Source organism: Scyliorhinus torazame, chromosome 21 (genome assembly GCF_047496885.1).
Source record: "Scyliorhinus torazame isolate Kashiwa2021f chromosome 21, sScyTor2.1, whole genome shotgun sequence".
NCBI lineage: Eukaryota > Metazoa > Chordata > Chondrichthyes > Carcharhiniformes > Scyliorhinidae > Scyliorhinus > Scyliorhinus torazame.
In genome coordinates, this window is record NC_092727.1 from 131,190,968 (window position 1) to 131,304,605 (window position 113,638).

Genomic DNA, 113,638 nt, shown 5'->3' on the forward strand with positions numbered 1-113,638 from the left:
GTCAGGAAGTATTAGCAAGGAACTGTACCACCAGCGTGAAGTGGATACCTGCCATTGTCTAGGCAGAGACAGGACTGATCTCCAACATCATTCAATCTTGGGGCAGTGTAATGTGGACACACTGACCAATCCTGGGGCAGTGTAATGTGGACACACTGACCAATCTTGGGGCAGTGTAATGTGGAGGAGACACACTGACCAATCCTGGGGCAGTGTAACGTGGACACACTGACCAATCCTGGGGCAGTGTAATGTGGACACACTGACCAATCTTGGGGCAGTGTAATGTGGAGGAGACACACTGACCAATCCTGGGGCAGTGTAATGTGGACACACTGACCAATCCTGGGGCAGTGTAATGTGGAGGAGACACACTGACCAATCTTGGGGCAGTGTAACGTGGAGGAGACACACTGACCAATCTTGGGGCAGTGTAATGTGGAGGAGACACACTGACCAATCCTGGGGCAGTGTAATGTGGACACACTGACCAATCCTGGGGCAGTGTAATGTGGAGGAGACACACTGACCAATCTTGGGGCAGTGTAATGTGGAGGAGACACACTGACCAATCTTGGGGCAGTGTAATGTGGACACACTGACCAATCTTGGGGCAGTGTAATGTGGAGGAGACACACTGACCAATCTTGGGGCAGTGTAATGTGGACACACTGACCAATCTTGGGGCAGTATAATGTGGAGGAGACACACTGACCAATCTTGGGGCAGTGTAATGTGGAGGAGACACACTGACCAATCTTGGGGCAGTGTAATGTGGACACACTGACCAATCTTGGGGCAGTGTAATGTGGAGGAGACACACTGACCAATCTTGGGGCAGTGTAATGTGGACACACTGACCAATCTTGGGGCAGTGTAATGTGGAGGAGACACACTGACCAATCTTGGGGCAGTGTAATGTGGAGGAGACACACTGACCAATCCTGGGGCAGTGTAATATGGACACACTGGCCAATCTGGGGCAGTGTAATGTGGACACACTGACCAATCTTGGGGCAGTGTAATGTGGAGGAGACACACTGACCAATCTTGGGGCAGTGTAATGTGGAGGAGACACACTGACCAATCTTGGGGCAGTGTAATGTGGAGGAGACACACTGACCAATCCTGGGGCAGTGTCATGTGGAGGAGACACACTGACCAATCTTGGGGCAGTGTAATGTGGAGGAGACACACTGACCAATCTTGGGGCAGTGTAATGTGGACACACTGACCAATCTTGGGGCAGTGTAATGTGGAGGAGACACACTGACCAATCTTGGGGCAGTGTAATGTGGACACACTGACCAATCTTGGGGCAGTGTAATGTGGACACACTGACCAATCCTGGGGCAGTGTAATGTGGAGGAGACACACTGACCAATTTTGGGGCAGTGTAACGTGGACACACTGACCAATCTTGGGGCAGTGTAATGTGGACACACTGACCAATCTTGGGGCAGTGTAATGTGGAGGAGACACACTGACCAATCTTGGGGCAGTGTAATGTGGAGGAGACACACTGACCAATCCTGGGGCAGTGTAATGTGGACACACTGACCAATCTTAGGGCAGTGTAATGTGGACACACTGACCAATCTTGGGGCAGTGTAACGTGGAGGAGACACACTGACCAATCTTGGGGCAGTGTAATGTGGAGGAGACACACTGACCAATCTTGGGGCAGTGTAATGTGGACACACTGACCAATCTTGGGGCAGTGTAATGTGGACACACTGACCAATCTTGGGGCAGTGTAATGTGGACACACTGACCAATCCTGGGGCAGTGTAATGTGGAGGAGACACACTGACCAATCTTGGGGCAGTGTAATGTGGAGGAGACACACTGACCAATCTTGGGGCAGTGTAATGTGGACACACTGACCAATCCTGGGGCAGTGTAATGTGGAGGAGACACACTGACCAATCCTGGGGCAGTGTAATGTGGACACACTGACCAATCTTGGGGCAGTGTAACGTGGAGGAGACACACTGGCCAATCTTGGGGCAGTGTAATGTGGACACACTGACCAATCTTGGGGCAGTGTAATGTGGACACACTGACCAATCTTGGGGCAGTGTAACGTGGAGGAGACACACTGACCAATCTTGGGGCAGTGTAACGTGGAGGAGACACGCTGACCAATCTTGGGGCAGTGTAATTACTGACCAATCCTGGGGCTGTGTAATGTGGACACACTGACCAATCTTGGGGCAGTGTAACGTGGAGGAGACACACTGACCAATCTGGGCAGTGTAATGTGGAGGAGACACACTGACCAATCTTGGGGCACTGTCATGTGGAGGAGACACACTGACCAATCTTGGGGCAGTGTAACGTGGAGGAGACACACTGACCAATCTTGGGGCAGTGTAATGTGGAGGAGACACACTGACCAATCCTGGGGCAGTGTAATGTGGACACACTGACCAATCTTGGGGCAGTGTAATGTGGAGGAGACACACTGACCAATCTTGGGGCAGTGTAATGTGGACACACTGACCAATCTTGGGGCAGTGTAATGTGGAGGAGACACACTGACCAATCTTGGGGCAGTGTAATGTGGAGGAGACACACTGACCAATCCTGGGGCAGTGTAATATGGACACACTGGCCAATCTGGGGCAGTGTAATGTGGACACACTGACCAATCTTGGGGCAGTGTAATGTGGAGGAGACACACTGACCAATCTTGGGGCAGTGTAATGTGGAGGAGACACACTGACCAATCTTGGGGCAGTGTAATGTGGAGGAGACACACTGACCAATCTTGGGGCAGTGTAATGTGGAGGAGACACACTGACCAATCCTGGGGCAGTGTCATGTGGAGGAGACACACTGACCAATCTTGGGGCAGTGTAATGTGGAGGAGACACACTGACCAATCTTGGGGCAGTGTAATGTGGACACACTGACCAATCTTGGGGCAGTGTAATGTGGAGGAGACACACTGACCAATCTTGGGGCAGTGTAATGTGGACACACTGACCAATCTTGGGGCAGTGTAATGTGGACACACTGACCAATCCTGGGGCAGTGTAATGTGGAGGAGACACACTGACCAATTTTGGGGCAGTGTAACGTGGACACACTGACCAATCTTGGGGCAGTGTAATGTGGACACACTGACCAATCTTGGGGCAGTGTAATGTGGAGGAGACACACTGACCAATCTTGGGGCAGTGTAATGTGGAGGAGACACACTGACCAATCCTGGGGCAGTGTAATGTGGACACACTGACCAATCTTAGGGCAGTGTAATGTGGACACACTGACCAATCTTGGGGCAGTGTAACGTGGAGGAGACACACTGACCAATCTTGGGGCAGTGTAATGTGGAGGAGACACACTGACCAATCTTGGGGCAGTGTAATGTGGACACACTGACCAATCTTGGGGCAGTGTAATGTGGACACACTGACCAATCTTGGGGCAGTGTAATGTGGACACACTGACCAATCCTGGGGCAGTGTAATGTGGAGGAGACACACTGACCAATCTTGGGGCAGTGTAATGTGGAGGAGACACACTGACCAATCTTGGGGCAGTGTAATGTGGACACACTGACCAATCCTGGGGCAGTGTAATGTGGAGGAGACACACTGACCAATCCTGGGGCAGTGTAATGTGGACACACTGACCAATCTTGGGGCAGTGTAACGTGGAGGAGACACACTGGCCAATCTTGGGGCAGTGTAATGTGGACACACTGACCAATCTTGGGGCAGTGTAATGTGGACACACTGACCAATCTTGGGGCAGTGTAACGTGGAGGAGACACACTGACCAATCTTGGGGCAGTGTAACGTGGAGGAGACACGCTGACCAATCTTGGGGCAGTGTAATTACTGACCAATCCTGGGGCTGTGTAATGTGGACACACTGACCAATCTTGGGGCAGTGTAACGTGGAGGAGACACACTGACCAATCTGGGCAGTGTAATGTGGAGGAGACACACTGACCAATCTTGGGGCACTGTCATGTGGAGGAGACACACTGACCAATCTTGGGGCAGTGTAATGTGGAGGAGACACACTGACCAATCTTGGGGCAGTGTAACGTGGAGGAGACACACTGACCAATCTTGGGGCAGTGTAATGTGGACACACTGACCAATCTTGGGGCAGTGTAATGTGGACACACTGACCAATCTTGGGGCAGTGTAACGTGGAGGAGACACACTGACCAATCTTGGGGCAGTGTAATGTGGACACACTGACCAATCTTGGGGCAGTGTAATGTGGAGGAGACACACTGACCAATCTTGGGGCAGTGTAATGTGGAGGAGACACACTGACCAATCTTGGGGCAGTGTAACGTGGAGGAGACACACTGACCAATCTTGGGGCAGTGTAATGTGGAGGAGACACACTGACCAATCCTGGGGCAGTGTAATGTGGAGGAGACACACTGACCAATCTTGGGGCAGTGTAATGTGGTGGAGACACACTGACCAATCTTGGGGCAGTGTAACGTGGACACACTGACCAATCTTGGGGCAGTGTAATGTGGACACACTGACCAATCTTGGGGCAGTGTAACGTGGAGGAGACACACTGACCAATCTTGGGGCAGTGTAATGTGGACACACTGACCAATCTTGGGGCAGTGTAATGTGGACACACTGACCAATCTTGGGGCAGTGTAACGAGGACACACTGACCAATCCTGGGGCAGTGTAATGTGGACACACTGACCAATCTTGGGGCAGTGTAATGTGGAGGAGACACACTGACCAATCTTGGGGCAGTGTAACGTGGAGGAGACACACTGACCAATCTTGGGGCAGTGTAATGTGGACACACTGACCAATCTTGGGGCAGTGTAATGTGGAGGAGACACACTGACCAATCTTGGGGCAGTGTAATGTGGACACACTGACCAATCTTGGGGCAGTATAATGTGGAGGAGACACACTGACCAATCTTGGGGCAGTGTAATGTGGAGGAGACACACTGACCAATCTTGGGGCAGTGTAATGTGGACACACTGACCAATCTTGGGGCAGTGTAATGTGGAGGAGACACACTGACCAATCTTGGGGCAGTGTAATGTGGACACACTGACCAATCTTGGGGCAGTGTAATGTGGAGGAGACACACTGACCAATCTTGGGGCAGTGTAATGTGGAGGAGACACACTGACCAATCCTGGGGCAGTGTAATATGGACACACTGGCCAATCTGGGGCAGTGTAATGTGGACACACTGACCAATCTTGGGGCAGTGTAATGTGGAGGAGACACACTGACCAATCTTGGGGCAGTGTAATGTGGAGGAGACACACTGACCAATCTTGGGGCAGTGTAATGTGGAGGAGACACACTGACCAATCTTGGGGCAGTGTAATGTGGAGGAGACACACTGACCAATCCTGGGGCAGTGTCATGTGGAGGAGACACACTGACCAATCTTGGGGCAGTGTAATGTGGAGGAGACACACTGACCAATCTTGGGGCAGTGTAATGTGGACACACTGACCAATCTTGGGGCAGTGTAATGTGGAGGAGACACACTGACCAATCTTGGGGCAGTGTAATGTGGACACACTGACCAATCTTGGGGCAGTGTAATGTGGACACACTGACCAATCCTGGGGCAGTGTAATGTGGAGGAGACACACTGACCAATTTTGGGGCAGTGTAACGTGGACACACTGACCAATCTTGGGGCAGTGTAATGTGGACACACTGACCAATCTTGGGGCAGTGTAATGTGGAGGAGACACACTGACCAATCTTGGGGCAGTGTAATGTGGAGGAGACACACTGACCAATCCTGGGGCAGTGTAATGTGGACACACTGACCAATCTTAGGGCAGTGTAATGTGGACACACTGACCAATCTTGGGGCAGTGTAACGTGGAGGAGACACACTGACCAATCTTGGGGCAGTGTAATGTGGAGGAGACACACTGACCAATCTTGGGGCAGTGTAATGTGGACACACTGACCAATCTTGGGGCAGTGTAATGTGGACACACTGACCAATCTTGGGGCAGTGTAATGTGGACACACTGACCAATCCTGGGGCAGTGTAATGTGGAGGAGACACACTGACCAATCTTGGGGCAGTGTAATGTGGAGGAGACACACTGACCAATCTTGGGGCAGTGTAATGTGGACACACTGACCAATCCTGGGGCAGTGTAATGTGGAGGAGACACACTGACCAATCCTGGGGCAGTGTAATGTGGACACACTGACCAATCTTGGGGCAGTGTAACGTGGAGGAGACACACTGACCAATCTTGGGGCAGTGTAATGTGGACACACTGACCAATCTTGGGGCAGTGTAATGTGGACACACTGACCAATCTTGGGGCAGTGTAACGTGGAGGAGACACACTGACCAATCTTGGGGCAGTGTAATGTGGAGGAGACACACTGACCAATCTTGGGGCAGTGTAACGTGGAGGAGACACACTGACCAATCTTGGGGCAGTGTAATGTGGAGGAGACACACTGACCAATCCTGGGGCAGTGTAATGTGGAGGAGACACACTGACCAATCTTGGGGCAGTGTAATGTGGTGGAGACACACTGACCAATCTTGGGGCAGTGTAACGTGGACACACTGACCAATCTTGGGGCAGTGTAATGTGGACACACTGACCAATCTTGGGGCAGTGTAACGTGGAGGAGACACACTGACCAATCTTGGGGCAGTGTAATGTGGACACACTGACCAATCTTGGGGCAGTGTAATGTGGACACACTGACCAATCTTGGGGCAGTGTAACGTGGAGGAGACACACTGACCAATCTTGGGGCAGTGTAATGTGGACACACTGACCAATCTTGGGGCAGTGTAACGAGGACACACTGACCAATCCTGGGGCAGTGTAATGTGGACACACTGACCAATCTTGGGGCAGTGTAATGTGGAGGAGACACACTGACCAATCTTGGGGCCGTGTAACGTGGAGGAGACACACTGACCAATCTTGGGGCAGTGTAATGTGGACACACTGACCAATCTTGGGGCAGTGTAATGTGGACACACTGACCAATCTTGGGGCAGTGTAATGTGGAGGAGACACACTGACCAATCTTGGGGCAGTGTAATGTGGACACACTGACCAATCTTGGGGCAGTGTAATGTGGAGGAGACACACTGACCAACCTTTCCCAACTGGAACTAGTTTGCCAGAGACAGAGTCAACCGAGAGTTCACAATAAATGTGCCCAGTGATGTCGTAGACATTCCGGACACTACCTTAAACAATTGTGGAAGACAGTACCCCATGAGTCAACCTCGAAACACGACACCGACTCCAATTCAGACAACTACGAACGAAGCTCAAAATGAACCGCCAGTCTACATTAGCAGCCTGTGTGACAACACCTTCCCAATAAAGGTCTTGTTTTTTTATACTTTTGTAGTCTGCAAGCGTCTCTTCTTAAAATACCACGCCAGTCTGCGGGCAATGTGTGTGCTCCTTTCCTCTCTCTCCTGCTTCCTTCCCTGTCTATTATTGGACATTTTCTCTCTCTCTTTGTACTGAATTTCTAGTTTTTTTCAAAATATATTCCTCTGGTGTTTCTGCAGATCCCTGAATGTAAGAAGAGATCTGAGTAACTCTCTGTGTTGTAGAATGTTAAGGTGTATTCTCATGAGAGTCTTTCATCAATTCTGAGCCACTCCTGGTTGCAAAATTGAATTGCCGCAGAGTCTTGTGTCACTGAGCAATAAAATCCATCACAACACATTCCTGAGATAACCCAGGATTGTCTGGAATGTGAATGATGTGTTCCTGTGAACCTGGGTGTGGATTAATTTCAGGATGTGTCCTGCTGCTTGGGAACCACAGCTGTTGCCCAAGCAGTCTCAATCCATTGTACATGTCTGTGAAAATCCAGGGGCTGGTTTAGCACACTGGGCTAAATAGCTGGCTTTTAAAGCAGACCAAGGCAGGTCAGCAGCACGGTTCAATTCCCGTACAAGCCTCCCCGAACAGGCGCCGGAATGTGGCGACTAGGGGCTTTTCACAGTAACTTCATTTGAAGCCTACTTGTGACAAAAAGCGATTTTCATTTCAAATCCTCAAACAAAAACTAGTGGAAGTGCGAACATCGCATTCACAAAAACACAAGAAAGAGGAGGGGAGGGGGAGATCACATGGTCTGTCGATCCCGCTCCGTCATTCAATACAATCCTGGCTCACCTTGGGTTTCAACTCCATCCCCCCTCCCCGCCTTCACTTTACACTCTCCAATATAATCGCACACTCCCTCAGATAAAATCATTCTGATCTGCAGCTCTTGCTGCCACTCAGGAAGGAGGCCATTTGGCACATCAGGTCAATGCTAGCTTTCTGTAGAGCACCAAGCCAATCGCACTCCCTCATTCTATCCCTATAACTGATAGACATCAATTCAGACGAGAACCTGAGAAGCAGTGAACCGATGCTAATAGAACAGTAGAACAATAGTGAACATATATACAACAGCCTTACATAGCCATACGTGGCTCACCACATTAACCCCCCGTTAAAAAAAAGAGTCCGGCGGGGATGAAAGGGACTCACAAGTTCAGTCTCACCGGAGGATGAATTGTTCGCTGCGAAAGCCTCAGCTCCGGCTGCGGCGGGGACACTGGCGTCGAGACCTTCGGCTCCGGGGGCACATCGTCCACACAACAGGGTCCCGGATAGGGTGACGACGCAGAGGCAGGGCTAAAGGACCCTGTGGGAGATGTTGGTGAAGGTGTAGGTGGGGAAGTGGCTGGGGAGGTGGCTGGGAGGGGCGCGGTGATAATGGGTGCGGGGGTACTCACGGGAGCCAGGTCCCGGAGGGAGACTGTGCCCTGCCATCCATCGCAGTGTGCCACATACGCGTACTGAGGGTTCGTGTGGAGAAGCTGAACCCGCTCGACCAGGGGATGAGCCTTATGGCTCCTTGCGTGTTTCCGTTGGAGGACCGGCCCAGGTTTCGTTAACCAGGCCGGGAGCGAGACCCCGGAGATCGACGTCCTGGGAAAGACAAATAGACGGTTGTGAGGGGTCTCGTTTGTGGCAGTGCACAGAAGCGACTGGATGGAGCGGAGCGCATCAGGGAGAACCTCCTGCCAGTGGAGACTGGGAGACGTCTAGACCGTAGGGCCAGAAGGACGGCCTTCCAGACCGTAGCATTCTCCCTCTCCACCTGCCCGTTCCCCCGGGGGTTGTAGCTTCTGCGCGAGGCGACGCTCTTACTGAGCAGGTACTGACGCTGCTCCTCACTCATAAAAGAGGAGCCCTGATTGCTATGTATATAGGCGGGGAAACCAAACAGGGATAAAATGCTGCACAGGACCTGGATGACAGTGGCAGAGGACATATCAGGACAAGGGATTGCAAATGGGAAGCGGAAGTACTCATCAACAACGTTGAGAAAGTACACATTACGGTCAGTGGAGGGGAGTGGCCCTTTGAAGTCCATGCTGAGGCGTTCAAAAGGGTGAGAGGCCTTCACCAGGTGAGCCTTGTCCGGCCGATAGAAGTGCGGCTTGCACTCTGCACAGATTTGGCAATCCCTGGTCACAGCCCTGACATCGTCAGTGGAGTAGGGCAGGTTGCGGGCCTGAACAAAGTGAAGAAGTTGGGTGACCCCCGGGTGACAGAGGTCGTTGTGGATGGCCCGTAAACAGTCTGTTTGCGCGCTGGTGCATATACCACGGGACAGGGCATCTGGGGGCTCGTTGAGCTTCCCAGGGCGATACAAGATGTCGTAGTTATAGGTGGAGAGTCCGATTCTCCATCACAAAAGCTTGTCGTTCTTAATCTTGCCCCGCTGCGTGTTATTAAACATGAAGGCAACTGACCGTTGGTCTGTGAGGAGAATGAATCTCCTGCCGGCCAGGTAATGCCTCCAGTGTCGCACAGCTTCCACAATGGCTTGTGTTTCCTTCTCGACGGAGGCATGGAGGGTACGGGAAAAAAGGCAACAGGCCTTCCTGCCTGGTTGAGGGTAGCGGCCACGGGAAAGCCAGACGCATCGCTCTCCACCTGGAACGGAAGGGATTCATCCACAGCGTGCATCGTGGCCTTGGCAATGTCGGCTCTGATGCGGTTGAAAGCCAAGCGGCCCTCAGCCGCCAAGGGAAAAATAGTGGACTGAATGAGTGGGCGGGCCTTGTCCGCGTAGTTGGGGACCCATTGGGCATAATACGAGAAAAACCCCCAGGCATCGTTTCAGGGCCTTGGGGCAGTGGGGAAGGGGGAGCTGGAGAAGGGGGCGCATGCGGCTGGGGTCGAGCCCTCGGACACCGTTTTCCATGACATAGCCGAGGATGGCCAGCCGGGTTGTGGGGTAAACACATTTCTCCTTATTGTAGGTTAAATTAAGGAATCGGGCGGTGCGGAGGAATTTGTCTAGGTTCGCGTCATGGTCCTGCAGGTCATGGCCGCAGATGGTGACATTATCCAAGTACGGGAACATGGCGCGCAGCCCGTTCTGGTCCACCATTCGGTCCATTGTTCGTTGGAAGACCGAAACCCCGTTGGTGACGCCGAAGGGGACCCTGAGGAAATGGAAGAGGCGGCCACCTGCCTCGAAGGCAGTGTACTGGCGGTCTTCCGGTCGGAGAGGCAGCTGGTGGTACACGGACTTCATGTCTACCATAGAGAAGACTCGATACTGCGCAATTTGATTGACCATATAAGATATGCGTGGGAGGGGGTACGCATCGAGCTGCGTGTACCGGTTGATCGTCTGACTGTAGTTGACTACCATCCGGTTCTTTTCCCCGGTCCGGATGACCACCACTTGTGCTCTCCAGGGGCTGTTGCTGGACTCGATGACCCCTTCCTCCAGGAGCAGCTGAACCTCTGACCTGATGAAGGCCCTGTCCTGAGCACTGTACCGTCTGCTCCGGGTGGCGACGGGCTTACAGTCTGGGGTGAGGTTCGCGAAGAGCGAGGGAGGGGCGTCCTTCAGGTTCACGAGGCTGCAGATCGTGAGAGGGGGCAGGGGTTCCCGAATTTTAGTGTTAGGCTTCTGAGGTTGCACTGGAAATCTAACCCGAGCAGGAGGGGAGCGCAGAGATGAGGGAGGACGTAGAGCTTAAAGTTAGTGTACTCTGCGCCTTGTATTGACAGGTTTGCGACGCATACCCCCGGATCTGTATGGAGTGCGAACTGGAGGCGAGGGATATAGTCTGCGAGACGGGGAGGACCTGGAGGGCGCAGTACCTTACCATATCCGGGTGAACAAAACTATCTGTGCTCCCGGAGTCGAAGAGGCAGGACGCCTCCTGCCCGTTATGTTTGACGGCCATCATCGAATTTCGCAGATGGTAAGGCCGGGAATGGTCGAGCTGGACCGAGCTGAGGTAATGCGAAGGACTGTCTGTGTCAGCAGCGTGATCACAAAATGGCGGCATCGCGATGTCGGCCAAGATGGCGGCGCTCACAGGTCGCACGTGGCGGGCCGCGTTGGCGACGACAACCAAGATGGCGTCCTCCACGGGTCGCATGCGGTGGATGACGGGTCAGAAGGGGGCGGTCCCGGCAGGCACGATGCCACATTGTGGGGTCTGTGAGCCTCAGGCCGACAGGCTTTTGATTTTGGGGCTTTAGAGCGGCTCAGACATACCTCCAGAAAATGACTCATTACACACAGCGCTGCGAGCTGGGCAGCGCTGCCGGGGATGCTGGCCCTGCCCGCAGAGATAACAGCAAGGTCCCCCGGAGCTGGGCAGCGCTGCCGGGGATGCTGGTCCTGCCCGCAGAGATAACAGCAAGGTCCCCCGGAGCTGGGCAGCACTGCCGGGGATGCAGGCCCTGCCCGCAGAGATAACAGCAAGGTCCCCCGGAGCTGGCCGGCAGCCGCGCGGCGCAGGAGTGAGGTACGCCTGGGTCGGGTGATGGCTTCGCCTCTGACGTCCCCGAGGATGCCGCGTGGTCGGATGGGAAGGCCTCGAGGCTCTGGAAAGCCACTTCTAATGAGGTAGCCAGCTTCACTGTCGCCTCGAGGTTGAGCGCCCCTTTCTCGAGGAGGCGCTGCCGGAGATAGCTGGACCAGACTCCAGCCACATACGTGTCCCGAATCATTAGCTCCGAATGCTCCGATGCAGAGACCGCCCGGCAGTTACAACTGCGAGTACCCTCAACTCACGAAGAAATTCCGCGGGCGACTCACCCTGACGCTGAGGCCGCGTGGTCAGGTGTCAGGCGAGGACCTCATTGACCGGCCTCACAAACTGTCCCTTCAGTACGTCTACAGCCTCCGTATACGAGCCCGCATCTCGGATTAACTGGAAGATCCGGTGGCTCACCCGGGTGTTGAGGAGAGTTGCCTGAGTGCCGGGGAAACCGCAGCAGTCGAGGATTCGGGGTAGGCCTCGAAGCAGCTGAGCCAATGCTCAAAGATAGCCGGCGTTTCAGCGACCTGCGGGTCCAGTTCGAGACGTTCAGGATCGAGGGCAGCATCCATTATCAAAATTTTAGTTTATTAAATTGATAGACATCAATTCAGACGAGATGCTGAGAAGCATTGAACCGATGCTAATAGAACAGTAGAACAATAGTGAACATATATACAACAGCCGTACATAGCCATACGTGGCTCACCACAATACGTTTTTGTCGCTCAAATCACCATCCAATTTCCTTTTGAAATAATTTGTTGTCTCTGCTTCCAGTGCCTGCTGCAATTTCAGTTGAATGCTCCGGTCTTCCCATTGTGTCTCCATGGTGACCAATTCCTTTATTTTGTTCCCGACATTACTGTAACGATTGGGATGGCTCCATTGTGTTGGCCTTCGATGTTTTCAGAGGGGGCATTCTACTCCTCCAGTTTCAAAGCTCATATCAAACCATTCATAGGTTAAGTTCGAAAGGAATTCTGAGCAACTCCACCAGCCACTTGACTTTTCAGACAGATTGAAATCCAGGGATTAAATTTGTGGAAAGGTTAAAGGGTTTGGCTTCTCTTGATGTAGTCCTAGTTTTGAGGAACAACAGGATATTTGCACAATAATAATAATAATCGTTACTGGCACAAGTAGGCTTACATTAACACTGCGATGAAGTTACTGTGAAAAACCCCTAGTCGCCACATTCCGGCGCCTGTTCGGGTACACAGAGGGAGAATTCAAAATGTCCAATTCACCTAACAGCACGTCTTTCGGGGCTTGTGGGAGAAAACCGGAGCACCCGGAGGAAACCCACGCAGTCACGGGGAGATTGATCCAGGTAAGTTGTCCAGTTCAGACGAGCTATTTAGGAGCAAAACCAATAACAAGGAGAACTTACAGCAAGAGTGACTGTGTGATGCACTGAATGGTATGGAACGTACATTGGAGCTGTGAGTGACAGAGTCTAGACGTGGGGAGAGGAGGGAGTGAGGGATATGGAGTGGTGGGTAGATGGGGTTGAGAAAGAGGACACTTGGACTGGGTTTTTCTGAGTGCTCGGGTTTTGTGCAATTGCTCAGCTGAGGGAGTTTTTACAATTACACATGAAGCTTGTACAGGGAGCCAGGCAGACTGCAGCCTCTGCTCACACACCCTCCACCCACAGGAGGGTGCAGCTTCCATCTCGTCATCAATCTGTTGATCAGGATTCTCAGATCGCAGAGTTTGCAGGTAGACCCCATGGAGACTCTATTTAGTCATTCCAGAAAGGGGCTCGGTCGTTAAAATGCTGGACACAAATTTCCATGGGCTATTTGTGACAGTGAGGAAACTGGAACTCCTGTGTATTGAATGTAATTAACAGTGAATCTTTGGTATGTGATGTGATCTAATCATGATAACCAGGCCATTGAGGTTCGGATCAGCTGAGCATGGAGGTTGTGGTGTAGTTTCCAGGAATTACTCGCTTTGTTCACGTATCACATGGACCCCGTTTCCTGTTCTGAAAGTGCAGATCGTTTCCACATACACGGGGTCACATTCTTTGTGCATTATTCTGGACAGGGGCTATTTGGCCAGGGAAATCCTCACAGTTGAAGCAGAAGTTTCCAATCCGTTGTCATTGGGCGGAGCATACTTTCCAGGAACCCGGAATCCCGGTCAGTGACAGGTTGGTCTTCCCTCTGACTGACTTTGATGGCAGGGTCCTCAGCAATGTACAGATCAAGAAGCTAAACTTTGAAACTTCCTAATTTATGCCACTAAGTATCACGGGCAGGATTCTCACAAAATGGGACTATGGTTTTGAGTCCGCCCATGAGCATGGCGGCGCCCTTCAGTGGCCGTGCCCAGCGTCATGGCAGACTTGGATCGCGGAGGCAGCTGCAAAATGTAGGCCCCCCCGATCGGCCGCGCGCCCGAAGATCCGACCCCCCCCATCTGGTGGAGGGCAGCACGGTAGCATTGTGGATAGCACAATTGCTTCTCAGCTCCAGGGTCCCAGGTTCGATTCCGGCTTGGGTCACTGTCTGTGCGGAGTCTGCACATCCTCCCCGTGTGTGCGTGGGTTTCCTCCGGGTGCTCCGGTTTCCTCCCACAGTCCAAAGATGTGCAGGTTAGGTGGATTGGCCATGCTAAATTGCCCTTAGTGTCCAAAATTGCCCTTAGTGTTGGGTGGGGTTACTGGGTTATGGGGACAGGGTGAAGGTGTGGACCTTGGGTAGGGTGCTCTTTCCAAGAGCCGGTGCAGACTCGATGGGCCGAATGGCCTCCTTCTGCACTGTAAATTCTATGATAATCTGGCCTCCGGCCGCCCATAAGGCCCCCCCCCCCCGCCCCCGTGTCCGATCCCCCCGCCCCCCACCAGGACGGCCATGGATTGAGTCCATAGCCACCACCCGAGCTTCCCGGACAGCGATAGGTGTTTAGAACCACGGTGCCGGGAACTCGGCCGGACGGGAGCGGAGGATCGCTGGCCGAGCCTCTGGCAATGGGCCCCCCAGCCGCGCGGAGTACTCCGCCAACACGCCGATTCATGGGTCCCGGAGCGATTTCGGCGCGAGGCGACGGAGAATCCAGCCCCACCTCTATCAGCAGATACCCACCAAACGGATTCAGCATTTTTGACGTGGCAGCGAAAATAATTTAATTGATAAAAACAAGGTGGCTATTATTGAGCATGAAAGGCCATGGGCTAAAAGATAGACAATGAATGAACTTGTGTTTCTGTAGCATCTTTCACACTTCAGGATCTCCCAGAGTGCTTTACAACCAATTAGATACTTATTAAAGTTCAGACGCCGTTACAACGTTGGAAAGGTGCAGTGAATTTGTGCACAGCAAGATCCCATAAGCAGCAATGTAATAATGACCAGATAATCTGTTGTAATGAAGATGATTGGTGGCTAAATATTGGCCTTAAAATCAGGGAGAACTCTCCTGGTCTTCCTCACACCTTCAATTTGACAAACGTGCTTGCGTTTTTTGTTGAGGTGACTGAGAATGGGGTTGGGGGTCACATGGGTGATATTAGAAATGTGAATTTTCAAAATATGTTTGATAAGATTCCACAAAACAGGCTTGTTAACAACATTAAGCAAATTTGAAGCCCACAGGCGGGATTCTGTTTCTGAGACTAAGGGGGGGATTCTCTGATTGCGTTCAGCGATCGGCCGGAGAATCCATTTTGACGCCGGAGTCGGGAGCGGCGCTGTGTTCCTGATGCTCCGCCCCCCTCACAAACGGCGTCGGGATGACCTCAGGACGTCACCTGAGGCCCTCCCCCGATGCTGCACCCCCTGATGGGCCGAGTCCCCGAGGGCGTGGGGCGCGTGTTCTCTCACTTTTCGGGGACAGTCCAGCGCCGCCACAGTCAGGGGGGGTGGGCGTTCCGCTGGCAGGGGGGGTTTCGGCGGGGGCTGGGGGGACTGGTGGGGGTGACGAATGGGGGGCAGTTTTTGGCAGGCTGGGTCTGCCGAGTGTTTTTCAGCCGAGTTCCTTGGGGCTCAGTACTGAAGACATTGCTGTTTCTGAGTAATATTAATGCCTTGGACATGGAGGGCCAACGCACAACTTTGACATCTGTAGATGACACATGAAGAGAATGAAGAGTAGGGAGGAGGACAGCATGGTGGCACAGTGGTTAGCACTGCTGCTCCATGTCGCCGAGGTCCCAGGTTCGATCCCGGCCGCGGGTCACTGTCCGTGTGGAGTTTGCACATTCTCCCCGTGTTTGCGTGGGTTTCGCCCCAACACAAATATGTGCAGGCGAGGTGGATTGGCCACGCTAAATTGCCCCTTAATTGGAGAAAAATAATTGGACACTCTAAATTTATTGAAAAAAGAGTAGTGAGGATAGTGCGAAATACCAGGGGGCCAGACACACAGGGGTGCGATGGGTGGACCTGGTGTGGATGACAATGCAGAAAGGTGTGAGTTGGTAAAATTCGATAGGAACGTGATAAATACGTGGTGTCGGAGAGAGAGCATGCGTGAGGCGACAGGGGGGATGCCGTTTGCAGAAAAATGGCAGGACATGGTTAGAGACAGAGAGAAGACAAGCCCAGGAGGATTTGCTAAACTCTCCTGAAGCAGCATTCAGCCCTGGAATGTGTTCAAGTCTGGCTCTCAGGCGTTTGCAAAGGTGTAAGTGCCCTAGCGAGTGTGGCCAGAGGGGTTTATTAGAAGAGTATCAGGCATTTAGGACTTGAGTGAATGTGGAGAGTCTGGGATTGTTCTCCCTCGAGCAGAGAAGGTTAAGAGGAGATTTATTGGCAGAGTCCAACACCATGAAGAGTTTGATAAAGAAGTAACTCTGCTGTGAGAGGAGGGTGGGGACCCAGACAATTCCGAGTTGAAGGAATTGGCAAAGGGCCATGGGCGACATGACATTTTTACAGTTGGAGTGATTAGGATTTGAAATGTGCAAGCTGATAGGACGGTGCAAAAAATATAAACTCATTCAATAGAGATTTAGATAAATATTTAATTGAGAAAATATTGCAGGAAATGAGGAAAAAGTGGGACTAACAGAAAATAACAGTTTTAATGAGCTAAACATCCGCCTGCTTTGCTGGAGAACTCCATGTGTATTCAGGTGGGCTTTGTTCCCTTCATAGAGAGACCAGAACACCCAGAACAAAACACAGCACCCTGAATGGGATCTAACCCGAGAGCTGCCGAACATAACCACTTGCCCTTTGTAATCCAGTCCCTTCAGGCTCAATTTAATAACTCAACCAAAGGAAACATCTCTGACAGTGCGGCACTCCCTCAGTACTGACCCTCTGACAGTGCGGCACTCCCTCAGTACTGACCCTCTGACAGTGCAGCACTCCCTCAGTGCTGACCCTCTGACAATGCAGCACTCCATCAGTACTGACCCTCTGACAGTGCGGCACTCCCTCAGTATTGACCCTCTGACAGTGCGGCACTCCCTCAGTACTGACCCACTGACAGTGCGGCACTCCCTCAGTACTGACCCTCTGACAGTACAGCACTCCCTCAGTACTGACCCTCTGACAGTGCGGCGCTCCCTCAGTACTGACCCTCTGACAGTGCGGCACTCCCTCAGTACTGACCCTCTGACAGTGCGGCTCTCCCTCAGTACTGACCCTCTGCCAGTGCGGCACTCCCTCAGTACTGACCCTCTGACAGTGCGGCACTCCCTCAGTACTGACCCTCTGACAGTGCGGCACTCCCTCAGTACTGACCCTCTGACAGTGCAGCACTCCCTCAGTACTGACCCTCTGACAGTGCGGCGCTCCCTCAGTACTGACCCTCTGACAGTGCAGCACTCCCTCAGTACTGACCCTCTGACAGTGCGGCACTCCCTCAGTACTGACCCTCTGATAGTGCAGCACTCCCTCAGGACTGACCCTTTGATAGTGTGGCACTCCCTCAGTACTGACCATCTGACAGTGCAGCACTCCCTCAGTACTGATCCTCTGACAATGCAGCACTCCCTCAGTACTGACCCTCTGATAGTGCAGCACGCCCTCAGTACTGACCCTCTGACAGTGCGGCACTCCCTCAGTACTGACACTCTGACAGCACAGCACTCCCTCAGTCCTGACCCTCTGACAGTGTGGCACTCCCTCAGTACTGACCCTCTGACAGTGAGGCACTCCCTCAGTACTGACCCTCTGACAGTGTGGCACTCCCTCAGTACTGACCCTCTGACAGTGTGGCACTCCCTCAGTACTGACCCTCTGACAGTGCAGTGCTCCCTCAGTACTGACCCTCTGACAGTGCGGCACTCCCTCAGTACTGACCCTCTGACAGTGCGGCACTCCCTCAGTACTGACCCTCTGATAGTGCAGCACTACCTCAGTACTGACCCTCTGACAGTGCGGCACTCCCTCAGTACTGACCCTCTGACAGTGTGGCACTCCCTCAGTACTGACCCTCTGACAGTGCGGCACTCCCTCAGTACTGACCCTCTGACAGTGCAGTGCTCCCTCAGTACTGACCCTCTGACAGTGCGGCACTCCCTCAGTACTGACCCTCTGACAGTGCGGCACTCCCTCAGTACTGACCCTCTGACAGTGCGGCACCTCCTCAGTACTGACCCTCTGACAGTGCGGCACTCCCTCAGTACTGACCCTCTGACAGTGTGGCACTCCCTCAGTACTGACCCTCTGACAGTGTGGCACTCCCTCAGTACTGACCCTCTGACAGTGCGGCACTCCCTCAGTACTGACCCTCTGACAGTGTGGCACTCCCTCAGTACTGACCCTCTGACAGTGTGGCACTCCCTCAGTACTGACCCTCTGACAGTGCGGCACTCCCTCAGTACTGACCCTCTGACAGTGCGGCACTCCCTCAGTACTGACCCTCTGACAGTGCAGTGCTCCCTCAGTACTGACCCTCTGACAGTGCGGCACTCCCTCAGTACTGACCCTCTGACAGTGCGGCACTCCCTCAGTACTGACCCTCTGACAGTGCGGCACTCCCTCAGTACTGACCCTCTGACAGTGCGGCACTCCCTCAGTACTGACCCTCTGACACTGCGGCACTCCCTCAGTACTGACACTCTGACAGCACAGCACTCCCTCAGTCCTGACCCTCTGACAGTGTGGCACTCCCTCAGTACTGACCCTCTGACAGTGAGGCACTCCCTCAGTACTGACCCTCTGACAGTGTGGCACTCCCTCAGTACTGACCCTCTGACAGTGCGGCACTCCCTCAGTACTGACCCTCTGACAGTGCAGTGCTCCCTCAGTACTGACCCTCTGACAGTGCGGCACTCCCTCAGTACTGACCCTCTGACAGTGCGGCACTCCCTCAGTACTGACCCTCTGATAGTGCAGCACTACCTCAGTACTGACCCTCTGACAGTGCGGCACTCCCTCAGTACTGACCCTCTGACAGTGTGGCACTCCCTCAGTACTGACCCTCTGACAGTGCGGCACTCCCTCAGTACTGACCCTCTGACAGTGCAGTGCTCCCTCAGTACTGACCCTCTGACAGTGCAGCACTCCCTCAGTACTGACCCTCTGACAGTGCGGCACACCCTCAGTACTGACCCTCTGACAGTGCGGCACTCCCTCAGTCCTGCACTGCAAGGTTCAGCCTGGTATAAGCGCTCACGTATTCCGTTTGAAACTTTAACTTTCTGATGAGGGTCAGATTGTTACTCACTGAGCCAGATTGTCACCCAAATAGTCAGTGTCTAATCCCCTGCGAGTTTAACTAATGCGTTCCTCAGTTCCACATGATTCAGAGCCGGCCACATGTTCGAACCTGAGGACACCTTCAGTCACAGGGTGTCAACTTGTGAGATTCATCTCTCATGCAGGATAGTTACTGCTCACCTGGCAAACAGGAATATGTGCGCGGACTGTTATCACCATGATTCAGCAGCAACCTCTGTCCCTGACTATTACAACCCTCAATACTTCCACTCATCAGTGCAGCCTTCAATCCTTAAACTCCACGATGACTAAACACATCAGACGATGCAGAGTCGACAAACAGATTGGAGAAAAGGTCTGTGACAGAGAATTTACTGCTGGGCCTGTGAGTGGGTAAAGATGCTGCTGTCGGGCTGGGGGGATAGTGAAGGGGACGGAAAAATACACTTTCTTCCCCTCACTCCCAGAGAAATTATTATGGACCAAAGTCTGGTTGGTTCCTACAAGGTGTTCAATCCAACATGACACTGGTACCTGGATACAATGAAAGAGGGAGAAATGTGAAAAGTGTTTGCACTGTCAGCCTCACTTTCTAAACCTCACCAGTGACATAATCACGACCGTCTCAGGGCGGCCTTCGTAAGCAAGCAACATTGTGCCCCTGGCACCCCCCCCATCCCACCCTCCCGTAACCCTACTGGATCGAACCTGGGACCTCGGCGCCATGAGGCCGCAGTGCCAACCACTGCGCCACCGTGCTGCCCCCGGTATCTGTTGTTCTATAAAAACCACCCCGAACCCCTCGATTAGATTCCAGTCTGTAACTCACTCCCGGGTATCTGTTATTCTGTATATAAACCACCCCGAACCCCTCGATTAGACTCCAGTCTGTAACTCACTCCCGGGTATCTGTTGTTCTATAAAAACCACCCCGAACCCCTCGATTAGATTCCAGTCTGTAACTCACTCCCGGGTATCTGTTATTCTATATATAAACCACCCCGAACCCCTCGATTAGATTCCAGTCTGTAACTCACTCCCGGGTATCTGTTATTCTGTATATAAACCACCCCGAACCCCTCGATTAGATTCCAGTCTGTAATTCACTCCCGGGTACCTGTTATTCTATATATAAACCACCCCAAACCCCTCGATTAGATTCCAGTCTGTAACTCACTCCTGGGTATCTGTTATTCTATATATAAACCACCCCAGACCCCTCGATTAGATTCCAGTCTGTAACTCACTCCTGGGTATCTGTTATTCTATATATAAACCACCCCGAACCCCTCGATTAGATTCCAGTCTGTAATTCACTCCCGGGTACCTGTTATTCTATATATAAACCACCCCAAACCCCTCGATTAGATTCCAGTCTGTAACTCACTCCTGGGTATCTGTTATTGTATACATAAACCACCCTGTACCCCTCGATTAGATTCCAGTCTGTAACTCACTCCCGGGTATCTGTTATTCTATACATAAACCACCCCGTACCCCTCGATTAGATTCCAGTCTGTAACTCACTCCCGGGTATCTGTTATTCTATATATAAACCACCCCGAACCCCTCGATTAGATTCCAGTCTGTAATTCACTCCCGGGTACCTGTTATTCTATATATAAACCACCCCAAACCCCTCGATTAGATTCCAGTCTGTAACTCACTCCTGGGTATCTGTTATTGTATACATAAACCACCCTGTACCCCTCGATTAGATTCCAGTCTGTAACTCACTCCCGGGTATCTGTTATTCTATACATAAACCACCCCGTACCCCTCGATTAGATTCCAGTCTGTAACTCACTCCCGGGTATCTGTTATTCTATATATAAGCCACCTCAAACCCCTCGATTAGATTCCAGTCTGTAACTCACCTCCGGGAATCTGTTATTCTATATATAAACCAGCCTGAACCCCTCGATTAGATTCCAATCTGTAACTCACTCCCGGGTATCTGTTATTCTATATATAAACCACCCTGAACCCCTCGATTAGATTCCAGTCTGTAACTCACTCCCGGGTATCTGTTATTCTATATATAAACCAGCCTGAACCCCTCGATTAGATTCCAATCTGTAACTCACTCCCGGGTGTCTGTTATTCTATATATAAACCAACCCAAACCCCTCGATTAGATTCCAGTCTGTAACTCACTCCCGGGTATCTGTTATTCTATATATAAACCACCCTGAACCCCTCGATTAGATTCCAATCTGTAACTCACTCCCGGGTATCTGTTATTCTATTTATAAACCACCCTGAAATCCTCAATTAGGTTCCAGTCTGTAACTCACACCCAGGTATCTGTTATTCTATCTATATGTCATTAGGGACATTTTAGTGACTCTTGGACAGGTGAGGTTGATCCAATGGATGTGGTATATCTGGATTTCCAGAAAGCTTTTGACAAGGTGCCACACAAAAGGTTGCTGCATAAACTAAAGATGCATGGCATTGAGGGTAAAGTGGTAGCATGGGTAGAGGATTGGTTAACTAACAGAAAGCAGAGAGTGGGGATAAATGGGTGTTTCTCTGGTTGGCAACCTGTAACCAGTGGGGTCCTCAAGGATCAGTGTTGGGCCCGCAGTTGTTCACAATTTACATTGACGATTTGGAGTTGGGGACCAAGTGCAATGTGTCAAGGTTTGCAGACGACACTAAGATGAGTGGTAAAGCAAAAAGTGCAGAGGATACCGGAAGTCTGCAGAAGGATTTGGATAGGTTAGGTGAATGGGCTAGGGTCTGGCAGATGGAATTCAATGTTGCCAAGTGTGAGGCTATCCATTTTTGGAGGAATAACAGCAGAATGGATTATTATTTAAACGGTAAGATGTTAAAACATGCTGCTGTGCAGAGGGACCTGGGTGTGCTGGTGCACGAGTCGCAAAAAGTTGGTGTGCAGGTGCAACAGGTGATTAAGAAGGCTAATCGAGTTTTGTCTTTCGTTGCTAGAGGGATGGAGTTCAAGACTAGGGAGGTTATGCTGCAATTGTATAGGGTGTTGGTGAGGCCGCATCTGGAGTATTGTGTTCAGTTTTGGTCTCCTTACCTGAGGAAGGACATATTGGCACTGGAGGGTGTGCAGAGGAGATTCACTAGGTTGATCCCAGAGTTGAGGGAATTAGATTATGACGAGAGGTTGAGTAGACTGGGACTGTACTCATTGGAGTTTAGAAGGATGCAGGGGGATCTCATTGAAACATATAAAATTATGAAGGGAATAGATAGGATAGATGCGGGCAGGTTGTTTCCACTGGCGGGTGAAAGCAGAACTAGGGGGCATAGCCTCAAAATGAGGGGAAGTAGATTTAGGACGGAGTGTAGGAGGAACTTCTTCACCCAAAGGGTTGTGAATCTCTGGAATTCCTTGCCCAGTGAAGCAGTTGAGGCTCCTTCTTTAAACGTTTTTAAGAAAAAGATAGATACCTTTCTAAAGAATAAAGGGATTCGGGGATATGGTGTACGAGCCGGAGAGTGGAGCTGAGTCCACAAAGATCAGCCATGATCTCATTAAATGGCGGAGCAGGCTCGAGGGGCCAGATGGCCGACTCCTGTTCCTAGTTCTTATGTTCTTAGATTAGAGTAAATGGGCGGCACAATATTGTGGGCCGAAGGGCCTGCACTGTGCTGTAGTGTTCTATGTTCTATGTTCTTAAGCCACCCCGAACCCCTTGATTAGATTCAATAGATATATATAAACTCCTGAACCTCTCATGGGAACATAGGAGTCTGGAACTGGCTTTGGCCTTTCTGCCGTTTGAGTAGCTCTGTCATTGATTACCCCATGGCTGTTCCGGTGAGGTCTTAACTCTGCCTTCCTGTCTTTCCCACATGTCCCGGAGCCCCTGTCAGTCAGAGTGTGTAACTCACCCTGCTGTCTCGGTAAGGGAATTCCACAGACTTTCTGGAGCCCTCTGAGAGAACAACATTTTTCTCATCTCTGTCTTAAAAGGGAGACCTGTTACTCACAAACTGACTCACTCACTCCCAGATGTTTGGCATATTTTGTGCTCAGGGTTTGAAATATTTAATTAGCCTCTGATTGTTGTGAAGATGATGTCACTGTGCCACAGACCAATCAACAGCCTCTGTCTCGGGGAGATTCTCCGCTGATAGCCTGAGTCAGGTTGCACTGAAATCAAATCATCATTATTCCTGGAGTGTCAAACTGCTCAATCACAACTCCAGGAGACAGGAAGCCTGCATCACAATCTGGCCAAATTAATATCGCTTAAAATTATGCATTGGTCAGAATTACAATGTTTGAAAGGGTTGATGAGGCACAGATATTCTGCACTGTTCACCAGTTATCCCAACTCTGTTCATCCAGATCTTACACCAAGTCCCATTCGCTCATCGCCCACTGTGTCCCCTCTCCGGTTTTCAGGCTCTGTCCGGAGGATTCGTGGTGTTTTAGGTCAAGTTGATCCTGTGACCGGTGAGGGGCGAGCAGAGGCGCCACATAAAACGCCCGACCTCCAAGAAATAAACGGCCAGTGAGTAGCCGGGTCTGCGGCCGGGCGTGCGCACAGCAACGCCTTGCAGCGGCTGCACCGCACGGCCGTGCGTGGACCCGTCCTGCCAGATGGTGCCCCACTGGGCAACCCCTGGCCACGGTCGCTCGCCACCCCCCCCCCCCACCAGTCTACCCAACCCTCACCGGAGCCCCTCCCCCCCAGCCAGCAGCACGACTCATGCCCGACTATGGCGGTGCTGGGCACAGTCCAGGTTCCTGACCCCTGAGACCGAGAGACGACCGCGCTGTCGGGAACTCGACACATCGGGGGCAGAACATCGGGAGAGAGCCTGAGGGTGCCCCAACGGCACGCGGCGGGCTCCCCGACGAGGCTGTTGTGCAGGGGGTGGAGCATCCGAAAACAGGCTCCGCCCCCGATTCCATCGGGAAAAGGGATTCTCCATCCGATCGCCAATGACAAAATCGGCGTTGGGGGAACAAAGAATCGCACCCCTCATCTTTCCATCATCGCCCACTTTGCTGTGCAGCGCAGCCATTCAATCACGTCCAACATCTAAACAATCACAGTAAAGGGGGGCAGGCTTTTCCACATGGTTGGGCATCACACAGCCGCCCTTCATCAACACCTACACAGACACTGCTTTATAGCACGGGATGTGTGCTGGCTCTCTGTTGTTGTTGTTCAACGCTGACCAGCTAACTCAGCCTTGGATCTTCATAGTCGAGATGGCTCTGTGCCGTGAAGGTGAGTGAAGTATTGGGGTGTGTTTGACGAGGAAATTAATCAGGGGAGGTGAGAGGGAGCGGGTCTTTCCATCCACAAGGAGCGACCGAATTCTCTAGCCTCTCCCTGTGATCACTTCACAGACAACAGAAGCAAGCTTCGATAATTTCTCAATTAGTACACAAATTATACACCAGGGCTGCCTGTGAGAGAGGCAATTTTCAATTTGCTTCCCAATCGCATTCTCACAAACAATTTCAAATAATTGGTGTCTTTAGTGTAGTTGCCCATTGTAAAGTAGATTGGAATAACGCTCCTAATGGAATAACGCTCCTAATGGAATAATGCTCCGAATGGAATAACGCTCCTAATGGAATAACGCACCTAATAGAATAACGCTCCTAATGGAATAACACTCCTAATGGAATAACACTCCTAATGGAATAACGCTCCAAGTGGAATAACACACCAAATGGAATAACGCACCTAATAGAATAACGCTCCTAATGGAATAACACTCCGAATGGAATAACGCTCCTAATAGAATAACGCTCCTAATGGAATAACACTCCAAATGGAATAATGCTCCGAATGGAATAACGCTCCTAATGGAATAACGCTCCTAATGGAATAACGCTCCAAGTGGAATAACACACCGAATGGAATAACGCACCTAATAGAATAACGCTCCTAATGGAATAACACTCCAAATGGAATAATGCTCCTAATGGAATAACGCTCCTAATGGAATAACACTCCTAATGGAATAATGCTCCTAATAGAATAACACTCCAAATGGAATAACGCTCCGAACAGAATAATGCTCCAAATTTAATAATGCTCCTGATGGAATAACACTACAAATGGAATAACACTCCAAATGGAATAATGCTCCGAATGGAATAACACTCCTAATGGAATAACGCTCCTAATGGAATGACACTCGTAATAGAATAACGCTCCAATTGGAATAACACTCCGAATGGAATAACGCTCCTAATGGAATAACACTCTGAATGGAATAACGCTCCTAATGGAATAACACTCCAACTGGAATAACGCCCCTAATCGAATAACACTCCAAATGGAATAACGTTCCCTATGGAATAACACTCCGAATGGAATAACGCTCCAAATGGAATAACGCTCCAAATGGAATAACGCTCCGCATGGAATAACGCTCCGCATGGAATAACGCTCCAAAAGGAATAACACTCCAAATGGAATAACACTCCTCATGGAATAACGCTCCGAATAGAATAACACTCCTCATAGAATAACGCTCCAAAAGGAATAACACTCCTAATGGAATAACGCTCCAAATGGAATAACGCTCCAAATGGAATAACGCTCCTAATGCAATAACGTTCCTAATGGAATAACGCTCCAAATGGAATAACACTCCTAATAGAATAACACTCCTAATGGAATAACGCTTCTAATGGAATAACGCTCGTAATGTAATAACACTCCTGATGGAATAACACTACAAATGGAATAACACTCCGAATGGAATAACGCTCCTAATGGAATAACACTCGTAATAGAATAACGCTCCAATTGGAATAACACTCCGAATGGAATAACTCTCCTAATGGAATAACGCTCTGAATGGAATAACGCTCCTAATGGAATAACACTCCAACTGGAATAACGCTCCTAATCGAATAACGCTCCAAATGGAATAACGTTCCTAATGGAATAACACTCCGAATGAAATAACGCTCCAAATGGAATAACGCTCCTAATGGAATAACACTCCAAATGGAATAACGCTCCGCATGGAATAACACTCCTCATGGAATAACACTCCAAATGGAATAACACTACAAATGGAATAACACTCCAAAAGGAATAACACTCCTAATAGAATAACACTCCTCATAGAATAACGCTCCGAATAGAATAACACTCCTCATAGAATAACGCTCCAAAAGGAATAACACTCCTAATGGAATAACGCTCCAAATGGAATAACGCTCCTAATGCAATAAGGCTCCTAATGGAATAACGCTCCAAATGGAATAACACTCCTAATAGAATAACACTCCTAATGGAATAACGCTTCTAATGGAATAACGCTCGTAATGGAATAACACTCCTAATGGAATAACGCTCCAAATGGAATAACGCTCCTAATGCAATAACGTTCCTAATGGAATAACGCTCCAAATGGAATAACACTCCTAATAGAATAACACTCCTAATGGAATAACGCTTCGAATGGAATAACGCTCGTAATGTAATAACACTCCTGATGGAATAACACTACAAATGGAATAACACTCCAAATGGAATAACGCTCCGAATGGAATAACGCTCCTAATGGAATAACACTCGTAATAGAATAACGCTCCAATTGGAATAACACTCCGAATGGAATAACGCTCCTAATGGAATAACGCTCTGAATGGAATAATGCTCCTAATGGAATAACACTCCAACTGGGATAACGCTCCTAATCGAATAACACTCCAAATGGAATAACGTTCCTAATGGAATAACACTCCGAATGAAATAACGCTCCAAATGGAATAACGCTCCTAATGGAATAACACTCCAAATGGAATAACGCTCCGCATGGAATAACACTCCTCATGGAATAACACTCCAAATGGAATAACACTCCTCATGGAATAACACTCCAAATGGAATAACACTCCAAAAGGAATAACACTCCTAATAGAATAACACTCCTCATAGAATAACGCTCCGAATAGAATAACACTCCTCATAGAATAACACTCCTCATAGAATAACGCTCCAAAAGGAATAACACTCCTAATGGAATAACGCTCCAAATGGAATAACGCTCCTAATGCAATAAGGCTCCTAATGGAATAACGCTCCAAATGGAATAACACTCCTAATAGAATAACACTCCTAATGGAATAACGCTTCTAATGGAATAACGCTCGTAATGGAATAACACTCCTGATGGAATAACGCTCCAAATGGAATAACGCTCCAAATGGAATAACGGTCCTCACAGAATAACGCTCCTAATGGAATAACACTCCTAATAGAATAACGCTCCTAATGCAATAACGCTCCAAATGGAATAATGCTCCAAATAGAATAACGCTCCTCACAGAATAACGCTCCTGATGCAATAACGCTCCTAATGGAATAATGCTCCTAATGAAATAATGCTCCTAATAGAATAACACTCCAAATGGAATAGAACTCCTAATGGAATAACGCTCCTCATGGAATAACACTTCAAATGGAATAAAACTCCTAATGGAATAACGTTTCAAATGGAATAAAACTCCTAATGGAATAACGCTCCAAATGGAATAAAACTCCTAATGGAATAAAACTCCTAATGGAATAACGTTCCTAATGGAATAAGACTCCGAATGGAATAACGCTCCTAATGGAATAACGCTCCTTATGGAATAAAGCTCCTAATGGAATAACACTGCAAATGGTATAACGCTCCTAATGGAATAATACTCCTAATGGAATAACGCTGCAAATGGAATAACGCTCCTAATGGAATAACGCTCCTAATGGAATAACAGTCCTAATGTGGAATAACGTTCCTAATGGAATAACACTCCGAATGGAATAACGTTCCTAATGGAATAACGCTCCTAATAGAATAACGCTCCTAATGGAATAACGCTCCGAATGGAATAACGCAGCAAATGGAATAACACTCCTAATGGAATAACACTCCCAATGGACTAAAGTTCCTAATAGAATAACACTCCCAATGGAATAACGCTCCTAACGGAATAACGCTCCTAACACTCCTACTGGAATAACGCTCCTAATAGAATAACGCTCCAAATGGAATAACGCTCCGCATGGAATAACGCTCCGCATGGAATAACACTCCTCATGGAATAACGCTCCAAAAGGAATAACACTCCAAATGGAATAACACTCCTCATGGAATAACGCTCCGAATAGAATAACACTCCTCATAGAATAACGCTCCAAAAGGAATAACACTCCTAATGGAATAACGCTCCAAATGGAATAACGCTCCAAATGGAGTAACGCTCCTAATGCAATAACGTTCCTAATGGAATAACGCTCCAAATGGAATAACACTCCTAATAGAATAACACTCCTAATGGAATAACGCTTCTAATGGAATAACGCTCGTAATGTAATAACACTCCTGATGGAATAACACTACAAATGGAATAACACTCCGAATGGATTAACGCTCCTAATGGAATAACACTCGTAATAGAATAACGCTCCAATTGGAATAACACTCCGAATGGAATAACGCTCCTAATGGAATAACGCTCTGAATGGAATAACGCTCCTAATGGAATAACACTCCAACTGGAATAACGCTCCTAATCGAATAACGCTCCAAATGGAATAACGTTCCTAATGGAATAACACTCCGAATGAATTAACGCTCCAAATGGAATAACGCTCCTAATGGAATAACACTCCAAATGGAATAACGCTCCGCATGGAATAACACTCCTCATGGAATAAAACTCCAAATGGAATAACACTCCAAATGGAATAACACTCCTAATAGAATAACACTCCTCATAGAATAACGCTCCGAATAGAATAACACTCCTAATAGAATAACGCTCCAAAAGGAATAACACTCCTAATGGAATAACGCTCCAAATGGAATAACGCTCCTAATGCAATAAGGCTCCTAATGGAATAACGCTCCAAATGGAATAACACTCCTAATAGAATAACACTCCTAATGGAATAACGCTTCTAATGGAATAACGCTCGTAATGGAATAACACTCCTAATGGAATAACGCTCCAAATGGAATAACGCTCCTAATGCAATAACGTTCCTAATGGAATAACGCTCCAAATGGAATAACACTCCTAATAGAATATCACTCCTAATGGAATAACGCTTCGAATGGAATAACGCTCGTAATGTAATAACACTCCTGATGGAATAACACTACAAATGGAATAACACTCCAAATGGAATAACGCTCCGAATGGAATAACGCTCCTAATGGAATAACACTCGTAATACAATAACGCTCCAATTGGAATAACACTCCGAATGGAATAACGCTCCTAATGGAATAACGCTCTGAATGGAATAACGCTCCTAATGGAATAACACTCCAACTGGGATAACGCTCCTAATCGAATAACACTCCAAATGGAATAACGTTCCTAATGGAATAACACTCCGAATGAAATAACGCTCCAAATGGAATAACGCTCCTAATGAAATAACACTCCAAATGGAATAACGCTCCGCATGGAATAACACTCCTCATGGAATAACACTCCAAATGGAATAACACTCCTCATGGAATAACACTCCAAATGGAATAACACTCCAAAAGGAATAACACTCCTAATAGAATAACACTCCTCATAGAATAACGCTCCGAATAGAATAACACTCCTCAGAGAATAACACTCCTCATAGAATAACGCTCCAAAAGGAATAACACTCCTAATGGAATAACGCTCCAAATGGAATAACGCTCCTAATGCAATAAGGCTCCTAATGGAATAACGCTCCAAATGGAATAACACTCCTAATAGAATAACACTCCTAATGGAATAACGCTTCTAATGGAATAACGCTCGTAATGGAATAACACTCCTGATGGAATAACGCTCCAAATGGAATAACGGTCCTCACAGAATAACGCTCCTAATGGAATAACACTCCTAATAGAATAACGCTCCTAATGCAATAACGCTCCAAATGGAATAATGCTCCAAATAGAATAACGCTCCTCACAGAATAACGCTCCTGATGCAATAACGCTCCTAATGGAATAATGCTCCTAATGAAATAATGCTCCTAATAGAATAACACTCCAAATGGAATAGAACTCCTAATGGAATAACGCTCCTCATGGAATAACACTTCAAATGGAATAAAACTCCTAATGGAATAACGTTTCAAATGGAATAAAACTCCTAATGGAATAACGCTCCAAATGGAATAAAACTCCTAATGGAATAAAACTCCTAATGGAATAACGTTCCTAATGGAATAAGACTCCGAATGGAATAATGCTCCTAATGGAATAACGCTCCTTATGGAATAACGCTCCTAATGGAATAACACTGCAAATGGTATAACGCTCCTAATGGAATAACGCTCCTAATGGAATAACGCTCCTAATGGAATAACAGTCCTAATGTGGAATAACGTTCCTAATGGAATAACACTCCGAATGGAATAACGTTCCTAATGGAATAACGCTCCTAATAGAATAACGCTCCTAATGGAATAACGCTCCGAATGGAATAACGCAGCAAATGGAATAACACTCCTAATGGAATAACACTCCCAATGGACTAAAGTTCCTAATAGAATAACACTCCCAATGGAATAACGCTCCTAACGGAATAACGCTCCTAACACTCCTACTGGAATAACGCTCCTAATAGAATAACGCTCCTAATGGAATAACGCTACGAATGGAATAACGCAGCAAATGGAATAACACTCCTAATGGAATAACACTCCCAATGGACTAAAGTTCCTAATGGAATAACACTCCTAACGGAATAACGCTCCTAACACTCCTACTGAAATAACGTTCCTAATGGAATAACACTCCAAATGGAATAACGCTCGTAATGGAATAACGCTCCTAATGGAATAACGCTCCTAATAGAATAACACTCCTAATGGAATAACGTTCATAATGGAATAATGCTCCTAATAGAATAACACTCCTAATAGAACAACGCTCCTAATGGAATAACGCTCCTAATGGAATAAAACTCCTTATGGAATAACGCTCCTAATGGAATAACACTGCAAATGGTATAACGCTCCTAATGGAATAACACTCCTAATGGAATAACGCTGCAAATGGAATAACGCACCTAATGGAATAACGCTGCTAATGGAATAACACTCCTACTGGAATAACACTCCAAATGGAATAACGCTCGTAATGGAATAACGCTCCTAATGGAATAACGCTCCTAATAGAATAACACTCCTAATGGAATAACGTTTATAATGGAATAATGCTCCTAATAGAATAACACTCCTAATAGAACAACGCTCCTAATGGAATAACGCTCCTAATGGAATAAAACTCCTTATGGAATAACGCTCCTAATGGAATAACACTGCAAATGGTATAACGCTCCTAATGGAATAACACTCCTAATGGAATAACGCTGCAAATGGAATAACGCACCTAATGGAATAACGCTGCTAATGGAATAACACTCCTAATGGAATAACGCTGCAAATGGAATAACGCTCCTAATGGAATAACACTCCTAATGGAATAACAGTCCTAAGGTGGAATAACGTTCCTAATGGAATAACACTCCTAATGGAATAACGTTCCTAATGGAATAACACTCCTAATGGAATAACGCTCGTAATGGAATAACGCAGCAAATGGAATAACGCACCTAATGGAATAACGCTGCTAATGGAATAACACTCCAAATGGAATAACGCTGCAAATGGAATAACGCTCCTAATGGAATAACACTCCTAATGGAATAACACTCCTAATGGAATAACGTTCCTAATGGAATAACGTTCCTCATGGAGTAACGCTCCTAATAGAATAACGCTCCTAATGGAATAATGCAGCAAATGGAATAACACTCCTAATGGAAAAACACTCCTAATGGAATAATGCAGCAAATGGTATAACGCTCCTAATGGAATAACACTCCTAATGGAATAACGCTGCAAATGGAATAACGCACCTAATGGAATAACGCTGCTAATGGAATAACTCTCCTAATGGAATAACGCTGCAAATGGAATAACGCTCCTAATGGAATAACACTCCTAATGGAATAACAGTCCTAAGGTGGAATAACGTTCCTAATGGAATAACACTCCTAATGGAATAACGTTCCTAATGGAGTAACGCTCCTAATAGAATAACGCTCCTAATAGAATAACGCTCCTAATGGAATAATGCAGCAAATGGAATAACACTCCTAATGGAATAACACTCCGAATGGAATAACGTTCCTAATGGAATAACACACCGAATGGAATAACGTTCCTAATGGAATAACGCTCCTAATAGAATAATGCTCCTAATGGAATAACGCTCCGAATGGAATAACGCAGCAAATGGAATAACACTCCTAATGGAATAACACTCCCAATGGACTAAAGTTCCTAATAGAATAACACTCCCAATGGAATAACGTTCCTAACGGAATAACGCTCCTAACACTCCTACTGGAATAACGCTCCTAATAGAATAACGCTCCTAATGGAATAACGCTACGAATGGAATAACGCAGCAAATGGAATAACACTCCTAATGGAATAACACTCCCAATGGACTAAAGTTCCTAATGGAATAACACTCCTAACGGAATAACGCTCCTAACACTCCTACTGAAATAACGTTCCTAATGGAATAACACTCCAAATGGAATAACTCACATAATGGAATAACGCTCCTACTGGAATAACACTCCAAATGGATTAACGCTCGTAATGGAATAACGCTCCTAATGGAATAACGCTCCTAATAGAATAACACTCCTAATGGAATAACGTTCATAATGGAATAACACTCCTAATAGAATAACACTCGTAATGGAATAACGCTCCTAATGGAATAACGCTCCTACTGGAATAACGCTCCTAATGGAATAACACTCCTAATGGAATAACGCTGCAAATGGAATAACGCTCCTAATAGAATAACACTCCTAATAGAATAACACTCCTAATGGAATAATGCTCCTACTGGAATAACGCTTCTAATGGAATAACGCTCCTAATGGAATAACACTCCTAATGGAATAACGCTGCAAATGGAATAACGCTCCTAATAGAATAACACTGCAAATGGAATAACACTCCAAATGGAATAATGCTCCAAATGAAATAAAACTCCTAATGGAATAAAACTCCTAATAGGATAACACTCCAAATGGAATAATGCTCCTACTGGAATAACACTCCTAACAGAATAACGCTCCTAATGGAATAACGCTCCTAACACTCCTACTGGAATAACGCTCCTAATGGAATAACGCAGCAAATGGAATAACACTCCAAATGGAATGACTCACCTAATGGAATAATGCTCCTACTGGAATAACACTCCTAACAGAATAACGCTCGTAATGGAATAACGCTCCTAATGGAATAATGCTCCTAATGGAATAACGCTCCTCACAGAATAACGCTCCTAATGGAATAACACTCCGAATGGAATAACGCTCCTAATAGAATAACGCTCCTAATGGAATAACGCTCCTAATAGAATAACGCTCCTAATGGAATAACGCTCCAAATGGAATAAAACTCCTAATGGAATAATGCTCCAAATGGAATAACGCTCGTAATGGAATAACACTCCTAATAGAATAATGCTCCTAATGGAATAACACTCCTAATAGAATAACGCTCCTAATGGAATAACGCTCCAAATGGAATAACACTCCTAATGGAATAAATCTCCTAATGGAATAACGCTCCTAATAGAATAACGCTCCTAATGGAATAACGCTCCTAATAGAATAACGCTCCTCACAGAATAACGCTCTGAATGGAATAGCGCTCCGAATGGAATAACGCCCCGAATGGAATAACAATCCTAATGGAATAACACTCCTATTGAAATAACACTCCTAATGGAATAATGCTCCTAATGGAATAACGTTACTCACAGAATAACGCTCCGAATTGAATAACGCTCCTAATGGAATAACGCTGCTTATGGAATAACGGTCCGAATGGAATAACGCTCCGAATGGAATAACGCTCCGAATGGAATAACGCTCCGAAGTTAGGAAGTGCCATTTACAAATGTTAGAGGCTGTAATTCCACTTTTGGACTGGAACAGAAAGTAGGTCAAACAGCGAACGGAAATTCCCCAACTAATGGTAAATAGTTAAAAGAAATGGATTTCTAGAATTCTGTTGTTTCAATGTTTATTCCAAATCTGAGTTGTTTCCACTTGGATCAGGTACAGCATGGAGTAAGATACAGAGTAAAGCACCCTCAACACTGTCCGCATCAAACACTCCCAGAACAGGTACAGCACGGGGTTAGATACAGAGTAAAGCTCCCTCTACAATGTCCCCATCAAACACTCCAGGACAGGGACAGTACGGGGTTAGATATAGAGTAAAGCTCCCTCTACAATGTCCCCATCAAAAACTCCCAGGACAGGTACAGCACGGGGTTAGATACAGAGTAAAGCTCCCTCTACAATGTCCCCATCAAGTACACCCAACAGGTACAGCATGGGGTTAGATACAGAGTAAAGCTCCCTCTACATTGTCCCCATCAAACACTCCCAGGACAGGAACAACACGGGGTTAGATACAGAGTAAAGCTCCCCCTACACTGTCCCCATCACACTCCCAGGACAGGTACAGCACGGGGTTAGACACAGAGGAAAGCTCCCTCTACACTGTCCCCATCAAATACTCCCAGGACAGGTACTGCACAGGATTAGATACAGAGTAAAGCTCCCCCTACACTGTCCACATCAAACACTCCCAAGAAAGGTGCAGCACAGGGTTAGACACAGAGGAAAGCTTCCTCTACACTGTCCCCATCAAGTACTCCCAGGACTGGTACAGCACGGGGTTAGATCCAGAGTAAAACTCCCTCTACACTGTCCCCAACAAACACTCCCAGGACAGGTGCAGCATGGGGCTAGATACAGAGTAAAGCTCCCTCTACACTGTCCCCATCAAATACTCCCAGGACAGGTACAGCACGGGGTTAGATACAGAGAAAGCTCCCTCTACACTGTCTCCATAAAACAATCCCAGGACAGGTACAGCATGGGGTTAGATACAGAGTAAAGCTCCCTCTACACTGTCCCCATCAAATACTCCCAGGACAGGTAATGCACAGGATTAGATACAGAGTAAAGCTCCCTCTACTCTTTCAACATCAAACGCTCCCAGGACAGGTACAGCACGGGATTAGATACAGAGTAAAACTCCCTCTCCACTGCTCCCATCAAACACTCCCAGAAAAGGTACAGCATGGGGTTAGATACAGAGTAAAGCTCCCTCTACACTGTCTCCATCAAATACTCCCAGGACAGGTACAGCACGGGGATCGATACAGAGTAAAGCTCCCTCTACACTGTCCCATCAAACACTCCCAGGACAGGTACAGCACGGGGTTAGATACAGAGTAAAGCTCCCTCTACACTGTCCCCATCAAACACTCCCAGGACAGGTACAGCACGGGGTTAGATACACAGTAAAGCTCCCTCTACACTGTCCCCATCAAACACTCCCAGGACAGGTACAGCACGGAGTTAGATACACAGTAAAGCTCCCTCTACACTGTCCCATCAAACACTCCCAGGACAGGTACAGCACGGGGTTAGATACAGAGTAAAGCTCCCTCTACACTGTCCCCATCAAACACTCCCAGGACAGGTACAGCACGGGTTTAGATACAGAGTAAAGCTCCCTCTACACTGTCCCCATCAAACACTCCCAGGACAGGTACAGCATAGGGCTAGATACAGAGTAAAGCTCCCTCTACACTGACCCCATCAAACACTCCCAGGACAGGTGCAGCATGGGGCTAGATACAGAGTAAAGGTCCCTCTACACTGTCCCCATCAAACACTCCCAGGACAGGTACAGCACGGGGTTAGATACAGAGTAAAGCTCACTCTACACTGTCCCCATAAAACACTCCCAGGACAGGTACTGCACAGGATTAGATACAGAGTAAAGCTCCCTCTACATTGTCCCCATCAAACACTCCCAGGACAGGAACAACACGGGGTTAGATACAGAGTAAAGCTCCCCCTACACTGTCCCCATCACACTCCCAGGACAGGTACAGCACGGGGTTAGACACAGAGGAAAGCTCCCTCTACACTGTCCCCATCAAATACTCCCAGGACAGGTACTGCACAGGATTAGATACAGAGTAAAGCTCCCCCTACACTGTCCACATCAAACACTCCCAAGAAAGGTGCAGCACAGGGTTAGACACAGAGGAAAGCTCCCTCTACACTGTCCCCATCAAGTACTCCCAGGACAGGTACAGCACGGGGTTAGATCCAGAGTAAAACTCCCTCTACACTGTCCCCAACAAACACTCCCAGGACAGGTGCAGCATGGGGCTAGATACAGAGTAAAGCTCCCTCTACACTGTCCCCATCAAATACTCCCAGGACAGGTACAGCACGGGGTTAGATACAGAGAAAGCTCCCTCTACACTGTCCCCATAAAACAATCCCAGGACAGGTACAGCATGGGGTTAGATACAGAGTAAAGCTCCCTCTACACTGTCCCCATCAAATACTCCCAGGACAGGTAATGCACAGGATTAGATACAGAGTAAAGCTCCCTCTACTCTTTCAACATCAAACGCTCCCAGGACAGGTACAGCACGGGGATAGATACAGAGTAAAGCTCCCTCTACACTGTCCCATCAAACACTCCCAGGACAGGTACAGCACGGGGTTAGATACAGAGTAAAGCTCCCTCTACACTGTCCCCATCAAACACTCCCAGGACAGGTACAGCATAGGGCTAGATACAGAGTAAAGCTCCCTCTACACTGACCCCATCAAACACTCCCAGGACAGGTGCAGCATGGGGCTAGATACAGAGTAAAGGTCCCTCTACACTGTCCCCATCAAATACTCCCAGGACAGGTACAGCACGGGGTTAGATACAGAGTAAAGCTCACTCTACACTGTCCCCATAAAACAATCCCAGGACAGGTACAGCATGGGGTTAGATACAGAGTAAAGCTCCCTCTACACTGTCCCCATCAAACACTCCCAGGACAGGTACTGCACAGGATTAGATACAGAGTAAAGCTCCCTCTACTCTGTCAACATCAAACGCTCCCAGGACAGGTACAGCACAGGGTTAGATACAGAGTAAAGCTCCCTCTACACTGTCCCCATCAAACACTCCCAGGACAGGTACAGCACGGGGTTAGATACACAGTAAAGCTCCCTCTACACTGTCCCCATCAAACACTCCCAGGACAGGTACAGCACGGAGTTAGATACACAGTAAAGCTCCCTCTACACTGTCCCATCAAACACTCCCAGGACAGGTACAGCACGGGGTTAGATACAGAGTAAAGCTCCCTCTACACTGTCCCGAACAAACACTCCCAGGACAGGTACAGCACGGGGTTAGATACAGAGTAAAGCTCCCTCTACACTGTCCCCATCAAACACTCCCAGGACAGGTACAGCACGGGGTTAGATACAGAGTAAAGCTCCCTCTACACTGTCCCCATCAAACACTACCAGGACAGGTACAGCACGGGGTTAGATACAGAGTAAAGCTCCCTCTACACTGTCCCCATCAAACACTCCCAGGACAGGTACAGCACGGGGTTAGATACACAGTAAAGCTCCCTCTACACTGTCCCCATCAAACACTCCCAGGACAGGTACAGCACGGAGTTAGATACACAGTAAAGCTCCCTCTACACTGTCCCATCAAACACTCCCAGGACAGGTACAGCACGGGGTTAGATACAGAGTAAAGCTCCCTCTACACTGTCCCCATCAAACACTCCCAGGACAGGTACAGCACGGGATTAGATACAGAGTAAAGCTCCCTCTACACTGTCCTCATCAAACACTCCCAGGACAGGTACCGCACGGGGTTAGATACAGAGTAAAGCTCCCTCTACACTGTCCCCATCAAACACTCCCAGGACAGGTACAGCATAGGGCTAGATACAGAGTAAAGCTCCCTCTACACTGACCCCATCAAACACTCCCAGGACAGGTACAGTAATCCCCTCAAAGACAATTCTCCTCTTGTTAATAATTCATCAAAAATCATTGAAATTTCAAATCACGTGAATTGATTTTGAAAGGGGTAGTTGCTGTGGTAAGGTGCTGGCTGGGAGATGGTGGTTATATTGCAGACGGACAGGGAGTCTGTGTTGCAATGTGTACATGTCGTCTGCACTGTAAATCGCTGAGGGAGTGGTTGCCTCGCTGATCTCAGCTCTCCAAATTGGAGTGTTGTAGTTTCAAACTGCCCCACCCTCCCACAGCAACAAGTTAATTCCTGTGGGAGGCACAAAGCTTTAAAAGATCTGCAGGGGCACAAGGAATGTAAAATCCAACTGGACCGTACTGAAACACAGCAGCAACTAACTCTCATTAGAGCAAGAAAGGAGTTTAGCAGACAGCTTCAAAGGTGAGTGTCAGCAGATTTGTTTGTTTATGGATAAGATGAGGAAGTATTAAAATGATTCCAAACTTTAGAAAAGGAAATTCAGTAAGTAGCCCGCGAGTGAATCTGAAATGGATGTTAAATATCTACCTGGCCATCTGGAGGGTGTTTAGTTTGTTAATTGAACAGGTTGTGAGTTTAGGAGTATTCCTGATTCCTGCTGATGAGATTGGTCAATGGTTACTGTGAAATGTGTTTGGAAGCTGAATTTCAGTGATTCTGAGGTTAGGAAGTTGGCTGGTGTTACAATGTTCATGCCATGTCCTAGGGAGGCGGGAGAGGTAATAATAACAGTGATCTTTATTAGTGTCACAAGTGGGCTTACTTCAACACTGGTGGTTTGCAGGAATAGGATCAATAAGTCAAATCGGAAGAGGAGAAAAGGACACACAGCAAAGGTGAGAGGTCCGCAAGTTTCCTGCGTGCTGGAGCTGGTGAAATACTTTCACAGAACATGGACACACATCAAAACTCACGGATGATAATCAGATATCGATTTTTAATGATTGCACCAGGTTAATCTAAAGCAGGAATTTAGTTTTCTTTTACTCATCTTATAGCTCACACTGTGGAGAAAATGTCCCACAGGCAAAGCTGGGGGTTTACTAATCAGAGAGTACAGACCATTGTCGAAAAGAGCATTTTACACCCAGTGAGTTGTGATCTGGAACTCGCCGCGGTGGCAGCACATTGAACGGGAACTTTCCGAAGGGAATTGGATCAACAGGAAAACGGGAAGGTTTTGCAGAGCTATGAAGCATGAATGTAGGGTGTGGGGGAAACTGGATGATTCTTCCAAAGAGCCAACATAAACCAGATGGGATTAATGGCATTTTCTGGATTTTTGTCATTGTGCGACTCAGGTGAGGAAGGTGGGGTACAGGTCACTGGCTGTACAGGTGCGGAAGGTGGGGTACAGCTCGCTGGCTGTACAGGTGCGGAAGGTGGGGTACAGGTCACTGGCTGTCCAGGTGAGGAAGGTGGGGTACAGGTCACTGGCTGTCCAAGTGAGGAAGGTGGGGTACAGATCACTGGCTGCACAGGTGAGGAAGGTGGGTACAGCTCGCTGGCTGTACAGGTGAGGAAGGTGGGGTACAGGTCACTGGCTGTCCAAGTGAGGAAGGTGGGGTACAGATCACTGGCTGCACAGGTGAGGAAGGTGAGTATAGCTCGCTGGCTGTACAGGTGAGGAAGGTGGGGTACAGGTCACTGGCTGTCCAGGTGAGGAAGGTGGGGTACAGCTCGCTGGCTGCACAGGTGAGGAAGGTGGGGTACAGGTCACTGGCTGTCCAGGTGAGGAAGGTGGGGTACAGCTCGCTGGCTGCACAGGTGAGGAAGGTGGGGTACAGATCACTGGCTGCACAGGTGAGGAAGGTGGGGTACAGCTCGCTGGCTGCACAGGTGAGGAAGGTGGGGTACAGATCACTGGCTGCACAGGTGAGGAAGGTGGGGTACAGGTCACTGGTTGCACAGGTGAGGAAGGTGGGTACAGCTCGCTGGCTGTACAGGTGAGGAAGGTGGGTGCAGCTCGCTGGCTGTACAGGTGAGGAAGGTGGGTACAGCTCGCTGGCTGCACAGGTGGCTTATCTCACCATTTTTTCCAACATTTAAAAAAACAATTGTTGGAGGTGGAGCCTTGGGGAAACCCTCCTCCCTCCATGGAGCTCCCCAGAGGACGCCCGCTCCAGCATTGTCACTGGCAAATTCCCTTGGCACTGCCCCAGCATATCCCCCAGCACTACCCCCTGGCACTTTCCCCTGACACTGCCCCCAGCATATCCCCCTTACACTGCCCTTGACAATTCTCCCTGGCACTGCTCCCTGGCACTGTCCCTTGGCAGTGAGGGGCAGTGTCACTGCCAAGATATTGCCCGGGCATGTACGTCTCCCCTCCTGGGGACTGTAATTACCTGTGCCCCCCCCCGGTGTGGACTCCGAGTTTGGCTAACGTTGTTCCGGACCTGTTGTAACCCTCGCCCACGTGATGTCACAACGGCGAGGGGGGAATTCCAACGTGGGGGGCCGATACTGCGAGAAACCCGCTGGTGAGATTCAAATTTATTGCAATGAGTTTCCTGACCTTCTTGTACAGGAACCTCATTACATCAATGGTGGGGGAATGGGGACAATCATGTGGCGAGATCTCACCAGAGAGATTCTCGATTTTGGCCTCTTGCAGGATTTTTGCGTGAAAATCGCAGCCTGCACCTCCTAAATTCTAACTTTTAAAATTCACAGTGTTGTCCTCTTTAAATCTTTGCACATGATGAAACTCTGCTCCAAGTTATTTCTCAAATCTACTTGCAAACGGATAAATTGCTGTCTTTTATCCAGATGTGTGGGTGTGGACTGCAGAGTCTAATAGAATCCAGGGAGCTGGTACATTCACACAGTGTCCACAGCTGATACAAAGTATTTACAGCTTTTACTGCCAGCAGGAGGTTTGAGAAACTGGAGCAGATTCTCACTCCAGTGTCAGATTGACACACTGAAAGCTGCTGAACATTTTGTGATTGTATCCACTTCCTCTACATCTACTGCTTTTTGGTATCTGTGCAATCATTTCAAACTGATTGAGCCAAAGGATGAAAGAAAATGTGATTTGAAATGTGGCAGACATGCCTATAAAACGCACCTTTCACTTTGCAAGTTCCAGGTGAGATAGTCAGGGGTTTGTGTCTCGAGAATCTTTCCTTCTGATCTGTGTCCACCTGGACAGTGGGGAGGTGAGAGAATCTGTTCCATCAGATAAGGACCCGAACAAACAATATTAAAATGAAACGGGTGAAGATAATTTAGTCAAATGTCAAGCACGTGGAAACATTTCAAATCCATAATTTCAGACAGTCAGTATCTGTACAGAGTGGAGGTTCCCTCTGTTTCCAAAGCAGCTTTTATAACAGTGGGAGACTCGTGGTGTAAGACAGGACTGAGTGTCAAGAAGTATTCATTAGCCTTTGTCATCTGTGAGTTCTGTGGAAACACTACAAAGTTGAAATAGTTCTGGTTCGAGAATCTGAAATGGTTATTACAACGTAAGCAACAGTACCGAGCTGTGAAGTAAAGGTCATTGGGTTCAAATTAATACATTTTCACAGAGGCTGCAGATTACGAATGACATTATGATACACAGAACCATTAAATACATCGGTCTCCTAGCAACAGCAGCTGATGTTATCTGAGAACTGCTCATGGAGCTGGATTGGTTAAAGCAGTCCCCAATGCACAGGGTAAAATATATCTGCTCAGGGCTGGGAGCTCTGATGGTGTGAGGTTTCCCTCACGCTTCATTTCCCAGGATTAGAGGTCGCTCTATATGCACAGCAGGATCCCAGTGAGATTTGAGCTTTGATGGGTTGCGAGTAAATATAAATACCAGGGGCTGGTTTAGCACACTGGGCTAAATCGCTGGCTTTTAAAGCAGACCAAGGCAGGCCAGCAGCACGGTTCGATTCCCGTACCAGCCTCCCTGAACAGGTGCTGGAATATGGTGACTAGGGGCTTTTCACAGTAACTTCATTTGAAGCCTACTTGTGACAATAAGCGATTTTCATTTCACAAACCCAGGAAGGACGCAGTCTCAATGACAGCATGGGAATGTTGTGCTCCCGGCCTCCCCCAGCGGGTTCTGAGATGTGGGTGGGGAGAAGCATGGACAGGATTCCCTTGGGGATCCCGCGTGCCACAACCCAGATGTGATTTTACAGTGAGGGGGACAGGGTGTCCATGCCCCAATTAAGGCCCTAAATGACCAATTGGCCCTTTTCCCGCCCGGCTCAATGTACAGGCGGGTGGGTGTCCAACGACTGCGGGTGGGAAATAGAAACAGTTCTCACCTTCAATCTAGAGCGGGGAGGGAGGTGCCTCCATCAGAAGGCCCCTTCAGATTGGGGAGCAGTCCCCTTACACACCAGAAACCTCCAGATGGACAACAGTTTCATGGTCATAATTAGACTTTTAATTCCAGATTTTTATTGAATTTAGGTTTCACCATCTACAGTGGTGGGATTGGAACCGGGTCCCCAGAATATTACTCTGGGTCTCTGGTTCACTAGTCCAGTGACAGTACCGTTACGTCACCGCCTCCTCAGGTACTTCCCAGCAGTGCGGCTGTCTCAGCACGGTCCTGCAGTACCGCTTCTGGACAGTTCTTTGAGGAGGTAACAACGAAGTTCGACAAAGGAGAACCAGTGGACGTGGTTTATTTAGATTTCCAGAAGGTCTTTGACAAGGTGCCACATAGGAGACTGTTAAATAAGTTAAGAGCCAATGCTGTTAAGGGTAAGATGCTGGCATTGATTGAGGATTGGCTGACTGGCAGAAGGCAGAGAGTGGGGATAAAGGGGTCTTTTTCAGGATGGCAGCTGCTGACTAGTGGTGTGCCTCAGGGCTCTGTGCTGGGACCACAACTTTTCACAATATACATTAATGATCTGGAAGAAGGAACTGAAGGCACTGTTGCCAAGTTTGCAGATGATACAAAGATCTGTAGAGGGACAGGTAGTATTGAGGAAGCAAGGGGGGCTGCAGAAGGACTTGGACAGGCTAGGGGAGTGGGCAAAGAAGTGGCAGACGGAATACAATGTGGAAAAGTGTTAGGTTATGCACTTTGGAAGGAGGAATTTCGGCATTTTCTAAATGGGAAGATGCTTAGGAAATCAGAAGCACAAAGGGACTTGGGAGTCCTTGTTCACGATTCTCTTAAGGTTAACGTGCAGGTTCAGTCGGCAGTTAGGAAGGCAAATGCAATGTTAACATTCATGTCGAGAGGGCTAGAATACAAGACCAGGGATGTACTTCTGAGGCTGTATAAGGCTCTGGTCAGACCCCATTTGGAGTATTGTGAGCAGTTTTGGGTCCTGTCTCTAAGGAAGGATGTGCTGGGGCCTTGGAAAGGGTCCTGAGGAGGTTCACAAGAATGATCCCTGGAATGAAGAGCTTGTCATATGAGGAACGGTTGAAGACTCTGGGTCTGTACTCGTTGGGGTTTAGAAGGATGAGTGGGGATCTTATTGAAACTTACAGGATACTGCGAGGCCTGGATAGAGTGGGCGTGGAGAGGATGTTTCCACTTGTAGGAAAAACTAGAAGCAGAGGACACAATCTCAGACTAAAGGGTCGATCCTTTAAAACTGAGACGAGGGGGGATTTCTTCAGCCAGAGGGTGGTGAATCTGTGGAACTCTTTGCCGCAGAAGGCTGTGGAGGCCAAATCACTGAGTGTCTTTAAGACAGAGATAGATAGGTTCTTAATTAATAAGGGGGTCAAAGGTTATGGAGAGAAGGCAGGAGAATGGGGACAAGAAAAATATCAGCCATGATTGAATGGCGGAGCAGACTCGATGGGCCGAGTGGACTAATTCTGCTCCTGTGTCTTATGGTCTTATTGACACTGGAGCGCTGTGCTTAAATGGGCTGGACAGCAGTTGGCCAATTTGATTGGCTGACAGCTCTCCAAGGCGGGATTTATTTCCAAGTGTTGACGGAGGTGCCACTCGCTGCCAATCAATGCTCATTCCAGCGTGAAGTGGCAGCGTGGAAGTGCTGCCCACTGAATCTCATAAAGACGGGTGCCTAGCACCCACCGTCCTGAGAATTCAGGCCCAGGAGAAACAATGAACCTGAACGAGGGCAGAAGCACCTTGAAGGATCTAACGGTGACCATGCAGCTTTTACTCAGCACTTACAGCCACAGTTTTCTTTCCTCTTTTTACCTGTTGTACCTGGTGACTGGAAGTGCCCTGATCTCTGGAAATCCAAGCTTGCCAGATTGTCTGGGCCATCCTGTCAGTGTGACGGTGTGAGACTCATCTCCAGCAGTGTTTGGACAATATAGCGGGGAAAGCCAGCAGTGCCGCTGGTAAGGATCAGAGCACAATTCTCAACAACTCCAGCACAATGAGGAAAATTCCACCTTGTATCTAACCCCGTGCTGTACCTGTCCTGGGAGTGTTTGATGGGGACAGTGTAGAGGGAGCTTTACTCTGTATCTAACCCCGTGCTGTACCTGTCCTGGGAGTGTTTGATGGGGACAGTGTAGAGGGAGCTTTACTCTGTATCTAACCCCGTGCTGTACCTGTCCTGGGAGTGTTTGATGGGGACAGTGTAGAGGGAGCTTTACTCTGTATCTAGCCCTGTGCTGTACCTGTCCTGGGAGTGTTTGATGGGGACAGTGAAGAGGGAGCTTTACTCTGTATCTAACCCTGTGCTGTACCTGTCCTGGGAGTGTTTGATGGGGACAGTGTAGAGGGAGCTTTACTCTGTATCTAGCCCTGTGCTGTACCTGTCCTGGGAGTGTTTGATGGGGAGAGTGTAGAGGGAGCTTTACTCTGTATCTAACCCCGTGCTGTACCTGTCCTGGGAGTGTTTGATGGGGACAGTGTAGAGGGAGCTTTACTCTGTATCTAACCCCGTGCTGTACCTGTCCTGGGAGTGTTTGATGGGGACAGTGCAGAGGGAGCTTTACTCTGTATCTAACCCCGTGCTGTACCTGTCCTGGGAGTGTTTGATGGGGACAGTGCAGAGGGAGCTTTACTCTGTATCTAACCCCGTGCTGTACCTGTCCTGGGAGTGTTTGATGGGGACAGTGTAGAGGGAGCTTTACTCTGTATCTAACCCCGTGCTGTACCTGTCCTGGGAGTGTTTGATGAGGACAGTGTAGAGGGAGCTTTACTCTGTATCTAACCCCGTGCTGTACCTGTCCTGGGAGTGTTTGATGGGACCGTGTTGGGTGAGCTTTACTCTGTATCTAACCCCGTGCTGTACCTGTCCTGGGAGTGTTTGATGGGAACAATGTAGAGGGAGCTTTACTCTGTATCTAACCCCGTGCTGTACCTGTCCTGGGAGTGTTTGATGGGGACAGTGTAGAGGGAGCTTTACTCTGTATCTAACCCCGTGCTGTACCTGTCCTGGGAGTGTTTGATGGGAACAATGTAGAGGGAGCTTTACTCTGTATCTAACCCCGTGCTGTACCTGTCCTGGGAGTGTTTGATGGGGACAGTGTAGAGGGAGCTTTACTCTGTATCTAACCCCGTGCTGTACCTGTCCTGGGAGTGTTTGATGGGGACAGTGTAGAGGGAGCTTTACTCTGTATCTAACCCCGTGCTGTACCTGTCCTGGGAGTGTTTGATGGGACCGTGTTGGGTGAGCTTTACTCTGTATCTAACCCCGTGCTGTACCTGTCCTGGGAGTGTTTGATGGGAACAATGTAGAGGGAGCTTTACTCTGTATCTAACCCCGTGCTGTACCTGTCCTGGGAGTGTTTGATGGGACCGTGTTGGGTGAGCTTTACTCTGTATCTAACCCCGTGCTGTACCTGTCCTGGGAGTGTTTGATGGGAACAATGTAGAGGGAGCTTTACTCTGTATCTAACCCCGTGCTGTACCTGTCCTGGGAGTGTTTGATGGGGACAGTGTAGAGGGAGCTTTACTCTGTATCTAACCCCGTGCTGTACCTGTCCTGGGAGTGTTTGATGGGGACAGTGTAGAGAGAGCTTTACTCTGTATCTAACCCCGTGCTGTACCTGTCCTGGGAGTGTTTGATGGGGACAGTGTAGAGGGAGCTTTACTCTGTATCTAACCCCGTGCTGTACCTGTCCTGGGAGTGTTTGATGGGGACAGTGTAGAGGGAGCTTTACTCTGTATCTAACCCCGTGCTGCACCTGTCCTGGGAGTGTTTGATGGGGACAGTGCCGAGGGGGCTTTACTTGGTGTATTTGATGATATAACCCTCTTAGTTAATTTTGATGAGCATGGAGCACAGGAAAGTTGTGAAGTTGAATAAAATGATCAGGGTGCTGTGACTCTGTGGGATGTTGTGTTGCATTTTGAAATGATCAGTTTTGCGGAAGCCAATGTTGGATTTCTCCCTGTTATTTTGCGCAGGTGCTATTAGCCGACTATTGCAAACAATGTGCTTGTCCTGAGATGGAATGAGTCAGTGATGAGAAGCTGTGTGTCCAGGCAGTCAGATTAAGATTATGGGCAGGATATCAATAACCTCGGTCCACACCCAGCTGAGAAAATATTATCACCGCCTCGTTCTCAGGAGAAATGAATCATTGTTTCTATAGAAACAAACAGGAAGGTCAACCGAAAAGGGAAAGAGCGTTTAGATCCTGCCCAGGAGGCAGCTGCAAAATGAAGAGAATTGAGCGAGTGAGTCCAGCAATGATTGAGTTTAGAAAAATCAACAGTCGAGCAGAAACATTGGGCGGGATTCTCTCAGCCCACGCAGGTCCGGCGATTCTCTGGTGAGCGGAGAATCGGCGCCATTGGCATCGGCGCGGTCGGTGCGGCGCCGGTCAGGGGGTGCTCCACGCCGCCGCCCCGGCCATTCTCCGCCTGGGATGGGCCGAGCGGGCACAAAAAAAGTCCGGGTTCCACCAGCGCGGTCCATGTGTGGTCTTACCCAGCGGGACCTCGCCGTGCATCTTTTCAGGGACGGCCTGGTGGGGGGGGGAGGGTGGGTCCGACCCCGGGGAGGGGGGGGGCTCCGCTGTGGCCTGGCCCGCGATCGGGGCCTACCGATCGGCGGGCCGGCCTCTCGGGCTGGGGGCCTCCTTTGCTCCGCGCCGGCCCCTGTAGCCCTGCGGCCATGTTGCGTCGCGGCCGGCGCGGAGAAGGGAGCCACTGCGCATGCAGACAATCTGGCTGGTCGCAGCACGCATGCGCGGACCCCGCGGAGCCCATTTGAGGCCGGTATCGCCAGCTGGAGCAGCGTGGGTCACTCCAGTGCCGTGCTGGCCACCTGTGGGGGTCAGAATCGCTACTCCTGGGGGCTTGTTGATGCCATCGTAAAATGCAACGCCGTTACGACGGCGTCGACACTTAGCCTCAGGATCAGAGAATCCCACCCATGAAGTCTGAGCGAGGAGCTGGATGAGGAATATTTCAGGAGTGAGCTCAGCAGCAGAGGAAAAGCTGCTTGTCTGTGGACGAAGGGCGATTTAGTAAAAACACGGGAAGCCCACACTGAGTAAAAATGAGAACAAAGTTTTCTTTACAAACACTTCCCGGTAAACCCCGACCAGGGTCCTTAATTCGGTGCATTACTGAACGACCTTCCATACACCAGAAATTCAGTACCCCCCTCATAGCGTGAGAACCCGTGCTCCCCAAGGAGCACAGGGAAGGCAGGCTTTCCCAGCCCAAAGGTCTGGTGCAGAATAATTCAGGGGACACAGCTGGGACTGAGGGCTCTGAACACCACACCCCCAATATGTGCCCATTCTGGGTGCTGGGTGTGTCACTCTGGGTGCCGGATGTGTCACTGTGGGCGATTATGTATCTCTGTGGGTGCTGAGTATGTTTCTGTGGGTGCTGGGTGTGTCTCTGTGGGTGCTGAGTTTATATCTGTGGGTGCTAGGTGTGTCTATGTGGGTGCTGAGTATGTCTCTGTGGGTGTTTGGTTTGTCTCTGTGGGTGCTGGGTGTGTCTCTGTGGGTGCTGGGTGTCTCTGTGGGTGCTGGGTGTCTATCTGTGGGTGTATTTCTCTGTGGGTGCTGAGTATTTCTCTGTGGGTGCTGGGTGAGCCTCTGTGGGCGCTGGGTGTGTCTCTGTGGGTGCCGGGTGTGTCTCTGTGGGTGCTGGGTGTGTCTCTGTGGGTGCTGGGTGTGTCTCTGTGAGTGCTGCGTTTGTCTCTGTGAGTCTAGGTGTGTCTCTGTGGGTGCTGGGTGTGTCACTGTGGGTGCTGGGTGTGTCTCTGAGGGTGCTGAATTTGTCTCTGTGGGTGCTACGTGTGTCTCTGTGGGTGCTGCGTGTGTCTCTGTGGGTGCTGGGTGTGTCTCTGTGGGTGCTGGGTGTGTCTCTGTGGGTGCTGGGTGTGTCTCTGTGGGTGCTGGGCGTGTCTCTGTGGGTTGTGTGTCTGTGGGTGCTGGGTGAGTCTCTGTGGGTGCCGGGTGTGTCTCTGTGGGTGCTTGGTGTGTCTCTGTGGGTGCCGTGCATGTCTCTGTGGGTGCCGGGTGTGTCTCTGTGGGTGCTGGGTGTGTCTCTGTGGGTGCTGGGTGTGTCTCTGTGGGTGCTGGGTGTGTCTCTGTGGGTGCTGGGTGTGTCTCTGTGGGTGCCGAGTATGTCTCTGTGGGTGCCAGGTGTGTCTGTGGGTGCTGGGTGTGTCTCTGTGGGTGCTAGGTGTGTCTCTGTGAGTGCCGAGTATGTCTCTGTGGGCGCCGGGTGCGTCTGTGGGTGCTGGGTGTGTCTGTGGGTGCTGGATGTGTCTCTGAGGGGGCTGAATATGTCTCTGTGGGTTCTAGGTGTGTCTCTGTGGGTGCTGGGTGTGTCTCTGTGGGTGCTGGGTGTGTCTCTGTGGGTGCTGTGTGTGTCTCTGTGGGTGCTGGGTGTGTCTCTGTGGGTGCCGAGTATGTCTCTGTGGGCGCCGGGTGCGTCTGTGGGTGCTGGGTGTGTCTCTGTGGGTGCTTGGTGTGTCTCTGTGGGTGCTGAGTATGTCTCTGTGAGTGCCGGGTGTGTCTCTGAGGGTGCTGGTTGTGTCTCTGTGGGTGCTGGGTGTGTCTCTGTGGGTGCTGGGTGTGTCTCTGTGGGTGCTGGGTGTGTCTCTGTGGGTGCTGGGTGTGTCTCTGTGGGTGCCGAGTATGTCTCTGTGGGTCCCGGGTGTGTCTCTGTGGGTGCTAGGTGTGTCTCTGTGGGTGCTGGGTGTGTCTCTGTGGGTGCTGGGTGTGTCTCTGTGGGTGCTGGGTGTGTCTCTGTGGGTGCTGGGTGTGTCACTGTGGGTGCTGGGTGTGTCTCTGTGGGTGCTGGGTGTGTCTCTGTGGGTGCCGAGTATGTCTCTGTGGGTGCCGGGTGTGTCTGTGGGTGCTGGGTGTGTCTCTGTGGGTGCTTGGTGTGTCTCTGTGGGTGCCGAGTATGTCTCTGTGGGTGCTGGGTGTGTCTCTGTGGGTGCTGGGTGTGTCTCTGTGGGTGCTGCGTGTGTCTCTGTGGGTGCTGGGTGTGTCTCTGTGGGTGCCGAGTATGTCTCTGTGCGTGTCGGGTGTGTCTCTGTGGGTGCCGGGTGTGTCTCTGTGGGTGCCGGGTGTGTGTCTGTGGGTGCTGGGTGTGTCTCTGTGGGTGCTGGGTGTGTCTCTGTGGGTGCCGAGTGTGTCTCTGTGGGTGCCGGATGTGTCTCTGTGGGTGCTGGGTGTGTCTCTGTGGGTGTTTGGTGTGTTGCTGTGGGTGGGTGTCTCTGTGGGTGCTGGGTGTGTCTCTGTGAGTGCTGGGTTTGTCTCTGTGGGTGCTGGGTGTGTCTCGGTCGGAGCTGGCAGTCCCTCAGGTGGTTGCTAATGTCACAGTGTTTCTGTGTAAATCGCAGATATCATCAAGCTGTTTGACTGTGGGGGTCATCACAGCTCTAACCTCTCCTCATCCATGGGTTGGTAAATGTCTTACTGGCAGAGGATGAAGGCCATGGACCCGAGCAGTGGGGCAGTCAGCCCAATAATTACCGTTTAACTGGAATCATTCCATTCACTGGAGACCAGGTCATGACTTTAAAAATAGAAGATTGAGGTGTGATGTATTTGAAACGTTTAAGATAATTAACGGATTGATGGGCTTGGTCAAAACTATTTTCCTGCAATTGGGGGCGTCCAGAACAAGGGGGCAGAATCTTAAAATTTGAGTCAGGGTTCAGTGTTGGGGCCACAGCTGTTCTCTTTATATGTTAACGATCTAGATGACGGGACTGGGGGCATTCTGGCTAAGTTTGCCGATGATACGAAGATAGGTGGAGGGGCAGGTAGTACGGAGGAGGTGGGGAGGCTTCAGAAAGATTTAGACAGTTTAGGAGAGTGGTCCAAGAAATGGCTGATGAAATTCAACGTGGGCAAGTGCGAGGTCTTGCACTTTGGAAAAAAGAATAGAGGCGTGGACTATTTTCTAAACGGTGACAAAATTCATAATGCTGAAGTGCAAAGGGACTTGGGAGTCCTAGTCCAGGATTCTCTAAAGGTAAACTTGCAGGTTGAGTCCGTAATTAAGAAAGCAAATGCAATGTTGTCATTCATCTCAAGAGGCTTGGAATATAAAAGCAGGGGTGTACTTCTGAAGCTTTATAAAGCATTAGTTAGGCCCCATTTAGAATACTGTGAGCAATTTTGGGCCCCACACCTCAGGAAGGACATACTGGCACTGGAGCGGGTCCAGCGGAGATTCACACGGATGATCCCAGGAATGGTAGGCCTAACATACGATGAGCGTCTGAGGATCCTGGGATTATATTCATTGGAGTTTAGGAGGTTGAGGGGAGATCTAATAGAAACTTACAAGATAATGAATGGCTTAGATAGGGTGGACATAGGGAAGTTGTTTCCATTAGCAGGGGAGACTAGGACCCGGGGACACAGCCTTAGAATAAAAGGGAGTCACTTTAGAACAGAGATGAGGAGAAATTTCTTCAGCCAGAGAGTGGTGGGTCTGTGGAATTCATTGCCACAGAGGGCGGTGGAGGCCGGGACGTTGAGTGTCTTTAAGACAGAAGTTGATAAATTCTTGATTTCTCGGGGAATTAAGGGCTATGGAGAGAGAGCGGGTAAATGGAGTTGAAATCAGCCATGATTGAATGGCGGAGTGGACGCGATGGGCCGAATGGCCTTACTTCCACTCCTATGTCTTATGGTCTTATGGAGTCAGTTCACTGGGGTGATGCCATGGCAAGGGAGCGGGAATCTGGGTGACACCCCCCTCCCGCCCCGTCCCCCTGATCCTTTGCCGACTGAGATTGTTGGATTTTTGTTGGTTACGAGTTCACAAACAGACTAAAGAGATCGAATGACCTACTTTGGTTCCTATGTTCCGAACACCAGGCTTTGGTTTCACACCAAACCACAGGGTCAGAAGAAATCGGTGCAGAAATAGGCCATTCAGCCCATCGAGTTTTCCCTGCTAGTCACTAATATTGCGGCCCCCAACCCCATTGCCTTGCCTTTCCCCTAAACCGTGACTCTCTACATCAAAAATCTCTCTACCTCAGCCTTGAATATATTCAGTGACGCAGCCGTCACCATTCACTCGCACAGAGAATTCCAAAGATTAATGACTCTCCGAGATAGGAAATTCCTTCTCGTCTGCATCGTAAGTGGGAGACCCCTTATTCTGAAGCTGTGCCCCCTGGTCCTAGGCTCCCCACGAGGTAACATCCTCTCAGTAGCTGCCCTGTCAAACCCTCGCACAGTCCTATTTCTTTCAATAAAATCACCTCTCACTCTCCCAATGAGTAAAGGCCCGACCGACTTAACCTTTCCTCGGGAGGTCACAAGGTTCATTTACCCAGGGAGTTTATAAAATCTATTTGAGGAACTGAGTAACTGGGTCAGGTTTTATCAACAAGACCATTCTGATTCTCAGACTCCCTTCAATAGCTCAGTCATTCCAAACTACTGTTAACACCACAAAGCCAGTCCCGACAGCTCCTAGCTCTCAGCACAGTGAGTGCTTCAGCAATGATCCCATTCCCCCATGGTACCCTGCCCAATCTCAGACCCACCATTCCTGCCTGTGTGTAGGTAAAGGTAAAACCGCCACAGTCCCAGATGACCACAGGCTGCTTTGAGGGGGGGAGCTGACTGGTGGTGATTTAACCTGAGGATCACCACACCTCAGGCGAGGGGCAAGGTTGAGAAGGCGGGGCCTTCAGGAATAACCTCAGTCGGTACGGGGGATTGAACCCAGGCTGCTGGCCTCGCTCAGCATCACCAACCAGCTGTCTAGCCAAGTGGACTAAACCAGCCTCGGCACGTTGTGGAGTACAGAAAGAGAGAGAGGGTTAACGGATGAATTGTCCACTGCCGTATGTCACTGCTGTGAACAATCTGTTTAAGGTTTCATTCATGGTTAACATCATTTCCCGAGTCAGTGACTTCACCGCATGGCTGGAGATCTTGTTATCTTTAGAAACATCGGAAATGGCAGCAGGAGGAGGCCATTCGGTCCTTCAAGCCCTTCACTCCGCCATTCATTATGGCTGATCATCCAACTCAATAGCCTAATCCTGCTTTCCCCCCATATCCTTTGATCCCCTTTTCCCTAAGTGCTGTATCTAACTGCTTCTTGAAAACAGACAATGTTTTGGTCTTAACTACTTCCTGTGGTAACAAATCCCACAGGCCGACCACTCTCTGGGTGAAGAAATTTCTCCTCATCTCTGTTCTAAATGGTCTACCCCGTATCCTCAGACTGTGACCCCTGGTTCTGAACACACCCACCATCGGGAACACCCTTCCGGCATCTACCCTGTCCAGTCCTGTTAGAATTTTGTAGGTTTCTAGGAGACCCCCTCATTCTTCTGAACTCCAGCGACTGCAATCCTCACCGATTCAATCTCTCCTGATATGTTAGCTCCCAGTCCCAGGATTCAGTCTGATAAACCGCCGCTGCACTCAGATAATAATCTGCTTTCCTATTTTTGCTACCGAAGTGGATAACCTCACATTTATCCACATTATCCTGCATCTACCGTGCATGTACCCACTCACTCAGCCTGTCCAAATCACACCGAATCATCTCTGTATCGTCCTCACAGCTCACCCTCCCACCCAACTTTGTATCATCTGCAAGTTTGGCGATATTACATTTTGTTCCCTCATCTAAATCATTGATATATATTGTGAATAGCTGGGGTCCGAGCACCAATTCCTGCGGTACCCCACTAGTCACTGCCTGCCAATTTGACAAACCCCGTTAATTCCTACTCTTTGTTTCCTGTCTGCCAACCAGTTTCCCATCCAGCCAATACACTGCCCCTAATCCCAACACGCTTTAATTTTAAACGCTAATCTCTTATGCGGGACTTTGTCAAAAGCCTTCTGAAAGCCCAAATATACCACATCCACTGGCTCCCCCTCGTCATCGCTCCCAGTTACATCCTCGAAGAATTCCAATAGATTTGTCAAGCATGATTTTCCTTTCTGTTTTCATTGTACCTTCCTTCCACACCTATTACCTGAATGTAGCCTGCAGCCAATCTGCACACTGACATCTCACAGAACACGACCTGGGCATTTATCAGCTGATTCAGACTGCACCGTTCCACCTGAGCATTCAGAATAGCTCAGAGTGTTTTAGTAATGAGAGGACATCGGACATAAGAAAAGGCATTGAGCCCATTCCTTATTCTGTTACTGAATTCCACATGCAGAGGTTTGACTGGGTGTTTGACTGGGATCGCCGGGTCCAGGTTTTGTGCTGACTGTCTGAACAATTTCAACACGATGCTGATTGTGTCTCAGTTGTGGCTCAATTGTAGCTTTTGTCCCCGAACCAGAAGGTTGTGCGTTCAAGTCCCACTCAAGGAACTTTGTTACGACCCCCACAGGGTCAAAGCTTGTATAGCATTCGCTTCCCCTCCCACAAATATTTTAATTTTATTGACAACTCAAGAATACAAAAGAATCAGCAACATGATGAAAACAGTCAAGGAAATCGGTAATATGCTGAAAACATTTACAGGACACCAAGAAAACCCCACCAGCTCTCGAGCCAGCCCTCCCCCTCCACCCCCCCCCCCCACCCCGCCCACCACCCCCAGCCCCACATCAGCGGAAAGGCGCCCAAACGAGCAGGACCGGCTACTGGAAAAGGACACACCGGTCAGCACAGTGTGTGAGAGAGAGAGAGAGAAAACACACCCTCCGCTCCCAAGAGGGGGTACAGTTGAATCCAAAACAGTTCCTTTAAACAAACCACCAGCTGCAAATCCAGCAGACAGTCACCTCCCCCCCTCCCCTCCCCAACGGTGGCCTCACATCGATGAAAACGTGCCCAACCGAGCAGTGCAGACCAGCGGAAAAGGACACACTGAAACGGGGCTTGGCGGGAGAGAGGAAGAGAGAGAGAACACCCTTTGCAAAAAACAAGACAGAATACCGCAACCACAAGAAACCCAACAAAGAATTAAGTATAAGGCAAAGCCGTGAGTACTCAGGCCAGCGCACACTACCTTCCCCCACCCTCCCCGGCTCCAGCAACAGCCCCAAGTCGGTGAAGAGGTGCCTGCAAGCAGCACAGTCCACTGGAAAAGGAGAGAGAGAGAGAACACTCCTCCCCCTCACTGGCACCAGAACGGACCCCTTAACACCCAGTGCACAGAAGCAGGAGAGCCGCAACCGGCGAGCACCCAGCCGCTAGGCCCACAATAACAATACACGACAAAAATACAATGATAACCAGACAAACGCCCAACAATGAAACAAAATCAACATCAGTACAGATAGTACACATAGTCATCTGGGCCACCGTCCTACTGCTCGCACAGTCCCGGCATCCCATCTCCAGACATCACCCAGTCCAAAACTGCAAAACTGAGTCCGTTCTCCTCCACTTTCAGCCCAACAGCAGGCCAAACAAAACCCGCCCCTTGCTTCACTCCCAGCCGGTAAGCAGAAAGACAGCCAGTAACAAATACAAGTCCCAGACGTGGCAGCTGCAGGCAGGCAAGCTCTCTCCTCTCTCTCCCCTGCAAGCAACTGGCAGCAGCAACAGGCTCCTCTTTCCCTCCATCCAACCAGTCATAGCACCGCTCTCCCTTGCCGTAGTCTAGGCTTCAATGTCCGGAAAAGGCAGCCAGCATACAGAATAACACACCAGGTCCAGAAGCAGCATTAGCCCACAGAAACCCAGCCTGCACCTGCCGCAGAGTGTGAGCTACTCAGGTGACTAGGGGGCGGAGCTTCCTCCCAATTGGACGAGCTCCCCATAGTCTATGAACTCTGACCTGGAAGCAGTTTGGGGAAGGAGAGGAGAGGCGTGACGTGGCGTGGTGTGGCATGATGTGGCATGGCATGGTGTGGCATGACGTGGTGTGGCGTGGCATGGCATGATGTGGCGTGGCATGGCATGATGTGGCATGGTGTGGCGTGGCATGGCATGGCATGGCATGATGTGATGTGGCGTGGTGTGGCTCCTCCTTGATTTCTCTTGAACTGAATGGCTTCCTGGGCCACATTGTGAATCAGATTGCTGTGGGGCTGGAGTCACATGCAGGCTGTGGTGGGCTTCGAACCTGGGTCCCCACACCATTACCCTGGGTCTCTGCATTACTAATCCAGTGCCAATACTGTCACTGAAGTGCTGTCAGGGGCTGGTTTAGCACAGGGCTAAATCGCTGGCATTTAAAGCAGACCAATACAGGCCAGCAGCACAGTTCAATTCCCGTACCAGCCTCCCCGAACAGGCGCCGGAATGTGGCAACTAGGGGCTTTTTACAGTAACTTAATTTGAAGCCTACTTGTGACAATAAGCAATTTTCATTTTCATTTCATTTTTTCACACCACTGACCCCGTCTCCCGATAATGTACTAAAGCTCCTTCAACAGCTTGTGTTGAGCTTGTGTAGAATGGTTATATTTAACATTGATTGCAAGTCATTAAAGATGTTCTCTGATTTTCCAGGTTTGTGGACACACCTAATTGGTCAACACTTCCCAAAGTCCAAGAGGAACTTGCAATCAGAGTTTGTGAGGACACCTTCGTTCTGAGTCACTGATGAAGGACGGGAGTTTCCTCTCTGACATCATGTCGAATCACACCATTCACGTGGACAGAAGCCAGAATCGGTGTGTCTCCCCTCGGATAGAGACTGTCATCCTGAATGGTGCCTCTGCCCATCGTAGCCAATTGAGAGCGGCCTGTCCAGGGGCAGGCTCTGTATCTGGGTCAGAATCCTACAGCCACTGTCCAGCCGAGCGGTGGGTCTGCCGGGAGGTCACGATGTCACCCCCATATCCCAGCTGCCAATCACAGAGCAGCTCTCAGCCGGAACTGGGCAGAACCCCAACCTTCTCGGTGAAGTCGGTCAACAGTCAGAAGCCTCCGATCCATGATGGAGTGCGGCGGTCCTCTGCTGTTCAGGTAAAACCGCACCACGGTTCCCACCAGGTCACCAAAACCTCGGAGCAATACTGGAGGAAGATGGAAACCTCGCAACCAAACTGTGCTGGAAACGACCCCCTATCTCCAAGCTTAGACGCAACAATTGAAAACCTCAACAACCTAATTTTAGAGCTGGATCCCACCTTTCAACCTATCAGTACCTGTGGGAAGAAAAGTTACCTGTCGAGCAGCAACAACACCTTCCTGGACAGGAACAGTGAGGAGCCCCCATTGGATGGACACAACCCAGGTAAAGAATCTAACATTGCAAAGCTCTGTGAGCTGTACTGGGCGGTGGAACACATCTGCTGCTGAGATATCTACTGAACGCATTGCTGAGCGATGAGGCCCCAAAACACTTGCTCCTGATGCTTTGGGCATCCTCTGTGAAACGGACTGATTTTTAAAATAATTAATTTGCGGGATGCGGGCGTCGCTGGTTAGGCCAGCATTTATTGCCCATCCCTAGTTGCCCTTCAGAAGGTGGTGGTGAGCTGCCTTCTTGATCCACTGCAATCCTTGAGGTGTAGGTACACCCACAGTGCTGTTAGGGAGGCCAAGCCTAGGAGACCTGGCCAGGGCACCGTTTAGTACTGCTCCACACAAACGTGGAGCAGGAGTAACACAACTTGGGGAGAGACCGGGGGGGGGGTCTCCCAGGCCATTAGAGACCTCTGGGTGGTTGGGGACAGGACAGGGTGGCACCCTGGCACTCCTGGCACCCAGGCACCTTGGCAATGCCAATCTGGCACCCTAGCCATGTTTTACTTCTATTTCAGATTTGCTGTGCCAGTCACACAGAGTTTGAAAGTCTGAAATTCACTCTTGTTCTGTACAATAAGGTGATCTCATTAACTGGGTCCGTTTTTGGAGGCAATGGAAAGTTAAATTCCAGTATGGGGCAGGAATAAACAGGCAGAGATCAGGGCATTGCTCGCTGTTCGGTCTCCTAACAATCCGTGAATGTGCGTCAATGGGAAAGTGCAGGCGTTTTCTTGGCTGTGATAATCTCCGAGGTGGCACACTCTTAACTCTGCTACCTACACCGAGACTCAAAGGGGAGAGAGACGCCTGTACAGACAGCACGTGTGTGAGAGCAGGGTGGAGAGACTGGAAGAGATTCAGTTCACAAAATCTGGGTATTTGCAAGTGTTAGCGTGTTCATTTTAAGCATGTTTGGACCCGAGTCACTCCGTTGCCACTGTAAAGATTATTTTGTTTTCTAATATTTCCTGTCCCTCCCTATGGAAGGTCAATATTGTCAGAGGGCGCAGTGCTTACACTGACAATCTGGACTCCGATTATCATCATTTAATACCAGCTAATAAATATACACCAACTCCGAGTGTACACAGTGTGATAAATTCACCAACTCCGAGTGTACACAGTGTAATAAATACACCAACTCCGAGTGTACACAGTGTAATAAATACACCAACTCCGAGTGTACACAGTGTGATAAATACACCAACTCCGAGTGTACACAGTGTAATAAATACAACCAACTCCGAGCGTACACAGTGTAATAAATACACACCAACTCCGAGTGTACACAGTGTAAGAAATACGACCAACTCCGAGCGTACACAGTGTAATAAATACACACCAACTCCGAGTGTACACAGTGTAAGAAATACACACCAACTCCGAGTGTACACAGTGTAATAAATGCACACCAACTCCGAGTGTACACAGTGTGATAAATACGCACCAACTCCGAGTGTACACAGTGTAAGAAATACACACCAACTCCGAGTGTACACAGTGTAATAAATACGCACCAACTCCGAGTGTACACAGTGTAATAAATACACAATAACTCCGAGTGTACACAGTGTAATAAATACACAACAACTCCGAGTGTACACAGTGTAAGAAATACACACCAACTCCGAGTGTACACAGTGTAATAAATACACACCAACTCTGAGTGTACACAGTGTGATAAATACACACCAACTCCGAGTGTACACAGTGTAATAAATACACACCAACTCCGAGTGTACACAGTGTAATAAATACACACCAACTCCGAGTGTACACAGTGTAATAAATACACAACAACTCCGAGTGTACACAGTGTAAGAATTACACACCAACTCCGAGTGTACACAGTGTAATAAATACACACCAACTCCGAATGTACACAGTGTAATAAATACACAATAACTCCGAGTGTACACAGTGTGATAAATACACACCAACTCCGAGTGTACACAGTGTAATAAATACTCACCAACTCCGAGTGTACACAGTGTGATAAATACACACCAACCCCGAGTGTACACAGTGTGATAAATACACACCAACTCCGAGTGTACACAGTGTAATAAATACACACCAACTCCGAGTGTACACAGTGTAATAAATACACAACAACTCCGAGTGTACACAGTGTAAGAAATACACACCAACTCCGAGTGTACACAGTGTAATAAATACACACCAACTCCGAGTGTACACAGTGTAATAAATACACAATAACTCCGAGTGTACACAGTGTGATAAATACACACCAACTCCGAGTGTACACAGTGTAAGAAATACACACCAAATCCGAGTGTACACAGTGTAAGAAATACACACCAACTCCGAGTGTACACAGTGTGATAAATACACAATAACTCCGAGTGTACACAGTGTAATAAATACACACCAACTCCGAGTGTACACAGTGTGATAAATACACACCAACTCCGACTGTACACAGTGTAATAAATACACACCAACTCCGAGCGTACACAGTGTGATAAATACACAATAACTCCGAGTGTACACAGTGTGATAAATACACACCAACTCCGAGTGTACACAGTGTAATAAATACACACCAACTCCGAGTGTACACAGTGTAATAAATACACACCAACTCCGAGTGTACACAGTGTGATAAATACACACCAACTCCGAGTGTACACAGTGTAATAAATACACACCAACTCCGAGTGTACACAGTGTAATAAATACACAACAACTCCGAGTGTACACAGTGCGATAAATACACACCAACTCCGAGTGTACACAGTGTAATAAATACACCAACTCCGAGTGTACACAGTGCGATAAATACACACCAACTCCGAGTGTACACAGTGTAATAAATACACAACAACTCCGAGTGTACACAGTGTAATAAATACACACCAACTCCGAGTGTACATAGTGTAATAAATACACACCAACTCCGAGTGTACACAGTGTGATAAATACACACCAACTCCGAGTGTACACAGTGTAATAAATACACACCAACTCCGAGTGTACACAGTGTAATAAATACACACCAACTCCGAGTGTACACAGTGCGATAAATACACACCAACTCCAAATGTACACAGTGTGATAAATACACCAACTCCGAGCGTACACAGTTTGATAAGTAAACACCAGCTCAGACTGTGTACACAGTGTGATAAATACACCAACTCCGAGTGTACACAGTGTGATAAGTAAACACCAGCTCAGACTGTGTACAGCACCACTCGTATTCTGTAGAAATGCGGGGTTACTAACAAGAATGATGTTCACTGTGTCAGATTCTGCTTTATAAAGCCACTCTGCCTCATTTTATTAAATGGGCTGTGTTGGAGAAATACAAGTTGCTGTGAGTTTGAATATTGTTCGACACTTTACTCGATTGGACTGCACTTCAGAACCTGGTTCACCCAAATCAAAAACATCAGGCAATTCTCACCCCCAAACCCAATTCAAATTCATATCCCAATTCCAATCCCATACCAATACCAATCCTGATCCCAGTCCAAGTGCAGGAGGTGAGTTACTCATCGTGGTATTCCGAGCCTTTGATCTGCCCTGGTAGCCACAGTATTAATGTGGCTAGTCCAGTTCTGTTTCTGATCAATGGAAACCCCCAGGATGTTGATTGCGAGGGATTCAGCAATGGTAATGCCATTGAGTGTCAAGGCAGCACGGTAGCACAGTGGTTAGCACAGTTGCTTCACAGCTCCAAGGTCCCAGTTTCAATTCCCGTCTTGAGTCACTGTCTGTGCGGAGTCTGCACATTCTCCCCGTGACTGCGTGGGTTTCCTCCGGGTGCTCCGGTTTCCTCCCACAAGTCCTGAAAGACGTGCTGTTAGGTGAATTGGACATTCTGAATTCTCCCTCGGTGTACCCGAACAGGTGCCGGAATGTGGCAACTAGGGGATTTTCACAGTAACTTCATTGCAGTGTTAATGTAAATCTACTTGTGGCAATAATAAAGATTATTATTAAAACCCAAATTGAACATCCGTGAGCAGGTTATTGCTGAGTAAGTGCCGCTTGATAGCACTGATAATGACTCCTTCCATCACTTTGCTGATGATGGAGAGTAGACTGATGGGGCGGTAATTGGCTGGGTTGGATTTGTCCTGTTTCTTGTGTACAGGTCACACCTGGGCAATTTTCCACATTGCCGGGTAGATGCCAGTGTTGTAGCTGCACTGGAACAGCTTGGCTAGGGGTGCAGCAAGTTCTGGAGCACAAGTCTTCAGTACTATTGCCGGGATATTGTCAGGGCCCACAGCCTTTGCAGTGTCCAGTACCTTCAGCTGTTTCTTGATATCCCGTGGAGTGAATCGTATTGGCTGGAGACTGACATCTGTGATGCTGGGACCCCCGGAGGAGACCGAGATGGATCATCCACTCGGCACTTCTGGCTGAAGATTGTTGCGAATGCCTCAGCCTTGTCTTTTGCACAGATGTGCTGGGCTCCCCCATCATTGAGGATGGGGATATTTGTGGAGCCTCCTCCTCCAGTGAGTTGTTTAATTGTCCACCACCATTCACAGCTGGATGTGGCAGGACTACAGTTCCAAGTAGCAGTGTCAAAGGGAAGTTCTAAGCCCCCCCCCCCCGCCCCCAACTACACCCAACCCCCCGGGAACTCTTCTCACCTGGGCACCTCTGGTGGATGCTTCTCACCAGGTGCATGTCATGGGGGTCCTGCCGTGATTTACGGTGACGTGAGAATGGAGAATTTAACTGTCCTTGCTCCAGTCCCATCTCAAGATCTTTTCCTGACCCTGTGACCCCACCCCCCACAGCCTGTCTCTGTTCTGCTGGGTTCCATTGGGTGATAGAATTTGACTTTTCTGTATCCTTGCTCCAGGAATTCTGATTTATGACGAATGGGATTCGAGAAGAGTGGGAAGCAGCCAGCACAATGACAGTACGCCAACCAATGAAGAACTCCAGCCAGACCTGCCAGCACTGTCCATCCAAACCACTGACCTCGCACACTGCAGTGCAACTCACAGAATGGTGAGTAAACACGGAAATACACTGCCTGTTCATCCAGAGGCACAGGGTGATCTTTCCTGCCAAATCGCATTATTGACGGACATTTACTCACAGATTTTCCTCTTGCAAACAAATCTCTTTTAGTCCTAAGAGTTAAAGAAATTATTTTGAAAAAGACTCCCAGTTCTCGAGCACCTTTCATGTCAGCACAATCCTAAAGTGCTTTACAACCTTCCTTTTGCAAAAATATACTTTATACTGAAATGGTCAAAATGGTGTGTGGTCTGCATCGATCAAGATTCAATCTGAGGTCCTTCAATACAATTATGAGACTGGAATGTCCTCTGTGTACATTCAGTGTGAGTCAGTTAGCCTGAGGGGGTTCTATGTAACGCCGCCCCCCCACCCCCCCACCCACCATCACCACCCCACACACACCCCCACCCCCCCACACACCCCGCATTTGGTTCACTCTGGCTGAAAGGTCTTAGGCGGTGATCTTCCCCCCCATTGAGCCTCTGCAGCTGCCCCAAGTTTTAGTGCCTCCCTCAGCACCTAGCCCTGGACAAAGTGCTTTACAATCACTGAGGTGTATCTGGAGAGTAGTCACTGTGAGAATGTTGCAAAAACAGCAACCAATTTGCACTCACCAAATCCCCCAAATGTCACGGTGATCCTGACCAGACTGTCTGTTTCACTGGTTGAGGGCTAAACATTGGGCCAGGACACTGAGGGGGAGTTAACTGCCCCTCCCACCCCTCAAATACCACTGGGTCATCTTTTCCGCACTCCCCCTCAGCAAACTTCACTTTGAACAGCACGGTAGCACAGTGATTAGCACTGTTGCTTCACAGTTCCAGGGTCCCAGGTTCGATTCCCGGCTTGGGTCACTGTCTGTGCGGAGTCTGCACATCCTCCCCGTGTCTGCGTGGGTTTCCTCCGGGTGCTCCGGTTTCCTCCCACAGTCCAAAGATGTGCAGGTTAGGTGGATTGGCCATGCTAAATTGCCCTTAGTATCCAAAAAAGGGTAAGTGGGGGTTACTGGGTTACGGGGATAGGGTAGATATGTGGGCTGGAGTAGGGTGCTCTTTGTAAGGGCCGGTGCAGACTCGATGGGCCGAATAGCCTCCTTCTGCACTGTAAATTCTGTGAAATCTATGAAAAATCTTGAAAGATGAAAACATTCTCTATTTCCTCCTGACCTCCTCGCTTCCCAATGAGGAAAGTTTCGCAGGTGGAGGGCAAATCGATAATGCTTGGAGCCAGCCAATAGGAGATACTCTGGGGATGCCCTGGTGTTCCTGGGCTCCACTCAATGTGCCAGGACTCAGTGTGTGAAGCTTTCTGGACACCACAGGATAGCTCAGTCTGATCAGCATGGCTCTGAATGCAAACTCGAGAGATTTCACTGCATGATGATGTTCTCCTCTTCAAACACACACAGTCCCAACTATTCGAATAATTACTTGTATCTAATGTGTTCTCCTTGCAGTTCAATAATCCCAGATGCAACATACTTGATGCTGGACAGACACACTCAGTGCGCAGCTTCCCACCTCGATCCCCAGCATTATCCACTTCCTCCAATTCACAATTCTGTGCCATGTCTCCGGGTAAGTAATGAGAACATGTCGATTTGATACATTCGGTCAATGTTTCCCAACAAGATCCTTTCAACAACATTCAACCGGAGTTTATGCTGGTTAATGCTGGAGGGCATTAACCAAAATCTCAGTGTTAGATTATTGTTCAAGAGGCACTCCCTCAGTACTGACCCTCTGACAGTGCGGCACTCCCTCAGTACTGACCCTCTGACAGTGCAGCGCTCCCTCAGTACTGACCCTCTGACAGTGCGGCACTCCCTCAGTACTGACCCTCTGACAGTGCGGCACTCCCTCAGTACTGACCCTCTGACAGTGCGGCACTCCCTCAGTACTGACCCTCTGACAGTGCGGCACTCCCTCAGTACTGACCCTCTGACAGTGCGGCACTCCCTCAGTACTGACCCTCTGACAGTGCGGCACTCCCTCAGTACTGACCGTCTGACAGTGCGTCACTCCCTCAGTACTGACCCTCTGACAGTGCAGCACTCCCTCAGTACTGACCCTCTGACAGTGCAGCACTCCCTCAGTACTGACCCTCTGACAGTGCGGCACTCCCTCAGTACTGACCCTATGACAGTGCGGCACTCCCTCAGCACTGACCCTCTGACAGTGCAGCACTCACTCAGCACTGACCCTCTGACAGTGCGGTACTCCCTCAGTACTGATCCTCTGACAGTGCAGCACTCCCTCAGTACTGACCCTCTGACAGTGCGGCACTCCCTCAGTACTGACCCTCTGACAGTGCGTCACTCCCTCAGTACTGACCCTCTGACAGTGCAGCACTCCCTCAGTACTGACCGTCTGACAATGCGTCAGTCCCTCAGTACTGACCCTCTGACAGTGCAGCACTCCCTCAGTACTGACCCTCTGACAGTGCAGCACTCCCTCAGTACTGACCCTCTGACAGTGCGGCACTCCCTCAGTACTGAACCTCTGACAGTGCGGCGCTCCCTCAGTACTGACCCTCTGACAGTGCAGCACTCCCTCAGTACTGACTCTCTGACAGTGCAGCACTCCCTCAGTACTAACCCTCTGACAGTGCAGCACTCCCTCAGTACTGACCCTCTGACAGTGCAGCACTCCCTCAGTACTGACTCTCTGACAGTGCAGCACTCCCTCAGTACTGACCCCCTGACAGTGCGGCACTCCCTCAGTACTGACCCTCCGACAGTGCAGCACTCCCTCAGTACTGACCCTCTGACAGTGCAGCACTCCCTCAGTACTGACCCTCTGACAGTGCAGCACTCCCTCAGTACTGACCCTCTGACAGTGCAGCTCTCCCTCAGTACTGACTCTCTGACAGTGCAGCACTCCCACAGTACTGACCCTCTGACAGTGCGGCACTCCCTCAGTACTGACCCTCTGACAGTGCGGCACTCCCTCAATACTGACCCTCTGACAGTGCGGCACTCCCTCAGTACTGACCCTCTGACAGTGCTGCACTCCCTCAGTACTGACCCTCTGACAGTGCTGCACTCCCTCAGTACTGACCCTCTGACAGTGCTGCACTCCCTCAGTACTGACCCTCTGACAGTGCTGCACTCCCTCAGTACTGACCCTCTGACAGTGCTGCACTCCCTCAGTACTGACCCTCTGACAGTGCTGCACTCCCTCAGTCCTGAAAATAGCAGCAAAACACATTCAGAAATGAATTATTAACTGACTTGCGATAAATACAAAATGTTTGGACCTTGTTAAATATTCGTTAAGAATATCTGAGAATGGACAATCACCCTGCTGGTTACCTCAAGAAGTAATTTGCAAACAGTGCTACTTCTAATCAGACTTGACTTTTGTCTCAAACTCCCTTTGTTGAAATGGTGATATCTCCATGTGTTCAGTGAGCTTAATAGACTGAACTCATTGTCCCAACTCTGCCTCTGTCCCAGCAGGTTTTAGCAGGTTGGTGTCTGTTCACCTGCTCCCCGCGCAGGTAGAAATGTACCTGAGAGTGAATCAGGAGGGTGTGGTCCTGTCCAGGTGTTGTTAACCGTGTCAGCTCCTGTTCAACGCACTGTGCCCCATATTCTCAGCAATGCCAAATCGGATGTGCCCCAGCAACTAAACAGATAACAAACCTGGGGGGGTCAACAAATCCAACACCACTATTATTAATCTCACTTATGTTGCCATAACAACTGACAAAGACGCTTGTTAATAAAGGCAGGCCTGTGTGTTTGAACAGCTTTAAATCTGCCTCACCCATTTGCATGATGAATCTCATTCCAGACATTCCCTTATTCTGGAAAGCTGTGGGTTTCTGCCTGGAGAGTGGTGTGGTTGTAGGGTCAGGGGGCAGCAAGGACCCCCCCTACCTTTAGGTTAGGACGGTTGCTGCTGTTTAGCACTGGGCTAAATCGCTGGCTTTGACAGCAGACCAAGGCAGGCCAGCAGCACGGTTCGATTCCCGTACCAGCCTCCCCGAACAGGCGCCGGAATGTGGCGACTAGGGGCTTTTCACAGTAACTTCATTTGAAGCCGACTTGTGACAATAAGCGATTTTCATTTCATTTCAAAATGAAGCAGCTGTCTGAGTGAACAGGAAAGGGAACTTTGAAGCAGAATCAAGCTGCAGTCCCTCAATCTTCCTGCGGAAATTCCATCCAAATTCTGCAGAAAGGATGGGAAGGACCGGGAGGGATTTGTTCCTGGAGATGTTCAGTGAACAGCATTAATGTGGCAAACATGAGCTGGATTTGAGCGCTGAGGGGTGGGGATTCCTTCAGTTATTATGTGATATCTTCACAGATATGAGCGGGAAAAGAGTTCCCCGCCACCACACCTAATATTAATACCAGAGAGTTCTGCCCTTAGCAACTCAACCGCCTCCAATAGGAGGAATTGGAGGAATATCGGGAAAGTAGGACAAATCTCAAACGTGCAATAAAGAGGGCTAAAAGGGGTCATGAAATATCTTTGGCTAACAGGGTTAAGGAAAATCCCAAAGCCTTTTATTCATAGAAAGGAGCAAGAGGGTAACTAGAGAAAGGATTGGCCCACTCAAAGACAAAAAGGGAATTTATGCGTGGAGTCAGAGGAAATGGGTGAGATTCTTAATGAGTACTTTGCATTGGTATTCACCAAGGAGAGGGACATGACGGATGTTGAGGCTAGGGATGGATATTTAAATACTCTAGGTCAAGTCGGCAAAAGGAAGAGGGAAGTTTTGGGTATTCTTAAAGGCATTAAGGTGGACAAGTCCCCAGGTCCGGATGGGATCTATCCCAGGTTACTGAGGGAAGCGAGGGACAAAATAGCTGGGGCCTTAACAGATATCTTTGCAGCATCCTTGAGCACGGGTGAGGTCCCGGAGGACTGGAGAATTGCTAATGTTGTCCCTTTGTTTAAGAAGGGTAGCAGGAATAATCCAGGGAATTATAGACCTGTGAGCTTGACGTCAGTGGTAGGCAAACTGTTGGAGAAGATACTGAGGGATAGGATCTATTCACATTTGGAAGAAAATAGACTTATCAGTGATAGACAGCATGGTTTTGTGCAGGGAAGGTCATGTCTTACAAACCTAATAGAATTCTTTGAGGAAGTGACAACGTTAATTGATGATGGAAGGGCTGTAGATGTCATATACATGGACTTCAGTAAGGCATTTGATAAAGTTCCCCATGGCAGGTTGATGGAAAAAGTGAAGTCGTATGGGGTTCAGGGTGTACTAGCTAGATGGATAAAGAACTGGCTGGGCAACAGGAGACAGAGAGTAGTGGTGGAAGGGAGTGTCTCAAAATGGAGAAAGGTGACTAGTGGTGTTCCACAGAGATCCGTGCTCGGACCACTGTTGTTTGTGATATACATAAATGATCTGGACGAAGGTATAGGTGGTCTTATTAGCAAGTTTGCAGATGATACTAAGATTGGTGGAGTTGCAGATAGCGAGGAGGACTGTCAGAGAATACTGCAAAATATAGATAGATTGGAGAGTTGGGCAGAGAAGTGGCAGATGGAGTTCAATCCAGGCAAATGCGAGGCGATGCATTTTGGAAGATCTAATTCAAGAGCGGACTATACAGTCAATGGAAGAGTCCTGGGGAAAATTGGTGTACAGAGAGATCTGGGAGTTCAGGTCCATTGTACCCTGAAGGTGGCAACGCAGGTCGATAGAGTGGTCAAGAAGGCATACAGCATGCTTGCCTTCATCGGACGGGGTATTGAGTACAAGAGTTGGCAGGTCATGTTACAGTTGTATAGGACTTTGGTTAGGCCACATTTGGAATACTGCGTGCAGTTCTGGTCGCCACATTACCAGAAGGATGTGGATGCTTTAGAGAGGGTGCAGAGGAGGTTCACCAGGATGTTGCCTGGCAAGGAGGGTGCTAGCTATGAAGAAAGGTTGAGTAGATTAGGATTGTTTTCGTTGGAAAGACGGAGGTTGAGGGGGGACCTGATTGAGGTCTACAAAATTATGAGAGGTATGGACAGGGTGGATAGCAACAGGCTTTTTCCAAGAGTGGGGGTGTCAATTACAAGGGGTCACGATTTCAAGGTGAGAGGGGGAAAGTTTAAGGGAGATGTGCGTGGAAAGTTTTTTACGCAGAGGGTGGTGGGTGCCTGGAACGCTTTGCCAGCGGAGGTGGTAGAGGCGGGCACGATAGCATCATTTAAGATGCATGTAGACAGATATATGAACGGGCGGGGAACAGAGGGAAGTAGATCCTTGGAAAATAGGCGACAGGTTTAGATAAAGGATCTGGATTGGCGCAGGCTGGGAGGGCCGAAGGGCCTGTTCCTGTGCTGTAATTTTCTTTGTTCTTTTCTTTGTTAATAATAACTGGTCCTGATTTACACACAGTCACCCAAGATCAGAAAGTTATTCAACAGAAGGTCCAGGTGAAATGATTCTTTGTAATGGCTGTTCAAGATGAATTTCTACCTGATGCAGAACTGTTCCCCAAAACCTTCTGATCCTAAATCCTCCCTTGTACACATAGAATCCCTACAGAGCAGAAGGAGGCCATTCAGCCCATCGAGTCAGCACCGGCCCTCCAAAGAGCATCCTACCTAACCCCTGCAACCCCACCTCCCCGTAACCCCATATAACGTTTTGGACATTAAGGGTAATTTATCATGGCCAATCCACCTAACCCACACACCTTTGGACTGTGGGAGGAAACCGGAGCACCCGGAGGAAACCCACGCAGACATGGGGAGGATGTGCAGACTCCGCACAGACAGTGACCCAAGCTCGGAATTGAACCTGGGACCCTGGAGCTGTGAGGCAGCAGTGCTAACCACTGTGCCACCTCAACTCCCCATTGGGAGTTTGATTGCACAGTCACTGGGCTATTTTAAATGTGGTTGTGTAAAACACTGCTCCATCATACACAGCATGCCAATTATCGGACCATTAAGACCAGGGAATTTATGTGTTTAGTAAATGTGTCGGGCAGGTGTCCCCTCAGAGTGTTTTTGTTTCCATTCCTGGCAGAATCAACACGCGTCTCTCTGGATATCAGTAAGATTGGGAGCAGGGGGATTGATTGGGCTGCTATGCCGAGATGTGACCCGATTCACAGCTTCAGTGATTGCATTTTTCTGATGCTAAAATTATTTTACTCTTTGGCGATAATATTAACAGACTCTGAACAGTGAAGAAGCAAAATGAAATTGTATTAAAAATCTTCACTTCTTTTTCACTCAGGTTCCCGAGGTATAAACATGTGGATCGGTCAACCCACTGACTCTTCACCAGGACCTGCAATGAATTTGTCCCAACCTCAGGGAGACTTGCCCTGTGTTCCAGTCTCCAGCACCCACCAGCATAGCTCCCAACCTATACCAGTTCCAGCATTGAACAACTACAGTGCCTCCAATACCAACTCTCTGCCAGCTGTACCTGCCCAATTCGGCACCTCACCCAGACACACAAGCACCCAGAGAGAAACAGCCACTCCCTACCTGTCCACATCTGCAGGCTCTGATAAGCTGCTCAAGATGGGTAGTGCCAGTCACACTGACAGCGCCATCTCCTTGTTATCCACCTCACCTGGCTGGGACACATTGGGCAGGTAGACTTCTTTGTGCTTCTTTTTGACCAAAGTAATTCCTAAGGGTGTAAAACTTGAATTGAAGTTGGAACAACTATCGACTAAATGAAATTTAATGGACTTTATATTCTCTTTATCAGCTCTTATCATTGTTATGTGTTCGTTGTGTTTCAACACGAAACTCTCTCACTCGTCTTCCATCGCTTGTGGGTTCAAATTTCATCCCAGAGGCTGGGGACATAGTCCACGCTGACACTCTCAATATTGCACTGAGGGAGTGCGACTAAGGTGGCAAAGTGCCAGGTTCTGACTGAAAACCGATGTATTTCACTACAGAAACACTGCCAGGATTTCTGACCCCACCACGGAAGTATCGGGGGACACTCACCCCCCCACCCCACATGTTCATTGACGCACACCTCTCTCCTCCCCCCTCCACGTGTCACCAGCCGCATCCCTCTCACCCCCCCCATGTGTTCGTTGATGCACACCCACCCCCTCCTTCCCACCACATATAAGAGGAGGCCTACCTCCCTCAATTAGCCCTTTAGCTGTGCCCACTGGCAATGCCCTTAGGGAGCAATGTCCAGCCTTGGCCTTCAAACCTGGGGCCTCAAGGCACCTTCACCCCAACGTGGTTATCACGACTGGTTTTTGGTTTTGCCACCGTGACTTCACGTTGCCTGGCGGGGTGGGGTGGGGGGGGGGGGGGGGGCATTCCACAGGACCGGACGCCTTGGTGTACAGCCGTTTAATTATATGTTAATGTATGTTAATTTATAGAAATCAGGCTCACATCTTTTCTGCCCATGATCACCTCACCAACGGGGGGGGGGGCGCGGAGAAGATTTCAAAGTGAGATCTCGCCGGCACACATCCCGTTCCGCTGCCAGAATGGGATTTGCTCCCACGACTGATTGATCTGAAAAATCGTGCCTGTCAGTTTTTGGATGAGATCTGAAGCTTGGTAAAGATCCCGTGACAATAATTTGAAGTTAAACAGTAAAGTTCTCCCTTGTATCCTGGACAACTTTTCGCTGTCAACCAACTCTTAAAGAATCCATCCCCCCGCACCCCCCCCCCCCAGATTAACTGCCCGTTACACAGAATGTCTGGTGTGTTCCTACTTTGCAACAGTGACTATTTAACTATTGAGCGTAAAGCAGTTTGGGAGGTCCTGAAACTGTAAGTGCTGTATTAACGTGAATTCTCTCCTTTCCTTAGTTCTCACTCATTGCTGAGCGATGACGGAGATGGAGGAATGATTTATAGATCAGCCGGCAGCACGTATGGATCATCGGGATCGTTTGTGAACCTACAGAGCCCTTACTTTGCCTCTCCCAGCTCGTACAAGAGCTCATTCAGTGACCAACACCTTCATCAGGTTTCTGGGCATCCTGAAGATTACCAGTCTGTACCATACTCTCAAAGGGCAGCCCCTGGCAGCACCAGAGCCAGGCCATCAGTGCCCCATGGTCAAACAACATACAAGATTAAAAAACATTCCATCAGCTGCCCACCATCTGCTGCCAGTTCCTTTTCTGATATCCCAGTCCTCTTGGTGAATGGAAGCACTCAATACTTGGACCAAGACTCACACAAATTGAAGAATCAAAGACTTCAGTCGAGTTCTTCGAGTATGGTCAGCCTTCCCCTCAATACCTTTTCCAGTGTTGGATTCTCAAAGGCTTCAAGCACCACCTCCCTCGAAGGTAAGCCAATCAAAGTCCAACTCGTTTATTGTGTCTTGTTAACCTCTACTAGCCAATCATCCTTTGTTTAAGAATCTGAATTTCCTCCTGCCCGGTAACCCAGTCTGAACATCGGTTCTCCAGTTTCTGGGCAATGGGTAACTCCTTCCCAATCTTCACCTTCCTCTCTCCTTAACTTCAAACATCTCTTCAAAACCAATTTTTAGACCATCCCTATTCTCAGCCCCCTCAGTTTCCCCCTTGTGAAGACATTGGGTGCGATCTACCCGATTGGGAACAGAGCCTCGTATCGCGATTAGCCGGGAGTTTCCTGGCGCTCGCAGTGCCCAGAAGCACCCCGCTATCGAACGGCCATTCGGGTAGATCGCCAGTCTCAGCAGGAAGTGTGTGGCCAAGGCTGCAGTAAGTCCCATACTCCACTCGCCAGAACTACTCAGTGCAGGCAGAGATCGGGATGCTATTTTTAAGTCCCAACTCATCAATAAAGGGGTCCTCAAACCCCCCGCACCAACACAGGGCACCCTTGGGCCTGATCTGCAGCGTGGGTAAATGCCAGCCTGGCACCCTGGCAATGCCCCTTGCAGCTGGCAGTGGAACCATGGCAGTGCCAGGGTGCCAAAGTCATGGTGCTAGGCTGGCAGTGCCAAGGTGTCTGGTTGCCAGGGGGAGTGCTAGGGTGCCACCCTGCCCTGTCCACAACCACCCGCAAGTCTTCAGTGCCCTGGGAGACCCCGTCCAGCTGATATTTTGCATGGTCCACCGTTACAAAATGGCATCTGGCGCAATCTCTTAGGCGCGGCCGTTTAGTCCCAGGTGCCGGGTGAACCTGGTGTCTGGGTATCGGATCATTAAAAGATTCAGATCTCGCAGCGAGGGTGAAATCCAGGCGGCGCAGAGGGGGGCAGCTAGTCGGGCCACTCACGATCAACCCAGTGTCCAGTGCGGAGCCTGATTTGGGGCCTGGGTATTATTTACCCGTTGCACCCGGAACTACACCGGACCCAACAGGGTCGCTGGATCGCGCCTGCTGTGCCTGGTATTAAAGTTGTTTCTGATGTTGATTACGCGTATAGTTTCCCCATTTTGCTATGAACCTGTTTCTCTCTAACGCCCTGTTTTTACAGAGCTCCCATGTGACGCACAACCTACGGTTAAATTTGTACAAGACACGTCCAAACATTGGTACAAACCAAATCTCAACAGAGATCAAGGTAAGGTTAACACTTGCTGCAATTCTTGTGACAATCTATCCAGAATCTATCTGCAACACATTAGAAACAACTAGTCAAATTCTCCAAGCAGATAAACTTAATTCAGGCTGCACTATTCGGTCTGAGTAATTCTGTGTTCATTATTGAGACTGCCAACTCCTTCAGTGTAACTGTCACTGAGTTAATGCCAGCACCATACGCACCTCCTCAGATACTGTAACAGCTCATATCCAAATGTAACAAGACCTGGACAACATCCAGGTTTGGGCTTATAGTTGCACCACGTGCCAGACAATGACCATCTCCAACAAGAGAGAATCCAATCATCTCTACTTGGCATTCACTGGCATTACCATCACTGGAGTTGCCACTCTCAATATCCTGGGGGTTACCATTGATCAGAAACTGAACTGGACTAGCCTTATAAATACTGTGGCTACTAGGGTAGGTCAGAGGTTGGAAATTCTGCAGAGAGTAACTCACCTCCTGACTCCGCGGTGTGTCCACCATTCACAAGGCACAAGTCAGGAGTGTGATGGAATACTCCCCACTTGCCTGGATGAGTGCAGCTCCAACAACACTCAAGAAGCTCAACACCATCCCGAACAAATTAGCTCCACTTGACTGGCACTGCATTCACCACTTTCAACATTCACTCCCTCCACCACCATCGCACAGTGGCAGCCGTGTGTACCATCTACAAGATGCACTGCAGCAACTCACCAAGTCTCCTTAGGCAACACCTTCCAAACCTGTGACATCATCCACCTAGATGGACAAGGGCAGCAGACGCATGGGGAACCCCACCACCTGGAGGTTCCCCTTCAAGTCACTCACCACCCTGACTTGGAAATATATCCGTTCCTTCACCGTCGCTGGGTCAAAATCCTGGAATTCCCTCCCTAACAGCACAGTGGGTGTACCTACACCACATGGACTGCAGCGGTTCAAGAAGGCGGCTGACCACTTTCTGGAGGGTAGTTAGGGACGGACAATAAATGCTGTTCTAACCAGTGCCACCTGAAATAAACCCACCCTGGCATCATTCGGGCCAGCTTCCGGTTTCATTGTCTGTGCTTCGTTCATTGAATTCAGTTTCAATAGCAGGAAGGCTATAGTTGTTAGCGAGTTCCTTTTCTTAATCTCTTTCCAGCGCCTCTTGCTGGAAAATGCAGGTGCCCAGGGTGATGTCACACATATTTGGATTGCCTTCCAATAACTATTCGACCAGTGCCCCTGGTATCAACTCAAGCGGGAGAATAAAGAACATCAAGGTTGGAATGTAATAAATCTCTGCATTGCAACAGTGACTACATTTCACTGACACACTTGGGGGTGACCTAAGGTTGTGAAAGGTGCTATATAAATGCAAGACTTTGTTTGTTTATTGTATAGAACTAAGTTGAGCTTCAATCTGTTGCAGCTATCAGGATGTTGAAAGATAAAAAGCCTGGTTCATTCGTTGTACGAGAAAGCTCCACATATATTGGCTCATTTGGATTGGCTATGAAAATACCTCCATCAAGCCTCAGAAATCCAGACGAAGTCCCAGGTCTGTGCAATAAATCAGAATGGTGCAAATCTACATTTCATATTGTAACAGAGAAACTACACATTATACATTAGAATGGAGCCTATGTATATTATATATTATATAATGTGCATTGTGTATTATCATTATACCGATGTGTTATATATTGCAATATACCTGATTTATGTGTCATATTACGATGGGACACCTAAGTTATGTTGGTTTATATTGTTACAACCAGTCCCTGGGCGAGGTCCTCTAACTTGTTAACTTGTCGAACGGGACCCAAATTCTTCCCTGGGTGAGGATGAGAGAACTGGCTCCCCTTCTTTATTCATCCCAGCCCCCTTCGGTTGGTCGCAACAGGGTTAATTTGAAAAGGAATTCCATGCCTTGTAGATTCCCTTTCCCAGTCCAAATGTGTTTACTTTTTAAAAGGAGCCAATTTAACCAGACTTTCCGGAGTCAAATAAAGAGTAAGTTCATTAGTTACAAAAAAAGTGAGAACATTCTTTTTTTAAAAGCAACACATGCATTCACACATTGATCAGTTCAGATGCTAAAAGTCCGGATAAAAGTTCTTTAAAAATGTGAATCAGTCTTTGGTTTGTCCATGAGCGTAGATGCTGGTACGTTGCGGTCGTCAAGTTGGGTGATTCCCGTGGAGCTGGCTCTGGTAGGTTAGCAGTCCGAACAATAGAATCCCTACAGTGCAGAAGGCGACCATTTGGCCCATTGAGTCCGCACCGACCCTCTGAAAGAGCCCCCCATCTAGGCCCACTCTGCCCTATCCCTGTTAAAACCCCTCACCTTTTGGATGCTAAGGGGCAATTTAGCACGGCCAATCCACCTAACCTGGACATCTTTGGACTGTGGGAGGAAACCGGAGCACACACGGGGAGAACGTGCAGACTCAACACAGACAGTGACCCAAGCCGGAATCGAACCCAGGTCGCTGGCGCTATGAGCACAGGAGACAGGATTTGGGTGTCTTCTGAGTTGTGGAATATCTCTCCTTCTTGGGTGGTTCTTGTTTGCCTTCATCACGGACGGTGACCTTGTATTTTAAAGCTGTTTGGTCTGTCTCATTTCAAACTCCAGAATTTCAGTTAAAGATTTTGAAAAATAATTAAAATGAAATGAAAATTGCTTATTGTCACAAGTAGGCTTCAAATGAAGTTACTGTGAAAAGCCCCTAGTCGCCACATTCCGGCGCCTGTTCGGGGAGGCTGGTACGGGAATTGAACCGTGCTGCTGGCCTGCCTTGGTCTGCTTTTAAAGCCAGCGATTTAGCCCTGTGCTAAACCAGCCCCTAAAAATAAAGAGCTGTAACATTACAACAATATTGTAAAATCATTGATGAATTTCAGTGCAGCTGTTGTCCACTGGAGTTGTTGTCAGTAGCTCTAATGAACATTTATTTCAAACAAAGCCATTGTTTAAACTTTATCTGCCTTGAAAAGAGAGCTTGTGAAATGACAGAGCAAGCTGGGCATGAGGATAACTCACAGAGACAGATACGTGCCTGGCTATCTCAGTGGTTAGTGTCATCGTTACCTGAAATATAAATAGATGCAGCAGTTCCTGCCTGTTCAGTCCCAACAAGGGGTCTGATTCATGGGAGCAGGTAATAGGTAAATCTGAATATACAAATCCAAATGAAATGAATGGATGGAAAAAGTGCGTGTTAAACACTCCAGTTTCTGATCCATAAGGTAAGATTGTCTTTGGAACCTGAAAAAGTCCCCCTCGGTGGTACGGGTATTAAAGTTGGGGTCAGCGGTGTAATAGAGCTTCGCACTGACCTGTTGATTTTCTTGATGAAGTTTACTGTGCTTTGGGCTCCAGCTAATACAGTGTTGAGATTGCTACTCTCACCAGAGGCTCAGTTTACTGGCCTCTGAAATGATGTTAACTATGTTTTTAAAAAATAAATTTAGAGTACCCAATTCATTTTTTCCAATTAAGGGGCAATTTAGCGAGGCCAATCCACCTACCCTGCACATCTTTGTGTTGTGGGGGCGAAACCCACACAGACACGGGGGAGAATGTGCAAACTCCACACAGACAGTGACCCAGAGCCGGGATCAAACCTGGGACCTCAGCCCCGTGGGTTAGCAGCACTAACCACTGCGCCACCGTGCTGCCCTATGTTACCTATAGTTAACCGTGCGAGGGGCAACTGTGCTAACAGTGGTTAGCACAGTTGCTTCACAGCTCCAGGGTCCCAGGTTCAATTCCCGGCTTGGGTCACTGTCTGTGCGGAGTCTGTATGTTCTCCCCGTGTCTGCGTGGGTTTCCTCCGGGTGCTCCGGTTTCCTCCCACAGTCCAAAGATGTGCAGGTTAGGTGGATTGGCCATGATAAATTGCCCTTAGTGTCCAAAGGGTGGTTGCTGGGTTATCGGGATTGGGTGGAGGTATGGGCTTAGGTAGGGTGCTCTTTCCAAGGGCCGGTGCAGACTCAATGGGCCAAATGGCCTCCTTCTGCACTGTAAATTCTACGATTCCATGATTCTATGATTCTAAGATTTAAGATCAACAAACGGCTGGGCTAAGGAAAAGTTATTCTCATCCATCCCAATACTGGGATAATATGAAGAGGAGGATGGGCCGAGTTGCCTAATTCTGCTCCTATGTCTTGTGGTCTTAGGATTGAGACATAGACAGAGAGATGGATAGAGAAATGGCCAGAAAGACAGATAGAGACACACGTACACAGGGCCGCACGGTGGCGCAGTGGTTAGCACTGCTGCCTCATGGCGCCGAGGTCCCAGGTTCGATCCCGGCCCTGGGTCACTGTCCGTGTGGAGTTTGCACATTCTCCCCATGTCTGCCCGGGTCTCACCCCCACAACCCAAAGATGTGCAGGGTAGGTGGATTGGCCACGCTAAATTGCCGCTGGATACACTAAATTTTAAAAAGAGAGACAGACTTCTATAGATAGACAGGTACGACAAGGAGCTGCATAATTAATTATTTAGATAAATATATGATAGAAACAGAATAAAAAGACAGTTGACCTCTCTATTTCTAATCCTCTTATTCCCTTCATAAACAGAATTTTCTACTGATTTGATCCGACATTTCCTGATTGAATTCTCCCGGAAAGGGGTATGTTTGAAAGGATCTCCCCAGGAGCCCTATTTCGGTAAGGAATGTTACACAGGCTCCCGTTACTGTCACTGCTCACCCTGTCAACCTGGAATCACAGTCTGTATCCTCACGCCCTCTAACTATCCCCCACACTGGACTGAGTGTCACTCTGAACAAATACACTGAGAATTTGCTGTGGAATGCCAGCTGGTGCTAACTGTGTTCTTTGTTCTGTTTGTCGAACAGGGAGTCTGTCAGCGCTTGTGTACCAGCATTGTATCTCTGCCATGAGCTTACCCTGCAAACTAAACTTACCCAAGGAAGGTGAGAACCAAATTCAGCAAATCTCTCACAACGCAATCACCAGGCCAGAGGTCAGGATGAGGAAAGGTCAAGGTTAACGGCTATGATGGGGCCAAGGCTGGGGGCAGGATCAGAGCTGGGTTGGAGTATTGGCGAGGATCAGGGTGGGGTCAGGGGTAGGGCCAAGGTCAGATCAGGGGTCAAGTTGGGATGGGGTTAGGGCTGGCAATAGGGTAAGGCCAGGGGTCAAGTTGGGATGGGGGTCAAGGATGGTGATGGGGTAAGGCCAGGGGTCAAGTCGGGATGGGGTGAGGCGAGGGGTGCGGTTGGGATGGGGTCAGGGCCCAGTTGCTAAGAGCTGCTTCATAACACTGAAAATTCCACATGTGCCTGGTCAGTTCACAGCCTTTTCCATCACTGAACCGCCTGGACACTACTTAAACTGGACTGTCCACCTGTGCCTCACTGGCAGTATGATAGCTGCTTACCCTGGGCTCCGAGAGGCAGAATTCAGGCCCCAGGTCACGAGATTCTGTGCACATTTACTGAGCTGTGTGATCTCAGCGCTCAGATGTGTCCTTGAATAGAGGAAGAGAAAACAAAAGGCCCAATCCCCGTGAGGACCGTGGTCGCGGTGTTGCTGCATCAGTAACCCTGACCCTACCCTGACCCGCACTGCAAGGAGCCATCATCCTTGTGCATGCGTTTGGGGGGGGGGGGGCTACAAGGCGGAGGGAGAATGGGACAGTGAGTCAAAACTTACATAATCAGTGAACAGGCTAGAACCTTTCAGACAGCGAAATATCTCTCCACTCCTTCCTTAACACAAGCGTTTGTTCATTTTCCAGGATGTTTAATTGATAAGGGTGAAGAAAGTAGTCCTGACTCGGCAGACAGCCCATCACCTCTGACAAAGCAGCGTGCAGGTCAGTGCCAGAGGATGTGGGGTTTGGGTTAATGCCCTCACCATCTCTGTCAGCATCAATCAGTAAAAGCAATAATGGAGTGAGGGACTGTGTTGGGAATAAACAGGAGGCATTTTAAATGAGCATTTGACAGACAATACAGAGTCAGCCCCTTGTCAGATTTGATAGAAATTAAAATGGAAAGAGAAGAACCTGCCTGTAATAGCTGTTTGATCTGATATCACACCTTAATTTACTGTCTAAACTCAAGATATTGCTGTTTGTCTATTCCCAAGATCCAGGCCTTCTCAAACTTTGTTCAAAGCTGTGTGCAGGATTTGTCGCTGGGATTGTACAGAGTTAGGGCAAGTGTTGAGGCCTTTCCTCAGATGGCCCTCAATTTAATGAAGATGAATGAATTTTCTTTAAGATGTTGCAGTGCTACAGAGTTGCTGACACATCGACTGAGATCCCCCATTTCCATCATCACCATGGAAACAGCCGGGACTGTTTCCTGGTGATTACAGAGCCCCCATTCTCTGTGTAAAGACAATCAGGTTTTCACAAGGCCAGCGATTACGGAGCTCCCTGGATAACTAACCCCTCCCCTAAACCGTTCCTTCACATCTTTCAGGGGAGACATCAAACTGCGACCCCAGCTGCCCTCCCACTGACTCACTAAAACACAAGCCCATGATTCCGAGGAAGGACAGGAGGGTTTTCCTGTTGTCCTAATGGGAATATTTAGGGCACAGTTCAGCCAACACCCGGCGCGGAGCCGGATGCAACAAGATCCTCACTGGGCGTTGGGCCAATCGCGACTCACTCTGGGGGATTCTCAGGCCATTAGAGGCCCCCGGCTAGTCAGGAACAGGGCAGGGTAGCACCCTGATAATCCCCTGGCATCTGGGCACTTTGGCACTGCCAGCCTGCCATCACCAGGGTGCCCATCCGGACAGTGCCAAAGTGTCCAGGTGCCAGGTTGGCACTGACAGGGGTCAGACCCAGTGAAGGGGGTAGGGGGGCGGAACTTTCCCATTAGAGTGGGGGGTGACAGGGGGTTCCAGGGGTCACGAGAAGGCTTGGGTGGGGGGGTGTTAAATGGAGAATCCAGAAAGTGGAGAGGGGGTACCTGAAAGGGGGGGGGCATGCAGAGATTGGGGTTCCCGTTCAAATGTCACTTGGATCTGCGAGGCGCCATACCTAATACCTGCCAAACGCGCCCGAAACCGGACATAGTTTCAAAACCGCTGAATCGTGCCCATAGCCTTCAACCAGAATCATTAACCCAGATTAGCCTTTACCACATTGCTGTGTGTGGGATCTTGCTCTGTATAAATTGGCTCCTGTGGGGCGGGATTCTCCGCTCCCGCGCCGAAGTGCCCATGCTGTCGTGAACGCCGTCGAGGTTCACAACGGCGCGAAACGGCCCCTATCCCGACCGATTCAGGGCCCGATAAGCGGCGCCGCGTCATTTACACGCGCCAGGCCTTGGAGCCGCGTCAAGGCGGCGCCGCATAACTGGCGTCACCCGCGCATGCGTGGTTGCTGTCCTCTCCGAGTCCGCCCCGCAAGAAGATGGCGGACGGATCTTGCGGGGCTGCGGAAGGAAGGAGGTCCTCCTTCAGAGAGGCCGGCCCGACGATCGGTGGGCACCGATCGCGGGCCAGACCCCATTTGAGGCCCCCCCCCCCCAGTGCAGGATCCCCCCCCCCCCCCCCCCGCAGGCTGCCCCCCCCCCCCCCCCCCCAGCGTTCCCGCCGGCAGCGACCAGGTGTGGACGGCGCCAGGGGGAACCCGCCGTTTTGGGCTGGCCGTTCGGCCCATCCGGGCCTGAGAATAGCGGGGGTGCCGGAGAATCGCCATTTTGGATGTCTCGGGCGATTCTCAGGCTTGCGGCCCACGGAACCCGACGGGGTCGTTCCCGCCGCTTGAGAGAATAACGGGAGGGCGTCAGACCGGCGTCGTGGGAAATTTTGGCGGCCCAGGCGATTCTCCCAACCGGCACGGGAGCGGAGAATCCCGCCCGTGGTTAGACCATAAGACCATAAGACATAGGAGCGGAAGTAAGGCCATTCGGCCCATCGAGTCCACTCCACCATTCAATCATGGCTGATTTCAACTCCATTTACCCGCTCTCTCTCCATAGCCCTTAATTCCTCGAGAAATCAAGGATTTATCAACTTCTGTCTTAAGGACACTCAACGTCCCGGCCTCCACCGCCCTCTGCGGCAATTAATTCCACAGACCCACCACTCTCTGGCTGAAGAAATTTCTCCTCATCTCTGTTCTAAAGTGACTCCCTTTTATTCTAAGGCAGTGCCCCCGGGCCCTAGTCTCCCCTGCTAATGGAAACAACTTCCCTACGTCCACCCTATCTAAGCCATTCATTATCTTGTAAGTTTCTATTAGATCTCCCCCCAACCTCCTAAACTCCAATGAATATAATCCCAGAATCCTCAGACGTTCATCGTATGTTAGGCCTACCATTCCTGGGATCATCCGTGTGAATCTCCGCTGTACCCGCTCCAGTGCCAGTATGTCCTTCCTGAGGTGTGGGGCCCAAAATTGCTCACAGTATTCTAAATGGGGCCTAACTAATGCTTTATAAAGCTTCAGAAGTACATCCCTGTTCCTACATTACAACTTTGATGACAGAAAAGATACTTTCCATTTGTTGTGATGTTCTTTGGGATATCCTGCAGGTGTGAAAGGTGCGATAGAAATGCGTTTTGTTTAATTTTGAGGTGTTAATGAGGCGTTTCCTCTTTCCGCAGTGTGTTCTGTTCTGTATTTGAGCTCGGTGACCATGGAGTCTCTGACTGGACCACAAGCTGTTCTGAAAGCAGCTTCTCTCACTCTGGAAAAGGAGCGACTGCCTCAAGCCACCATCGTCCAGTTCAAAGTGTCAGAACAAGGGATCACCCTGACAGACTGCAAGAGAAAGTGAGGGTCTCTGGGTACATTGTCGAGTGCGATAAAGACCACCCTGTTTTGGGGATTGCTGTCTCCTTCTCGCAAAGTTTACCCGGCAATTATAACTCGGGGGTAACCTGTGTGTCGGTGGGTGTTGAAAGGAGTAAGGTCAGACGGGCGCAAAGTGAAATCTGGTCACCCTTAAACCCCCATGCCTCAGTTTCTCAAATCAGAATCCCAACTGAAGGTGATGAATAATGGGATTAGGATATCGATCCCAGTGGGAACCCATGGAAACAGCCCCAGCACAGGAGGCGCCGAGGGAGGGGCTCTCTCAGACAATTTTGGATACAGGAAGGGGAGGTCCGAGGGTCCCTTGTGGGCCCTCTGCACTCTCACACAAGTGGACCCTCAGAAGCAGCATTAACCTGGCCCTCTTCTTGACCCAGAATGCAGTTTGCATCAGATTTTCCAGCGCAACCGCCGTCAATGGCTGAAGAATCCTCCAGTTCTTGCCAAACAATTTGACACATCTCCCGAAACTAAGGAATAAATGTCGTAGCCAATGAGAAGGTGGTTTGGGTGTGAAAATAAAGAACCTGCCACCAACTTAAACCCGCTCCCATCCCCCCAAAATCCCATTATCCCCCATCCATCCGTCCCACCCTCCCATCCTCCCTCCATACCTCCCTCCCATCCTCCCTCCATCCCTCTCTCCCATCCTCCCTCCATCCCCCCTCCCATCCCCCCAAAATCCCATTATCCCCCATCCATCCGTCCCACCCTCCCATCCTCCCTCCATACCTCCCTCCCATCCCCTCCCATCCCCCCAAAATCCCATTATCCCCCATCCATCCATCCCACCCTCCCATCCCCCCTCCCATCCCTCCTCCCATCCCCCCAAAATCCCATTATCCCCCATCCATCCGTCCCTCCCTCCCATCCTCCCTCCATCCCCCCTCCCATCCCCCCAAAATCCCATTGTCTCCCATCCATCCCTCCATCCATCCCCCCTCCCATCCCCCCAAAACCCCATTCTCACCCAGGTGAAGGGGCTTAAAGTTGGGACTTTGATCTTCATTGAGCCCAGGAAACTGAATCACAGAAACGTTACAGCGCAAGTGGTCATTCGGCCCATCGAGTCTGTGCCGGCTCACTGAAAGTGCCCAACCCCACTCGCCTGCCATATCCCATGACCTTGTATAATAAAGATTTGGACGAGGGAACTAAATGTAGCATTTCCAAATTTGCCGATGCTACAAAGTGGGTGGGAGGGTGAGCTGTGAGGAGGATACAGAGATGCTTCAGCGGGGCTTGGACAGGCTGAGTGAGTGGGACATGCACGGCAGATGCTGTATAATGTGGATAAATGTGAGGTTATCCGGTTTGGTAGCAAAAACAAGAAAGCAGATTATTATGTGAATGGGTGTAAATTGGGAGAGGCGGATACTCAGCGAGACCTTGGTGTCCTCGTGCCTCAGTTGCTGAAAGTAAGCGCGCAGGTACAGCAGGCGGTAAAGAAGGCCAATGGTATGTTGGCCTTCATAGCGAGAGGATTGGCGTCTAGGAATAGAGATGTTTTACTGCAATTGTATAGGGCATTGGTGAGGCCGAACCTGGAGTATTGTGGGCAGTTTTGGTGTCCTTACCTGAGGAAGGATGTTCTTGCTGTGGAGGAAGTGCAGCGAAGATTTAACAGGCTGATTCCTGGGATGGCGGGACTGTCATATGTGGAGAGACTAAGTCGGTTAGGATTATATTCATTGGGGTTTAGACGAGTGAGAGAGGATCTCATAGAAACGTATAAAATTCTAACAGGATTAGACAGGGTAGATCCAGAAAGGATGGTGGGGAGTCCAGAACTAGGGGTCATAGTTTGAGGATAAGGGATTTTTAGGACTTTTAGGACTGAGGTGAGGAGAAATTTCTTCACCCAGAGAGCGGTGAATCTGTGGAATTTGCTCCCACAGAAAAGAGTTGAGGCCAAAACATTGTGCGGGATTCTCTGATCCTGAGGCTAAGTGTTGACGCCGTCGGAAACAGCCTCAGGATCAGCCCCCTACAGGGGGCCAGCACGGCACGGGAGCGGCCCACGCCGCTCCGGCTGCTGATCCCGGCATCAACTGGGCGCCGCGGGGTCTGCGCGTGTGCAGTCCCTCCCTTCTCCGCGCCGGCCCCGACGCAACATGGCGCAGGGCTCCAGGGGCCGGCGTGGAAGAATGGAAGCCCCCAGCCTGAGAGGCCGGCCCGCCAATCAGTGGGCCCCGATCGCGGACCAGGCCACAATAGAGGCCCCCCTCCCCGGGGTCGATCACCCCCTCCCCCTCCCCGCCGCCCCCGGATCCTTCCACGACAAGGTCCCGCTGGCTGAGAGGTTAGAACGGCGCTGGCAGGACTCGGGTTTTTTGCTGCGGCCATCGCGGGCCGAGAATCAGCGGGGGGGGGCTGTGTAGAACGGCCCCCGACCAGCGCCGACCATGCGCTCTGCGGAGAATCGCGTCCCGGCGTCGGGGCGGTCGCGGGGTTTCTCCGGCCCCGGGCTGAGAGAATCCCACCCGTTGTGTAATTTCAAGAAGGAATCAGATATAGCTCTTCAGACCAAAGGGATCAAGGGATAGGGGCGAAAGGCCATGATCATAATGAATGGTGGAGCAGGCTCGAAGGGCCGAATGGCCTCCTCCTGCTCCTATTTTCTATGTGTCTGTGGACAAGGAAAATTGGATTTTGTTTAAATGTATTCAAGAATCTTCAGGTGGTGACGCATCAGAGCTGGCTGGCCAATGGGAGCCGAGTGTTTCTGAGACAGGGTCAACTGGCTGGCCAATGGGAGCCGAGTGTTTCTGAGACAGGGTCAACTGGCTGGCCAATGGGAGCCGAGTGTTTCTGAGACAGGGTCAACTGGCTGGCCAATGGGAGCCGAGTGTTTCTGAGACAGGGTCAACAACATCGGGGTCCTGAGGTCAAATAATACCAGGGCAAGTTGTGAAATTAAATCAAATAAATGTGGTTTTCGAGGGTGCAAATTGTTATAAAACCCAATGTCCTCTGAGAAGAGACCCTGCCTTCCTACACTGTCCTCATCGCTCCAAAACTACCCGGGTCACTCAGCCAGGGTGAGACTCACAGCCCAGGAATAAAGAACGATTCTCGGTCTGGGCCCAGTTAGTTAATCACCAGAAAGACATTTGGAGCCTGGAACTAGACTCAATGCCGTGGGAGAATTGGACTGAAACGTGGCAAGTAATATTCGTGCCACACAAGTGCCAGGCAACGACCAACAAGAGAGTAACTATCTCCTCTTGATGTTCAATCGCCTCCCCCACTATCAACACGGGCAATTAGGGCAGCACGGTAGCATAGTGGATAGCACGATTGCTTCACCGCTCCAGGGTCCCAGGTTCGATTCCGGCTTGGGTCACTGTCTGTGCGGAGTCTGCACGTCCTCCCCGTGTCTGCGTGGGTTTCCTCCGGGTGCTCCGGTTTCCTCCCACAGTCCAAAGATGTGCAGGTTAGGTGGATTGGCCATGCTAAATTGCCCTTAGTGTCCAAAAGTGCCCTTAGTGTTGGGTGGGGTTACTGGGTGATGGGGATAGGGTGGAGGTGTGGGCCTCGGTAGGGTGCTCTTTCCAAGAGCCGGTGCAGACTCGATGGGCCGAATGGCCTCCTTCTGCACTGTAAATTCTATGAAACATCCTGGCGGTTACCATTGACCAGAAAGTAAACTTGACTAGCCATAGAAATACTGTGGCTACAATAGCACGTCAGACACTCCTACGGCGAGTAACTCACCTCTTGACCCCCCAAAGCCTGCCCACCGTCTACAAGGCACAAGTCAGGAGTGTGATGGAATACTCTCCACTTGCCTGGACAGGTGCAACTCCAACAACACTCAATGAGTTCGACACTATCAGGGTAAAGCAGCCCTGCTTGATTAACACACCATCCACAAACATTCAAACCCTCCACCCCCAGTAGCAGCCGTGTGTACCATCTATAAGATGCACTGCAGGAACTCACCAAGACTCCTGAGACAGCACCTTCCAAACCCACAACCACTACCATCTAGAAGGACAAGAGCAGCAGATACCTGGGAACCCCACCACCTGGAGGTTCACCTCCAACTCACTCACCACCCTGACTTGGAAATATATCGCCGTTCCTTCACTGTCGCTGGGGCAACACCCTGGAACTCCCTCCTTAACTGTGGATGTACTTACACCCCACAGACTGCAGCGGTTCAAGATGGCAGCTCATCACCACCTTCTCAAGGGGCAATTAGGGATGGGCAACAAATGTTGACCAAACCAGTGACACCCACATCCTGTGAAATAATATTTTTAAAAATTAACCATGCTCTCTGACCCCAGCAGTGAGCTCTGAAAGATAGCACGTGTGGACACTGGTTGCACAGGTTAGGGTCGTGTTCCATGTTTGGGGTCACATGTGAGATTGACCTCTCGAGCTGCACCCCAGGCAGGAGGGAGGTCAATAGTTCCAATTGAAGTCCCCCTGGGGACAGTTCCTGCTGCCACTAGTGACCCACATACACATGGCTCATTACCCTGGCAGTGTGTTTAGATTTTAACCTCTTGACTCAGAGATTAGGGAGATCGATAGCTAAGAAATACTGGCATTGACCAGGAAGGAATTAATAAAGCCAGAATTTGGTGGAACTGGTGTTTTGGGTTTAAGGTAAGAGTTCGGAGGTGAAGTGGTTTTTGGTGTCAGACAGAGAAAGGAAACCAGGACGCGATATGAAACCGGCAGCTAATTAACGCCATGTCCTTCCTGGGAACCTGAGAGTAATGGGAGGTGATCAGCAGCTGGAATGAGTTGCCACAGGAGCGGGTGAAGCAGGGAGACTGGCAACAAGAGGAGAGGCTGGGAGGGTGAGTCTCAATGGGCCGAAGGCCCTGCTTCATCCAAACCCTGCCGTTTGATCTTCAATCTCGTTCCAGAGCGGAGATTTTTCCAATTGCGTCCTCAAGGGGTTAATTGAGGGAGAACTGGTTAGTTTGACGTAGAGAGTCAATGGTAATAGACTTTTCACCTTTAGCAGTTGATCTGATTGGTTTGCGTTCAAAGTGAAATGGAGCTGTATTAATTGCTGCTGCTTTTTCTTCGAAGGCTGTTCTTCAGGCGACACTATCCTGCCACTTCCGTCAATCACTGCGGCCTGGATCCTCTGCAGAGGAGGTAAATGGATAATCGGCATGTTTATGTGGGCGTGGCTTGCAACACAGCTACAGAGTGAGTGTTAGGACTTGGACCACAGCCCACTGCAAACTAATGCTAAACACCTCCGGGAATGAGCTGGGATTGGTCCAAAGCGCCAGTCACTCACACGAATAGGGTGGAAGACGCATATTTGGGCAGAGGAAACTGTGGGTTGACGCGTGAAGATAGTTAAAGTGTTACTAAACCAGGTGAGGCGAGTTTGGACACAAAACTGAGATCATTGCAACGAGCTCCACCCTGGCTTAATGGCTGCACCTCGGCTGAGGCCGAGACATCTGCCAAACACATTAACAATAGTCCAAGTAAAAAGCTGTCACTGCAGACAAAATGATTCATTCATTTTGGAAGCAGATTTCTATAGAAGGTAAACAGCTGCCTTGCGCTGCTCAGGGGGACACGAATAGTGATGAATCAGTGATTGGTGATCCTTGTTACACCATTGACACAACAACCAATCCTGGTGGAAGGAGCATATCTTTCATTAGTGAATTAACGACTTGTATTTATATAGCACCTTTCCCAACTTCAGGAAGCCTCAAAACACTTGACCAAGTTCTGTTTGAAATGTTGAAACGGCAGACTTACATACAGTAAGATCCCACAAACAACAATCTGATATGGTCCAGATAATCTGTTCTGGGTGTGCGCTGGGGGATAGATATTGGTCCCAGGAGAACTGGGGAGAAGTCCCTGCTCTTCAAATTCACAGAGGAGCCTCAGTTAATGTCCCAGCTGAAAGGTGTTCCTCTGACAGTCCTGCAGAGCGAGTGCCTTCAAACATACCGACACAAGCTGCTGCTTGTCGCCAATCTCCCAAAGGTTGGCAGCTTTACCAGAATTGATTTAAAATACTTGGGATGGGATTCTCCGTTAGCCGATGCTGAAATCGGGACAGGCGATACGGCGGAGAATCGGTTCCGACGCCGGAATCACGGCAGGCGCCGATTTGACGCAAAATTGCAATGCTCCAGTACCTCGACAGCGGCGTCAGTGAATTCCGGAACGCACGCACAGTAGACACTATGTACATGTCATTATCGGGCCCGACCCGGAATGCTCCGCGATGCTCCGCCTCCGCTGGGCCGAGTTCCCGGGGGGACGGTTCACTTGTGCTTTTAAAAATCATGAAACCGGCGCGGTGGCGGCTGAGGGAGAGAGAAGGGGTTCGGAAAGTGTCCAACATCGCCACAGTCTGCTGACAATAATGCCGCTGGCCGGGGGGGGGGTTCTGCCAGGGCCGGAGGGAGTAGCGGGGTGGGTGGGGGCAGGGGCCAGGAGGTGGGTTGTGGGGTCGGGGTGGACAGACACGGAACGCCATTGCCTCAGCTGGAAAGGCAGCCATGCACACACCACTAACAGCCCACTGGGGACTTAGGGCCACGGGTCGTATAGGTCCCCCCCCCCCCCCCCCCCCCCCCCCGCCCCAGGGCACCCAAGTGTGTGCCCTCTGGCCCCAGACAATCCCCCAGCTGTATGGGTGCGCTCCAGCACAGCCAGTGCCATCTTGTTGGCTGGGATGAGTGTGTGTGGGGAGTGTAATGTGTGTGTGCGGCTGGGATGAGTGTGTGTGGGGAGTGTAATGTGTGTGTGCGGCTGGGATGAGTGTGTGTGGGGAGTGTAATGTGTGTGTGCGGCTGGGATGAGTGTGTGTGGGGAGTGTAATGTGTGTGTGCGGCTGGGATGAGTGTGTGTGGGGAGTGTAATGTGTGTGTGCGGCTGGGATGAGTGTGTGTGGGGAGTGTAATGTGTGTGTGCGGCTGGGATGAGTGTGTGTGGGGAGTGTAATGTGTGTGTGCGGCTGGGATGAGTGTGTGTGGGGAGTGTAATGTGTGTGTGCGGCTGGGATGAGTGTGTGTGGGGAGTGTAATGTGTGTGTGCGGCTGGGATGAGTGTGTGTGGGGAGTGTAATGTGTGTGTGCGGCTGGGATGAGTGTGTGTGGGGGAGTGTAATGTGTGTGTGCGGCTGGCATGAGTGTGTGTGGGGAGTGTAATGTGTGTGTGCGGCTGGGATGAGCGTGTGTGGGGAGTGTAATGTGTGTGCGCGGCTGGGGTGAGTGTGTGTGGGGAGTGTAATATGTGTGCGCGGCTGGGATGAGTGTGTGGGGAGTGTAATGTGTGTGTGCGGCTGGGATGAGTGTGTGTGGGGAGTGTAATGTGTGTGTGTGGCTGGGATGAGTGTGTGCGGGGAGTGCAGTGTGTGGGGAGTGTAATGTGTACCTGCGGCTGGGATGAGTGTGTGTGGGGAGTGTAATGTGTGTGTGCGGCTGGGATGAGTGTGTGTGGGGAGTGTAATGTGTGTGTGCGGCTGGGATGAGTGTGTGTGGGGAGTGTAATGTGTGTGTGCGGCTGGGATGAGTGTGTGTGGGGAGTGTAATGTGTGTGTGCGGCTGGGATGAGTGTGTGGGGAGTGTAATGTGTGTGTGCGGCTGGGATGAGTGTGTGTGGGGAGTGTAATGTGTGTGTGCGGCTGGGATGAGTGTGTGTGGGGAGTGTAATGTGTGTGTGCGGCTGGGATGAGTGTGTGTGGGGAGTGTAATGTGTGTGTGCGGCTGGCATGAGTGTGTGTGGGGAGTGTAATGTGTGTGTGCGGCTGGGATGAGCGTGTGTGGGGAGTGTAATGTGTGTGCGCGGCTGGGGTGAGTGTGTGTGGGGAGTGTAATATGTGTGCGCGGCTGGGATGAGTGTGTGGGGAGTGTAATGTGTGTGTGCGGCTGGGATGAGTGTGTGTGGGGAGTGTAATGTGTGTGTGTGGCTGGGATGAGTGTGTGTGGGGAGTGTAATGTGTGTGTGCGGCTGGGATGAGTGTGTGGGGAGTGTAATGTGTGTGTGCGGCTGGGATGAGTGTGTGTGGGGAGTGTAATGTGTGTGTGCGGCTGGGATGAGTGTGTGTGGGGAGTGTAATGTGTGTGTGTGGCTGGGATGAGTGTGTGTAGGGAGTGTAATGTGTGTGTGCGGCTGGGATGAGTGTGTGTGGGGAGTGTAACGTGTGTGTGCGGCTGGGATGAGTGTGTGGGGAGTGTAATGTGTGTGTGCGGCTGGGATGAGTGTGTGTGGGGAGTGTAATGTGTGTGTGCGGCTGGGATGAGTGTGTGTGGGGAGTGTAACGTGTGTGTGCGGCTGGGATGAGTGTGTGTGGGGAGTGTAATGTGTGTGTGTGGCTGGGATGAGTGTGTGTGGGGAGTGTAATGTGTGTGTGTGGCTGGGATGAGTGTGTGTGGGGAGTGTAATGTGTGTGTGTGGCTGGGATGAGTGTGTGGGGAGTGTAATGTGTGTGTGCGGCTGGGATGAGTGTGTGTGGGGAGTGTAATGTGTGTGTGCGGCTGGGATGAGTGTGTGTGGGGAGTGTAATGTGTGTGTGCGGCTGGGATGAGTGTGTGTGGGGAGTGTAATGTGTGTGTGTGGCTGGGATGAGTGTGTGTGGGGAGTGTAATGCGTGTGTGCGGCTGGGATGAGTGTGTGTGGGGAGTGTAACGTGTGTGTGCGGCTGGGATGAGTGTGTGTGGGGAGTGTAACGTGTGTGTGGGGCTGGGATGAGTGTGTGTGGGGAGTGTAACGTGTGTGTGCGGCTGGGATGAGTGTGTGTGGGGAGTGTAACGTGTGTGTGTGGCTGGGATGAGTGTGTGTGGGGAGTGTAATGTGTGTGTGTGGCTGGGATGAGTGTGTGTGGGGAGTTTAATGTGTGTGTGTGGCTGGGATGAGTGTGTGTGGGGAGTGTAATGTGTGTGTGTGGCTGGGATGAGTGTGTGTGGGGAGTGCAGTGTGTGTGTGCGGCTGGGATGAGTGTGTGGGGTGTGTAATGTGTGTGTGTGGCTGGGATGAGTGTGTGTGGGGAGTGTAATGTGTGTGTGTGGCTGGGATGAGTGTGTGTGGGGAGTGCAGTGTGTGTGTGCGGCTGGGATGAGTGTGTGGGGTGTGTAATGTGTGTGTGTGGCTGGGATGAGTGTGTGTGGGGAGTGTAATGTGTGTGTGTGGCTGGGATGAGTGTGTGTGGGGAGTGCAGTGTGTGTGTGCGGCTGGGATGAGTGTGTGGGGTGTGTAATGTGTGTGTGTGGCTGGGATGAGTGTGTGGGGAGTGTAATGTGTGTGTGCGGCTGGGATGAGTGTGTGTGGGGAGTGTAATGTGTGTGTGTGGCTGGGATGAGTGTGTGTGGGGAGTGTAATGTGTGTGTGCGGCTGGGATGAGTGTGTGTGGGGAATGTAATGTGTGTGTGTGGCTGGGATGAGTGTGTGTGGGGAGTGCAGTGTGTGTGTGCGGCTGGGATGAGTGTGTGGGGTGTGTAATGTGTGTGTGCGGCTGGGATGAGTGTGTGTGGGGAGTGTAATGTGTGTGTGTGGCTGGGATGAGTGTGTGTGGGGAGTGTAATGTGTGTGTGTGGCTGGGATGAGCGTGTGTGGGGAGTGTAATGTGTGTGTGCAGCTGGGATGAGTGTGTGTGGGGAGTGTAATGTGTGTGTGTGGCTGGGATGAGTGTGTGTGGGGAGTGCAGTGTGTGTGTGCGGCTGGGATGAGTGTGTGTGGGGTGTGTAATGTGTGTGTGTGGCTGGGATGAGTGTGTGTGGGGAGTGTAAAGTGTGTGTGCGGCTGGGATGAGTGTGTGTGGGGAGTGTAATGTGTGTGCGCGGCTGGGATGAGTGTGCGTGGGGAGTGTAATGTATGTGTGCGGCTGGGATGAGTGTGTGTGGGGGAGTGTAAAGTGTGTGTGCGGCTGGGATGAGTGTGTGTGGGGAGTGTAATGTGTGTGTGCGGCTGGGATGAGTGTGCGTGGGGAGTGTAATGTGTGTGTGCGGCTGGGATGAGCGTGTGTGGGGAGTGTAAAGTGTGTGTGCGGCTGGGATGAGTGTGTGTGGGGAGTGTAATGTGTGTGTGCGGCTGGGATGAGTGTGTGTGGGGAGTGTAATGTGTGTGTGCTGCTGGGATGAGTGTGTGTGAGGAGTGTAATGTGTGTGTGTGGCTGGGATGAGTGTGCGTGGGGAGTGTAATGTGTGTGTGAGGCTGGGATGAGTGTGCGTGGGGAGTGTAATGTGTGTGTGCGGATGGGATGAGTGTGTGTGAGGAGTGTAATGTGTGTGTGTGGCTGGGATGAGTGTGTGTGGGGAGTGTAATGTGTGTGTGTGGCTGGGATGAGTGTGTGTGGGGAGTGTAGTGTGTGTGTGCGGCTGGGATGAGTGTGTGTGGGGAGTATAATGTGTGTGTGTGGCTGGGATGAGTGTGTGTGGGGAGTGTAATGTGTGTGTGGGGCTGGGATGAGTGTGTGTGGGGAGTGTAATGTGTGTGTGGGGAGTATAATGTGTGTGTGCGGCTGGGATGAGTGTGTGTGGGGAGTGCAGTGTGTGTGTGCGGCTGGGATGAGTGTGTGGGGTGTGTAATGTGTGTGTGTGGCTGGGATGAGTGTGTGTGGGGAGTGTAAAGTGTGTGTGCGGCTGGGATGAGTGTGTGTGGGGAGTGTAATGTGTGTGCGCGGCTGGGATGAGTGTGCGTGGGGAGTGTAATGTGTGTGTGAGGCTGGGATGAGTGTGCGTGGGGAGTGTAATGTGTGTGTGTGGCTGGGATGAGTGTGTGTGGGGAGTGTAATGTGTGTGTGCGGCTGGGATGAGTGTGTGTGGGGAGTGTAATGTGTGTGTGAGGCTGGGATGAGTGTGCGTGGGGAGTGTAATGTGTGTGTGCGGCTGGGATGAGTGTGTGGGGGGAGTGTAATGTGAATGTGCAGCTGCAGCTTGTCAGCCTCCCGAGTGTCAATCCCGGACCCGGCCAATCCTGCACCGTTTCACATGGGAATCACGGTGCTAGCTCCTCAATGGTAGCGGAATTGGACCAGGTGCGGAGCCGGTATTTCAGTTGTAAAAGTCCACGGATTCTGCGCCAGCATCAATATGTCCCAGAAACGGAGAATCCTGCCCTTTGTTTCTGCTCTTTTCCAGCAGGTGGTCTTTGTGATTAACAATCCATTGGAACACGGACATTTTTAGATTTAAAAAGAGCAAGGTCCATTTAATTAGCAGTCACATGATCCAGTGATAATCGAGTTATTGACCAATCACTGTGATGAATCTCTATCAATGATTTGACAACAGGCCTGGTTATGATGTGAGGAAAACCCTAGTGAAGGAAACCAGAGGTGCCCGTTCATCCTGAGCACAATCCCCTCACCACACAACATATCCCAAACTATTCATATCCGACATCCTAAATGTTCACCTCTGAAAGAATTCTGCAATGGAGTGAATCAGTTCATCGCCACCACTGGTCACCCATTCACTGAGAGAGATCAGTTTTAATGTTTGTTGCGGAGTTGTGTCTAAGTTGCCACAGCGTTCCGTCACTTTGTCTCTGGAAACACTCGGACTGCAGCCTCGCAGTGAGTTCAATGCCCATCCCAGAAGCTGAGGCTGGTGGGTCTGGGTGACTTCAGCAACCAACCCAACCTCAGGCCAGACCTGGAAACGACATCAACTCATCTCAGTCAATGTAACCTAGAAATTCTCAATAATCCAGGGAAAGTCAGCTTTTTCAACATTCTTGGAGTCAAGGTGTTAACATGTTAACTTCCTTTGTCCCAGTGTGGGAGAGAGGGATGTGGAGTGAAAACTCGATCGTCACTAACATTGTCAATGACAGCTTCCGCATCAATATTCCTCAAACAATTGAATGAAATGTAGATTCACTGAACATTCTGAGCGTTGCTCTTTGTGCGATCTCGTCATGCTACACCCGTCTCCGCAGCAACAGTCAAAGTAATTCACTGCATGCAGGTGAATCTGTTAAAACTGCAGCAGGATCAATGTTAATGTGTTTAACAATGTCAACAGAGTTTCCCAGAGATATTCTCATCTTTCTCTTTTGTATTTTCCAGATGGCGGAAGGATAATGAACCATCGAGGTGAGATTCTGCTAAAACGCAGCACAGGTTACTGTACACATCAGTGTGAGAACCCTTTCATTCCCCAGTCTAAAGCCAGCCTCGCCACTGAAAGCTTGGCCAGGGGTTTGGGCCCATTTAGCATCTTGTCCAGGTTTACACTGATTTGACTTTGCAGGACCAGAGAGAGGGTTAAATCCAACCTGCACCCCATCCTCACCCCAACATCCCTACTCATTGAATGGCCCATCAAGCCACTCGTTCAAAGGCAACTGGGGAGAGGTAACAAGGGATTGATATTTCCATTGGTAAACATAAGTTTGGATCTAAGTTAATGTTTCAGTGCCTGGAAGGACATGTATTCATGCTGGACAAAGGTGTTTGCATGTGTGGGGGAAGTTCAAACTGTTTCTATTGTGCTTGGAGATTGCTGTGGCATGAAAAATAAAAGATAAGCATGTGGGTGTTGCTTAGCAACAGGGACCTTGTACGGTAAGTTTTAGTTTGGCTAATTTGATTGCAATTGGAGATGGGAAGAGAGAGAAGGCAGCCCTCACAGCTCTGATGGAAGCAGCTGGTTTTCAGGGGCTAAAGAGGGAACATCTCTTCGCTCAAAGCAAATTACTGCAGATGCTGGAACTGAACCAAGGACAGAAAATACTGGACAGTCTCAGGTCTGACAGCATCTGTGGAGAGAGAAGGGAGCTAACGTTTTGAGCCTGGATGACTTGACAAAAAGTCATACTATGGAGTAATGGTTAAAACTGACGCTGGAAACAAGCCCAGCTGATTAAGGAAACTAGAAAATGAAGTGTCCAAGAAATCTGGAGTCGTGAACAGAGATCAAGGTATTGTTCAGAAAAATTCAGGAAGAGTAAGTGTTAAGAGTTAGACAATTGCAGTAACTGGATTTACAGTGGGATATCCGCTTTCAAAGGTAAATCAGACATCTGATGCCATTTTAATGTTTGGGAATGGAGAGTTAAAGCAATTGTGAGCAGTTTGCACAGCAGTCAAGACCAAACTCAAGGGGTGAATGTGAATCCTGGATTGGATTTGCTGTTAAAGTGGAGCACAAACTTTGTTTAAAAGTGACATTGGGAATACCTGGTCTGGATTTTGACGTGGTTTTGGGAGTGGCGGTTTGGAAACGGGCGTGACAATCATCTGGGGGGGGGGGGAATCCCATTCTTCGAGCCCCAAGTGAATTTACCCACAGTCCTCAGATGTGCTTAAATGGGACTTTGTGTTAACGAGATTGTTATAGATTTTAAAAAAATTATCCAGTTTGTTTTCCCATTACCGGGCAATTTATTTGGTGTGGCCAATTCACCTACCCTCCAAATCTTTGGGTTGTGGGGGTAAGACCCACGCGGACATGGGGAGAATGTGCAAACTCCACATGGGCAGTGACTGAGGGCCGGGATGGAACCCGGGTCCTCAGCACCACTGTGCTGCTCATGAGACCATTATAGACTTTGTAATCTGTTAATCCTAAAACATGTTTAATTAGTAAGCTAAGGAGGGAGTAAAGCAGGATAGAATTCCTACAGTGCACCGACCCTCCTCAAGGAGCACCTCACCAGGCCCAATCTCCCCGCCACAATCCTGTAACCCCACGGGGCAATTTAGCATGGCTAACCTGTATATTTTTGGACGGTGAGCAAACCGGAGCATCGAGAGGAAGCCTATACGTTGGGAGAATGTGAAAACTACAGTCACAAGGGGTTGGATTTGAACCTGGGTCCCTGGTGCTGAGGCAGCAGTGCTAACCACTGCCACCCATTGTGGTACATCATCCCATTTTTTCATGTTTAATGTTTTTTTTCCTTGACTCCTCCACTTCAGTCTTTTAGGCAGATTCCATTCTCTGATTGTCTCATTCAGTTGTAACTTCAACTGGGGTTCATAACACTGGCCTTTCCAGTGATGCTCACATCCCATGAAATGATCAATTTTAAACAGGTCTAATTGGATTGCTCTACAAGACGGCCAGCATTGGGTTGATGGGGTTAAATTGAATAAATACTACTATGTGCTTGGGAGTTGTGCAGTGAGTAACTTGCCACCTGACTCCCCAAAACCGTTTCAAGGTTTACAAGGCACAAGTCGGGAATGTTATGCAATTGCCTGGGCGAATGTAGCTCCTTCAGGATGAGCACAGTACGAAGTCTTACAACACCAGGTTAAAGTCCAACAGGTTTGTTTTGATGTCACTAACAATAGAATAGAAGTAAAACCCATAGTCCCAGATGACCATAGGGTGCTTTTCCTTTGAGGGGGAGAGCTGACGGGTGATTTAACCTGAGGATCACCGCACCTCAGGCGAGGGGCAAGGTTGAGAAGACAGGGCCTTCATGAATAACCTCACCCGGTATAGGAATTGAACCAGTGCTGCTGGCTTTGCTCTGCATCACAAACCAGCTGTCTAGTTAACTGAGCTAAACCGGCCCCAAAGAATGGAAGTATTTGCAGAAAGACTAAAAATTCTAGATGCCTAACCCAGGGAAACTGGAATTTCAGTTGGCTTGAGATAAGTCTCTTATCTTAGTGACATGGGCAAAAGCTTCCACATAACAGCTGTTACTTTCAAAGAATCTGGCCTTGGAAAATCTAAATGGGAATGCATTTAATTATTACATTGCTTTTTAGTTTTGAGTGGCCGTAATTCAAAATGTGCATCCTGTACTGTTCCTCTTTGACTCTTATGTGAGAAATAAAAGAATGACCAGGGTGAGGGTAGGGCCGGTCAAGGACAGTAGTGGGAACTTGTGCATGGAGTCAGAAGAGATAGGAGAGGCGTTGAATGAATACTTTTCTTCAGTGTTCACAAAGGTGAGGGGCCATGTTTTTGAGGATGGGAGTGTGATTCAGGCTGGTAGGCTGGAGGAGGTAGATGTTCTGAGGAAGGATGTATTAGCAATTTTGAAAAACCTGAGGGTCGACAAGTCCCCTGGGCCAGATGGGATATATCCAAGGATTCTTTGGGAGGCAAGGGATGAGATTGCAGAGCCTTTGGCTTTGATCTTTGGGTCCTCGCTGTCCACAGGGATAGTGTCAGAGGACTGGAGAGTGACGAATGTTGTTCCTCTGTTCAAGAAAGGGAATAGGAATGACCCTGGTAATTATAGGCCAGTTAGTCTTACATCGGTGGTGGGTAAGATAATGGAAAAGGTCCTGAAGGATAGGATTACGACCATTTGGAAAGATGCAGTTTAATCCGCGATGGTCAACACGGATTTGTGAAGGGTAGGTCTTGCCTCACAAATTTGATTGAACTTTTTGAGGATATAACTAAGTGTGTAGATGAAGGTAGAGCAGTTGATGTTGTATACATGGATTTTAGTAAGGCGTTTGATAAGGTTCCCCATGGTCGGCTCATGAAGAAAGTAAGGAGGTGTGGGATAGAGGGAGATTTGACCAATTGGATAAGTAACTGGCTATCACATAGAAGACAGAGGGTGGGGTGGATGGAAAATGTTCAGTTACCAGCGGTGTACCACAGGGATCAGTGCTGGGTTCTCTGCTATTTGTGATTTTTATCAATGACTTGGAGAAGGGGGTTGAAGGGTGGGTCAGTAAATTTGCTGATGACACCAAGATTGGTGGAGTAGTGGATGAGGTGGAGGGCTGTTGTAGGCTGCAAAGAGACATTGATAGGATGCAGAGCTGAGCCGGAAAATGGCAGATGGAGTTTAACCCGGATAAGTGCGAGGCGATTCATTTTCGTAGAAAAAAATTGAATGCTGATTACAGGGTCAACGGCCAGGTTCTGAGGAATGTGGAGGAACAGGGAGATCTTGGGGTTCATGTCCACAGATCTCTGAAGGTTGCCACTCAAGTGGATAGAGCCGTGAAGAAGGCTTATAGTGTGTTAGCGTTTATTAACAGTTTAAGAGCTGCGGGGTTATGCTGCAACTATACATGACCCAGGTGAGACCACATTTGGAGTATTGTGTGCAGTTCTGGTCACCTCATTATAGGAAGGATGTGGAAGCATTGGAAAGGGTGCAAATGAGATTTACCAGGGTGCTGCCTGGTTTACAGAATAGGTCTTATGAGGAAAGGTTGAGGGAGCTAGGGCTTTTCTTTTTGGAGCGGAGGAGGATGACAGGCGACTTAATAGAGGTTTATAAGATAATGAGGGGGACAGATAGAGTGTATGTTCAGAGACTATTTCCTTGGGTGGATGTAGCTGTTACATGGGGGCATAACTATAAGATTCAGGGTGGGAGATATAGGAGGGATGTCCGAGGTAGGTTCTTTACTCAGAGAGTGGTTAGGGTGTGGAATGGACTGCCTGCTGTGATAGTGGGGTCGGACACTTTAGGAACTTTCAAGCGGTTATTGGATAGGCACATGGAGCACACCAGAATGACAGGGAGTGGGATAGCTTGATCTTGGTTTCGGACAATGCTCGGCACAACATCGAGGGCCGAAGGGCCTGTTCTGTGCTGTACTGTTCTATGTAATTCCTGTTGGAAGGTTACTGGCAGTCCGAGTTCAAGCTCCCTGTTCAGTCAAAGCATTGCTGAATAGTGTTCCCAGTTTATTAGACAGTTTAGGAATTCACTCATCAAACTGATCAATGAGGGCAGGTGATTCACTCACACATTCACTCTAATCCCAATGGATGAGACAATGGTGAATCCTCTCCTCCGAGAGCTGCCCAAACCGGTGAGGAATTACTGACCCACCAGCATTTGCAACTGGAAGGGAGTGTGTGTGCTGACTCAGCCTCATGGCGTTGTATGATGCTGTATGTGTGTGCATACCATTGTGACGTATCGCGCCTCGACAGAGCAAGGATTAACGTGGAGCCGAAGAACAGCACTGCCCAGAGTATAATGTATAGAGTCTCACAGTAATAGACTCAGAGAATACTCCAGATACAGCCTGCATGGTGACAGTAACTGGGATCTAGCAGTAGTTACAAATTAACAATAATGTTCTATGTTCTATAAACAGTTTATGTTTAAACATATGAGTTTCAAGATTCATCATTGAGACATCAAACGGACCTATAGAGCAACATGTTGTACAACAGCCAGCATCATAAAACAATACGCTCTCTATAAACCTTCCCCTTTGGAAAACCTTCCTCTCAATCAGACACAGCTCCCTGCCAATGAGCGGCTAGGGAACACCAGCATTGTGACCATTGATTGTAAAACCTGGGCCTCACCAGAGAATGACCCAAGCGGGAATCGAACCTGGGACCCTGGCGATGTGAAGCAACAGTGCTAACCACTGTGTTGCCGTGCCGCCCTGTAACTAAACAAAACAGCGCAGGTTATTCTGCGCAGCAGTGTCAGAACCCTTTCATTCCCCAGTCTAAAGCCAGCCTGTCCACTGAAAGCTTGGCCAGGGGCTTGGGCCCATTTTGCACCTTGTCCAGATTTAGACTGATTTGACTTTGCAGGACCAGAGAGAGGGTTAAATCCGACCTGCACCCCATCCTCACCTCAACATCATTCCTGCTGGAAGGTCACTGACAGTCAGGGTTCACTCACACATTCATTGTAATCCCAATAGATGAGACAATGCTGAATTCTCTCCTCTGGGGGCTGACGAAGACAGCTGTCAAATCGGTTAGTTCCATAATCTTTAATTCCTTTATCCGTCAAAAATCCATCAACATCTAACTTTCTGGAACATTATAAGCAACACCTTTAAAGAGTCACAAAAAAACTTGGAGTTGGTGACACATTACTCCAACTACTAAGTTAGGAGGAAATGCATGCCCCTTTAATTTCTCCCTTCACCATCGCCACCCCTGCCCCCATGCCTATGTGGAAATTAGGATCAGAATCTGTGATGACAGAGTGTGAGAGATGCCTCTGTGGAGTTCACCACCCCTTCAAATATATTCCGCCAATCCAGGCCAAGAATGCAAAATGGGCTCGACTGAGAAGCCAGAAATCTATTAGCATACTGAAACACCTGAGCCCCAGGGAAAACGTTGTTTGATTGACAGCTTTGGCTCTTTGATCTCTACTGTCAATTTCACAATGTTTGTTTACACAAGATTACGAAGGCTCAAATGCTTGCAATTTCAGCCATTGACTTTTTTAAAGGGTCTGGATGATTAACACTTTTAATGGACTGGAGGAAAAAGGAGTTTTTTTCAGCAAGTGGAAAGCTATCAATGAATGAATGTCTTTAAATTTATTTTTACACATCTTCCTCTCTCATGGGGTTCATTAGTTTTATACAGTGTATAGTGGATGAATGCTACCATGGCTTGGCATGGGGGAATGAGGTGCTGTAGGGAGTGGAGGTCATGAAGCAGTAAGGATGGGGTAGTGAGAGTGTGTCAGGGGTGAAGGCAGGAGGTGCTTACTTATTTCATTGGGGCGATTTAATGGAAATGAAAGTCTTGCGTCAAACTTATTTAGTGGGGTGTTCGCTGGTGCTCGCAGTGCCGAGAACAATCCCACTATTAAATGGGACTCTGCTTCATTTCTGGGCCTCAGCAAGGACCACGTCCCCCTCCCCACACCCCCAAGGCCGCATTTAGTTCCATTTGCTCCACTAATGAACTCTGCTCGCGAGTGCAGGAAGAGATCGATCTCTATATCCTTCACTGCAGCCTCCCGACCCCTTCAACGCCACAACTCACCAGTAAGGTGGTTATCTGGACTCCGCACCCCATCTCATAAGGGCAGGACACACCTGAGTATAATCTCAGGCATGGGCATGATACCACATGGGCACCTTGGCACTGCCAACCTGGAATCATGGTAGTGCCACCTGGGCACTCTCGCACTGGCAGTGTAGCACCTGGGTGGCACTACCAGGGTACCCAGGTGATGGTGCCAGGTTGGCAGTGCTAAGGTGGCATGGGGATGCCATCCTGCCCACAGCCCAACTACCCAGGGGCCCCCAATCACCTGGGTGACCCCCCCCCAAGGTCCCGTACTCTTGGTCCGCGTTTGTGGAAACCAGTGCAAACGGCGTCACCCCTGTTTCCGAGACGAGACTAACTGCTCGCTTGAATGTGCGAATCTGGGTCCCACCCTCAATGGGCAAGATCCAGATCGCGATGGCTCACGAGATCCCGTTAGACCTCAAGAGGCACGACAAGGCCGGTAAACCTCGCAAGAGGTTGGAGCTGATAGATCGCTCCCATTATGACCAGTACGATGTCCCGAGGCCGGCCTTTTGGGCAGGCTGCATTCGCAGCCGGCTGTCCTGGCAGGCTTCGATCATTTACCAGGGTCAGCTGTCCAGCTCCGGCCTGCAAAGCCCAGCAATGAAAATCCCGTACTTGTGGGCATTTTCCCCGGAGACAGGTAGACCAAGCCGGAATTTCCCTAACTCCTGCTCCCCATGTGGCGAATGAAAATCTAACCCAACCGATATCAGTCTCGTCATTTATTTTTAATGATTTAGAGGTTTCAAAAAAATTTTGAATACAGAATGTTCTTATGATTCATTTTTAAATTCCACTTTCAGGATCTTTGCCTTCGTGGCAAAAAATCACGGTAACTCGTCAGAAAATGTCTGCCACCTGTTTGCAGAGTTTGAGCAGGATCATTCTGCCCACTTCATCATCAATCTCGTCTCCAAGATTCTACTCGAAGCACACAAAATGTGACCAAACAGAAAGGAAAATGCCAAAGAATATTGACGTGTTCATGGCCTTGTGGGTTCTCTGACCGTGTTGGCACGCCGACAGACATTGCTAGTCTGTGTCACTCAGTCCTGGAGTTTGACACATCGACGGTCGCACGCCTGAGAAACTGGGGCACAAATCACGCTGAGTGTATCAGAGAGATTCACTGAAGACTTCTGGAATTCCGACTGTTATTTCTCGCTTAATAACTACAGCCAAACACTGAGGGACTGATGGAGGAATTTTTCATTGAGTGCGAGCCTCATGTGCAGGAGGCTGTGATGAAATGATATTCCACCTGTATCAGTACCTGCAATGTGTGCAGTTTTTATAATGCCTTTTAATATTGAGACCGCAACATTTGTTCCTACCGTGTAGCATCATCTATGTAATATGTACCAAATGAAAACTGTATCACATCCAATAGCATTATCACCTCAACATAACATTAGCAATATTGACAAACCCTTTCTCCATTTCTTTCTCTATTTGTGTTAATTTCTTCCCCCAGCTCACTAAAACTTCAAATTCCACTTTCTACTCAATCATCCAGACCCTGATAAAATTGAGATTCAGTGCATTCATTTGTCATTACTGTGAAGTCATTTCTCACTGCCTCCTACAGTCAGCAAACATCAAAACCCCAACTTGTCATTTACTGTTCTTGGGATGTGGGGAAGTCCCACAATTATTGACCATCGCTAATTGCCCTTGAGAAGGTGGTGGTGAGCTGCCTCCTTGATAAGTACACCCATAGTGCTGTTAGGGAGGGAGTTCCAGGATGTTGACCCAGCGACAGTGAAGGAACGGCGATATATTTCCCAGTCAGGGTGGTGAGTGAGTTGGAGGGGAACCTCCAGGTGGTTGGCTTCCTAGGTATCTGCTGCTCTTGTCCTTCTAGATGTGAAGGAGCAGTGCTAACCACTGTGCTACTGTACGATCTCCAGTCAGGAGCCTGAGAGGTGGAAGAGGTTGAAACTGACATTCTCTCGCTGTGAGAGGATTGCAGATTTCATGGAGTGAAGCAGCTGAGGAAAAAGCCATTCGGCCCATCGTAGCTTTGCTAAGCTCTTTGAAAGAGCTCATAACCTTGCAATCATTTTTTTCTTCAAGTATTTATTTGGTTCTCTATAGAATGTCAACAGTCAGCACATTCCAGCTCAGGACCACACGCTGCGTTTAAAAAATCCTCACGTCACCATGAGTTCTGTCAACCATCTTAAATCCACTTCACTCTGGGGTAGTGAAATCCAGATTCACCCTTTGAGAGAAGTAATTTCTCCTCACCTCTGCTTTAAATCTGCTGCCCCTTATCCTAAAACTGTGACCTCTCGTTCTAGGTCGCCCCACAATCACAGAATAATACAGTGCAAAAGAGGCCCTTCTGCCCATCGAGGCTGCACTGGTGCATGAACGGCCCTGACCTGCCCGCCTAATCCCACTGGCCAAGAAGAAACATCTGCTCTACGTCTACTTTGTCAATACCTTTTATCATCTTGTATCATCTTCGAATATGCATCACTTTCCAGTTGTCTGCATTAAACTGTGTCTGTCCGTTTCCAGCAGCCACTTCCTCCGGAGCGGTGTCTGTCCGTTTCCAGCAGCCACTTCCTCCGGAGCTCTCTGACTCGTTCACTACCATTTCTGAGTTTTATATCAGCTGCAAACTTTGAAATGATGTCCTATATATTCAAGTCTACGTTATAAATATATATCAAAAAGAGCAGTGATCTGAATACTGACCTCTCTAGACTTGCCTGTCAACTGAAACAAGGGGGACACCGCGCATGCGAGGACATTGCGCCGATGGGACTGCGCATGCGCGGGTTCGAGCCGGACCCACTGCGCAGGCGCGCATCCCCCGGCGCCCATTTCACGGCCGGATCAGCAGCTGGAGTGGCGTGAACCGCTCCAGCACCATGCTGGCCCCCTGTAGGGGCCAGAATTGCTGATCCTGGGGCCGTGTTGACGCCGTCGGGAAACGCGACGGTGTTTCCGACAGCGTCAACACTTAGCCTCAGGATCACAGAATCCCGCCCATGAACGTTTCAGTCTGAGATCAAATAATGGAAAGGAATTTTCAAAGAAAAGCTCTCACAGATGATGTGGTTCTGATCTGTATCCCTGCAATAGTGTTCTTTTAGTATTTCTAATTGGTCCCATTCTTGCCGCCTCTGTTGTGGGGTCTTGAACCAATCACTATCTGACTCGGGCAGGCGATGATGCCATCATCGATCTCGGACTGAATAGAAGGTACTGAACCGAGACCCACAGCCCCACCTGGATCCGGAAATACCCCGAGGGCCATTCGCACTGTGACTGTGTCCCACCCTGAACATTGCTTCTCACCCACTCCAACACCTCAATCCAGTCATTCCTTCACTAATTTCTCTAGTTATCTGAGAGAGATATGGGAAAAGCCAGTGGAATGTTTCCAGGACATCAGGGAATGGTTAGCACTGCTGCCTCACAGCACCAGGGACCCGGGCGGCACGGTAGCACACTGGTTAGCACTGCTGCCTCACAGCGCCAGGATTCCGGCCTCGGTGATTCTCTGTGCGGAGTCTGCACGTTCCCCCCGTGTCTGCGTGGGTTTCCTCCGGGTGCTCCGGTTTCCTCCCACAGTCCAACAATGTGCAGGTTAGGGGGAGTGGCCATGCTAATCTGCCCCGAGATGATGATGCAGAGATAGGGTGGGGGATTTGGTTTTGGTAGGGTGTCTTTCAGAGGATTGGTGCAGACCTGATGGGCTGAATGGCCTCCTTCGGCGGTGCAGGGATTCTATGATACGGATGGTGGCGATTGTTTGGATTTGGTTACCATGATGGGATCAGCGTGAGGGAGATGTGGAAAGGGTGATTGAAATAATGTGGAGAGCAGCCCATTGAGGGATCGTTCACCCTGTCATTTGGAGGTTGGCAACTGTGCAACAGTTTGCGAGCACCAGCGGCATGCTGGGGAACATTCAACAGCTGGAACACCCAACTGCATAGACTCTGTACTCTGAGACTGGTAAATCTACCTTTTTAAAATGGGACTTAAAATGGCATCTATTAATGTGCGAAGCATCAAAGATTCTTCGCGGTGTGTAGCCACACTCGGCTACTTAGCAAAGGTGAAAGCCGACCTACTGTTCCTGCAGGAGTGCGGAATTCCGCACCTCAGCAACTACAGGCGCTGGTCGAGCTGGTGGTCCCACGGGCCATCCATCTGGTCAGGAGGAAACGACTGTCGTTCCTCCGGCCTGGGTATTCTGCTGCGGGGAGGCAACTTCACCATCTCCAACATTAAGGAGGTGGTGGGCGGGCGCCTCCTCGTAGCAGATGTTAAATACAAAAACGTCCCTCTCAGACGTGTACGCCCCGGCCGTACGGAGTGAGTGGCTGCCAGTCCTTCAGCAACTCCCGCTGCTGTTGGCCACCTCCAAGCCGGTCATTCTGGGCGGTGACTTCAACTGCATCATCGATGCAGCTGGACGATCCAGCAGAGCCGACAGCAAACTATACGCTGCGTCCAGGCTCCAGATGGAAACGGTAAAAGACGCCAAGCTGCTCGACGTCTTCAGCAACCCTGCAGACGGAGCGCAGCGTAGATACACATGGTCACGGCCAGACGGGTCCGCCCGCTCCAGGATAGACTTCTTCTTGTGTCCCGTGCTTTCACGGTCAGGTCCACCGACGTAAGGCCGGTGTTCTTCTCTGACCACTGCCTCCTACTGGCCGACTGCCACCTGCAGGAAGACCAGGGGGCGGGCAGGGGGACATGGAAGCTGATTGTAAAACTGTTGACTCCAGAGAACCTCGAGGAACTTAAAAGGAATTACAAAGGTTGGAGAACCGTGAAACCCCTCTTTGAGTCTCCACATCTCTGGTGGGAAGCAATCAAGGGGAACATCAAAAGGTTTTTCATCCTCAAGGACGTTCAAAAGGTGAGAGAGAGACGAGGGGTCATGTCCAGGCTCCAGAAAAGTATGCAGAATTTGCTCCAGCTGCAGTCGATGGGGGTGGATGTCAAGGAGGATCTCCCAGAGGTGAAGAGCCAGCAAGCCTCACTCTACACCTCGGAGGCCTCCAAGGTTATCTTCCGTTCCAGAGTCCGCTCCGTGGAGCAGGATGAAAAGTGCTCACGCTTCTTCTTCCAAAAGGTGCACAGAGAGACCTCTGTGATCAGCAGCCTGAAGGAAGAAGACGGCTCTGTAAAGTCATCGCAGTCTGACATCCTGAGGATCAGCCAATCCTTTTATGCCGGACTGTATGACCTGAAGCCAATAGATAGCACTGTTTCCCAGACCTTCCTGTCGACTATCACGGAGGTCATAGGCGACAGCGAGCGGGAAAACCTGGACAAACCGCTAACTCTGGATGAGCTGACAAAGGCCTTTAGATCCTTCGAGACGAGTAAAACTCCCGGAAGCGACGGCTTACCGGTTGAGTTGTATTCGGCTGTATGGGACTGGATGGGCACAGACCTGCTGGAAGTGTACGAGAGTATGCTTCTGGACGGCAACATGCCAGAATCCATGAGGAAAGGCATCATCACCCTCATCTACAAGCAGAAGGGGGAAAGGGAAGAAATTCGAAATTGGCGACCCATTTCACTGTTGAATGTGGATTATAAAATTCTAGCCAAGGTCATCGCCAATCGGGTCAAGTCTGCTCTGGGGTCGGTGATCCACCCTGACCAAACCTGTGCTGTACCCGGCAGGAAGATTTCTGATAGCCTCGCGCTACTCAGGGATACGATCGCCGATGTGCAGGACAGGAGGGTGAACACCTGCCTCATCAGCCTTGACCAGGAGAAGGCTTTTGACAGAATATCGCACACCTACATGATGGATGTGCTCTCCAAAATGGGGTTTGGGGAGGGAATTCGCAATTGGATCAAACTGCTCTACACCAACATCTATAGCGCAGTCTCAACCAATGGGTGGGAATCAGAAAAGTTCCAGATCAAATCTGGAGTCAGGCAGGGCTGCCCTCTCTCCTCGGCCCTGTTTGTGTGCTGCATAGAACCTTTTGCTGAGTCCATCAGGAAGGATCCGGGTATAAGGGGAGTGACGATCCCAGGCAGTGGAGGCGTGCAAGTCAAGGCCTCCCTGTACATGGACGACGTGGCCGTCTTCTGCTCGGATCCCACGTCTGTACGCAGGCTCTTGAATGCCTGCGACCAGTTTGAACTGGCCTCGGGAGCCAAGGTAAACCGCGGCAAGAGCGAGGCATTGTTCTTTGGGAACTTAGCCGACCGGTCCTTTGTCCCCTTCACTGTCAGGTCAGATTACCTGATTTTGCTGGGGATATGGTTCGGAGCGGCTGGGGCGTGCACCAAAAACTGGGAGGAGCGCATTGCCAAGGTAAGACAGAAACTGGGCTGGTGGGAGCAACGGTCCCTCTCCATTGCGGGCAAAACCCTGGTCATCAGGTGTGAGGTACTCTCGGTGCTACTGTACGTGGCGCAGGTCTGGCCCATAACCCGACCCTACGCCGCAGCAGTCACCCGGGCCATCTTCAAATTTATCTGGCGATCCGAAGGGACACCATGTACAAACCTCTGGAGAAGGGATTGAGAAACGTACCCAACGTCTCCCTCATCCTGATGGCCACCTTTGTGTGCAGCTGCATCAAGCTGTGCGTGGACCCCCAGTGTGCAAACACCAAGTGTCACTACATACTGAGGTTCTACCTGTCCCCGGTGTTGCGAAGGATGGGCCTGGCCTCATTGTCGCGGAACACTCCAAGTAGTTGGACCGTACTGTACCACCTGTCCTTCGTGGAAAAGTTTTTGAAGAAAAACACCTTTGAGCACAAGGCAATGAAGCAGTGGTCAGCACGTAATGTCCTCGAGGCCCTCAGGGAAAAGGAGACTGTGGAGGACGTTGGACGGTTTCCTGAGCAGACTGTCAGAGTCATCTGGCAGAACGCCTCATCACCAGAACTTTCAAACAAGCACTAAGACTGAGCTTGGCTGGTAGTGAGAAGGGCCCTCCCCTTCAGAGTCTTCATGTACACCCGAAGGCTCAGCGCCGTTGCACGCTGCCCTCGGAGTGGCTGTGGGGGAAATGAGACGGTCACCCACTTCCTTGTGGACTGTGCCTTTGCAAAGAAGGTCTGGAGAGAGATGCAGTGGTATTTGTCAAGGTTTATCCCGAACAGTTCTGTGACACAGGACTCTGTGCTCTACGGACTGTTTCCAGGGACACACACCGAGACAAACATCAACTGCTGCTGGAAGGTCATCAACTCGGTGAAAGATGCTCTTTGGTCTGCCCGAAACTTGCTGATCTTCCAGTGCAAAGAATTGTCCTCGACCGAGTGTTGCAGACTGGCACATTCCAAGGTCCAGGACTACGTGCTGAGGGACGCACTCAAGCTTGGGGCAGCTGCTGCCAAGGCGCAATGGGGAAAGACCACTGTGTAAGGTCTTTCCAGCAAATGTACACCGAGGGGCGGGGAACAGTGTAAACCCCCCTCGGTCTGGGTCAGTAACACTCCAATGTATAAAACAAACATGGCAATGTAAATATTTAAGAAGGAATTGTAACGTAAAGAGCGATATGTGTGTAATGTTATCAAAATTGAATGGACGAAAGTCAAGGGAATGTGTAACTCTGATGGAAATGTACAGTCAAGACAATTTGAAATGTTCTGTAATGTTTATGATAGGTTTTATGAATAAAGTATATTTTTTGAAAAAAAAACACGAGCCTGGGCAACAGGCCTAAAATCAGTTGCAGCAATAGAAAGAATTGGATAATTGAGATAATGAAGGAGGAGACTCCCTGTTTGGTTTGCGCCCCCCCCCCTCCCCCCCAAAACCCACCCCCCCCTCACACCCGTCTCAGCACACAATCGTTAACACCACAAATGATCAGACCTTGTGTGACGGGGGGTTTGTGTGGGGGGGGTTTGTGTGAAGGGGGGTCTGTGTGAGGGGGGGTCTGTGTGAGGGGGGAGATTGTGTGAAGGTGGGGTTTGTGTGAGGGGGGGTTTGTGTGAGGGGGGTTTGTGTGAGGGGGGAGATTGTGTGAAGGTGGGGTTTGTGTGAAGGGGGGGTCTGTGTGAGGGGGGTTTGTGTGAGGGGGGAGATTGTGAGAAGGGGGGTCTGTGTGAGGGGAGTTTGTGTGAAGGGGGGTCTGTGTGAGGGGGGGTCTGTGTGAGGGGGGTCTGTGTGAGGGGAGTTTGTGTGAAGGGGGGTTTGTGCGAGGGGGGGTTTGTGTGAGGGGGGGTTTGTGTGGGGGGGGTTTGTGTGAAGGGGGGTTTGTGCGAGGGGGGGTTTGTGTGGGGGGGGGGTTTGTGTGAAGGGGGGTTTGTGTGAGGGGGGTCTGTGTGAGGGGGGAGATTGTGTGAAGGGGGGTCTGTGTGAGGGGGGGTCTGTGTGAGGGGGGGGTTTGTGTGAGGGGAGTTTGTGTGAGGGGGGGTTTGTGTTAGGGGGGGTTTGTGTGAAGGGGAGTCTGTGTGAGGGGCGGTTTGTGTGAGGGGGGGTCTGTGTGAGGGGGGGGTCTGTGTGAGGGGGATTGTGTGAGGAGGGTTTGTGTGAAGGGGGGTCTCTGTGAGGGAGGGGCTGTGTGAGGGGGGTCTGTGTGAGGGGGGTTTGTGTGAGGGGGGTTTGTGTGAAGGGGGGTCTGTGTGAGGGGGGTCTGTGTGAGGGGGGTTTGTGTGAGGGGGGGTTTGTGTGGGGGGGGTTTGTGTGAGGGGAGTTTGTGTGGGGGGGTTGTGTGAGGGGGGTTTGTGTGAAGGAGGGTCTGTGTGAGGGGGGTTCTGTGTGAGAGGGTGGTTGTGTGAGGGGGGGGTCTGTGTGAGGGGGGAGGGTGTTTGGTAGCAGGAACCATTCGCAGTTTGTTTTTCGACACCCAGTTTAAACTGATTCTGAGCCAGGTCCAGGCATTAACGTGGGAGGTCAGATCCTACAGACAGCACTTGAATTCCCTTTAATATAGAAGATTAAAGGATGATCTCATTGTTCTATTGAAGGTGATTAAAAGATCGATAAGGTTGATAGAGAGAAACTATAGCCGCTAGTGGGTGGGGAGGGGGTTAGGGGGAGTGGGTTGGGGTGGGTGGGGAGTGGGGGGGGGGAGTGGGTTGGGGGGGAGTGGGTTGGGGGTTGGGGAGGGGTTTGGGGATAGGGGGAGTGGGTTCGGGGGTGGGGGGAGTGTGTGGGGGGGAGTGGGGGGAGAGGGAGTGGGTTGGGGTGGGGGTTGGGGGGAGTGGGTTGGGGTGGGTGGGGAGTGGGGGGGGGGACTGGGTTGGGGGGGAGTGGGTTGGGGGTTGGGGAGGGGTTTGGGGATAGGGGGAGTGGGTTCGGGGGTGGGGGGAGTGTGTGGGGGGGAGTGGGGGGAGAGGGAGTGGGTTGGGGTGGGTGGGGAGTGAGTGGTGGGGAGTGGGTGGGGGGGAGTGGGTTGGGGGTGGGGGGGAGTGTGGGGGGGAATGGGTTGGGGGGTGGGAGGGAGTGTGCGGGGGGAGTGGGTTGGGGGGTGGGGGGGAGTGTGGGGGGGGGTGTAGGTGGGGGGGAGTGGGTTGGGGGGTGGGGGGAGTGTGGGGGGGAGAGGGTGGGGGGGAGTGGGTTGGGGGGTGGGGGGGAGTGTGTGGGGGGGAGTGTGTGGGGGAGGTGGGGGGGGGAGTTTAGGAGGGAGTGGGTTGGGTGGGTGGGGAGTGAGTGGGGGGGAGCGTGTGGGGGAGTGGGTTGGGGGTGGGGGGAGTGTGGGGGGGGAGTGGGTGGGGGGGAAGTGGGTTGGGGTGGGGGGGAGTATGTGGGGGGGAGTGGGTTGGGGTGGGGGGGAGTGTGTGGGGGAGAGTGGGTGGGGGGTGGTTAGGGATGGGGGGAGTGTAGGGGGAATGGGTTGGGGTGGGTGGGGATTGAGTGGGCGGGGAGAGTGTGGGGGGGAGTGGGTTGGGGGGAGTGTGGGGGGGGAGTGGGTGGGGGGGAGTGGGTTGGGGGTGGGGGTGAGCGAGAGGGGGAGTGGGTTCGGGTGGGGGTGAGTATGTGGGGGGAGTGGGTTGGGGTGGGGGGGTGTGTGGGGGGAGTGGGTTGGGGGGTGGGGGGGAGTGGGTTCGGGTGGGGGGGTATGTGGGGGGGAGTGGGTACGGGGGGGAGTGTGTGGGGGGAGTGGGTGGGGGGGGTTGGGGGGTGGGCGGGAGTGTAGGGGGAGTGGGTTTGGGTGGAGGGGAGTGTGTGGGGGGGGAGTGTTGGGGAGAGTGGGTTGGAATGGGGCGGAGTGTGTGGGGGGGAGTTTGGGGGGGGGAGTGGGTTGGGGTGGGTGGGGAGTGTGTGTGGGGGGAGTGTGGGGAGGGAGTGGTTTGGGGTGGGTGGGGAGTGTGTGGGGGGGAGTGGGTGGGGGGGTTGGGGGGTGGGGGGGTGTAGGGGGAGTGGGTTGGGGTGTGGGGGGGAGTGTGCGGGGGGAGTGGGTTGGGGGGAGTGGGTTTGGGGGGGAGTGTGTGGGGGGGAGTGTGGGGGAGTGTGGGTTGGGGTGGGGGAGTGTGGGGGGGGAGAGGGTGGGGGGAAGTGGGTTGGGGTGGGGGGGAGTATGTGGGGGGAGTGGGTTGGGGTGGGGGGGAGTGTGTGGGGGGAGTGGGTGGGCGGTGGTTAGGGGTGGGGGGAGTGTAGGGGGAGTGGGTTGGGGTGGGTGGGGAGTGAGTGGGCGGGGAGTGTGTGGGGGGAGTGGGTTGGGGGTTGGGGGGGAGTGTGGGAGGGGAGTGGGTGGGGGGGAGTGGGTTGGGGGGTGGGGGTGAGTGTGGGGGGGAATGGGTGGGGGGGAGTGGGTTCAGGTGGGGGGGAGTATGTGGGGGGGAGTGGGTTGGGGTGGGGGGGGGAGTGTGGGGGGAGTGGGTGGGGGGTGGGTTGGGGGGTGGGGGGGAGTGTGGGGGGAGTGGGTGGGGGGAGTGGGTTCGGGTGGGGGGGAGTGTGTGGGGTGGAGTGGGTTGGGGTGGGTGGGGAATGTGTGGGGGGGAGTGTGGGGAGGGAGTGGGTTGGGGGCTGGGGGAGAGTCCAGAACAACGGGGTAGGACCTTCAACTGTGATGCAGGCCAATCAGGGCTGATATCCAGAAGCATTTCTCCAGGGAAGCGAGAGTGGAATCAGGAACTGGCGTCACACTCACGCCTGGTAATTGAAAATTTCAAAACTGAGATTGGATGTCTTTTTAGATTTATACCGGGTAAGGGGAACTGAGGGGTATGGATATCGAGGGAGATTGAGGGATATGGATATCGAGGGAGATTGAGGGATATGGATATCGAGGGAGATTGAGGGATATGGATATCGAGGGAGGTTGTGGGATATGGATATCGAGGGAGATTGAGGGATATGGATATCGAGGGAGATTGAGGGATATGGATATCGAGGATTATGAGGGATATGGATATCGAGGGAGATTGAGGGATATGGATATCGAGGGAGATTGAGGGATATGGATATCGAGGGAGATTGAGGGATATGGATATCGAGGGAGATTGAGGGATATGGATATCGAGGGAGATTGAGGGATATGGATATCGAGGGAGATTGAGGGATATGGATATCGAGGGAGATTGAGGGATATGGACATCGAGGGAGATTGAGGGATATGGATATCGAGGGAGGTTGTGGGATATGGATATCGAGGGAGATTGAGGGATATGGATATCGAGGGAGATTGAGGGATATGGATATCGAGGATTATGAGGGATATGGATATCGAGGGAGATTGAGGGATATGGATATCGAGGGAGATTGAGGGATATGGATATCGAGGGAGATTGAGGGATATGGATATCGAGGATATTGAGGGATATGGATATCGAGGGAGGTTGTGGGATATGGATATCGAGGGAGATTGAGGGATATGGATATCGAGGGAGGTTGTGGGATATGGATATCGAGGGAGATTGAGGGACATGGATATCGAGGGAGATTGAGGGATATGGATATCGAGGGAGATTGAGGGATATTGATATCGAGGGAGATTGAGGGATATGGATATCGAGGATATTGAGGGATATGGATATCGAGGGAGGTTGTGGGATATGGATATCGAGGGAGATTGAGGGATATGGATATCGAGGGAGATTGAGGGATATGGATATCGAGGGAGATTGAAGTATATGGATATCGAGGGAGAGTGAGGGTAATGGATATCGAGGGAGATTGAGGGATATGGATATCGAGGATATTGAGGGATATGGATAGTGAGGGAGAGTGAGGGATATGGATATCGAGGGAGATTGAGGGATATGGATATCGAGGGAGATTGAGGGATATGGATATCGAGGATATTGTGGGATATGGATATCGAGGGAGATTGAGGGATATGCATATCGAGGATATTGAGGGATATGGATATCGAGGGAGATTGAGGGATATGGATATTGAAGGAGATTGAGGGATTATGGATATCGAGGGAGGTTGAGGGATATGGATGTCGAGGGAGATTGAGGGATATGGATATCGAGGGAGATTGAGGGATAATGGATATTGAGGGAGATTGAGGGATATGGATATCGAGGATATTGTGGGATACGGATATCGAGGGAGATTGAGGGATATGGATATCGAGGGAGATTGGGGGATATGGATATCGAGGGAGATTGAGGGATATGGATATCGAGGATATTGAGGGATATGTATATCGAGGGAGATTAAGGGATATGGATATCGAGGGAGATTGGGGATATGGATATCGAGGGAGAGTGAGGGATATGGATATCGTGGGAGATTGAGGGATATGGATATCGAGGATATTGAGGGATATGGATATCGAGGGATATGGATATCGAGGGAGATTGAGGGATATGGATATTGAGGGAGATTGAAGGATATGGATATTGAGGGAGATTGAGAGATATGGATATGGAGGGAGATTGAGGATATGGATATCGAGGGAGATTGAGGGATATGGATATGGAGGATATTGCGGGATATGGATATGGAGGGAGGTTGAGGGATATGGATATCGAGGATATTGAGGGATATGGATATCGAGGGAGATTGAGGGATATGGATATCGAGGATATTGTGGGATATGGATATCGAGGGAGATTGAGGGATATGGATATCGAGGGAGATTGAGGGATATGGATACCGAGGGAGATTGAGGGATATGGATATCGAGGGAGATTGGGGGATAATGGATATCGAGGGAGATTGAGGGATATGGATATCGAGGATATTGAGGGATATGGATATCCAGGGAGATTGAGGGATATGGATATCGAGGGAGATTGGGGGATATGGATATCGAGGGAGATTGAGGGATATGGATATCGAGGATATTGAGGGATATGGATATCGAGGGAGATTGAGAGATATGGATATCGAGGGAGATTGGGGATATGGATATCGAGGGAGATTGAGGGATATGGAGATCGAGGGTATTGAGGGATATGGATATCGAGGGAGATTGAAGGATATGGATATCGAGGGAGATTGAGGGCTATGGATATCGAGGGAGATTGAGGGATATGGATATCGAGGGAGATTTAGGGATATGGATATTGAGGATATTGATGGATATGGATATCGAGGGAGGTTGAGGGATATGGATATCGAGGGAGATTGAGGGATATGGATATCGAGGATATTGAGGGATATGGATATCGAGGGAGGTTGAGGGATATGGATATCGAGGATATTGAGGGATATGGATATCGAGGGAGATTGAGGGATATGGATATCGAGGGAGATTGAGGGATATGGATATCGAGGATATTGAGGGATATGGATATCGAGGGAGATTGAGGGATATGGATATCGAGGGAGATT

General features: G+C 49.9%; 1 protein-coding gene across 2 annotated transcripts; it reads left to right on the top strand.

The window, feature by feature from the left end:
* Window positions 1-38,653: 38,653 nt before the first annotated feature.
* Window positions 38,654-101,486, top strand: LOC140398686 (tensin-4-like). Of its 2 annotated transcripts, none has more exons than XM_072487673.1 (15): window positions 38,654-38,794; window positions 56,202-56,931; window positions 61,792-61,943; window positions 63,415-63,535; window positions 69,177-69,543; window positions 70,747-71,234; window positions 72,359-72,445; window positions 73,869-73,997; window positions 77,036-77,125; window positions 77,317-77,394; window positions 78,222-78,299; window positions 81,056-81,224; window positions 86,322-86,390; window positions 93,283-93,309; window positions 100,747-101,486. In XM_072487673.1, exons 2-15 carry the CDS (start codon window positions 56,295-56,297, stop codon window positions 100,886-100,888), a joined length of 2,634 nt encoding a protein of 877 aa, XP_072343774.1. In that variant the 5' UTR covers window positions 38,654-38,794; window positions 56,202-56,294; the 3' UTR covers window positions 100,889-101,486. The 2 variants fall into 2 exon arrangements, with proteins under 2 accessions (XP_072343774.1, XP_072343776.1); XM_072487675.1 differs by lacking the exon at window positions 38,654-38,794 and adding an exon at window positions 39,177-39,228.
* The last annotated feature ends 12,152 nt before the right edge of the window (window positions 101,487-113,638 follow it).

Excerpts from the sequence above, each read along its gene's own strand:
- LOC140398686 (XM_072487673.1), top strand. The coding sequence starts at position 56,295 with ATGAAGGACGGGAGTTTCCTCTCTGACATCATGTCGAATCACACCATT. Across the intron at positions 56,932-61,791 it reads ATTGGATGGACACAACCCAG|GAATTCTGATTTATGACGAA; the intron begins GTAAAGAATCTA and ends TCCTTGCTCCAG. Across the intron at positions 77,395-78,221 it reads ACTAAACTTACCCAAGGAAG|GATGTTTAATTGATAAGGGT; the intron begins GTGAGAACCAAA and ends TTCATTTTCCAG.